Genomic DNA, 132,988 nt, shown 5'->3' with positions numbered 1-132,988 from the left:
CTAAAAGTTGCTTGTGGAGTCTTAACCAAAAGGAGCGTGCCCACTGAACCAGAGACATGCCAAACATCTGGTGACTCCAAGGGGTAGATGTCAAGTCATTCTGCAAGAAGACACTGGTATTTTCTAGCCCAATATTTAGGATGCTGTGGGAGCTTGCCTTCAAATCTTCACCTAAATTGTTAGGTATTTTATTGTGGACTCTTATCTCCTTAGCCAGAAGAGCTGAGACTGCTCAGAAAAAGGTACATAAAACAAAGGAGGCTGAGTAGGACTGTCATTACCCAGACAGCAGGAGAACTTCACATTAAAGTCCTTTTTATGGAGACTGCTACACAGAAAGAGAATAAATTGCCTGCTACTGCAGGCAATCATATGTGATCTTTTTCATAAAGTTATTGCTCTCTTAAAATGAGTTAGATTTTCATCCTCCCTCCACATATTGCTGCTATTTGGTAGGGCTAGCCTAAGAGATGATGGATTCATCTCTTCTCTGTTACCAGTTTGTTACTGTGCCAACTGTCCTCTTTTGCTTACTTCTTTCTTGCCTTTCTGTTTTTCAGTCCTATTTAAGAAGCAGTAAAATCCCTGACCACTTTTGATGACTAAGCCTTGTAAGCTCTATATTCTGTGCCTTTCAGAATTGCAGTGGCCATTCTTCACTTAACAGTTTGCATCTCCCTTGAATGGGGTCATCACCACAAGTGTTTCTGGAGGATTGTCCATGGACATTACTAAAGAATGAACTGTCACAGTATGTGAATCACCTGAATGAACTCCTGCCAGGAAACCACAAGCCTTCATTGTGAAGTGGAGCTTAAAAGCTCCATCCTCATTCCAGTATTTGAGAAACAGAAAATTCACTTTCTGCATGTACACTTGGTAATGATGCTAATTCCGTTACAGTAAGAAAAACAGTGATAAACTTATTTGTAAAACACAGTATGCAAGTTAAATTCAAATTGTAATTTCACAATCAGACATTGTGTTGAATCTGTGTCAAGTGTTGAAAAAGCATTACAAACAATAAAGCCTACTTTGTATTATTCAAAACAACACAAACAATGCTAGCTTTTATTGCAAGAAATTGTGCACTTTAGGGTGTTCAGACTAAAAATTGTGTAGGTGTGATTGAGAGCAAGAAAAGCTTAGAAAGAAAATGCCTTTAAGGTTCTAGCTTCTACTTCAATTACTGATCTTTAAACCCTGGTTTAAAATTGTAGAAGATTTCTAAGACTCATGATGGTGTGGTAAAGATCTAGTAATTACTCTATATTTAAGTTTTGAGTTTAATACATGAAATTTATATATTCAAGCTCTTCTGAAACTAACATGTATACAAAGTTTATGCTTTGTTTATAACTGAGGTCTTACTGTTTCACATCAAACAAGTTATTTTGTTACTAGTAATCTGGTTTAGAATTGTTTTGACCTAAGTTAAAAATCTTAGTTTCTATTTTTTTGCAATCTAATCTTCACTGGATATAATAAAGTTTCTTTAACAATATAGATGGGGCCACCTGCCCAGATCAGGACTGAAGAAGTCATTTAGAGATCAAGAGACCTATCTGGGATAGCCCTCCTGTTAAATGAACATCTCTCTTAAAAACCACAACGGTCCAGCTTAATCTCAGTTTTTGGTACAAACAACAACATACCTAGTGGTGTAATTTTGTCAGCTGTTCTGTAACTATGGTTATTCTGAGTTAAAATAACCCCTACAAAAGTAGCACTTTAATACATTTACCACTCTTTTTTATATACCCTTAAAAGATTAATCTCACTAGGCTGTAGAGTGGCAGCACTTGAAGTTGAGGAATCCCACCTCCCCAGACCCTTTTCTAACATTTTGACTCCTTAGTCAGAAACTTTAGTCCATGACACAGTAATTACACAAACTCATGTATTTTTCCCCCCATCTGAACAAATGTTGTGCAAGTAGCTGCTGATTTTTTGCTCTGTTTTTAATGTAACAGATTAATAATGCTTGTGATGCTTGGATCTGCCTTATTAACTGACTTCTCCAAGGTATAACTTGGTTAACATTATGTAATTTAGTCTCCACTATCACTGCACCAACACAGCCCTGTATCATTACAATGCAACATCTTGGCTTACCCACCATCAATATGTGCTCACCCTGCCCAGGATTTCCATCTGCTCTCATGATCCACATTCATCAGACCCCTGCTTGAAGGCAGCTGCACTACCATCACCAGTGAATTAAACCTCACAAACTCCAGCAGGGACACATTTATAGCAAGATGATGAGAATGTGCTAAAAGTCTTGAGTTTTTCAGCTACACTCAAAAAACCATAGGTGTGCACTAGAAGCCTTGCTGTAAGGATCAGTGGCCAAACAGCCCTTGCCCTTTTAAGCATGTAAGAACCTGACTGTTGCTGCTTGATGCTTTATGAACCTGTTTTCTGGACTTTTTAGTGCCTAAGAGTCCTTCCACTGACAATGCTGCTGCTGAAGTACCCATGAAATACATAACAAAAATACCAACACAGCACACCCACCCTGTGACAGTTCGCTGGTGTATTTTACTGAGTGTCACAGGAAGAAGAGGGACCACAACAGAGTCAGAGCAGGTGCTGCAAGCTCACAAGCTTCCTAAGCTTTCTGTAACATTGGCCTTTAGCAAAGAAAGAATCACGGAATATCCCAAGTTGGAAGTGACCCACAAGGGTCATGGAGTCCAACTGCTGACCCTGCACAGGACAGCTCCAACAATGCCACCATGTGCTTGACAGCATTGTCCCAACACTCCTTCAACTCTGACAGGCTGATACCATGACCACTTCCCTGGGGAGCCTGTTCAGTGCCCAACAACCCTCTGGGGAAAGAACCTTTTCCAAATAACCAGGCTAAACTTAACAGAGACTAGGAAATGAGCCTAGATTTACAGTCCTAGTTAGCTAAAACACTCAAGCCTAAATGGCACCGAGAGAATTTGATAAATTAACCATTTAGCCGAGTATTTCCAGCCGTCTAAACTGGTACTGCTGGCCCAGCTCGGAACAGCACCTGACCATCTCCCGCCGACACGGGCAGGTGTGAATGAAAGCAGAGTGAGAATCAAAGGATGCCGTAACAAAAGAAACATTCCTGAAAGCGCAAATTCTTTTTCTCCAGGAGATGGCGAGCTCGGTCTCCCAGTTCTCTTCCCTTCTCAGTTTCTCGGCAGCACGCAGCAGTCTGGGCTGTCCTCCTCAGAATCTGGGAGCAAATCAATGCCTGCCGAAGTCCAAACAGCACCAAACCAGAAGGGGGATATTATTCACTGCTCAGCAAAAGCTCTCCCAACTGCTCCCATAGTCGCGGGTTGAGGCAGCTGAGCACATTTTAGGGGAAGCTGGCAGAGACGGAAGCAGCAGATGGTTCTCTGGACTGTGCCAGTCATTTCAAACACCAAGAAGGAGGAACTCTCCCTTCTTTTTCCCAGGCTGGATGCATAGTCCTCCAGGGAGAGCTTAGGCACTTAGAAGGGTAAGAACAACGTTGCATTTAAAGGGATGAGGACAACTTTGAATGCTTCCATACTGCCCTCTCTCAGACAATGTGAGTTTTGCATAGATTTGTCTTTAAATAGTGGTGAGCAGGACACTGTAAAAATCATGTCTGGAGAAGGAAGTAAGATGGGGGGAGGGAGAGTTCCTTCTTTCCCAAGCATGTCAGAAAACAATTTAGAACAGTGCACAAAGCACAATGGCATCCTGTGCAATGTATATACAAATTCTCTTGTTGGTTTTCCACTCACTTTTGCTGCTGCTGTTAATACAAGGCCTGGGATGAAAGCATTCCCTCCCCTCACTGACCTTTCTGCACCCCCTCCTCCCAGGAGGCATCATCTTGCCACTCTGGGAGGGGAAGTGCTAATGCACACTAGCAACAATGACACACCACACTGTGCTGTCAAATATGCAAAGTAAACACACAGAACAGAGGCAGTGAAATAGTGCCCTGCTTTCATCCTTACTCTCCTCCAGTCACTGTTCTTGTAAAGGCTGCTTTGGAACAATAGTAGGTACGGCTTCCCCCCCCCCCGCCAAGGAAGACACAATTTGTCATGTTGACAGCATCCCTTTATGCTGATGAGATAGTGAGGGTTGAGTGCCAGCTAGCAGCAGAAATATAATAGCATCCATCAGAGCTGTTAGCTAGAGTTGGCCAGTGCTTTTGTTTGTAATTTAGAGGGCTATAATTCAGCCTTGTAAATAAGATGCAGGAGAAACTCTACACTGAAAATCAGGACCTTGCAGCAGGCCCTTTAGTTTCTTAAGGAAAAAAAAAAAAAGTCAGGTTTGCTTTGACATTCTGCACTGTGCTGAAAGAAGTGATAAGAAACCTGGATGAGATGACTGCAGTGTACCAATGCTCTGCACCGACAGGGCTAACGAAATGCTGATTTCTGTACAACTGTATCAGTGACTCTAGGTCCAGAGTGTTCAAACACACTTTCTGTATCAGTAAGTCTTGAGGCTAATGGTATCTTCACTTCCAAACAAATCACTGTACAGGTCAGCAAGGCTCCCCAGGTTGTATCTCTACTCCACACAGTGGCAGGGCTCAACCCACATAAAGCTCACTGCAGATTTACGACCAGAATCAGTAAATTACTCACTGTCTGAAGTATTCTGGTTCCTTAGTGCTTGATGGCATTTAGGTATTGGGACCTCATTCCCAAGCCTGTTCCTGCATTTATCTTATTTTCATGCCTACACAGAGACATGACCCCTACTTTTGAATGTTTTCCTTTTTTCAATCCACTAGTGCCAGCCAGTATTACTCCATGCTCTATTAAGCCAGAATGGTAGAAAGTCTAGAAAGTTTGAACTGGATCTCAACAGACAACTGATAGACTCAAAAGTGATGGCAAATAAATAATCAGAAGATCAGAGTGAAATCAAAGAAACACGAAGCATGTCTTTAGTGCACTGCATAACTGAAAGTTAAGAGAACTGCATTTAGAAAATACTGCTTTTCCTCTCTGAAAAGAACAGCATGAAAGTGTACTTGGCCATCTGTGTCTCAGGATGTTTTCCTCTTCTTGGGCACAGATGGTAAACTTCAAACATCACCATCACTCCCATCTACCACATAAGCCCTGTAAGCAATCTTATTTACCATTTCTAGCCATTGCTTTCCAGTGACCTCATTTCTCCCTTTGGTGCTGTCTTGGAAGTTCTGGCTAATATTAAAGGCACTGAAATAGACACTTTCAACACTCCCTTGTGGGTGTGGTAACATAGTTTTCAATAAAGCAAAGACCCTTTAAACAAAATGAAAGCTGGCCACATTTTCCCCTTGTCCTTAGGCAAGTAAAAAATAAAATCCCTTTCCTATGCTATCGAAACAATAAAATAAAACAGCTAAGCAAGAAATCTAATCAAGGTGAACCTTCACTCCACTTGTGGTTTGCACACCAGTGACCTCTCCAGACTGCACATTGTCTGAGGCAGAGACTTTGTCTTCACAGCCCCGTACAGGAGACTGACTCTGCCACTGGTACTCCATCAGTAACACCAAGGATTCTGTCCCCTGGTGCCACCAAAATACTGCAGTTATTTCAGGATCAGATTTCCAGTTGCCTGACACAGCAGTGGTCTTATCTTTTCCTAGATAAATAAGGCTGATCTATGCAGTTTAATGGGTGGATTGTGTCACCACTGGCAGCTCACAGAGAAATGGTCCAATTTTCAGAGGTGTGAAATACTTACTTTGGAACTTCAGATACTTCTGATATACATCTGATAACCCTCCCTCTAAGCCCATCTAATCTGCAGTGTCAGAAGGGATCTCAGTACAATTTCCCCCAAGAGAAGCAATTGCCATGGTATTTTTGGTTAAAATTTCTTCTTCCCCTACAATTCCATTTCCTTATATCATTCTGTATCATACACACTGTCATTCTTCACTCCAGAGTGGATTACACTCTGGCAGTGAAAGAACAGCATCCTATTTCAAAAATTCAGTAGTCAATGAAAAGCACCAAAATTAAAAAATAAATTACACAGACTGTCCTTTGTTGTAATGGTGAAGACAGGCATGAAGCCTTCTAGTAACTGAAAATGAACTTGACTTTCAGGTGATGAAATTCAATTAATTGGCATTTCTCTAGAGAGGGGGAAAAATCTTTGGGGACAATCTCTGCATACAAAATCAACACACTGGGCATTAATGATATTTATTCTCAAGTACAGGCAGCTTACTCACATCAGCAGTGTTCTGGGGAAGGAGTACCCTCTAGCATAGAGCTGTTCTAACAGCAGGCACTGGTGCAACTCTGGACCACAGCCTGGCTTTGCTGAGAGCTCTGAATGCTCTACAAGAAATCAAACTTTCCACAGCTCCTTGGCTGCAGAAACAAACAGGGCACAGGAACAGTTGCAGCTCTCCAGGCTCAAAGCATGTCCAGCCCTGGGTAAGGGGACTGAGTCTGGCTTTTACAGCAGACCTGGAGGCCTTGATGTCACCTCTGGGAGCACAGTAAAACTGAATGAGGCAGCCCAGGTGGGGGTGAGAGTGAGGCCTGGAAATGCAGACCTCTGAGCCAAGTGCTTGTCTCTGCAGTGTCTCTGAATATCTCACTTTACCTCTGACTTCTGCCAAGCAGATAAAAAGCTACATTACACCTATTGTGGTGGTGATAGAATAACTAACTGATCCACTTGGTATTAAGCCTCTTGCAGTGTGTGGGTAAAGGGACCTACACGTGTACTGAGCATTTTGCCAAGACAAAGACGTCAATACTGGGGTATTGTGTTCTCTACAAAAGCAAAGGCTGAAATGATTTTCTGCTGCCTACAAAGAAAAGAGTGTTTTGCAGAATTTCTCTCTCTCTCAAGTTCTTCAGGATCACAGTATCATACATCTTTGAAAATACAACAGGGTTCAACTCCTGGACCTAAATCACTATCACAACGCTCTTCAAAGGAATCCCATCCTGCTGGGCTTTATAGCTGATTGCAACTCTTCACCTCTCCCTGACCCACTTTAACAGTGTGTCCTTCTACCTCATCCATATGAAAGGCTTCAGAAGGAAATTGTGAATAAAGGCCACAGTGAAAGACCAGCCCATCTGTTTGTTTAGGAAGAACCCTCTTTGCTTTGTCTCAATTTCAGACCTTCCATGTAAATCGGCAACTATCCAGACAATTTCCCTGCTACCCCCCTTTCCTTTCTCCACCTCTCCAGCAGCATCTTATCCAGTAGCATTTTGTCTCTCCTTTCATGTAGCTGTGACTGAGCAGATGAATGGACACAGGAAATAAATTCCATGTATTTGAAGTCTCTGCTGTATGAAGCTCACGTGCATGCAGGGTAGGGAAGGGATTGAACCAAGCTTGGATGACTCTGATCAATTCTCTGACATTAATTCCATTTTCACATCTAAGGTCCCTTTTGCCTAGGGTGTTTTGGTTTTTTATTTTTGTTTTAAATGCTGGTTCCCAGGCATTTACTACAGGACATGGTACAGAATAAATGTGCCCTGGGAGACAGTACAGCCTCAGCAGGCCTTTAGGAGGTCTGCAGAGCCTGCAGACACCAGAGATGTCTCATGGGTGGAGGGATGACATATTGCTCAAATAAACCTGAGATGAAGCAGATGCAGGGAAAAGTGAAGGGGCCTTCAGCCATCCTAACTGAAATAGAAGTACAGATTTATTGTTTCTTCTGAAATCAACCAGGGACTTCATCATTGCCATTTATTGCCTAATTAACTCACTTTTCTTATAGCATTTATGATATTTGGACATTCCACACCTGGCAGAGAAATGTCTGCAATGAGCTAGTTACGTTCAGGTGCTGTCCTTTATTTGGGCTGACCTACAAAGAACTTCATGGGTCTGTTAGTTTCCCCTTGAGATATGCTGTATGTTGACTGCCAAAGAAAATGTCATAAGCCTTAACCAGTGTTTCTGCCTCTCTTCCTCCTCTCACACCCCTCAGGAGCCCTCCACTAGGAGTCCTCTAAATGCATCACCAAAAAGATCCCTTGTCCCCAAAGTCCCTGTCATTGTGTGCTGCCTTTGCATGACCACACAGTCCTACGGCACTTCTGAAAACAAAGGCAAACCCAAGCCAGCTCCACAGGTTCTCCCTCCTTACCCCCAGCTGTTTTTCATGCCATGGTAGCACCTTCCAGTCTGGAGGGCAGCTCTGCTGTGGGACACAGGACTGGGCTGTCTGGTGTTAATTAACCTGTGACAGGACTGCAGGCAGCTCAGGGCTCTGTATCCAGGTGGGTGCTGTTAGGAAGGCAATGACAACATCAATACTGCTCCCTCCACTGTCTACAGCTTCCCTTTTTTATTTGGTGCTAGGTGCATTACAGGGAAAAAAAGGAAAGAAAGTGAGAGAGAGAGGTGCAGGGAAGGGAAGGATCAATTGTGCTCTGCTCTTTGCAAGCAGCCAGATTGAAAATGTTCCCGTCACCCTAGTGATGAGAAATGGCTGGCTGAGAGCAACCCACACCATGGGACTATTTTAACACATGTGACCTGACTGCTAACTAATCTAACTCCAGTTGGACTCAGCAAAGCCTTGGATTTAGAAGAACAATACCTATATTCAGCTGAAAAAACAATTTGTGTTAAAAATATATCTACTAATTCTGGCCCAAAAGGCCAGATCCCTGAGCCATGCCATGTTTGGAGTATGCAGTGAATGCACCTGGTCCTGCTGATTTCAGTGCTGACTTCAGTCAGCTGTTCAGTGAGCCAGACCCAGAACAGCAGTTTGGAAGGGAGATTTAAGAACAGAGTGTTCTAAACAGACAATTGTCAGCCAGTATTTGGAGTTTAGCAGTCAGCAAGGAGAAAGCCTCCAAATAAGAGAATTAACTGCTGCTTAAGGACTTTGTGCTCTGTCTGCTAGCTGACAACCAAATTTGTGCTCAATCTGATGCAGCAAACTTTAATCCTGCTGTGTTATCAATAATGTGTATTTCCAGGTTTAAATACTCCCAGTAGATAAAATGCCCTTGAAAACTCACTGTCTCTTTAATTTCCAACACTTTATTTGAAAACATAATCCTAAATATCTCATTAACCAATGGCTACAACACCCTACATCTACTCCAAGATCCTTTTCTATTTGATATCTACCACATTATCACCAGCCACTGAAGCAGGCCCAGAAGTGCTGTTAAGAGACTCTGTGCAACACTGCTAAAGCCAAATGACAGATTGCCCTAAAACTACATATCCTGACATTCAAGGAGACAACTAAAGTAGAAATACTTCAGAAAAGGCAGTCTTCCAGAAGAGAAAAAAGATGACAAAGTACAGTAAAGACATTGTCACACGCCCTCACCTGATCACAAACTGAGACTGGTTGTAAATGAATCCTCAGAGAGTAATTACAGTTCATGGTTTTAAGCTCATGCAAATCTCAGGGTTCAGCCACACACCCAGCCCACCACCTTTTAATGTTATTGCACATCAGCTGAACCATGCTAACTCACTGTGCCTTCTGCTGCCAGTGCCAGAGCACACACAGCTGCACTGACCTGAGCTGCAGCCATAGGCAGGGCAACACCCTCACCTAGGACAGGTCAGGTTGGAAATGCCAAGTTAAGGCCATACTGTACCCCTTCTGAATGGATGGGACTAATCTGTCTCATCCTGTGCTTTAAATGTGGTTTAAAGGTTTAAATGTGTTTTGCAGTGCAGGAAGGGGGGCCTAAAACAATGAGATATGCCATCAGATAAATAGTGAAAGGATTTCCATCAGATGTGCTGAGAGATTATGTGGTGAAGGGATTATGTTGGCATGACAGTGGGCATGATGGCCTGCTGATTGATAGCTTATCAGGTGGGAGGACCCTTCTCTCTGGGACTGGTGGAAGAGAGAGTGAGACACTAACTCAACCTGATGTGTTCTGTTCTAACCTTGCACAAACCCCAGACTGTGTAATCACTTGCTTTGTAATTCTCCATATCCCTCACTGACACATAAGATGGCTGCCTCCCCCCTCCCCTTTATGATGGCAATAACAGGATATTTCAACTACACTTTCACCTCCACCTCTCCCAGAAGTAAAAAGGGGCATTTGAAATCCTCAGTGGCAGAGGATGAGAATACAACCCTACCTTGCAGACAGATCAACTTGCTCTTCTCTCCTCCCCAAAGCAGGGAGCCTCTTTCATCAGATTTTGCCTATGACTGCATTGGAGTATTCCCAGGAACACTTGTACATAGTGCTATCCATTTATATTTTGCAAGTCTGGTGAATTTATCACCTGCATTCTCACAGTAATCTGTAACCTGCTGCTCCAAGAAACTGCACTATTTGTGCAGCAGTGGTAGTGAAGGTGACCAGACTTACAGGGTGACCCACAGGATTTGTGCACCTGGGATCTTATTAAATGCAACCAGACTTACCAGAAATTAAGCCCAGCCACACCCAACCCCTCTGATCTCTGAGGACCAGCTGGAAAGCAGGGGGGTCAATTTTTTTTGCCAGATTTCTATACTTTTAACACAACAGCTAGAAGAGGATTCACAGGAGATGGACCCACGCAAGCACCCATTCACCTGCTTTGCAAGTTTTCTGAACACAGCCCCTGAACTTAGCTACCTTTGCAACCCATGTCTGCTCCAATGGCCAGCTTGGCTCAGAGCTCTGCAGTGCTCAAGAGAAGAAGAAATGGGGTGTAATTCTGCAGTGTGAGCCACCAAGCTCCCTGTTGTAACTGAGGGTCCCTGGGCAATGTCTTCAGTGATGAGTCAGAGATGTGGCTCACATGCACACTCTGTCCCACTCGGAATATTTGCAGCTCTGTCAGCCTCATCTACAGCTCTTGCCTTGCAGACAGGCAGCAGCCTGGAATGATAATTGGGGATCACAACCTCAGCAAGCAGATCCCCATGGCTTTCATCTCTGGCTGTTGTGCCTTCAGCATTATCAGGAGTCAGAGAAAATCAGATGTGATAGCATCAGCATTTAGGGCAGGAAAGGGCACAGAACACAGAAGAGGTTTTAGGAATCTGGAATGGGAAGCTTGGTGTTTGGTATTTAGATAATGAGGCTACCAATTTCAAGATAAATTCTCATGGGTTGCCAAAGGCCTCTAATTAATTCCAAGTCTCCTCTTTTTCTCATCAGCCTACTTTTCTATCTGCTCCTTCACCCAAATGCACTGTAGTCTCCATTGCTTAGGAACCCTGATGGAGATGCTGGGGAAGGGAGGTCAGTTCCCTTATGCAACCCCTGCTGACAGGGACAGCATCCAAAGTGAGCAGGTGGCCTTGTTGTAAATAAGTGTTTCAAACAACCCCTTCCAGCTTTGTAGATAAATGAACTGTATGTTACCGAGCAAAGTAATGCTCAGTCACGATCCTGGATTCACAGCTAAATAAGACTGACCACAGCTGACATCAGCAGGGAAGCAGAAGATTCACACCTGTTTGTGACACAATCTGCAGGATGGGCTGATGCTGGGATTTTCAGCTCTGCTTGCAGGAGCTCCCACCAGTCACATGGATAAATAGGATCTGATAGTCCAAACAGCATGTCTCTCCCTCCTCTGAACTGCTCATTTGTAAGTACTTGATAGTGAAAGGGTTAACTTGGACAGAGTCCCTCTATACCTATGTGATGAATACATCAAGTGACCCCTCTGGTCAAACGTGTTCACTCAGACCAGAGCGTGCCTCCTCATTAGCAACAATAAATTCAAAGCAGATGGAAAAACTGCTCTATTCTCTGATCCAGCTTTCAAAGCCCTTTGATTTCAGAATTCCTTGGCTGCTCTTTGACTTTTCTTGCCTGTCAAGTTCCCTGGCAAGATTGATAGGAGAAGGATATCAGTGCAAATTCTGGTTCTGGTCATCTCCCCTGTCAAATTTCCCACATCTGACCATGTTAATTGCTTCTCTCCTCCTTTGGAGTAAAGACTGTTTGATTTTTTCCCTATCCTTTCTCCATCAGTGGATTATTACAATGCTTTGAAAGGGTCAGTGGTTAACTCTTTACTAGCTAGGGCTGCAATACTTCTTCCATACACTGTTGCCTGCATCTCATCAGGTCAGGCTGGGAACTGCCCAAGGCTAGAAAATGTTTCTTTAGAGACCATGCTCTGGTTTTTTCCACACCACTGTCTGAAAGCCATAAAATAAATGGACATCTGGAAAGGACAGCAAGATAGCAACCTAAGCACTGATGTCTGGAGAAGACTCCACAGCAAGTGTAGCACCAGGACAGGATCAATGACTTAGCAGTAGTCAGAGCCATACCACAGCTCACAAGGAGCCTGGCAGGCAGGTGCTGCAGAGTGACTTGGGCAGAAGGCACTTGCAGGACTCTGAGGACTCTCCCTCAGCTGGCACAAGACATTTCCTGCAGCCCAACCCATGCCTTGCTGCCTTTTTCATAAAGGTATTTTTCCCAGTCGCCAACCTGGATGTGAAATTTTCCACCAACTGCTTCTCATCCCACCCAGGTGGGATGAAGGGACTCTCTCTCCCCTTCCTCTGACCACTGAAGTCTCCTCTCAGCTCCTGAGGCTGCTTGAGAGGGCCCTCTGAAATAAGCAGGCACTGACACACTGAATTCCTCAAGGTCACCTGGGGAGCCAATCCTGACCTTGACACCTCACCATCCTTCTGGAGGCTCAGAGCCATCTGCCTTCCCCCTGCCCCTTGCAGAGTCTCTTTTTAGCTGCTGCCATCCCACACTGCCTCCTGCCTCACTAAAACCCCCATAGCAATTATTAGCCCCAAGAAAGGAGCCATTTCCACAGGCAGAAGCAATGGGAAGCCCCAGTAGAAAGGTCTTCCCTCCTTCCCTGAAAGCTCACTTGGCCAAGGCAACGCAGACTGGTGAGGCCTGGCAGGCACCCCATGCACCATCCCAGTCCCACTGCAGAGGGGGACAGCTCTGCCTGTTAAGCCAGCTGCTGTATTTTAATACACCACTGCTACCACTGAGAAGCAAACTCCTGTTTCCCCCTGGACCTGTTATCTTGGCCACAGATGTTTGTGGTCCCTACTCCCCACTCTCCTTCTGGGCACTGCAGACACTGCTCCTCACCTGCAATCCAGCTCAGGGAATAATTTGCCACCTGAGGCTATGAAGAAACACTTCTGAAAACTGGGTAGGTCTCTGCCATCCTGGAGATGTCCTGCCAGGCTCTAGCTCTTCAGGAAGACCATAGGAAACTTTGTCTGAGCAAGGCATTGCAGAGAAACCTCTAGGAAAGTATAAGTAATAAATCCAACCTCAAATCACATTAGTCTGAGGTTTTGACCTTGGCTGCTGGCCCAAGAGTCTTCCAAAGTACATCAAAATTCACTTTTCAGCATCACTAGGATGACTCCCTACTCCTTACAGAAAGACAGCAACACACAGAGCTAGAACTAGTTAATGGCTAGTGGGATGCTTTGGCCATTAGGGCATGTGGCAGGCAGTGAACACAGAAGGAAAACTGAGACATTTCCTTTGCTAAAAGCAACTCTCTAGGCACTGTCAGCAGGACTGAGCTTATGATGCCCAGACCAGCAAAAAGCTGATTTCATGTAATGAAAGACAACGATGTGCTGATCAGGTTTTTGACTAGACACTTCTGGCAAGTGTTTGATAATTCACCTTTAGTCCTCAAAACTGTTGTGGGCAATATATGTAATATATGTTTTGACACATCCTGTAGTAACACAGAGCCGTGCCAGTGCCATACTGAACATGCATGAAGTGCTACATTTTGGAGTACATAATGCACTTCTAAATCCCTCAGATACTTTCAAAGATCTCTCCATCATCATGACTTTAAGCTGAAGCCAGTGCACACAATCCAGATGTTGAAAGAGCAAGCCAGGATCCAGGGATCCTGTCCTGGCTCAAACAGCAAGCCTTGTGCTCAGGCTGTTTCACCTCTCCCTGCTAATGAGGTACACCAGGGTAAAAGCAGGATCATAATTTCCTGCTAGCTTACACACAGAAGCTGAAAAGCTTTAGTTCTCTGCAATAGACTGTATAATAGTCTGCATAAGGATTTTGAGGCAGGACTGACTGAAGGATGTCTCAGTTTCTCCCCAGAGAGACAGGAGTGGGTGTGTGCACACAGAACTGATGTGTGTCTACAGGAGAGGAATCTGCTCTTGCTTAAATTACATATTTATTATTAACTAATAATAAAATAATTAAATCTAGTAAAAGGCACAAAGTGACACTAAAGTTTGTCTCTGAGACTGAGCAGCTGCCACAGTTGTTTTGGAGTAGCAGCAAGCCAGGCCATCAGGGTACCCACAGCTCCTACTTGTTTCTGCTGGGACAATTTCAATAATCAGATGGAAGGAAGCTGGAGCGAACCAGAGAACTTGCCATACAGCAAGGGAAGGTGAAAGATGATGCTCAAAGACTGCAAAACTGTTGTTTGATGATGATGGAGAGACTGAAGGCTGTTTTCCTCCTTTCAGCGTGCAATTGCAGGTACCGTAGAAACAAAGAAGCATTTTGTTCACTGCAAAAAAATCCCAGCCAAGCAAACAAAACTAATTTCTACTTCCTTTAAGTTGGAAGAGAGAAACTTTTGTCTGTGTGTTAATGAGGCTGCTGTGGAGACTTGGGTCGACAGAAGAGCACAATTAATTTTTACTGAAAGTATTGGAACATCAGACACTGAAATATCAAAGCTTTGGAGATGTGTGCTGCTTGGATATTGATTTACTTGTCACCTCCATGCAGTCAGTGCAGATGAGATAGGGGTTACTCTGCAGTTAAGTGTACCACATTCCTTTTCTCCCAGCTTTGGTAGCTGGGCCCAAAAGAAGGTGCCACCTTCCCTCTTCCCATCCTAAAGGATTTCATCTCAGTTTGAATTAATCACTTCCAACATCCCTAAGTGTTCAATACCTAGGTAACTTCTTCCAGTGCCATGGCAGGGGCCAACAAACCAGGCTGCAATAAACTAGGACAGGGAAAACAGGTGTGAAGGGGAGATACTCCATTGCTTCAGAACCAGAAGCCTTTGGGAAGAGCAGAAATAAAATCAGCTTTTAGGGTTTTTCCTCAGCCTGCAGTCTTGGGGCAGATTTCACCACCTATTTTTACTCTGAACTTGAAATAAGTAAATTAGTTGGTTCTGTCATTCCCTCTCCTCACAGCAGCTTATAAAGCCTAAGTCATAGTGCTTGCAAAGCAGTCAGCAATTCCCAGAGAGAAAGTACCAATGAAAGGGCAGCAAGTAGCCTCAGCCAGTGCTGTCATGAAGCCCAAGAGTTCAGACACAGGGCAGAGGGAGCAGAAAGAGGGGAGTGATGAAGCAACCAGCCCAAAGGCCATCTTCCCGAGCCCCTTCCCCGACTGAGGGATGCTCAGCTTGCCCTGATACAGTTTAATATTCAGAAGGTCACAGTTTCAACTTTTGCCTCAGGCCTTCCAGACTCCTCGGCACAGAATTTCAAATTGCATTAGTTTGGGAGAGAGGCAAACAAAAAAAGTTAGTTTTCTCCCGGGCATTGCTTAAAATAGAAAGCAAACAAATGTCATTGCTGACATGCACAGCCCTGGAGACTGCAGTGAGATGCACAGACACAGACAGATGCCTGCGACTGGCCTCTGTGCTTGATCCAGACTACAATTCTTTAACTATCAGCCCAACATTTTCTGCATAGAAAATGTTTTTTCACATCTGATTATGGAAGATAATTAAACAGCTTTCCATTCACATGCTAGGCCATTTGGTGAACTATATGAATACTGTGGTGGTTTGCTCTCAGTTTTCCACCACTTTCTTTTCCACTGTCTCCTGTGTAATTTGTTCTGTCTGGCTGTTACAAAGCACATCCTTATGATGTCCTTTTACTCTATTCAAATCACCATCTGTTTGTTTCATTAGCAGTCTCATTTGGGGGGTGGGGTGTGTTGAGGAGGTCATTCAACATTTCAAAATTAAAAGCTTGGAACTAATATTCTTCAACTAGAAAATGATAAAGTGCTTCTCTTTGGCATTTTCCAGAAGCTTGTCTAAAAGCAACCCAGTGCCAATTTCTTGATACTTCTCCCTTTTCTTTCACCTTAACTGAGAATCACTGCTTCACTTGCAGACTAAAGACTAAATGCTTCACACAGTTCAAGGAGAGGTTGCTAAATAATCAGGCTAATACTCCACAGGTCCACTTATTTATCTGAGCACACAGCTCTCAGCAAAGAAATGTGATGCTACTGGACGATCCCAGTCCCCCCAGAAGCACCAGCTCCTTCTACCCTGCTTTCAGTGGGGTCAAATCCAGCCAGGAGTGCTCCAGGCCTACAGTTCATGGGCCAGCACATCTGATTAACGAGAGGGCTGCCACACAGCTTATCTAGAAAAATGCACAACGCCAAAACATAAGCAGGCTTAAAGAGGGAAGCGTTTGTCACCCACAGTGCCAGTGTCACATGAGAGACAAAGGATCATTTTTCATGTCTCTACCAGGGAGTGCAAGCTTGTTGGGACACGATGGCAACTCATTGATCTTGGAAAAAAATCTGAGTAATTTCTTGCTGAACCAGAGGGGGTGCAACAAATTCTGCTTCATGTCTTCATGCCCGCGTTACTCTGTAGCACAGGATGAAAAACAAGCCCTGCCAGAGAAGGCAAAGGAGACTACTGCATTGTATTTGATTATACTGCCTTCTGTTTGATTTTTGGGTGATGCAGGCTGCAGGGAGAAAAGGAAGATCAGGCAGACTAGAAACATTAAGGGTCATACAGTGATTTGTTTATTCACTGAGTCATTAACTCAGCAGTAACCATCTGAGATGTTTGATTGGTTTGGAACCTGGTTTTGAAATGTTCTTCCTTAAGTTGTGACTCCTAGACTCACCAGACTACAGCTGAAGCTATTAATTTCTCACTGGAAAAAACAAGACACTTGAAAACCACAAACACATCATAACTAATGCACTGCTCATCTCTCTGAATGCAGAGCACTGCTTACAGAGAAGTACATTACCCCTTGCATGGGCTGCTGGATGAAAATATGGCTGCACTAGGATCAGTGGTGCCTCAGATGCCAGACATGTCTCGAGTTACCAAGCCAGCAGCAGAGTGCTGCTAGGGAGAGGCTTTCCCAAACTGCCACTGCAGAAGAGGGATGCTTAGCTCCTTCTTCCCACAGGCTGCCTAAAGACAGTGAGCAGAGACTCAAGAAGTTCGTCAAGCCTCAACAGTGCAGCCAGATCTCCATGCTGGCAAGCTCTGGGACAAAAATATCAGGAATAGTTTCAGCAATAGTGTGACCAGCTGCACCAGGGCAGTGACTGTTCCCTGTACATTGGTGAGGTCAAACCTCAAGTGCTGTGTCCAGTTCTGGGCCCCCCACTGCTAGACAGATCCTCTGGCATTTTCCTAATGGTAGTGGTGAAGGGAAGCCTCCCTTAGTCTCAGGGATCCTTCACAGGTCACTGATGGTGTGAAATCAGACATTTACTTGCCAAAGAGTACAGCACAAACCTGTTTCCAGATGACAGTTCATATTCTTATACCCACTTCCCCTTCATTTCCTCCCCTTTGCCTTCAGACCTGTCACAGTCCATTTGGGAAAAATGGTCTGTGCAGCTTCTGTTTAAGGAGATACTTGGATCCCATATTGTGGTTTAAGGGCTTTCAGACAGACTTAGTCCTGGGGCTGCCACAGAGGTTCAGCTACTGTCCTCAGTCACTGTAAGAGGACTGAAGTCCAAAGCCCTTGTATTGAGCATATTTAGCAATCCAAGATCTCTCCTCACATGGATCCCAGAACCTTTGACTGCAGGTGATTGCAGAATGCCAGATCACACTGCATCCACTGAAACAAGTGCTTGTTTCTTCAAAGGAATGTGAAACCCTCGAGTGTGCCTGTGCAGGCATGTCCTGTGCACTAAAAGAGGTAATGAATAGCCCCTGGAGCTGCTGGTGCTACCAGCCCACCATGCAGCAGGATTAGCCTCTGTTTACAATGGGGTTATAAGGCTCATTACCCAGCAGCTGAAGGGAGGCTCACCCTGACACTGTTGTATTGCCCTCAGCTCTCACCTGACCTGGGATTTCACCAGGCACATGGCATATACACACACCCCAGGGGAAAAAGCCAAGAGCAGGGGCTGCCTTGATGGGATTAGCAGGCAGCAATGCTATTAGCACTCCAACTCCCTGTCTGCCTTTTCCTCCCCAGCCACAGCCTCAGCCTCTTAGGGTTTTGCATTTGGTCCTCTGTCTTGGTGTCACAGCACACCTTCCCTTTACAGCCCAGAGCAACTCAAAGCCCATCCCGCTGAGCACAGCAAGTGCTTCCCTACACTGCACCTGGCCTGTGCTGGGAACAGCTCCTCTGCTTACTTCATCAGATTAACACAAAACATGCTATCAGCACATTGGCAGGCTCTTAATATCTTTGCTGGCAGATTTTAATGGCCTCAGGTCTTCTAAGGCATTTCATTCATCTGGTGACTGTCAGGCTGCAAGAGCACCAGGGTGCTCTCCCCCCACACCCCCTTTCTCAAAGCAGAGATAAGAATGCAGCTATTTTAAAAGGAGGAGGTGAGATGAAAGCACTCACTTTAGTTAGGATGCTGCTGCCATTCCATAATTAACTTCACCTAAATTTTCAAAGGAAGGAAAAAAAAGCCATCCAAAAATCATTTTGAATCACTCTCGCCCACGTTAGCCATCTCATTCTTGATATCAGTATCAAGAAAAGAAAATGGGGACTTCTTTTATTTTTTTAATATTACCCTTCAAAGCACTATCTTGAGCTAATTTTTCAAATGCCAGCATGAAAGGCAGCCAGGTCACACTCTTCTCTCTGTAGTTCCTTGTATCTCTTTGGGCTACCTATAAACTCAGGGTCAAAATGACATTTCTCCCTCCCACCTCCTCCCACCTCCTCCCCCGTTCCATAAAGCAGAAAATGTCGGTGCCAGCCACCTGACAAAGTGTTCCTTCAGTGCCTGTAGTACCTGTGGCCCTCCCTCCACACACTGTAATTCCAGTGTGCATCTTTAAACCAGCATTATTTACAGCAAACCATTTCCAGTACACTCCCCCAGCTCCTTTCTGGAGTCCACATATTTGTTAAGCTACAACCTTCCTTTCTGGAAACCTACAGAAATACCTACTCTAGGTTAAGACCTAGCCTGGAATCTTACTCTAGAGCAAATCCTCCTCCATGTGAAGAGCTAGACAGAGTAACTGTTTCAATGAGTCTGCAGAAATAACAGGGCTAACAAATACCTAAAAGATAGAAGAAAATAAGGAATTCAAAGATTTGTTCATATTTTTTTGATCACTACATGAATTTGCACAAAAAAGAAAAAGAACTTAAAACAGTTACCTGCACATCCAGACTTACCTCTTTTTTTTTTTTCCTCCATAAATCTGCAAAAAATCTTCTGTTAAATGGAATGGATTTAAAAGATTTCAAATACATGAATTAGACAACACTATCCAGTGGTCAGGAAGCTGGATCTTGGAAGATGCAGGTTCTGTTATTCCTGAAACTCATTTTGATGTCTCTCCCTGTGTCAGCTGTCCCTACTTAAACAGTGCAAATCTTCCTCCCATCCCTGCAATGGATAAGGAAAAGAGAGTGGTTAGTTGCTTGAGAAACATGATGCAAACAAAGCAGCCAAATGACTTCCATGCAGCTTCCTGAAGGAAGCTGACAATTGGTCTGGAATGATTTTCACATATTTCAGATATCAGATACTAGAGAGACTAACTCATGCTGCCAAACCTGAAACAACCATTGGTTTTTTGGTTTTTCCTCTGAGTGCTGCACTTGCAGCTTCACAAAGGGTCTCAGTGCAGGAATTTCTAACCCTGACCTGCAGCCAGCTCCTAGACTGGCCTTGCTGATGAAGATCTGCTGCATCTCTCAGATTCACAGGTTTGCTGCCTTTTTTTTTTTCCTGTAGAAGCTCAGGTACAATTTTATTTTATGTAATTTATGTCTCAACTAGCATATCTAACATGACACCTTGCAAGTGGATATGTAAGCCAGCTCCTTTATTTCTGAAGCAAAGCACTCTCCAAATCCACTTCAGGTAATTCACTGGTTCTGCTAACTCCTCTGCTCTGCACAGATTGCCAAGGGAGAACGATAAACACAGCAACAGAGGCATGGAGAATTTTTGCTCTTGACTATGCATCATATTTGAGTAAACAGAAATTAGCAAAAGAGCAGCCAAGTATCAACCATACTTCCTTAGTCTGCAAATTCACTTATTGTGCAGCACTTAAATATTTCTTATTCAGGTAAAAGAGCTGGAGCACATAAGAACTCTCCAAAGCAGTTATATATATACATATACATTAAACAGCCAACCTTACTGTCCTCCCCTTGCCCCACACCTCTGTGAGATAGTGCTGCTTTGGATGCAGTGCTGGGCAATAAGCATTTGAAGCATTTTCTGAAATAACTCTGTCACCAACAAATGAGAAGAAAAATCTACTCTGTCAAACACAACATCATACTTCTTCATCACTGTGCCACTATGGGACCCACATCTGTCAAGGAAATAGCAGGTGTTGCAAATAAATGTAAGAGACTCAGATTCATTCCGTCAAAATGATACTGCCAGGGTGCTCCTGGAGAAGTGAGAGGTTTGGGTGAAGCTGAGCTGTTACTCCTGTTGTTCCTGCACAGGTGAAGGTTATTGTACTTTTGTGTGCTGAAAAATGACAGTGGTTTCAGTCTGAAGGGGTTACAGGCTGTGGTATCAAATAATGAGAGATGAAAGGTTTTACCTCAGGGTAACTGATAGGAATTAACCTTAGGTAAGAGACTAGGAAAAAAAAAAAGAAAAGCCACGTGTGCAGTGGCTGTTGGGAAGAATATAGGAAGTGATGGTCCCAAATCAATTCTCAGTGAATGGGGGGCTTCTACACAGTATCCAACATCAAAGCAACTGCACCTACTGAAACACTTTGTCCTCATTCCCACAGAAATGCTGAGGGTCAGATCAGCCCCAAAACTGCTCCACCTCATCTTCTCCAGCAGTCCCTGCAATAAGGCTGTAAGGAATACTATTAGGATTTTGGGGAGCAGAGAATTGTGTTTCAGTTTATCTATTCACAGTATGTTTGGCAGATAAACAGAAAAGTTAATTCCCTAGAGAGATCCATCCAGTACTTTTCCAAAGTGCTTTATGCAATATGCATACTCTCAACTTTGCTTTGAAAAGCAAAGAAGAGCTGTGAATTTCCACATGAATATGTCTTTGCTTCAATTAATAACAGCACATCATTTTGGACTACAGCTCCCCAAACAGTGAAAAGATGCTTAGCTCTCTCTCCAACAGATAAGTGAGGCTGACTGATTAACAGACTGCTTGCTTACAAACCAGCAAGAAAAGATGTTGCACTCAGAAATCACTGCTGCCTATTTAATTTTTAAGGTGTAAAAAATAGGATCTTTAAACAAATCAAAGCAGAGAGAACAAAAAAGATTAATTAGGGAGCTTAGCTGGAGACTATGGTATTTATTATCAACATTCCTCAAGCAAAGCTTTTGCTGGGTGTGACTGAATGAGTCAGCCCTGAGAGCCCAGTATTCCCTCTCCTGCAGAGAGCCCACTGTGGCAGCCTCAACAGCTCCATCTCCCTTGTGCTGCTGGTGTGAATTCTGGAGCCACAGCTATTTTGGGGCAGTTTGCCAGCACCACACAAAGATTTTCATCTGAGAATCTGAGTCAGAGTATGTGATTTAATTAATGAGGATAACAATAAAACTGGCATGCCTTTGTGAAGTTAGCAAGAGGAAAAGAATCACGGAAGTGGAATATGTCAACTTCTGTATACTTACAGAGATTCAACAATTTAGACATAACATTTGAATTAGCTCTCCTTAGACTGGGAAAATAACTTTATAATGTTGGGGTACTTCTTACAGTAATCCTTTGAGTGACAGGACTTTGTGGGTCTGGATGGTTCCCCTGGCAGTGGTGGTGCCTACACGGGGCATCTGTCAGGGTCAGAGCCCTGACTCAGGACCACAGGCAGACACGCCGCCTCCATGGAGCATCTGCACTTGAACCTGGCTCACACCCCAGCACGTGGATCCCAGACCTGGAGATAAACAGGGACATTGTGCTAGCAACACAGTGGTGGGAAGTGGCAGGCAGAAAGGGGGAGGTAGAGGCCGTTGCTGACAGCCCCTGAGCTCTGCTGGTAAATCCATACACAGCAGCCAGCTCAGAGCACAGCCTCTGCTGCAGCCTCCAGAGCTTTGCAACAAAGCAGACAAAACTGGTTCTGACACCTCATCTTTGATAGCACAAACAGGACTGCAAAATGAGAAATTATAATATTAAGAAATTTTCATTGGTATAACTATGGATCACTAGATTTTTATACACACAGGTACATGTGATTTCCAATATAATTTCATTTAAAAAATATATTTAAAACCCACAAAGAGTTAACAAAACTTAACATGGAATGTAAAAGAAATTGTAAGAAGCCTCATGTAGGAGGCTATAAAACCAGAACAACTGAGACTTTATGAGACAGGGGACATGCCCACTTGCGAACAGTATTAAAACACCAATTTTATTCAGGAATACAGAATATATTTTTAAGATTTCCAGTTTACAAAAGTTTAAGACAAGGCTGGCTCTCAACACACAACCTCTTTTAAAGCATTTAAGTAACATCTAAATTTCAAGTTGACAAAACCCCTCAAAGAAAGAAAAAAAAAGACAATTGAAGGCCACAGTCCTGTACTGGGATACATTCAGGCAGAATCCAGCACAGTATTGAAATTCTTCCTGCAGTCCATATTTTAGTCCATGGGTGTAATATAACCTTGTGTTAACAAAAAAAAAATACTGCAGATCTACTAAGAACTGCAAGAAAAGCCCTTGTTCTACAATTTTAGTTCCAGGCATTATAGGCAAAGTAGCTTCCAATAAGCAACAGTTAAAAACAGTATTTGTCATTTGATCACCACATGAAAAACACAGCATTAATTTTTTTCGTCATTTATACAATTTTAAATATTCATTAAAAATCAGAATCAGTGTCCTTCCATCCTTTTCATCGTTAATAGTTTTCCTTATCTACTAAAACCATTTGTCTTTGCTACGATGTCTAAAAGGAAAGAGCACAAGATTAACAAGCTGCAGCATTAATTAAAGTGAGAGTCATCTCTTTTCCTCCACTCAGTTTCTAAATCTATCACAAGGGCCCTATTAGCTGTATCAAAGCGAAGTCGTGTAAATAAAACTGATTTGGCTTAAAAGTAGAGGAAGAAGGAATGCAGTTATTTAAAAATTGCAACGCAGTCAGTGTTTTTGTATATGTCACTGCAGACAAGAGCCAAGAAAATTATTCACAGGCTCTCTTTTAAAAGCATCAGTGCCAGTTTTCCATTTCCAATACCAGAGAGGCAAATGGCAATTCACCTTACATGGAACTTCAGATTACCACCAAGCAGAATCACTAATGGCTTCATTTTAAATACACAGCACTCTGATTTCAGCAGAGGTTACGTTGAAGCTCCTGAATTTTATTTATTTGTTTGTATTTAAATGACCTTCCAACATGCCTTCATTTACTTCAAGTAATCATTTCTTCAAACTCTTTTGTTTAAATATATTAATAGTTGCACTGAGAACTACTCAATCCAATGGTCACCATTCAGTACAGATGTGGAAACAGAATTTGGCTCTTGAAGAGAAGTTTAATTGAATTTACTTTTGTAAGAATAAGTCTTTGAAATAACATCCATTTGTCTAAATATTAAGTAGAAAGGAAAGCTCTTGGATGACTAACATCAAACTAAAAGGTTAAGAACAATTGCAAACAATAGGATGATCAATTCCAATTTTGCCTGCTACTGAAAAGAAACCCTACCACATTTAACTTCAGCCCTACAAGCTGCAGGATTTTCAATGAAATATTTAATTTCATCAGCACATTTCCCAAAGATCCCACTGAATAATGCACCGTAATGCTGTATTAACATACTAGAAGTGATACACCATAAACAATTTCTGTGTGATTTCAGCAATTTCAAAGAAAACAGCCTAGCAAACCTGTTCTACAAACCAGAAAACTGGAGTAAGGTAAGCCACCCCAAGTTTTAGCACACCTTTTTTGAACAAAACACTGAATTGCTGTAGTCCTTAAAGTTCAGCAGTCCCCATAATGAAGAGGAAGACAAGACTTGTTGCTCTTTCTGGATCTCTAGACAATGACACATAACACCCAGAAATGCAGGTAACAGCTTTTCCAATCAACATTCAAACAGAAAGGCACAATCTCCTTTTGTGTTCTCAAAAACTAGACAATTCCTATACAAAGATAAATACACCCTTAGCTGGAAGGGAAAACATCACACCATTAAGAACATTTTTTCTTCTTTTTTGGTAAAGTCCAAATGGATTATCTTAATGCAAAAATTACATGAATATATACATCCTGAAAGAGTATCTTTTTTTTTACTATATGTATGTACATATATGACAGTGACTGACACAAGACAGAAGAAACAGGCTATATTCACTCTTTTCCTACTTCTTAGCAATGTGAGGCAACATTTTTCAAATGCCATAGGCACACAGTATTTGGGCTGCACACCCTCCAGGGTCTTAGAATACACATGGTGAAATGCAATCCCCTGTGGAAGGCTTGTTTGAGGGGTAGTGGACACAAAGATTTGGTTTCACTAATACAACTTTAGGCAACTTTAAAATAAAAAAGATACCTAATTACAATGAAACTACTGCAAACTCTTCAATGGTGTGGGGTGTGTTTTCAAGGCAAATATGAAGTTTATAAAACTATAACAGAAAACCATTAAGGTTAATACAGCATAACACAGCTCTCTTACAGAGGCCAAGCAGAACCTCATTGAAAGGCAAGAGGGACAGCAGGGTCCAGTGATCACAGGAGATGTCCCTGCACCCATCTGTACTATTAATTCATTCACATACTTGAGTCTGATCTACCTGTAAAATAAAGAATAGCTGTCTGCTCTGTGCAATGACAACAGTCTGCCTATGGCCTTGGTCAGTCAGTAATAAAGCTAAATCCTGCTTTGTGCAGGACAGCAGATTTACACTGCTCGAGTTCTCAGCAAAGATGAAATCTGAGCCACTCTTATACATTACTTTGCAAGGACCTGGGAGCATCTTCACCAATGCACTTCACCACAGGCTGCCTAAGCCTGTAATGAAAGCTGCCCTTAATCTGCTTCCAAAGCCAGCCTAGCCCATCAGCATTAGAATTCTCCAGGACTCTCCGCCATGTCCTCACACCATGTCCTCAGTCCTGGAATGACCTGTGTTTGTAAATCTATCTGGTCCCTGCCTCTTGCATATTTGGAATCTGTGGCAACAGACTCCAAAGCTGGAAATGAAAAAAAAAAAAAAAAACAAACCAAAAAAACACCAACCCAATAAGCAACACCCTAACTCCCTCCCTGAAAAATCAGGTCTATTTGTAAGAACTGAGACTGAACTTGAGTTGTTGCCTCACCTACACTCCAAATTCTTGGGTTCTGAGCATGTAACCTTTGGGCAAAAGAATCTACCTTACAAAGATGGGGAGGAAGAAAGCAGAAGGTGTGGGCAGTTAGCTTCCTTCACTTCCTTTAAAAAGCAAAGTCTATTAATGACACTATTCTTTCTTACATAGAAAGAGTGGGAAATGTGGGATAAACAAACACAAATAATTTTTCAAGGCAAATTTCCCTCCAGACAAGAGGAAGACACTGCACTGTGTTCTGTAAGTACAGCACTGCAGTGGCATTTAAATTCACAGCTTCTTCCCTCTTGCCTCTCTAAATACCTTTAACCTCAGAGGTGCTTTCACATGGTGATTCACCAAGGTGCACTGAAACACATTTGACAGGAGACCATTACAAGACTTATGAGAGAACAGACATAAATAGTTCTGCTGCAGAAGCTACAATTTCAACCAAATAAATGTGAAAAATGCAAACCCTGTGAAAACCAATGAGCTTATCAAAACCAAAACTTTGACATCAGAGTTCTTGTGGTCTAGCAGAACTAAACCCAAGTGATACGCTCTGTACATACCTACACAGGTAGGTATCCATGTCTGTTCACACACATGCTGTAGATGGGATGCCAAGCCCACACCTTTCACTGCATGACCTGCTTTCAGGTATTTTACAAATAAAGCAAACTACTAATGTAGCAAGCTACAATAAAGCTTTCTGTCCTGGGTGTTTGCCTCAAAGCAGTTTCAGTGTTGAAGCTTTTGCTGGAACAATTTGGGGGTTTGTTTTGTTGTTCAGTTGTGGGGTTTTTTTTAAAAGGGAATATATGGAGTAATGTTATGCCACACAGGAAAAGAAGCCCTGCCCTGTTGTTTTGAGATGCTTCAGTGCCTCTGTACTCAGCCTTGACATTTGACAGATAAGCCAAGCTTTGTGGTGTTGCTAAGACAACCCATGCAAATTTGGCCTAGATACTGGCATCTGGGGGAAAAAAACCTGACTTAGAGTTGCTGCATCCTCACAAGCTTAAACCTCCTTCACAGTGAGAACGTTCCAGACCACGCAGAGATGGGTCAATAGGAGATCTTCTGCAGTTTGGGCACTGTTAGGAGACTGGCATTGGGCACCAGACCTCCAAGCAGCATGAGTGCCTCTCATGTGCTCCAGTGACCACCAGTTGGCACCAGACAGTAAGAAGAAACAGCTCCCACATTGAGAGGATGGAAGGCAGTCTGAAAACAGGAGTCCTTCTGGCACAGTTCTCCTGTGCAACTTCTGTAAATATTATACACACACATATATACATTCATATACAGTAAGCAGTCCAATAAATACACCACATCAGTTCTTTTGACAAAGCACAGATGTTTCTCTTAGTTTTCTGAACCAGAACTTGCTCACAGAAATACTGTGGAGAGACGATGCGACTCTACGTTTAGCTTTCCTTGCTCTGCCTTCGATGAGCCCAAAATGCTGAATTCAAATATCAACTCAGTGTGAACTCAAAACAAGTCATCATTCAGGCACACGTCCCCCTGAAACCTATTAGCCACAGCAGATTAACCCAGACACAGTAAATGCCTTCTGGCCATCCCAACTACTGGAAAAGTTACACTTCTCTTTCAGCAGTGTGGCTGACCAGAGGATCACTCTGATCTACTGTCCTCTCCAGCAGAGTTCTGTGCCCATCCATGCTGCCATGGAAATCTCTCGTCCAGCTGTCGGATGTGCCCACAGGGCTTTCTGCCACGCGGCTGTCTGCGCTGGCCAAGCTTCCCGACCGAGAGCGGTAAGGAGGAAGGTCTGCCTGATTAGGGGATTCAGATTCAGAACAGTAAGGTGGTGGAGGAAGGTCAAACCAAGGTGGTCTGCTGTAAGACATACAACAGAGTAAGAAGTTACTGAAAACAGTGGGACAGAAGATTGTACGCAGTACTCCAATGATGAAAAAAACAAACAGCATTTCTCAGCTTTTCAGTTATGACACATATCAAGAGATCTCAGGCCTGCTCCCATTATTCAGGTAATTTCAAAATATCCACACCACCACTGGGAAGCAAGTTTTCTGGCCAAGGTGCAATATAGTAATCACAACCAACCAATTTAACAATCCACACGCTGAGTTAGATGGCTGTGAACTTCCAACAAAGCTGGCTCAAAGACAGCTGTACAAGAGGTAAAAAACTTTTCTGTTTAACATTTACTCCAGAGAAAACACTAAAAGAAGTTACATTAAGTGGTGGATTTACACCTATATATGATGATGCAAGCAGAAGAAAGCTCCAAGGAAACTTCCACTAAGTGAGAGAGATTAATGGCTTACAGTCTACAAATAAATAACAAACTGAATTCTCCACACTGACAAATCACTTTGGCTGTCATGAGATCACACGCAGAACAATTGTTAAGTAGGCACAGGCAAGATGAACACTGCATTCAGGAAGACTGTTCTGATAGCAAGCAAGTAAGAGTTGAGCAGATTGGTAACAGGCACTGGGAGCAATTAGCTCCAAAACTGCTGATGGTTTTATCAGCTCAGGTGAGAAATGATTACAATCTGGACACCTGCTCATTAGTTGTCCTTAATAATGAAAATATATCATTAGTATGAAAGTCAACATTAAGACAAGGGACCTGCAGCCAAAAGTGGTAGAGAATAGGAATTTACAATTATTCTTATATCCCACAGTTTGTACTGTAAAGACCAACAGGGTGATAGTGAACAATCTGAATTGTTGAAGTTTGTACCATATCCTTTTTAGGTACAGGGGATGTCTGCTTACAAGTTTTGTTTGGAAAGGCTTTACAGACAGAGGTTAAAATGAAGGTTAATTATCTACAAATAAAACCAGTGTCATAACCACATAACTACAAAAGCATCATATACAAGCCACACCCACACCAAACTTCAAAGCACTTTCAGCTATTTAAATTAGGAAGAGTCCTTTCCATTCCAGAGTTCTGTTTTTTTCTTCTCTTGGTAAAAGGTAAAACAGTGCAAAGTAGAAGAATGATACAGTTCTTTATAAAAGAATTGAAGAACGCTCTCACCTTTATATTATTATCATAAATGAACAGGGCTGTATTTTGTCAGTTCTATGACCTACAACTTACCTGAGGTGTTTTTTGGTGAAACTTCAAATTCAGTTTTCATATTTTGATTCCAGACTGGCACAGGTTATCACTACTAGACAAGTGATACATTCTCCTGCCATTCTTAAAATCTTACTACCAATATGTATTAAGAGACTTGAGTTTCCCTCAAATCCCTTTTAATACCAATAACAGTAAACAGACCCGAGGACCATGAATTTTTCATACACAGAATGAGCTCAGATTTACTGAAACTTGACCCTGTGCAGGTGACAGAAGCACAGCACTGGACTTCTGTCAACAGCAGCAGTAAGTGGGGAGCAGTAGTACAGGTTACCAGAGCTGCAACCAGCAGAGGGATGCTTTGGGGAGGCCACAATCAGCTCCTGTACATACCTTTGGTCGAGCACAGCCTCAGAGTAGGATGGTGGGGAGTCCAGCTCCAATGGCCTGGGGTAGGGCTGGCTGGCCATGTACTGGATGCCGTTGTTGACGTTGTAGGTGACGCTGCAGTGGTGCGGGTGGTCGAGGACCACCAGGCGGGACAGCAGCACCGGGTGCTGCAGGCGATGCACTGGCAGTGTCATCAGATTGTTGCGCTTGCGCTGGTGGTGCAGCACCAAGGCCAGGAAGGCCACCACGAGCACGAAAATGACAGAGCTGCCAATGATGGCGTAGGTAATGCTCGGGTAGTAAAGCAGCTGATTTTCAGAGGTCACGTAATCCTGGCCGCTCCCTGCTTCTGCAAGACAAAAGGAAAAGGAAGCCTGAGATTGGTTTCAATATAAAATTGATTTTGTCCTACGTTGTGTATTCTGCTAACACACTGCGTGACAAAGAAAGCTTTTCCCTTTTCCTTCAGATTGTGAAAAATGAGCTCATTAAAAGCACATGCATGCAAACTGGAGATGGTAAAGTATCCCTCAGTCCATCCTCACCCACAGTAGTGCCAGCATTTAAACTACTAGGGAGAGACAAGCTGAGATACACACTGTAGTAGGAAGCATGAGCATTATCATGGGAGTATCTCCCCCACCCATACCTAACAGTCACAGCTTTGGTTTCCAGAGGTGAGATACCCAGTTCCAAGCCATAACCACAATACTTCAGCTGCACCTGGCAAAGCTCACTAGAATCAGACATATAGAAGGCACAACATGTTTTGCTTTTTTTTTTTTACCTTACATTCCCCTGACACCATTTAAGCCCCACACCCACAAAGTCATGCAGTCATTGAGCAATGTATTTTTGGGCAGGAATTTCTCTTTCAGTGCAGCCTGTAATTCCTTATAGCCTCAAACAGGCTATTCTGACATTCATCTACCTCAAGAAAAATATGAGGCTGAGTAAAAACCAAACCAAACTAAACAAACAGAACCTCAAATCCACACAATTGTGGATGATCCATCCAAATTCTTAATTTCCTACTGCAGAAGGCTGGCACAGTTAAGTCTTGGCATGTGATTTTCCTCTCTTTTCCTTATCAAGCAAAACTGCTTTTCAGTCATTCAGAATAGCAACAGAACCACTAACATATTTCTCTAACAACAGATAATGAAATATACACTGTGCCCAGCATAACGGAAGATCTTTACTCAAGCATCCATTGTTTTCATCCAAGATGCTTTATGTATCTCTCTCAATATTTGATTTTGGTAGTTCACTTCCATGGTTAAACACCAAAGCACAATTTCCAGCTTCACTAAAAACAGCTTCTGCATTTGTCAGTAAAACAATACAACATAAAATGGCTAATCCTTTAAACATCTCCATTTTAAAGCATACTTTCATAAGAAGAGATGAGATGGGGAAAAAAGACTGTAACAGAACCAAGAAAACATGATTTCTTCATTATGAGAGTAGTGAGGCACTGGAACAGGTTGCTCAGAGAAGCTGTGGATGCCCCATCGCTAGAAGTGCTCAAGGCCAGGCTGGATGGGGCTCTGAACAACCTGGTCTAGAGAAAGGCTTCCCTGCTCCCAGCAGGGGGGCTGGAACGATAAGGTCTTTATGGTTCATTCCAACCCAAGCCATTCTGTGACTACTGATCCTGCTACCAACTATGAAAAGTACCACTCAGATAGAGCTGTTCCACTAATGATGCCACTACAACCACAGACCAAAGCTTTGCAGGACAGATGCAAGCCAGACTTTTCCTGTTACTTAGCGTAACACCTCAGGGAGGATCTTTGCTAACCTTACTTCCTTGTGCAACTGTGCTAGAGAAAGCAGAAATCACTGTTTCCAGTCAACATTGGGTCTCTGGCTCACTCAGCAAAGTGAACCAAGTCTGCATGAGGAATGTAAATGAGAACAGAAGGAAGGAAAGGAATTGACATGCATTAGTAATTTTAATTACAGCTCATCACGTATTACTCTGGCTCCTTTAATACACTCCCTAAATTCAACAGCTGAGAAATGAATTCGTGTCACGCATCGCAGACAAGGGCCAGTGCAGGGAATATAATGACAAGCAGATCATTTTATGCAAGCATCAAGAAGTTCTGCAAGGACTGACCCATGGATGAATACTACTACCTGCAGCAAGTGCAAGGAAGGTAAATCTATTATGACATCCCAGTAAAATACCATAAGACTCTCAAACAACTTGGCCCACTGGTTACAGTACATTGGCATAAGGCTGAAAACAGGATGCCTTTGCAGACCTGATGAGACCTAATTAGTTACCATGGGGTCATTCTGCAGCAGCACAGTCTCTTCTCTGTATAATCTCCATCTTACTAAAAAGAGGAGAAAAATGAGAAGTGAATTATCCATCAACTTTTTTTCCCAAGCTTTTAAAGTTATCCACCTGTTTAGGATAACATCTTCTAGGTCCTACAAGAATCAGTTCTATAAATCCAAACAAGTTAACTAGACTGCTGAAGAAAAACTGCTTTGTCAAAAGTCAGGTGGGATCTGATGACCAGCTTCAGAACAGTGTGAAACAAAACATCTCTTATCTGATTTTACAGTCCTTTTCATACAACAACTATTGACATATTTTGCAGAGATTTGGGATAACTTTGCAGCTAACACGCTGTTTTGGAGATTTGGGATTACTGTGGCTAATGAAACATTAATTTACCAGTAACTATTCCTTTTTGGGTGTTTAGATCTGTTTCTCGTATTCCCATTTAATTCATTGTCTTTCTGAAACCCAGAGCAATCCAAGGGCATGACTACAGATCTGTGTAGAGGTCTCTGAACCAGAAGCAGAGCTATTAGGGTGCTCTTTTGAAAGTGCTGTCTGGAGCAACCTTTGAACCAGCCAATGCAGCAATATTGCATGTGGGACTGGAATTAGCATCTCCATCAGTTCAGCTAATTCTAGCCCATGTGTGTCCAACATGAAGCAGCACAGAGGAGTACAGATATATCCTGTGAAGAGGAAAGAATCTGCTTCATTTGTCAAGTGCTCTTTCTTGCACCCCAGGCAGAGTTGAGGATTTGCATAGAGACACCCTCCCCACACAAAGGATCCAGCTCCCTAGACATGCATAGTCTTGATACCTGTCCAGGAACGCATTGTACCCGAGACGGAGTTCTAACCAGGAAGCTTCAGCTACCATTGAAACTAAATCTTTTTTCACCACAAAAACATTACTCTTACCTTATTGGTGGGTTTTCTGGGCCAGGAAGACATAACCTTAAGGTCCCTTAGCAATCCAGACTCACAAGTGAAGTCCATTGGCACTTCACTTTTGCCATGATATAATTTATTCCACAAAGACCAACCTGTACCTAATCTCTCTTTTCTAGCAAGGCCAGTACATCCAAGACTGCAAAAGATGAAAGTAACATTACCTGAGCCTATCAACACTGCTTGGCTTGCAGTTCTAGAGAGGTGAACTGCCCTTAATGGTCTTCCAAAGTAATGTTTGACAAGAAAATTGCTCTATGGCACAGCTAAAACAAAACATAGTAGAGAACTATGAGACAGTTTTGCATACAGGAGACTTTTGCATCAAGTTTTTGCTTTGTCTTCCTATGTACCTGATCATGTTGAAATATGTAACTTTTTAAAATTCCTTGATAACATTCTGGTTTTTTTGTAGAGCCTGGTGAATATTCACAGGTTTGGAAGGGAATGAGAGGTACTGAGCTGAGACTGCCTGATGAACCTATCCATTTGGCACTTGATGTAAAAGGAAGAAGGTGAGATAAAAAGAGCACCTGAAAACTGTCTGTAGGACATGCACGACTACTTAAGGAAACAAAATCCATGACTCTTTAGCTCTGCTCTAATAACTTGCAGCAAATGTTTACACATCACAGAAATCATTTAACTGAATTTCTTGGTAATTCAGTTATCGTCTCCCAGGAGAAGCAGGCATTATCCAGGTAGATTTTAAAAGCTCTGTCTGCTCTGCTACTAAGCGCAAATGCATGAAAAAGAGTGAGTGGGCAAACAAATTTCATCTAAATTCATGGAGCATTTACTATTTCGTGCCTTTTCTTTTCCCCTTAAGAAGATCCATTTTCTATCATGCCACATATAAACAGTTTATCAATGCCACTTACACCTATTAAACCCCAGTATCTGGGAAATGCCAAATTCACAGATTAGAGATTTTTGGAATGTAAAAAGCCTTGTGAACAATTTAGGAAAATACTGATAAAGGAAACATAGCAGGTTGTGCTTAGAGGTCTATTTTTGACTGTGAACAAATTGGGGCTGCAGCCCGGTGTTGGGCACCAAAATATTGGAATACGATCCCAATATTACCAGGTGGAACGTGCCTGGGCTCTTCTGGCCCTTGCTGCTTGGCCAGAGGTGGCAACTGTGGTGTTTTCACCTCAGAGACACCTTTGGCTGGCTGGATGTTGCAGCTGGCACTTGGAACAAGTCCAGGCAAGCAGGAACTCAGTTTTACCTCTGGTGGAAGGGCTTTAGGCAATGGTGAAGGAGAAAAGGAGACGGATTCTGCCGGAGGGTTTAATCCAGAGCTTTATTCCAGGGTCACAGATCTCTGAATCTTGTAACAGCTCCAACAGAATCCCGACCGCATGGTCGCTGTGTCTTTTAAGCCCCCGGGGAAAGGGGAGGGGAAGGGATGGGTGTGCCACCAACCAGGTAGGAGGGAGGAAGGCTCAGGGGACAAGTGACACTTGGATAACCCAATGACCCCAGGGCTGAGGGGCACCTTTTGAACTTCGTCAATCACACGATACCCTTGCTGGCGTGCCAAGATTGACAGACAGCTCTCAGCAGGATGCAAGGGGAGGGGAAGGGAGAAGGTATTGGCACACCTGGGAAAGGACTGGGATAGCTGAAACAGGATATTGCATCACACTGCAACAAAAAAAGATCTGAGAGTAACTGCATTAAGTCTGCCAGACACAGGGATGAGAGGCTATTATTTTATCTTTCACAATCCTCTGCTCAAGCCTGGCTTTTCACAGTTCATTGGAGAAAAAGCTTTTGAAATACATAATCTAAGCAGACATCTGTAGCCTTAATGAGCACGAGTCACGGTCCATCTCCAACAAAGATGCTACTGTAACAACACATTTAAATTCCAACTGGTTAAAGTGCAGAGCTGCAGCTTGGAAGGTTAAAGAACAAAAATCAAATGCAGACAGGCAGAGCCTCTGCACATTATTTACTTTTTGTGTTTGGAGTTCTTAGGGCATCCAGCTAAGTCTCTCAAAACTCTTATTAAATTTTTCATCCTTGATGATTTTATGTGCCACTAAAACAAGTCTTTCATAGATTTTTGTGCACTGAACTCTCAGAATGTTCTTTATTCTAGTGATGTTTTTCTAACTGACTTATCTTTTTTCCTATTGCCCTTCTCAGTGTTACAAACAAGATCTCTCTCAGACAACAGAGCACCTTGACCTCATGAAGCCTCCTGCTAGGTTACCACTGTTTCCCTCCTGAACAGCTTCACAGTTCCCATAGACACCAGAGACAAGGATTTGTTTTCAACTGCATTCAAAGCGTGTTTTTGCCCTGCTATGGCTTTCTCTGTTTCAGGCACAGAATAGAGATTCACTAATGGAAGTGTTACACATACTAAACAGGTCTTATCTATGGGAATTGGCCAAAGGAATACAATATGATTACATTTTTGCTTAACAGGTACTTGGTAAATGGATAAGATTTCTGGGAAGGCACCAGGATGAAGCTCCTTTCAGGTATGTCTATAAGTTATGGCTTTACAGACAGACAACAGGCACCTGCACAGACGTCGTGGCTTCAAATGGCACCAAGGTTATCTCCTGTGTTTAACTCCCTGCTAATCACAAGTGTCCCAAATGCCCACAGCCCAGAACCACAGCAAACAGAACAGCCCTTCATCCAAGAAGTTGGAGCAAAGGGTGGATCTATTCCCAGCTCTTGAAGTTTCCCATCAGGTAATTTTCTCCACCTCTGCCTGGCTAGCCCCACCTGAAAACTAGATAGTGATGTTCCCACATTCCCAGGACATTCTCCAAAGCTGTTCCATACTGACAAGAACTACATTTTCCTGAAAAGTCTAAGTGTTTCAAGTATCAGTCAAAAGTCTTAAATACCACTGGATGCTCTGTCTTTACCTATTCTTTCAGATGACTGGAAAGAAAGTCATGACCTTGCCTGCACAAACACAGCAGGACCTCTTGATATGAAGAACTTGTTAGCTGTACATATATATATATATATTTACATCACTATTATTATTAGTATAGCAACTTCAGCTCAGAGCAATGAAACAGAATTTCTCTGCATAATGCATTTTAGAGGCTCTGAGCAAAACAATGGTTATTGCTCCCAAGAATGTAAAGCTATGTGTAAGACTTGGAACTATATATAGTTATAAAAGTAGCTAGCAAGACACAGATAAACCTAAGGACAGTAGCAGTCAGCAGAATTAGAAGCAGTGCCAGCATGTCTCATTCAGTGCACCAGAATGGGTGCATTACCAGTGCCTTCCTCCCCAGACTTAAATCCTCATCCTGACCACACGCTGCAAGAGCTGTGCTTTCAAGTCTTTGCAGCTGCTCTAAATGAGCAGCTGAGTCAGCCTGAAGATCAAGAGCCTCACCTCTCACATGCCATCCTTTTTTATCTTCTGCAGGGCAGGATAATTACTCCATGCACTTCACACACACACACACACACACACAAAGAAAAGCAGCAAACTGAGCAAATAAGTGGAGAACTAAGAAATACTTAGCAGTAGTCATAGCAACCAAAGTTCTAAAATTAACTTGGCAGCAATGTAAAAACCTGCAAAGCCAAAACCTGCCATAAAGCACAGAAGCAAAAGGTCCAGGCTTGGCAGCTGGAGGGAGCCCAAGGAGGAAATTAAAGTGTTACTCAGAAGTAATTTAGGATTACTCCAGCACTGATCTATGCAGCAGTTCCTGGACACATGATAGGATAGTGGTGTACTTTGATTAAATCACAGCCACTACAAAAACCCAGCCCAAAAGAGGGGTAAAACATAAAAAGGAAGAACTTTGTCCTGTAAGTCTCCTCTTTCTGGTTTGCAAATGTAGAGTCACCATTAACAAGGCTACCATGCAATTAGTTACTATAGAGTTCTTGCAACATTTTAGGACAAGAAGATGCCACTCAGGAAGAGTCTGGGGCACTGAAAGCTTTAAGGGCTTGTGCTACTATTGGCCCCTCCAAGCACTAAATTAAACCTGCTCTGCAGAAAGAAAATCTCTAACTACACCCACCAGAAGGCTCTTGGGTAGACCAAGTTATAAAATAAATCAAGAATCTGCATCAAAGAAAGAAAAACAGTATTAATCTTCATAGCATAAACATGCTCTGGTGCTCTTGCTGAGACACATGACAACTACACACCTCCCAGGCTCTAGTGCCATTTCAAACAAGGTGCCTAAGTTGAAGATAACAGCCACTGATCCTAAAGCATAGCCTGCTCCTTCCTCCAATCTCCCAAGAGATATTCCAGTCTCACACAGTATTCTCCAACTGCATAAAAAGTCCAGGTTTGGGGTCTTTGGCTGCTGCATAATCTCTTGTGTGCCATTAGTGAGTAGTATAGGACAGTCTTGAAAGTTAAAACAATATAATATTTTAATGGAGACATTAACAGAACTATGAAATTCAACCAGAAAGACCCAAGTACACTCAGTCTCCAATATTTAAGGAGTAATGGACATACACTAAAATACAAGTTCCACCTCATCATGAAAAAGAATTCCTTTACACTGAGGGTGGCAGAGCACTGGAACAGGCTGTCCAAGGAAATTATGTCATCTCTCTCTGGAGACATTCAAGAGGTCGCTTCGAACACTAGTGATTCTTTGATTCTGTAACATCAGCTTCATCTTCACTTCTTTAACTAAAGCATACTGTTTTCTACCAAAAAAACTTGGCATTACAGGCAAATGTATGTGCAAGTGCACTGTGCTGTCTTCTGCAAAGGTTAATTGGAGCTCTGAGCCAGGAAAGAGCCTGGACATTGTATCAGCTCCCTGCCAGTGCAAAGGCATGCCCTACCTTGATTAATTTTGAAAGGTCATCAGTACAATTCTAAGCCAAAAGTATGATGGAAAACAGGTTTGGCAAAGGCCGTGGGTGGCTTTGCCTTTCCTATTCCCTAAGTGTTTAGAATCCAAGTTTCCATGACATACTCCACTAATATTCCTTGGAATCATGTGAATATCTAGGAGGCAGAAAAACCAACAAATAAAAACAAAAAGTAAACTAATTAAAATGAAAATTTGTAGATTAAATGCTTGTGTTTTTATCATCTATCAACTGTGAAAAGAAATTACACCCATTGCAAAACTGTTACCAATTTATCTTGAGTGATCTGTATGCCTGAAAAAAATTCATGTTATTTCAAGAGAATGTATGGGAAAAGCTGAATGTGGGATGCTGTGCAGGCCAGCTGAATTGCATTTTTATAGTGTTTATTCTGGAGGCTGGCAAGAAGAGACACACAGTGCTCAGCTAGAATGTGCACATTCACTTTTTCCTGGGTGCTGATTAGTGCTATGAACAGCTGGAGCATAAGAAGGATAATAAGGCTTGAAGAAATACAGTGCAGGATTTATGGAGCCTGCAGTCAGGTATACATGGCAAGAAGTACTGCTTAAATGTGATTTAAATCTATTTTAGAGTAAGTTTATAATCAGTTTATAAATTTAGTCTAATCGTTCAAGAACTGTATTTTAATGGCTCTGATTTTTGAAAAAGTATTAGTACAACATCCATGTCCTATTTTACATATTAATATTGTCAATCCTACTTATTTTCTAGAATTGTGAAGAAGACATGTTGCCAGATACACAGTACACATAGTTTCACTTGTTCAAGAAGCTACTAACAATCTAGAAACCATGAGCAGGTTGTGATCCCGAGTAAAAAAAGAAACAAATCTGCAGAAACAGAGAATACCTTCCAGGTCACCTAATCTCTTTCCATCAGCCATTCATTCATACCTACTCAATGCCCCTTCAATGGCTGCCTCCAGGATGCCACAGAAGAAACCAGCAGCAATGGCTGCCTCCAGGATGCCACAGAAGAAACCAGCAGCAAATCCACTCCAGCAAGAGCCTGCAGGCCACCCTCTGGCTCTAGGAATCAAAAGGAGATGGGAGAGGAGAGCAAGACTACAACAACTGAGCAATGTGGGTAGACACTGAGTCCAAAACAAAATTAGCTCAGTGCTTGGCTCCAACAGACAATACACCTGTGTGAAGTTACATTCTGAGATGCTTTCCCTCTTAAAATTATCCTGACTTTGCATTACATTTGTTTGACATACAAACTAATGTTTCCTTTCAGGCACAAGCTTCGTAAACTCAAGAAACTCTTGCCAAACAGTGGCCTCAGCAGCTTTACTGTCTTCAGGTTCCACCTTCAGGAAAGTCTTAAGAAACATTGTACCTGGCTGCAAACCAAATTCTAAATATTTCCTTAAATATTATATGCACATACATACAACAGGGAAAAAAAAAAACCAAAATACAACAGTAGAGAAGACAGAAACTGGCTGTGAAAGCAGCTCTTGCACTGCCCTTTTTGGCCTTCCTGATCATGAGACTCAGACTGTCAAATGCCAGAGAAAGAGAGAGGGAGGAAGAAAGAATAGAGAAGCAAATGAGGCAAAGAGAAGAAAAAGAAAAAAGCTGCATTTGAAAGCTAGTGTACACAAATGGGACACTAACAAGCATCTGGAAGGCATTAACACCAGGAAGAAGATAAACATGTGCTTTTCATCCTCTGCTAAAAATCTCACTTGATCAGAAGAGATGACACTGAAAATAGGGAGTGGGAGGGAAACATTCAAAGGCTATGGCTGCTGTGGCTCATTAGAAAATTGAAAGCTTTTCGGGGGGTCCAAAAGGCTCTGCTCTGAACCTGAAACTATTCAGTAATTACCTGAATGACAGAGAATGATTATTCAGCTTGCTGTTAGGCACATCAACCCAGCTAGATGAGATCAAAATTAAAACTTATTTTAAAATAGCAGAAATGGTCAGGATCACATGTAGTCAGGTGTCAGCAGGGAACAGTATGTTCACTGGCAGTGAAAAATACAACCCCAACAGAATCTAGCTCTAGCAAGGTGTGTGCTCAAGCAGATATCCAGCTCAGGACATCACACTTTAAAAAAAAGAGCAAAGGTGAATCAGCACTTGATGGAGAACATGAATTATCAGATGCCCACATAGACACTAACTACCAAGAAGGGATTGTTTAGGCTGAAGAAAACATTGCAGGGAAGCCTTTAATATGTTTAAATACAGAAAGTTTGAAATTGAGAATCAAAACTATGCCTGCTCTAACAATGTAAGTGCAGGGCTTTCAACACTGCAGGGAAGTGTCCCAAATTACTAATGTGAGAAATCACAGCTTTGTTTCACACATCTAATTGATTAGAGCTGTCACCTCTGCCAGTAAATAAACACTAGTAGCACCACGTGCCTCCATGCCTAGATTTCCACTTACACTGATCACTCTAATAGTTTTTCCATAGGGACTATCATTCCTGTAAGTCCTCAGGAGAGTTTCTCAAAGTTTTTCTGATGAATACAAAAAAAATCCTATCAATTTAAAGTGTGTACATTCCAGGTTGAATTTGAACCACTGACCTCCAAAGGGAAGGCACCACAGTAACTTACTACCTACATGGGTAGCTCTGGTGTGAGGCGCAACTTGGAAAGTGGCAAGGAGAATGCAGCACTGGAACAGATCCCCTTGAGCTAGCAATGGTCTAGCTGTGCCTTGGATATACCCTGAGACCTCTGACAGTTCTGAATGCATACACTGGCCTGCAGTCAGAAATAACAACACTTTCAACCCTGACAATCAAATAACCCAAAACACCTCACAGAACCTAAATTTGGGTTATTTCTCCTGGTGAGCTGACAAATCTGTTTCACCAAACCTGTCTTCAGATACATAGAAAAAAGACAAAAAACACCTTCTAACAATGAGGATGGCAGCCCTCTTGTAAGGAGCTTTATATCACTTGTTACATGATCCCATTATTCTCCCAAGTTCAGTAGGAGTTCATACTTCATTGACAAATCAATAAATTCTGTAAGCCTTAGAAGCTAACCATGCATTCAGAATGGAAGGAGGAGCTCACCCCCTCCTTTAGAGTGCAGAGGACACTTGGACACCTTTACCCTGTGAATGGACTTACTGTAACATTTCAGACAGTAAATCAAGATATTACAGTACCTGGGACTTGATCCAGAACCTTTTTTTTTGAAATATGCATTATAAAAATTTTGGTCTCACTTCAGCAAGTTTTCATATAAATAAATTAAGCAAAAAAATATCTTTAATTACAGAACGGAGAAAATTGCTGCACTTGATGAAAGGCTGTTTATTCAGCACTGACAAATGCAGCCTAATGAATGTGAGAGTGCCAGCTTTTATTCTTGCTGAAGATGTAGTCTTCTTTTTGTTTCCAGAGAGATTGTGGAAACATTTATTTTTCCTTTGACCCTGGCTGACTGACTAAACTAGTCATACTGAATTGTGCAATTCTTGATATGAAAAGCATGTGTACAATGCAAGAAAGAAAAATGTATTTTAAAATTTGTATTAAGAGGCAAGAATCATAATTATTAATCACTATGTCAAGATAATTACTGTATGCAAGGGCAAATGAAGAGATTTTTGGTGGCATACTTATAGTTCTCGTTCTGCCTAAGAAGACTGGAGGCAAATAATAATGATTAGTACAGCTTAGCATAGTTTAAAAGGCACTGAATTAGCTAATGTGTCACATGAGAATGAACCTTTATTGACAGAAACTTCAGCTAATGCATAGCAGTGGTAAAGAAGGTTAATAAAAAACTGGCTTATCACAAGGAAAGGATATTAACTGCATTATGGCATGATTCTGCAAAACCCCAATGAAACCATGTTTGAACACTGGCAGCCTATTTTGGCCAGCTTACTTGAAGACAGAATTAGGTTGATGGAGAGTGCAGCCTGAGAAACAAAGATGATGAATGGGGGAAACAGGGCTTAAATATCAAGAGAGAAAAAAGCATGCTTTATTTAGTATCGAGCAAATATTATTAAGAGGAGATATGACTGAAGTATTTATAATAGCCACTGGTTATAAAAAATAAGCTCAGTGAGTAATTCTTAGATTATTGGGCAGATCAGAACTAAAGGTGAACGAGGGTAAAAGGGAAAAGATGCATGACAAATTTAATGAAATACTTTTCAGGACGAAGAGAAAATAGGTAAAATGATGCTTCATGACTAAATTTAAACAAAAGCTGGGGGACTGTGTGGGCTGGGTAAAAGCTTCTAGGGAGCATAATTTGTAATAGTTGAGACATGTTTCCATTTACACACACACAAGCATCTGCTGCAATTTTAAAAATAATTCTTAACAAAGGTTAAGAGTTTAGCTAATTTGAAAGAGGAAGAAACAAAACCATTTACTACTACTCCTTTATAGTATAGATACAAATGGCCAACTATAGTATTTTTTAGCACTATACCTTTAAGTATTTAAAGACAAATCACATAAATGTTACAGTAATACAACAAGATAGGTAAACCTATTCCATACCTAAAAAGCAAGACTTAAATTAATAAAACAATTCACTTCAAGTTGCAGAGCTAAAGATTGTCAGCCAGGATCAGAAAATGAGAATTCTCAGCTTCCATCAGCCATACCCTGCTCTCCACACACACAGAGACTTTAATGAATTATTTACTTTTTCTTTACTATCAAAGAGGAGGCAGCTTTATTGCTTTACTCTTAAGGTGCACTTAATTATCCTTGAGCAACCCAGTCCTGTCCTCCCCAGCACTCTCTGGTATTTTAACAAGCTGTCTATATACAGTGTTCACACGTTAAAGATGGAGGCTGATTTAATATGCCTACGTCTCAGCTTAAAAACTTGTTTAAACTCAAGTTAGGAAAGAAAATTAAAATAGAAAAAAAAAAGACCAACACACTGGATTCTAGTCTAAGTGGAACAAATCAAGTATCTAAAAAATACTGAATAAAAATGCATAACAAACCACAGACACACACTGGTCTGCATGACTCCTGGCTCCCTTTACAAACCAGCTTTTATTTTTCAGCTGATTTTGTAGCTGTAGATAAGCACTCCATAAACAAAGACCTCTGGATGCTGAAGGCCTGACTGATCATAACATAACTATTTAGCAGTCACTCTTACCTGTGCTTGATGGTTCCTCTGCATCATGCTCACCTGTGCAATTCTACATGCTTCTCTTTGAACTTTTTAAATACATAAACAACAAATTGTGCAATTTGCTTTCATCAGGCTTTTCACAAAAGTTTCAAGAGCTGTAAAATTGGAACATAGTGATTACCTGTAATTCATAAAGTGACAGATGACCTGGGAGACCTCTACCTAGGAAAAATAAAACCTAAAATGCAATTTTCACACACTGGGGTGTAACTATCCTGCCTTGGGAGTGTCACTGCAGTTTTGAAGGGATTAAAACAAAGAGCAGTCTCCATAACTAAGCCAGCTAAAAGTTTAATTAAATACAATTGCTTGCTGTGCTTCCCTTCCCCAAACAGCCTCATACATATTTATCACTGTAATTACAGCAGTAAAAACCTCCACAACTAATTATGCCATGCTTCTCATCTTCTGTATGCCTGGAATTTTTTACATAATTACTACTGAAATTAATTGCAAGTTAGTTAATTTTGCACTTTGTCCTTTCAAGCTTAATTGAAAATTAAAATTTTTCAAACCAGTCATTCTTGAAAGCATGGTGCTTTTACCTCAGATGGTGCCATAACCAAAATGCTATTTTAATGGCTTTTAGTAATACAGCATAGGGGAGTAGTGTAAATGTTATCATTTAAAATAAGAGAGCGTTGCTCTAATGCATATGTACCATATGCTTGGTAGTGCTACACTTTCCATAGAATGTTCAGCCTGTCCAGTGGCCCTTGGCCTCTGGTGCAGTGCATTAGCATGTCATCCCTTGAGGCAGAGACTGCTATCAGCCACAGTTAGCTTAGATCCAGCTCAAACCTGGAATTTCATCTGACTATGGTTTAAGCATTGTGCTAATATTTTAAGGGTGACTATTGATTTTGGATGTCCAGTTCTACAACTGATTTTGAAAAAGTAATGAACATTTCCTCCCTTAAGAGGTATGGGAAGAGGGGAAGAGCCAATATTTGACTTGGTCTAGAAAAATAATTGCCCAAAAAGTTTTGACTTAGCCCAGGCAGCACACAGTGTCCTCATATTCTAGGGTAGTCTCTGCAGTTAATTGTGATTTATTGATTTGGGAGTGCCTTTAATGAAGGACAACACAAAATCTTCCTATCAACTAAGGAAGCATCTAAATGCCATGCTGTGACAACAGACAGAAGATGCAGAACCCCTGGATGGGGATCCCAGCAATTTCCAAAACACAACTGGCACTCAAAGAGGACCAGTGACACATCTCAGCAAACCAGAGGACATTCAAGGGCTCACACCATATAGTCCCATGTAACTTAATCCACTATTTTTATTATTTCACTATTATTTTCATTTAAACCTATGTCCTTAGGATCTTATAATAGTGGCAATATTAGTGGGTTTTGCCCACTCAAATAATTCATTATTGTTTTAAACAAAACAAAGTCTTTATTTCAAACATCTTTTCAATCTTAACTTCAAAGCTTCAATCTTGCTGTGTTTATTTTTTTCCATTTGTCAAGAAATCTTGCAAATTTCTAATCAGATAGAAGACTTTCAAAAGCCCAAGAGAACTTTGCTAGGAGAGCACTTGTTCCTCACCCCTTCACCATAAGTCTCCATAAGCCAGTGACTCAATGGGTAATTTTTCTCTTACAATCTTTTGTTTTCAATTTCTGTAGAATCTTTCAATTCTGTAGAAATATTTAAATTTCTGTAGATTAGTTGAATATCTTGTTGCAACAAAAATCAGGATGGTTGGGGAGTAATTAAAAAGGTAATAAGAAAAATCATTGAAAGTCAAGAGCCCAAGAATGCCAAGAAAGCTCTTTCAGCAAGTGTCAAAGACCTATGACAAGTGATCGCTTACCAGTAAATGAATACAGTATTTGTTCTGTCCCAGTAGACTAAGAGCTGCCAGTGAGTAGCTGTGAACCTGTGAGCCACATGTGTATTATTAGCTAGGAGGTTCTGAGCAAACTAGACTGGTAGAGTGTCAAAAAGCAATGATTTCTGTTTTACAGATAATTTGCAATTCAATGAGGAAAAAATCCCTACTTGTTTACTATGTCCAGTTTAAAAGTTGAAGCAAAACACGAATTCACTTGTGCGCTTTCATAGACTGACTATAGCTCAATACTTCTACCCACATAAAACTGCAAAGCTTTTTGTAAACCAGTCTCACATTTTCTTAACCAAAGAAACTTCACTTCTGGTAGCAAGTGTTACATAGATGTATATACAAAAATACAATGAATGATTTGGTGTGAAATTCATGATTTTTTTTGTACTCTGCAGCTTTATCTGATGAAAGTCTTCTATGCTCTTATTTGAACCTCAGAAAACACGGTTCAAAAATTTCATGCTAGTTCAGATATTCTAAGGATTTCTCAGTGCATACCTCCATACTACACTAAAAAGCATTTTTAAAACCTAAAAAGAACAAGGAAAAAAAAAAGATTCTGTCAGTGTTACAAATGTTGACAGTCATTTATTTCAACTACCCCACCACAATATTTCTGCTTTAATTAAACATTAAATCAGTCAAGTAGGCATGCAGATTTAATTACTGCTGTGGTTTAAAATGAGCTTATTTTCCCTTGAAGCCAGTGAAGGTTAGCAGGATGACCTCAGTATAATGGAAAATACTCAGTCTGGCAGGATGCTGGACACAAATTTGTCCCTTATGGCACAGTTTAAATATCATTCTCAGTAATACAATGCTCACAAAGAAGTACTGGTTTTACAAGTTTAATCCAAACATACCTGAGGGTCTATGGCAACTGAATATTTGATGGAAATAAATCAACCTCTTTTAGGGAAACAGCCTATTCAGCATTAACTTTGTCAGCTCAGTAAGAGTGGACCTGATGCAGAAGTCCCAAGACTTCTTCATGTTTCATTGATACTTTTCTCCTCTGAGTCATCACTGTGACCATTTCAGCCATCTGGGTGCGGGAGTCAGGGTCAGATCACTTCAAGTGAAATAGTCAGAGCTTTCTTGGGGACAATGGGTGGTACAGGAAAGGGGAAAGAAAAGAGGAGTCTTTCAGGCCACATGGTATCAGTTCACAGCAGTTTCCATCAGACATGACAGTGAGGATTGTCACCTTGAGCAGAGTCTTGTCCTGTTCATACCAGGGGATTGAAAGAGGCCAAGAGCACACCCACCACAATGATGGTAAGAAGTTCTGTTCTCTCCTGAGTTATGTCCTACAGGGACTTCTGGGAAGCTGTCAGCAATCTGAAACCCACCCACTGATTTCCAGACCTCTGCGAAGGACAATTTGTGTACATCTTCATCCTTTTCCTGTATTAAGATTTTTGACCAAGAATCCCAAAGGCTCTATGTCAGATGCAGACAGTGATTCTGGTTCTGGGCAAAACCCAAGCAATGAGGGCAATTACCTGCTTAGTGACAGATCTGAGTAGTTGAAAACAGCGCAAAGTTGTTTAGTAGGAAGCAACTACAGACGTCTGTATTTATTAAAAAACCTAAGTATGCAGTGAAAAGCAACTGGCAGCTGAGAAGGTAGTTAGTAATAGAGTCCTCTTGCATTTAAAAATTGCAGATGTTCCTGAGTATCTTTGCAACCCTACTCTAATACTCTGTCTAGACAAAAACACCATAGAATGTATAACATATGACACTTTCTATATCCTCTGTGGGGATTCAGCAATAAATCAAGTTTTCAGACTCAGAAAAATTGCATTCTTTTGAAAGTGACTTGCCAAATTTCAGTAAAGGAAAGGTTTTCTGCCCTTGGGAATAAACCCATGATGCTTTAAAGGATGAGTACCAAGAGATCACATCCAGGAAAATAACTGAACCAGTTTTGAAGTAATAGAACCTGTAGAGATCAAGGAGAAAACAATGACATTCTATGCTGCACACCCTCTTTTTAATGCTGCATCTTACACAAACACTCCAAACTTGACACTCATTGCACAGAACAAATATTATGCATGTTCCTCATTGCATGCTAATTCTGTAACAGAGCTGCAGCATTATGACATTCAACACAAAATCAGTATTCTTCCATTCTCCTTCTTCACTAGCATCTGATAACAAAGGCAACTGGGGCTGTGCGATTCTTTAATCTCCCCAAGTTACTGAACCTACCTTCTAGGTTGTGGCCTAACAATTACAGAGCTCACCCAGGAAACACCAAGTCTCATCTCTTCTGCAAGGACTGCTTATGCTTTCCTGTACAGTGCAATATATAAGTACATGAACCCTACTTATGGAGAATGGAACACAGAGCTGCCTCCTCCCACACCTCTTCTGGATCATCCTCCCTCTTTCTCTTCCTTACCCACCCAAGGACTCTCAAATTCTCTCCTACAAAGCAATAAAATGTCATAAAAAGTGTTTCCACCCATATACCCTGAAGCTGTAGAGTTCAAGGTTCTCTCTTAAGGTGTTTTGCTCATAAACATTTTAGGATGAGGGCAGCAAGGTGTTCCATTCTCCAACAAAGATTTAACTAACCCTGATAGAGGATGAAAGGGAACATCAGCTTATCCTGGGTATTTCTGAGGTAAGTGAATGCAAGTGTTACATTTCTGGTGGAAATTAATCCTGTTTGTGCATGTGAGTCCTCCACCTTGGGAGTCTTTGATAAATGAACTCCAGCTGAGACCATCTCAGTCAGATACATGAGTGATACCAAAGCCAAACTGCTTTGCTCCACCCAAATGGAAGCAGGTACAGAACACTTCAGCTGCATTAATCTAGGTCCCTCTTTGGACTAACAGCTTGCTATACAGTGGCACAGATCTTTCAAAACCACGTCCTTCTTATTCTGTCATCTCCACCATTATCATCAGCATATTGTAGAAAGATTAGCAACAAGCTTTCTTTCTGACTATGTCTTTGGCATAGTTTCTTTATTGAAACTCTAATGAAACTAATTCATTTGCTCACTAGTTGCTTGTTGTTCCGCTGCTAACAGGATATACAGCAGTTCACTCAATGAACTGTACATCCTTATTTAACAATCCTTTATACTGCACTGTTTTTACATAAGGGACCAAGTGAAAAATCTGCTGCATTACATCATACAAGGCAAACACTTCTTAAACAACGAAAATTTGCTTTCATCTGAAGCCCACAGACCAAATTCATTGGTTCTATTTACTTATACTTGGTGAATGCATGCCACAAAGCATAAGTATTTGCATGGCAATACATGGTGTGTGATAAACATCTTAAATACTTTATGCAAATTCCTTCTTTTCCAGCACAGGAAAGCTCCTATCCATCCTACACCTGAATTTTTGACACTTCAAGGGGTGACTTAAATAAACCCTAACTCAGAATGAATTGTATGGAAATAGCCCAAGGTTCTGACTTTCTCCTGTAACTAATGACACCCTTATAGAGCACATAGTACATGCTCCTAACTATTTTTCTTGATACCCTATAGTAAACCAGGTATCCTGGAATTTTCCTTTCACCCCTCCACTCTGACAAACTCCTGATCATTAAAATATCCGAAAAAGATGCAAGCAAGTGCTTTCATCTGTCTAGAAGAATATTTTGAGCTAGGCTGAAAATCAAGAAACAGAAGATACAGACCTCCACTTTTCAAGCCACAACATGTCCATGGATGAAGTCTGTTGTTCATTACCAAAAGCTTTTTGGCAGGAAGAAGACATGCCAGGAACCTGTTCTCCAGTAATATATGTACGTGTATATGAAAAAGAACACATCTGTTAAGACTGCATTAATGTTCACTTTTGATTGCTCTGGACACACAGTTAAAAGTTAACCTGCACTGTGGACTGAAAAAAAACCCAAACTTTCTACCCCTTCTAGTTAATACAGATGCTTTCTCCTCAGGAAGAAAAACACATTTTTCTGTAGCACCCAGAATTGTGAGTGCAGGTTTGCTGTTCTGCCTTGTGGTTATACTGTGCATTTAAATCATACACCATTTAAGATAAAATAATATAAAGTTTATGATCCTGTCAGTTTTTAAAAGCTAATGATATGTGCTACTTAAAGCAAACTGCAAGCCCAGTGGGAGGCATGATAATTAATACAGTTTGTTCAAAGAAAAACAAATGCAATTCCCCCTCATCTGTCAGCCAGCTGCACTGCAACCTGAATGCAAGGAACATGGAACAATAAAGCAAGAGTGTGAGAAAATCAGACAGAATTGGGGCTCAACAAAAACCAGTAAGACTATAAGCCAACTGCATCAATATCAGGCAGAAAGATTTGAGTTTGTAACATCTATTTAATAAACATAAAATTTCACCATCTGTTCTGATTTCAGGTTTATCTTTCCTAGCAGAGATTACAAGGCAATTTTGAAATGCTCCCTCCTAAGGAGAGCTCTTCAATTGTAATTATAAATTATGAGAATTTGCAAATTCAGGCACAGAGAAAAAGCACCATAGAAAACAGGGGAAAGAACAAAGGAAAGTTTGCACAGCAGAATAGGCCATAGGAATTTCTCTCCAGTCCCTGAAATCTCAGCCACACCAATCAGTGGGTCCCATTAGCCACTAATCTGATATTGATTTTAATCTCATTTGCACCAGATTAATTGCTACAATACCAGATGACTTACTACTCATTTAAAATGGAGTATGTTATACTCAGATTAGGTCCTTAACAGTTTGACAATCTTAATGTTGATTCCCTCACGGCATCTAGTCTTGCAGAATTCCTCTCAGGACATCTATAAAGCCATTATTTCAATTTATTTTTTTTTAACACCACCACCACCAAAATTTCAAGACTGGCTGTCAAGAACTCACAACAAATTTGATCAGTACTTGCTAACATCTTCATGCTCCAATATTAGTATGGTACTTCCAAGCACTTGCTGAGGCTTGAAACAACAGAGACATTTTAGTTTTCGCACTGACGCAAATGTAAATTTTTTAATGTGCTGTGCTGCTAAAGTTAGACAGCCTTCATCTGAGTGAGAAACCAGTCCTGTGGACTGCAGGTTAGCCAACAGCTTCCAGGCAGGACATGTGAACAGGTATCCTTGGTAGAAATCTACCTAGAGAATGGCAGGGACACAGCCTCCTCCTCTCCTGCTGAGCCCAAGTGATCCCAGAGCTGTCAGCTGAATATTTAAGTTGAGGTGCACATAAATGTATGGCTGAGTTTAAAGTACCATGTCAGTACCAATGTATTGCTGGGCATGTCTTCACACACATAAACCTGCACAGCTTTATTTTCCTTCATCACCTGGCTTCATTTACAGCCAACAGCTGTTTCTATCTTTAAATTATCAATACTTCATTTTATAAGATGAGGAAAATAGTCAGCCAGGTCTTCTCTACACTATTATAAAATTCACCTGGCCTGTGAGAGGAGTAACACCAAGAATCTTCCTCTTAGCACATTTCCCCTTAAAGCACAAGGTATGCATTTCTTTTTTTGTGTTAAAAGGAAATGGGTGGATAATGACATACACTGCAGATCTACTTAGAAAGAAAATTACTCAAAATTTGGCATTCAGGAAGCTTTAAATAAATTAATTTTTTCTTGCACTGTTTTTTCTCCTTCCTTTCTCCCACACCTCCACAGATGTGAAAAAAGTCAAAATCTTTTTTATACAAGTCCCAATATTTATCTTGGTACAAAAGCTGTAATAATATACTCTTTTTCAAGCAAAAGGGACAATTCTGAGACCACACAACCCAGAGGAACTCAGGACAGCATCCCTCAGCACCCAACTAGGAAAGTGAAAATCCACTGTCACCACCAGCATCTGATCTCCTCCTCAGAGCTGATTACTGCATTGCTCTAATTTTTGCTTAGCTCAGTATTATATAGCTGTGCATACGATACATGCATCATACTTGATAGGAAAATAGAAAACTGTTTTATTGCTCATTGACTACTATAAATGTTAATAACTGCTCCACAGCCTCTATTCTTGCTGCTTTCATACTCTTTACGGGAACGATGTTTTTGCCTCACACAACATACCGACCCCATTCGCTGGATTTTCAGCTTGACTGGTCATTTCTTTGAACTGGTGATTTAAAGTGGTAGACACTGTATTTCTACCACATTTATTTGTGACAGAATTAATGTTATCTTTTAAATTTGTGTAACCTGAGGACTGTTGCACTTAGCTATGCAGAGACACTGAACAGAAGCAGCTGTATGAGCAGCACTGAACACAGAATTCACATCAATGAACTGCATAACATACATAATATTTTACATGATGTAGAGTTTATATTAAGTCTTTTCAGTACGTACAGAATCATGTAAAATTCAGAATTGTCTTCACAATGGTAAATGGGTTTAAATTTTAATGGGTTAGAAGTTTCCTTTCAGACTCCACTTCCGAAGATGCCAAAACAAAACAGTGTCTTCTCAGATATTGATTATAAGCAATTAACAAACAAGAGCTGCTCTTTGCTGAGTTGAGGGGGCACGGGAGTGTGCCAGGTTTGGATTGCCAATAAATCAAGAAGCAATGAGTTTCCTTTCCCTAGCACCTCCACAGCACTTGTGTCATCCCCCAAACTCCATGGGGCTTGTATGTTGTAACTCAGGGGAACAGAGGCTGCCATATACACTGACTGTGTCAGCGTGATCATTATGAAGATGCCAACAAAGAAATTACTTTCCAAGTAAAAAGCCTCAATAGAACACCAGATGTTTCTTCCTGTGGTTAATTAGCAAAACTTCTCCCCCACCTCTGCCTTCCCTGTTCTCATGTTTATTTCATCTTTTGGCCTTCATCACTGATTTGCAACAAAAATTCCTCCTTCTCTATTTCCAAGAAGAGCAGATCTGAATGAGCATAGACTTATCTTTTGAGGAAGCACACCCTGGAAACACTTTTAATTGCACTGTTTTAGTGAGAAAATATTAACCTCTTCCTGATAATTAGTGGATTTAATTAATAAGGACAGTCTTTCAAAAGAACTAAAATCTGACTTTCTAATGCACACCAAGCTTAATGAAAAGAAAACCTACATAAAATCAGAAGCAGGGATAACATATCTAGAGTCATTAAAATTATATGTCAAGACTACAAAAAGAAAAAGGCTATCCAAGAGACAAAAATTACCTGTGTAAGCAAAAAAAACCCCACCCAATAAAAAGCCCCAAAACAAAACAGATAGAGACAAAAATTATAAACTTTGATTCATCATTATTTACTCACACAGACAAAGCAAAAGAGTGACTTAATCGTATTCTGATGTTCTGATACTTCCATTTAATCACTGGACTGATTTCAAATGGAAATGTAAATATATGAAAAGAGATAAAAACATCTGGTAGATTTAGAGGCCAGAGTAAGTATTTTGAGATCATAATGTGAATACTTATTTTGCAAATATCCTCTTGTGACCATATTATTTTTTATACAACTCTAAAGTGTTCTTATAAGAATTCCTAGGTGAAATGGATCTTCAGTATTAGACTCTTCTTGCTGCTCAAGAGGATTAACAAGGCATAAAAGAGTCACGCTAGAAAACAAAGACTAATGCCTACAATCAGACTCTATTGATCAGAAGGGGAACTATATTTTTTCTGTTGCCCTTCAAATTGCTGATTGATACAAGTATGTTCCACAAACTGAAAAATGCCCATTTCACCCATGCAGAAGCCACACAGCAGTTCTGTGTGTCAGCATAACGAAGTACTAAAAGCTTTTTTGGGAAACTCCACATACAGGAGCACCTCTTTGCTAGAAGTGAAATAATCTACTGGGAGAAACATGATTTGAATTGAACTGCAAACATACAGCAGCATCCAATCAAGATCACCCCCTCTCCAAAACACCTTGTCGGAGATGCCCTGGGGAACATCACGAATTAACTCCTAACATTTCCAAGGGCATGTCCAAAAGAGAAATGGACTCACAACTTCTTCCTGAACAATGTCATCAAGTGAACTTGTGGCAGTATGTTTCTGTCCTGCTGGATATAAGAGACAAGATACTAATGCTTACTGTTTTTTTAATGTCTTTTTACAAGGGCACGTAGTGACAGGACAAAGGGGGTGGCTCTAAACTGAGAGCAGATTCAGATTATGTATTAGGTAGAAATTCTTTACAGTGAGGGAGGTGAGGCACTGGAAGAAGCTGTCCAGAGAAGTCATGGATGCACCATCCTGTTCAAGGCTAGGCTGGGTGAGGCTCTGAGCAAACTGATCCAGTAGGAAGTGTCCCTGCCCCTGGCAGAGAGCTTGGAACTAGATGATCGTTGAAGTCCCAACCCAAACAGGTGTTAATGATTCCATGATTAGGTAAGCAATCAACAAATAGTTTACATAAATCTCTAACTATACCCTTTGAAGATAAAGGAAGTGCAACTGCTAACTTAAAAGTTGGGGGAAAAATTATCTCAACAGAAACTTGCTGTAAGTCACATAGTAGGATCACAGATGATCAAGGAATTAAATTTATTCTCTCAATTCTTTGATTAGATGGCTCAAATGTCAAGGATGCCTTATTTAATCTTTATGATCTCTAGTGATGATTACAGTGTGCCAGGAAACCTTTAGAGAGATCATTCCTATATTTCTCCTCTAGCTAAAAGCAGAGTAGGAATAGAAAGTATTTTTAAAAATAAAAACTATATATTTCTTGATTTGCAAAACCAGTTGCTAACAATGCAGATCCTTTTAGTAACACTGACAGGGATCAAGAGCAAGGAATACCTTCACATTTCAGCAAGTAAGCACTCTGAATCGCAATGTCAAATGCGTGACTAAACGTCAGACTCCCTCCAGCAGCTCTCTTCCTTCTCTGGAGGATGCATTCAAAAAGATAAGCTCCACAAATATACCTAGAAAATCTTTCTTCCCTAGGAAAATACTCTGTATAGAGGAATCATTAGAATCATTACAATATCAATAAAACAGCAGATTAAGACCACAAGACTTATCAGCAATACCCTGCTCCTGAGTCTGTCAATGCAGCCATGGCTACACCAGCACAAGCAGCTGGGATGTTCCCATTTACTCTGCAATTGGTCTGAAGTACAAACAACAATAAATTCTGGAACCACAGTGGACAGGGAAAATTCAGCGTAAAGAAATGACATTAAAACATCCTTCTTTACATCTCTGAAGATTAAGACAGCTCCTGCTTTTAGGTGAAATCTATTCAGCATAGGATGGCAGTAAATGAAGCATGCAATGAGTATCTACTCACAGATGGAGCTTCAATACCTTTCCTAGATTAGTGACATTCTGCTGAGCCACTGCATCCCCAGCACAAGTCTGCAGTCTGAAATCAAAAATACCTGGGCCATAATGCAAAGTGCTACTTTGGGTTAAGAAATTTAAAAACAAGTGCCTGCATCTGAAAACATTGTGCTGGATAGACATCACCAGTCTTTCTTCAGCTGACCTAAACTCAATGCTGCGGTTAACAACAAAAATATGGCCAAATCTGTACCTCTGACTGACAGAACAGCAAACATTCCCAGGATTAACAATTCTGGAACCATGGTCTCGAACCGATCCTATCCTCTGACACAAGGCACTTGGAAGCAAGACAGTATTGATCATCAATACCTTATCCATGAGCATACATTTTAATTCTTTGGGGTAGAAAAATAGGGTGTTTGTATGAATGCTTTAGATTTGTTCATTTTTACAGTTACTGGCCACTTTTAGAAATTCTACTATAGTTCAGAGGCAATATTATTCCCATGGATCAGGGAACAAAAGTAATTGAGAGCAGAAAAACAGAGTCACAAGGTTGGCATAGACAGTTATAACAAAGAAGGCAAATAATTTATAGTATGAAAGGGTGCAAACACAAAAAGCTTAATGTTAACCTGATGTGATGCCAAAAAAATAAAACAGACTGAAAAGAAAATATTTGACAGTACATTCTCTGGATCATTAACAATGTCTAAAAATATCCTTGGTCAGCAGCTTTCCTTGACACAAGCAATCTGTTCAGAAAGGCAAGTCAGCCTCCCACTAAATCCTGATCAATAAAAAAATCCACAGGATACAGTAACATCTTCTCTTGGCAAGTTAAATAACCAGTGCTTTGAACATCTGACTAAGCATGGTAGTGAGGGAACTAACAATTAAAGCAGCAGAAAGCTGAGGAGGCACATGAGGGAGAAGTGCAGAGGACAGAAACTGGAAATACCAGTGTTCAAGCTGCACATGAAAATGCCACTCATAAGCACTTGATTTACACAGCTGATCTGAAAACTCATGTAAATAAATATTTCCTTTGGAAAAAATATCTACTTGGCATACAAGAATCAATCACATGATTACATGTTAATAGACAGAAACAGAATGCTCTGAATGCATTTAATTATAGTAATGGGAACCAGAAGGAAAACATTACCCACTGGAGTGACAGAGGCTATGGCAAGCTATTCTGATAGAAAATCAAACATGTTATTCCAGAGTTTTCTATGTGTAGCCCAGAGAAAAATGATCTTCCTTTTGCTCTAACAATTTTAAACACAAATACTCAGCCCTTACATGACACCATTAACAGCAAAACAGATTTACTAAAATATAACTAGCATAACCCTGGCATGGCACAATTATTTGAAAGGCTGATAATCCCTGCAGAGTGACTGTAACACACCAGAAAAGCTCAGCCACAACACAACCTAGAGCTGACTTCTTTATCTGTGCCACAGAGGCACAGCAGCTCTTGAAACAGGCACAAACTTAGCAATAGCTCAAGACATTTCACTCATCCTTGACAGAGGCAATGTAGCTGTCAACACAGGAAATTATACACAACTCTGACATTCAAGTGTGAAGTTTCTAATTTTAAAGGTTCATCTTGAAAATGGTCTAGCTCAATTTTTACACAGGAAGGTGTCTGAAGTGGCCTATTTTCAAGTCATAAAAATGTGATGAAACAGGAATATCCACAGCAAAATATCTGGGGCAAAATATGGGAACCACGCCAACATTATTTCAGCTTTCAAATCAATCTCTGTATTGGACAAGGACAAACCAAAAGCTTTGACTGTTAAAGCCCATAGTGATGAGTTGAATATTCATGAACCAGATCATGGAAAATGAGCCCACCAGCAGCAGAGATGCTCTGGATCTGCTGCTCTCTGGAAGCCAAGACCACGCTCTTGCAGAAGGTGGCAGATTCCACCACTAAACATTCACACTGCAGCTCAGGAGCCTCCCCTGACAGCTAGACAGCACTTGGGGTGTGACAAACCTGTGATGGTTCACTGCTTCACAATGAAGCCTTATCTCCATCCCTATCTGGCTGCAGATGCCAGGACAACAAAAAATGCAACTGATTTATCTTGCTGGTGTGAGGAGGAAGAGCAATGTTCAAACCAGACTGTGATGTAAAGACATCACAAAGGTTATATTGAGTAATTATCAAGTTACTGCTTTTCACTCTAAGCTTAAAACCACATGGAAGTGATCAGATTTAATATTTTAAAAAACTGACCCTGACCTCTAGCTATATATATAATTCATTAAATATTGTGCAACAATCAAACTACAAGTTTAGTAGTGCTAAGAAGCTGCATTGTCCATGTTCTCAGCATAACGCAGACCTGGGAAGGAAAGCTCTTTGCCAAACACAAACCTCTCAATTTAACAGGTGAAATTCACTTCCATCCTGAGCAGCAATCCCAACTTCATCCATTGCAAGCTTCAAAGTCAGAATTCATAAACTGACAACCTTTTAAGGTGAAAGACGTGTTAACTAATGGGCCTCGAAGTATGGTCTTGAACAAGCTGCCTATTGAATCTCCCTCCCAACCCTGAGAGCTAGAAGGAATTTGTTTTCACAGAAGGATGGGACAATTTGTGAATGCTATTTCCAATGGCACTTGACAGCACTCACAAAAAGCAGTTTTGGTACCACGTACCACACATTGTACCTTCACAGAAGAACAATATTCTCCCAGGGTAAATAAATCCTCCCATGCACATCACCAGTCCCTACCAGCTCCTGCATGTACATGACTAACACCCACAACTAGACTTTAATAAGCCTTCGAATTCTATTTTCAGGTAGGTGAACTACCTGACATGGGAACTCCCAGAGCTGCCCTCCAGCCAGGAAAGTTCCAAGCAGTAGGATGTTTCATGTGGTGTTCTCATTCCCCTCATGTTGGATCAGACTTACAATCAAGAAAAAATACATCAGGTCTCCAGGTGTAACAGGAATAAGGCTTTGTCAAACCTCACTCCCCTGACAAACACTTCCTGTATTGTACTAGAAAAAATTAGGGACCCAACACTAATTTATTTTTTTTAGCCAAATAGCCAGAAGTTTTTGTTCTATGTATTTTCACACAGCCTCACAACACATGCCTTTCTTAAAGAAAGCCAGCAAATATGCAGCAAACCCCCAAGCTTTAGTGGAATACACACAATACCATGCAGGACACGGTCTCATTTGGCAAACACTGCCATCACACTGTTAGATTTGTTTGGTTTATATTGTCAGGGTTCTTTAAACTTTTAAAGATTAGTTATAAATCAAAGCAACATGACTCTTCTTCAACAGAACAGAGAGTCCTACCCAGCTTTTGCGGATGCATCTCATGCAGCTCTATAGACAGACACTAATTCTCCTGGCAACTGCACAAGTTAACAAAACCACATTTACATAATAGGATTGTGTAATAAACTCTTGGAAACCAAGAATCTCAACGTTAACAGTCAGCTCTTTGTCAATGTTAATGATGTGCATACTTGTGTGCATGTGAGTGGGCAACAATCATCTGCAAAATGAAAAAAGTGCATTAGCATTAAATTTTGAATTTTCTGTGTCTTGCTTGGGTTGCAGATTTAATTACTTTTTAATACAGGCTTCTTGTCCATTTTCTGAAAAGGGAAATAAATAGAGGGTTGTGAAAAACAAAATGCATCCACAGAATGTTATTGCTTTAGCCAAGTGATTATTTTAAACTGTTTTAATGTTTTGAAAGCTTTGTCTCAAGTAATCAAACACCACTTTAAGGAGGCTGTTCATGATATTTATGAATGCAATTGCTACAGCAATTTATTCTCCAGCTATTAGCTCATTGGGTCTCATGAGTCAAACACAGAATTAGGCTAAATGACTTTCCTGAGATGCTTGTGACAGTGCAAGACAGGAAAAAAGGGAATCAAAAAGCTACTGCCAACGGTAGAAATAGGAATTCAGCAAGCTAAATGCTCACTTTCATCAGGAATACTGCCACACCACCATGCCAAAAGAGTCACAATATTCAAGGTTTTGTCTCAGATGAAAGCACAAGATCCTCATTGAAATATAGTCCTGTATTTAAGTGTCAATACCTGATTTGCAGTTTATTGGCACTTTTCACAGGACCCAGATTACAACTTCCCTTAGGCTGTGCCCCATCACCCTCAATGCAATTTCTCTGGAAAGCAAAAAAAACCCCAGAGCTGGCACTACCACAGCACCAAGTGTTCACAGAGAGCAAAGCAGTTCTTCTGTGTGAGCTCTCAGGACTCCCACTTTGCCTTCTGGACTTCTATGAACATGTCTCTTCCAAGCAAGCTCATGTAATGAATTTAGCTACTGATAGTTTGCAAGGAAAAACTGATATTAGGATGTACCTAACCGAAGACAGACTGAAAAACTTGAGCTTTGGAAGCCCATTTGGAAGCATTTTAAAGATGTAGTAGTAAGTTGTAAGAAATTATGGTGAATCTGTAGAGTGGGAATTCTCTCTCTCCTGTAGGAATGAGAACTACACCAACACTAAGGACTCCTGCTGCAGTGACAGCTGTACTTCGATGAACCAAACCTGTGCTTCATTTAAAGCCCACTTGGGCAGAACATAGGTGGCATCATAACTCATAATAGTAAATGCTTGTAAATGACAACAGACAGGAGTTTTGTCCTTGCAAGGAATAAACTTTCACAACCTTGGGTAAGCAAGTGAAACTAGAGAAAGCAGCAGCTTTCTCCAGGGCTGACAGAACAGATGGCCAAGGTGCAGCATGAAATCAAGAGGGAAAAGACAGGTTGATAATCTCTTCTGAAAATGCTCCCACTTACACATTACTGCCAGAGAACAGACCTCTCCCTCTCCTTTCTTAGACTGCATAGTGGTAAAGGACCTTGTCTCCCACTTACATCTACTTTCGCACCTTTCCCACTACTTCTCCACCAACAGAACGAAAACCACATCAGCCAAACTGCAGCCATACCACACACCATTTATCACCAGAGGGGGAAAACTGCCCAGGGGAAGGTGACACCAAACTGCAAAGCCCACAAGGCCCAGCAGAAAAACCTAGAGCTTCTCATGTCACTAAGAGACACTGTGCAACAGTCAGCATCCCTTTCAGATTCATCAGAAAATTACAAATAAGCTGGTGTAGAGGACACCAGAGAATTTTCCCCAGTTAGAGAGAGAGTCAAGCCCTCAGAATAACCATCACAAGCAATAACCACTCCTTTTTGTGTTCTGCACTGACATACTCCCTCATTTCAGCAGAGCATCCCTGTATCTCAGCAAATGAAGAGTACTGAACATCCACCTGCACTTTCAGACACTCTGCCCAAAGTGTGAAGGAAAGGATTTTCACCAGCATTGGTGAGACAGGGGCTGGAACAGCATTGCCAGTGAATCAATGTGAGATGAAGTAAAGAATGACAGAAGGAAAACACCTTTTAACAAGCAGCAGCAACAATTGGAAGTTTTAAGAGATACTGGTGGGGCAGAAGAAAGGAAAAGTAGGACTCAAACTTTACTATTAAGGCCAAAGAGATCTCCCTTTCTACCTCACTGAATTCCCTCTGAAAGTTTCTATTATTTTCTTCTCCTTCTACCCTCCCATGGAAGGTTTTCTAGCCAGATCTGTTTCCTGGATCTTTCATGCAATACTTGGCTAGTACAAATGCTTTTCTGCTGCTTGAAATAATTTTCACGCAGCCTGAGAGTGCCTAACAAAACAGATGCTGTTGAGCACTTTCTGAGGCTGCAGCAGAGCTACCTTTACCCACAGCTGCTGGACACCAGGCAAAGCTCCCTCCCTGCAACAAACCCTGGCCATTCCCTGGGCCAGGCAGGGGACAAGGGCCTGGAACTGGATCTTGCCCAAGGAAGCAGCTAAATAGGGAGGAGGAAACACCAGGCATTTACCACCAGGATCACAAGATACATTTAGTGTTCCAGACTGAAAGTGTAAACTATGTAGGGCAAAAGTAAGGTTTAGAAATTGAGATCCAGCAAAAAACACAAATAGGCAATAAATTCATCTGGACTGAGGATGGATTCATGTGATTTACCAGTCACCGACTCTGAAAACTGACCTCAGTTACTTACATCCATGGAGAGAGAAACTAGTGCCAAGAAAAATGAAAGAGAATCCTTGTTTGATCTTTGTTGTGAGTTCCAGAGATCAAAAAAGCCCAAACGGTATAATAAATAATAAAAAATGAAGTCATAACATCTGTATCCTCCTGTACTCCTCTGAAATGAAGCACCTATGCAAACACATGAGACTTGCAGGAAAAAAAGACCTCGTAACAGATAGAATGCAGAGGACAGAATGAGATCAGGCCAGGTTGAACCATGCACAGAATGTCAACAGAAAGGTTGATGTTTGAAGATGAAGCCACAGAGCAGCAATTTAATAACTTCCTAATGGCAAAATGGGGCTAAATGCAGCTGATCTAACCACTGGAAAAGTAACAAGTTAAAGGACAAGCTCAGCGCTACGTGATCCTACCTCTAGCCAATGAGAATCTTCTTTCAAGAGCAATTTAGCAAGACTCAGCAAGAACTGGTCCACAAGACCTTAATTAAAAAAATGCAGCTGGGATTGAGTGTTCATTAAAAACAGGAAGCACATTTAATATATAGTTCACAGAAAGAGTGGAAGCAGCCCAGTGAAGGGGAAACCTCACTTATCTCAGCATCAGTTTTCATCCAAAACAACTGAGATAAATTCAATATTCTATTCAGGATAAATCAATGATCTAGAAAGTTTATTCTGGATGCAAAAGACAAAGGAAAGGTAAAACTTAAGAGTCATTCTACACTACAAGCTTGCAGAGGCCTTGAAACCACATAGGCTATATAACACTTGAGTTTTCGTTGGCTTTAGAGCAGAGGTGAGGTTAGAACAGAAAAACATGTGAGAGCTGCAGTTACAATAATCCCCCAGAAACAGTAATTAAATCCTCACAGCCTGAGGCCTTGAAATTTAGACTGAACAAAGCATAGCACAGTGTACAGGACAGAGCAAACTGAATTGTCAAGGTATGGTGATCCTTCTTGAAGCCTCTAACAAGGAAATAAGTGGAAAGAAGGACTCTGTGATATCTGCTCCAGTCAGCATTCTTTCAAGCAGGGAGAAGCCTTGCTTGTATTAACTTATCTTTGGTGCTTCATTATTTACCTCCTTTAAAGAAAACCCACATTGACATTATATAAAGGGTGATCTTTTCAAATTTGCCCAGGAGTACAGAACCTACTAGAAGTTGACCTTCCTTGTGCATCTAAACATATGTTTTGGAAAAAAAAAAACACTTCTTAATTTTTGGCTTTCTTATTGAGACAGAGCCATAGCACATGTAAAAGAGACACATTCCTTTCTCAATGTGAAAAGGGCAGAGGTGTGCAGCACCCTCTTCATTTCCTTGGCTTTCTCACTGCATAGTAAAAGTAGAAGGGAAAAGGGTATGGAAAAGAAAAGAAAGAAAAAGCTAAAGAAGTCTGTCCAAATTATCAGGAGAAGAGACAGAATATGATGTGATTGCAATTCCAGAGACAACTGCCATAAGATAAAATAATGGTTTTGGAGAGGTAGTCCTGCAGCCCCTGGAAAGGAACAAATTGAAGAAGTCTGAATAATTTTTTTCCTCTCCCCTATCTCCCACAACTGAAAAACTTGGGGACGAGCACAGCAGGGAACTCCACCCTGTTACGCATGACAAAGACTTGTGGTTGAAAAAAGCCAAGGAGACACTTCTCTGAAGCATCACTCAGGGCAGTGAGGGATGCTTCTGGACAACTGCTGGCAGCAGCCTGAGCTCAACCCAGCTGCAAAGGCTTCTTCCCCCTCCTCCCTTTTAATGTATGAGTGGGCAACACTTCCCGCTCTGCACCCCAATCTCTGCAAAGCCACATTTGCTGCTGCGTGCTGCACGGGCTGGGGTTGGCCAAAGGCTTGCCCCCAGCTTACACTCCAGAAGCAGACTATTAACCCAGTTCTTGTGGAAACTTCCTCCTCCAGCAGATGTTTAATGCAGTAACTTCTTTCAAGACATTCCCCCCACCACCTCCTTTCACTGCAAGGGTTTGGGTCTGGTGTCCAAAGGGAAGGTACTGCAGCCAACAAACACACCTCATGTCAAAAGCATCAGGACACTGCCCCCACCTAGCAAACCACAGGCAGGGAACTGCTAGCAGCATCAGAGAAACTCATGATATATGCTATAAATCATGGCCATAAAATACAAGCAGTACAAATAGTATGGTAAAAAAGGCAGAAAGGAAATTCCTGCTCTAACAGCTATAGCACAACCAGAGCAGAAACTGACTCCTTTTCTCACCTGATTGTGAACTGCAGGCACCACTAAACTTACACTAAATCTCTGCTGAAAGAAACACACAACTGCTATGAATACTGCCAGCTGGCAATGTTCTTGTAGAGGGCCACTGTCTGGCAATCTCATTGGAGAGAAGTGATGTGGTCCAGAGATGGAAGAGAAAAGAATTCATACCCAGTCTTCTCAGGGAGATGTGTGATTACTCCTGCCTGTGGGTTTTGAGTGCTTTCTTCTATATTTGTTTATATTTTAAGCCTAGATGATCTCCTGCTCTTCCAAGGTGACACTAAAATAGGAGAACAATGATTATGTAGGAGAGATTTACCTGAATAGGGCAACAAAACTTTGTGATGTTTTAACTAGCGGTACTAGAGTGAAGTCTGGACATGGCTTAGTGCAAAGTTCCCCTTGTCTAACACATTCAGAAAAGGCAAAAACAAATGTGTGACAAAAAAGCAAGATGCAAAATTTGAAGACAGAAAGAAACCAAAGCAAACAAACAGAAACAAATGAGGAAAAGCCCCTGATGTCTTACAGGAAAGAAGGCAATTAAAAAAAAAAAGCTGGGGGGGGGGGGGTGTGGGCAGGAGAAGCACAAGTTTGACTTAATTTCTTTACTTAAAGAGTTTTTTCCAACAAAAGAAAGTAGAGAGTATGGTGAAGGTGAAATGATGAATGAAAGAGCACAGAAACAGGAGAAACAGGTTCAGTATGTTTCCTCTTCTCTGTATTTACACCAGGCTTTCTGGAAAGATTGACCATAATGCTGATGTACAGATAAGAGAGACACAAACCAAAAGCATTCAGGTACCTTCCTGGGAAATGCATTATTCAAAGGTTAACTCATTGCACAGTGGTTTTCCAGGTGCTTGGTTTCCACCTCAGACAGGCCATACAGCTTACAGAGGCATCTGCTGGGATCTGTCTCCAAGATGTGGGCTCACAGCACCACATCTGCACATTTCCTAAGGCACTTCCAGCCAGCACTCCTTCACATACGGAGTCTTGAATTACGTCCACCTTGGCCAGGAAGGCACTCCCTGAATATTTTCTTGCAATTATCAGTCATGGCTAGAACCTGATCTCGTATGGCTGCCAACTAACCATCAACTGGGATTTACATATCGAGAGGTGCAAAAGGTAGTCTGGAAAACAAGGGAGAGGCCAGCAGTGGCTTCCACAAAAACTCAGTGATTCAATCACATGTGCTGTGAATTCAATGAAAAAAGCAAGATTTTGGGCTCAGGATTGTAAACCTTGGCAGCTAATTCATCACAAAACTGATCATGTGTGCAGATGAACAGCATGTTACTACCACCTCAGTCTTAATTATAGGAGCTGCCTCCCACACAACAGCAATTTACAAGACCGTGGCCAACTGACCCTTTCATAAAATGCAATTAAAAAAAAAGAAAAAAAAAGGAAGGAGGAGCACAGCTTAAGCCTCTACCTGTGATGTGCAGCTGTGCAGTACTATTTGCACAGTAAGTTCTGCTCACTGCCACCAGGCCTCATCTTTTATCACAACAGCTGCTTCCATCCTCTCATTCCTGCTGCAGCCTCCCTGTCTGAGCCCTGAAGAACCTTGTTATCAAACCTATCCCAAGCACAGCTGTTCCTATCTGGTCAGACAAATTCTGCTTTAATAGCAAGTAAAAACAACAAAGAAAATCAACCTGGAATTTGCTCAGTTTTGAATAGAACATATGGTCTTCTCATTCCCCTTTTTGTGGTTGATCACAGTTGACCAGTTTCTAAGCAAGGACACAACTTCCCTCACAGCACTGCATTCCTGAAATCACATACTTATTGTTTTCTAATTCTACAGTATGAAATAAAAAAATTAAATTTGATGGTGACTTACTGTAAGGACCCATACAATATTCCCTTGCGGTATTCCCACAACTATTGATTCTTACAAGTATCAGCACAAGATATCTTGCAGAGCTTCCTTTTTAATTGCACATAATGTTCCCTTTCTCTCAAACTAACTCCAAACCACATCCTCACAACCAGTCAGCCGGGCTCCAGCCAGCATGGACTTTGAAGTCGACTGACAAAACAGTTCAAGTTTTAGTTCAGAAAACCTCTGAGGTCTAGGATTTGTGCTGCAGCACAGTTTTTAGTCTCCTGTAGTGAACCATAAACACTATTTGCAGTGAAAAAAACGCCTCAAAAAGTTTTCAAGTGTTTTCCTAACAGCCATCACTAAATCAAGGCTGGTGTTTGCTTGCTATTCAGCATGAAGGAGGCAGAGGGAAATGACAATCTACAAAAAACACTTGAACAAATGGAACGAGTTAGTTTTTAATTCCCACAGGTAACACGTTTCCTGCCTCTTAACAAAAACACCAGATCCTCAAAATTATGTCCACTTAAGAGCTCAATAATAATTGCATTTACTGTAGTGCATTAATGCTGTTAGAAGCTTTGAAGATGTACTTCAGCACCAATGACCAGACTGAACAGTGACTGGCTAGTGTACTGCAGCTGACTGACAAATTCAGAAATTATGAATAATGTATTTTCTTCAACTGGCTTAATAGTATTTTACACACCTTTTAAAAGTTGAAAGTTTGGTATTTTTCCCATGCAAAATAGAGATGAGGCATACAACCCAAACTCCCCAAGGTTATTTATCACACCAGTAGCAGTGAGCATCAGACAGCTCCAGCTACTGCCACCTCTGTGCTCAGGACATGAGAACAGGCACTCCCAAGTGTCCCTGCCTTCAGCCACGTTAATGGAAGCACTATTTAATCACAGGATGCCACAGCATATGTCACAGTTGAGACAGCCACAGTACACAATTTCAGAAAGCTTCAATCCATACAGAATAACACCTCACCACATCAGAAGGCTTCAGGTATCTACCCATACAGAGCAACTTCACTTCAGAAGGCTGCAAGCATCTGCTTCTCTTGTTCTTTAGCCTAACCTTTTATACCCCTCATGTCATGCACTGCACCTGTGTGCCCTCTGTTCCCTTTGGTGATTGGTCAGTGCCCCTGGGCACTCCATGGCTCATTGCTGTCCATGCTGTTCACCTGCTCCTCACAGCTGTACCCATTAGGGATGAGGCTCAGCCACAGCCCCACCCCAATTACCACAAACGGTGTCCCTACAATAGGGCATATGTATCAACAGGAGTTCTGAACCCAGTGCTTCCACTCACCAGGTTGTGACCTCCCTTAATAGCCCATACCTGTTTGGACATCTGAACTGAACAGAGATGCTAAAAGCACTTTATGGCACCATACCCTTCACACTTGTCCCCCTGCTCACTCTCCAGGTTTTACTGTTTGCATAGACTCTATATTACAAACAAATAGAAAATTAGTTATTCGGCTTCTAATTTGCATTGCATGTTGATGTTTATGTAATTGAAAACCATATAATTACTTTATGTTTTAACATCCCTCAAAAATATGGATTTTTAAACACAATGCTTTACAGCAAATTAGCACCAAAAATCTGGTAACGTGAGATGGGAGCAGGAGTTACTTTGCCAAGCTCAGGGAACAGCACGAACACTAAATTCCGGTGTGATGTCTCTCATCACTTCACAATTTTCAGCAGGCTGAAGAAAATCCGCTGCAGTTCCCAGCTTTGCTAGGAAGCCCGATCAGCCTCTGCGACACAAGTCTGAATGCAAGAGCAACAGAGAAGGAAAATCTAGAATTCAACAGCCTCATCCTTCACACATTTACAGGTACTGAAATGCTTGGCTGAGGATGAATCTCAGCTTAATCTAAAGCCTGGCAAGAAACTTCCTTTTCCATGATAATCCACTTACTCATCAAGTTTCATTTGGTAGTTTTAGATCAGGCAGTATGAAATACCTTTCTCTGGAACCCTGGCTGGCAACTGGCTTGGGCTTTAAAGCCATCCTCAAGCAATGTGTGCTCCAGTGAATACAGCACACTGGCATAGCAACTTAAGCGTGATCTACAATAAAGAAACAAATGCTTTCAGCTGCAGAAAGTTAATGCTTCCATTGACCTGGCTGGGACCAGCACATGGAAGGAGTGGGCATGAAGATCACTAAGGCCTGGTAGATACAACTTTGAGATTGGTATCACCTCAGTGATTTGGCATCCCCCACCACAATTCAGTTTTCCATACCTTTATTTGTCCTATAGGATGATATAAAATCATATTTTCTGTAAGGCAGAATAAAACTGCAGTTATGCTAGCACAGTGAAGTGAAACCACTTAGAGAAAAACAGGAACCACCCTAAACAAGGATTTCTCAAAGTAATAGATACAAACTGCCAAGGTCTGTTGAGGTCCTGCACTCATGGGATCACGTGCACTTCTAGGGACAATTCTGCATTTCTACCTGCTCTCCTCCCTACAAACCAAGTGCATTGCAGCAGCACAGATTCCAGCTAAAGGGACATCTGGCTAACCTGGAGCCACTGACCTTGTTGCTGTTGAGCAAATGTCAGTAAAACTTCTCTCAGCAGAGCTTGGTAACCCTGCTCTAGGGGACTGTCTACACTGAAAACATACTGCTTTAGGTCAATCACATAATTGGCTATGTACTAAACTGCTACACAGTCTGAATGGAGACCCTTTTACATCTGGCCACATTGGCTCTGCTTGTGGCTTTAGCTTTGCATAAGAACACACATACAAGCTCAGCCAGAGCTCACATGCCACAGATTATTCCCAGATATAACTGAAGTAGTGAAAATATACAGATTTTAACCACATGCAAAACTATTTACAGTTGGGGACAGAGTTGCAGCCTGACATTTTAGGAGCCACATCTTCCAACTTTACTCTTGGCAGCTGCAGGTGGAAAAAAACCAAACCAAAATTAAAAAACTACCCCAAAGTCAGACACTCAAGTAGCTAAGATCTGTTCCCCCCCCACCACCACCATACAGGTATATGCAACAAAACTGGTCTTCTTGCCAATTCCAGTGCTGCATAAAAAACCAGTCCAACTTCTTAAAAGAAAGAAAGGGACAATGGTGCTCTCTGCCCAAGTCCCAGTGCAAACTGCTGAATGCAGCCACCTTCCTCAATATTTCATCTTGGGAAATCATTTGTAACCAGTGGTTACAGACATGACCATGCCAGACCAAGATTAATAAAGGCACTGAAGCATAAATTAACCTCATACTTTTTGCTGACCTCGTTAATGCACACAGGTCTCAAAGCTAGATTTAGGCTAGAGCATTATTACTATCAGAGATTAATGCCACTAATCAGGCTAAACAGCAAGGTTTAACTAAAAGTGCAGGGTTGATGGGGGCAGACCTGGTGGGAGAGCCATGCAGACCAGCTCCCAGCTGGGCTTGAAAGTAGAATTACAGGCTGGGGCAGGCCAGTGATGAATGAGGGTTAGAACGTGAAACAGAAGACACAGCCAAGCCAACTCCCACTCTGCTGCTGAGAGTGTCTCTTCAGTACTTAACCCAGGAAATCTTTGTGGAGGCTCTTCCATGACAAATGTTTGCTATGACAACTCCCATTTTCCAACAAAAAAAGTACAGTTGCCCCTGTACTGAAACTGCAATCACAGAAGGTTTCATTTTAAATACCAATGCTATAATCATTTCCTACAGCAACTATAGAAAATACACTTGGTCATCTTACCTGGAACTGATTTTGTTTCACAGCAAGTCAAAGATTAACATCTGTGCCTTTTATGTAGATTTCCCCCAGTGACAGCAAAAAGACTTGGGTCTGGCACCTAGAGTCCAGCAACAGGAGCCTTTTGCCCAATTAGATCACACTGACATAATGAAAAGTTAATGCAATTCAGCAGCCAGGGCATGTCAATACATACAATGTACTTCAAACACCAAGACAATATTATAAACTTGTGGAAAATGTATTTCACAGGAATTTATTTATTTTTACTAATGAGAGCTCAAGAGATAATTTAATGAGCCTCAAGATCAATGGGGAAAAAGAATGTCCTTTATTTTACACTTGTCTTCCTCAAGTGTAACATTTTATAGCCTGTTTTTGAAGTTTTGAAGCACAGGCAATGAAACTGGATATCCATGTCATCACCTCTTTCGGGAACCTTTAATTAGACATAAATGCCACAAAGTGAAGGTAAGAATATCTGGACACAAGCGTTCAGAGCTCACATTTCATCTCTGCACAGGTGAGAAGACCCCATGCCTTTTCAGACTCAGTTCCCAGGTCTTCTCATCAGCCACTTGATGAAAGAAAAGTATCTCTGCACCTCCTGTTTTTGTAGGTAGCCTGAGAACTGCAATTTCAGTTCCAGCAACAAAAAAAAAAAACAACCAACCAAAATTAAAAATCATGGTGTTACAATAAAAGTCCAGTAAGGCATTCCAGTGAGACCAGCACTTCCATGATGGGAGTAAGCTGTGCCTTGAGGGAAGGCATTTTGAAGTATACCTGTCTAAAGAACATACTTAACACAAGCTGGAAGCACAATGGTAGTTCTTCATCCTTACTATCTTCAAGGAATTGCTTTCAGGTCAAGGTGACTGTTGCCAGATCCTATTCTTCTTCACTATCATCTCTGATAAAGCTGTCGGTAAACATGGTGACTCCCAGTGACACAGCAACCCAGCCAAGATCATAAAACTGATTTTTACAGTAGCCAAGTCATCATCTGCTGGTAAATCTGAGCTTGAAGTCATCAAAGGTGAGCTGAGCAGGAGATTAGGTAAAGAGTCTGGACACCTCCCAGATCTAGAAATACCTTTTAAAGTAAGGTTGTTGCCCATTTGAAGACTTGGAGTCATTGCTTTTCTATTGCCACATCACAGTTCCTCTTAATAGAGCATCTGTGCTCCAAGCAGGGGCAGCATAACATTTTGGCAGCATGTCTTTTATTACTCTGCCAAAATGACAGGCCTGTAGAAGCAACATGCTGGTCTACAAGGAGACTATTCCTCATCTACATTTGCCTGTTCTGCAACAAAACCTTGTCATACTCACAAGCTCAAGGAGCTAAGAGGCATAGCAACTCAAATCCACTTGTACAAGCTGTCTGGACCGCTCCCTGAGGTCCCCACATCTATTTTAAACTGCTTTAATTCCAAAGCCTCCATGCACAGTGAAGTAGGAGTTCCTCTCTTGATCCCACTCAGAAGATACCATGTTTCTGAATGAGTCTGGGCCCATCTACAGTAATGGCTGGTTATTATCAGCTGTTCTTATCAAGGGATCAACAATCCATTTTACGAACGATGGGAGGCACAACAGACCACAGAGTCCACGTGCAGTCAAAATTAACGTAGAGATGAATTCACCCATCACCTGAAAGGTCAGTACCAACCACATGAGCACCTGCCTCCCATAGCTCACCCCACCTGTTAGACCCCATGTTAGTCCCAAATGGATACATTTCTTCCATGACAAGAACCTTCTCAAATAAATAATCTTTTGAGGAGAAAAAAAGGGAAAGAAGAAGCATGGATTCAGGGAATGAAGAAACACAGCAAAGAAAAAATTCACAGCTAACAAAACCATTTCCATTAGTAAGTATTACAAAAGAAGGATATTAGAGAGCTAAATATGGTCAGGCAAAGCCTTCATTTAATAAAACATTCAGTGACATTTTATTTGTGTCCTTCTTTATGTTTCTGCTTTTATTCAGTCTGCCTCTGAGTATTAAATTCCTGCTGCAGGCTGAATCTGGGCTAAGATTATGCATAATAATTGCAACTTGAGCTTCAGTTTACAAACTGAGACAATAATGAGTCAGAGAGACTCAATAAAACTCTGTATACAGACAGGATCAGACTACAAAGCCTTGGGATGTCTAAGCGATACCACAGCATTTGGGAATTTCAGAATTTCAATTTATCATGTGCAAAGGGCTGGTTACAAGCTCCACACTGAGCAGGATGTTCTGGGAGCTATTTGTGCTTCATAAACTAGGTTTTGTTGTATTTCATTGAAATTTAGAGTACGTGTGTTCCACTTAGCTGTCAGTTCTAAAACCCACTTTGCATTGCGACTCAATCATGCAAACAGTAGCAAAGGCCTTGGTGCTTACTTCTACTTTCAGCTTTGCCTATAACTTAATCCACAGAAATTATCATCACAGAATTCATATTATCACTTAAAGATTCATTTTAGGAAGTCATCATTTTGAATGATTTTCCTCTTATTCGACACAGGTCAGATTTTTTACTATATACTACGCTGACAAGTTTTATATAAGCAATTTATAAATGCCCCAGAGAAAAGAACAGAGACTTCTAAAACTATGTATGCTTCTGTTTTAGAATACTGGGGTATATAAAAATCATAATGCAAATTCAATGAAAAGATACACAAAAAATAAAAGGAGGAGGTATCCACATGGACAGCAGTGGACATTACCAAATAGACAGAACAAGAATTAACTTCTGAACACTTGCAAAACATTTGGTTTATAAGATGACCACAACAGTACTGTTTGCAAACAACTGCAGAGCTAGAATTTCAGGAATATAACTTAAGTCAAGAGCCTCTCTTTACAGTAGCAGACAGAGTGAATACAGACTAGCAGCAATAAAACTCTCTTTCCTAGGCAACGGGGTAAAAGCTACTAAAGGTATTTAGCAACTTAGATGGAGAAAAAAGAAGGGCTGTGAAAGAAAAACGGGTTTGAATTAAACTACCCAGTATGCTTTTGTTAGCACTGAAGTCTTCTAAACTAAAACTACAAAATGGAGGAAAAGAAGAACTGTGAAGACACATTTAGATTAAAAAACCTCCAAACTAATTAAGAGAATAAATTAAACACAGTCCTTGAGCTGAACAAATTTATATGGTTGTTGGAAGATACTGAAAAGGAGTAATTCCTTCCAGATTGAGTGGATGCCTGTCACAGAACAGGAAATCCCCCCCAGCAACAGACAGGCCTGAGGAGTACACCCAGAGTAGATGCTATGAATGATTAAGATTAACTCTGTCAGCTAAATAGAAGCATAGGAGAAAAGTGTATGGGGGAGAGAAACTTTCCTCTGAATTGAGATAAAAAAACACAGAACAGGAGCAGAAATTTCTAATCACTGCTGGTTTTGTTAAACCTGGAGTAAAGCCCTAGAAAGAACAGTTCTTAAGTAATTCATGTATTTGATTGGTGTAGATAATCCAAGCAATTATGACTCCAATCCCAAAACTCAAGCACATACTTTGATGAATATATCACATTCCAGATTAAGGGAAATATTGTGCCATGCTACTTCACTGCTGGAAAACTGAGATGACCAAAGTATAGCTAGAGTGGGATTAAAAGAATTGCTCTGAAGTTCATCATGACAGTGACAAGAGCTACAGATAACTTCTGTGAGGAATTAGAGAAGAATTCTTTGACTTGTTGATAAATTGGCACTTTTTAATCTGACACTTTCCTCATGACACACAGACCTTTGTAAAATACACAACACTCAGTTACAAGTGGTAAGGAGAAAGGAGGACAGGAACATCCTCCAAAATTTGATGATCTTCTCATTTTCACAACTAAATCATGGGGCCCTCCCTCCTGTCAAATGAATCTGCTCTTATTTGTGACTAAAATTAATCTTTATAAATGCATGTCTTCAGGTTCATCTCAAATTGCAGCATGCTAGCAAAGCTGTTATTCATCGAGGATGGCACATTTTGAAGTGTTCCATGTTAAAGCTGGGTCAGTACTCTTTCAGTAGGAGGCCACATTCCCGTTTTCCTCGTCTGCAGAGTGACCCTTCTTAACTGAAAGGATCCTTACGCATGGAGGAGTATCTGACACAAACCAAACTGATACACTACTGGAGCTCTGCAGTAATGACAGCAGGATAAAGGAGGCCTTTGAAGTTCATGGAAGAGCAGGAAGAGGTGATAATTTAAAAAGCTTGTCAGTATACCCAAGAGCAGAAGGAGAGCAAAGTAGCAATTAATAATTCACGCTTCTAATTCCCATGTTGTCATAGTATCTCAAAACAGTTTGCAAACATTGATTAAGTCTAATGGCATGCCCCTGAAGCAGACAAGCACAGCTGAAGCTCTATTCCTACCAGTCAGGATGGCACTCTGGGAGCATTTCCTTTAGCTGATCTATGCCCTCTCTTTCCCATCTGGTAAATGGTGATGACACTATCATGCAGTGGTTCAGAAGCTTAGTGACTTCTAAATCAACACATTTACAGATAGTAAAACAGCACACAAGGACAATCTCATATGTCAGATTACACTCAATTACACTGAACTAAAGCTACCACATTTGACATAACACAGACAGTGGGAAGAAACCCCTCTATCTTCATTTTATAACACCCTACAGATTTGCCTTGCTCTGTCCCTAAGCACCCACAGCACTTGAGTTCTAGTTAATGACCAGGATACTTGGGTACTGTGTGAACACAAACACATTGTAATTACAGTAATTAGATCTGCTGTAGAAAGAATTGTGAGAAATTAAAGACTGTCCACAGTAGCATCTAATTCCCAATTAACAAAAATTAGTTGCTGTGTTTGCAACCCAGGACAGACATTACCATAGCTGCAAGATCCAGAGGGAATCGTCAGTTATATTTAGATGAGAAACAGATGAACACATCACACTGTTTTAATCCTGGCTTTGAAAGACAGGTACCCACACATTGTCCTCTTACAGACTCTGAAACAGCAATTCAGGGAGGCTCTGAGCTGCCAAAGGGAAAAGCCAGTTACACAGGTTCCCCACAACCAGCATTTCACTTTGGGAACTCCTCATTCCCAACCCCATACTTTGACCATTGCTTTTTTAAATTAGCCCACAACCATGGCTGTTCTTGTCCTAATGGAGAGAGTTTCTTCTTCCTTGTTTGGGTCTCTTTCACACATATAATCAGAAAGAATTACTTTGCTTACCCTCTTACTAGTCTAACATTTCCAGAAGGACCAAATATGAAGACAAAAGTAACAGCTTCATGAAATACAGCTCTTTTCTTCTCTTGAGCCTGACAGTCAGTTCCAAAAGCAGATTGTCATGACAACAAACAACCTGGAGGCAATCCAGCCAATTAATCTGCACAGGAAGTAGTCATCCCAATCTAAGAGAATAGTACTGCTGTTTTAAGCTTCAGAAGCCAAAATAAAGAAGAGAGAAAGCAAAAGAAACCTTACCACCCACATGAATGTGATTAGGCTGCCTTAGAGCTGCAGTGAAGAACAGCCCAGCCCTGGGCACGTGCTAGGCCCTCGGCAGCCCTTTCGTCCCACTCCCGACAGAGCAGGGGCAGGCCAGCCCCTCTCCAAGGCTCTGCTCTGAGCACAGCTGCGTTCCCAGGCTGTGATGTAGCTCAGCACGCAGAAGAGTCAGCAGGGTGATCCCCCCAACCTTGACATGTGGAGCCAAGAAAAGAGCTCACAGGTTAAGCAGAGGTATGACACAGATGAGTCTGTCACATACCACTGCTATAAACCCCTGTTTTGTTAGCATTGCTTTTGTGTGTTCTTCCTCTTCCTCTGTGAGTTGTCAAGAATATTTATCAGCTCAGGATTATTTTTTATCAGCATCTCAAACTCAGGATTATTTTATTTTCTGCAAAGGACTTATTTGTCAGTTCAAGTCGATAGTAAAGTAATTGTCCTTCAATTTCACTAATTACAACTTTCTTCATATGCTGCTTTATCTCTCTTCATCTGTCCTGCTTTCTACAGGCTGAAGCATACCACATCTCCCCTGAAAATATCCACATCTCCCATATTTTTTCTACTCTGGCTTCTTGGTAGTAAGTCAGACATTAAAATGTTTAGCAACAGATGCCCAATACACACTGTTTGTTAACCTCAAGTCATTCATATATACTTCTTGTTTTATAAAATACTGTGGTATTAAGTTACAGAAAACAAAACTGAAAAACATTACCTTGTAGTGTTTTTCAGATTAAATGATAGGTTAAAAAGAATAAAAATGTCACCGTGTTTTGAGATTCTCCCAAGACTCAATACACAAAAATTTTCAAATAAAAATTTTCTTCCCTGTCTTCAGGAGAAGGGTAAGAATAAATGCTTTCATTGTAGATCTGTCCTGCAGTTAAACATATCTTTCAGGAGGTAACTGAGCAATGAAGATCTAAAGCTTTAAGCATACACAAGATTTACTCATCCGGTAAACAGATAGATTCACTTCCAACTCAAGTTTTACTATCAAGCCCCCCGGGTCCAATCCATCTCCCAGAAGTACTAAAGGATTCCCAGCAACTTCAGTGAGCACTGGATCACAGATTACAAGCGCTTCCTGCAAAAGTGTATTTTTACTAACCTGAAAAAATACCACTCTTCTGAGCACTGAGAATGCAATGTATGCATGTGCACACTCTCTACACATTTCACTCTCACTATCTGCAGTGCTAGCCAACACAGAGCCAGCCAAGAGAATAGTATTTTCAGCTGAGCCTGTTCTGTGTTGAGTTGGTATAATATTGCAGAAGAGAATAAAACCCCTGTGCCTACCTTGAGGGCTTTCACAGCTTTCTTCATCGCTGTTGTCTTGGCAGTTATTTTGACTGTCGCACACAAAGCTTTTATCAATGCAAAGACCATTTTTACAGTGGAATCGGGCAGTAGAGCAAAGCAAGGGATTTGCTGCTGCAAAAAGAGAAAGTGAGACCTTCCATTAGGAATTCTCTTGCTCAGGCAGTTAAATAGCTGATAAGCATCAACCACAGGTCACAACTCAACAGCTGGTCAATTCGCTGAGTATGTGGGAGTAACCTGGCAATCAAAGCAGCCCTGGCTCTCTCACCAGGGAGAGCTGAAACTTCTAATTTATGCAAGATTCATTACAATTAGCAGAGATTTAGCCCACCCACAGTTGTGATAAGCCTTCTGTTCATTTTCATGAGGGCCCAATCATGATCACTGTTCCACATTTGCTCACACTGAAGACATATGGAGGGTAGAACTGCCTACCATAAACACTGCCTGTTGATTCCTATTACAGAAGGCTCAGTTTAGCTCAAGTTTCATATTATAAGACAACAATTTTGACTGAGAACTGCTAGGCAGTGGTTTATTTACCTCTGATTCTCTTCCCCATTCTCTTCACTATTTTGAATTGATATAACAGCAGTGTTGAAATCTCTCAGCCTCTGACTGTTTGAATTTTCACTCCTTTTCCAGGAACAATGTTTACACCCTCCATACACATCATAAATAACCATATCCTTCAAAACAGTCATCACTTAGCTGAGATATGCATAATTTAGCTGATTTTAATATCTACTCATGAATCAATCTCTGTCCTTTAATACCTTTTGGCACTCTTCTCTGAACTTCAAACAGGTTTTGGTAATGGGGTGACTGAAACAGAATGCAACTTTCCAACTGAAAATTTTTAAAAGGCTGCTCAGATGCCCTGTCAAACTGCTTCTCTGCCACAATAACGAAGGGGATTTGTTTCCAAATACTAACTGGCTTCCATTTTTTTGTCTTTAAAGTAAAAGCTACATTTAAATTTTTTTTAAAAATAAAGAAATAAATAAAACTTTAAAGTCTTATAACTGCATATAACCTGCAGGAAAAATAACAAAAACTACCAATTTCTCCAGCTCCCCAAGAGTTTGTTTAGCATAAACATGCTAAAACTCCTTTGGTTTGAAACTCCTGCACACTTGCATAGCACACTGATTTTTGAGGTCACCTCAGAAGCTAAATGATTGTTCCTCTACATAAGCAGTAACTAGACATTTAGACATGCTAAAAACACCAAATGCCTTACTGGCATAGAATAATGGGGAGATCAGTAGCATGTTATCATCAGCTTTAAGGTCCCATTAGAGCTACATACTACAAGCTCACAGGAAATTGTGCCATTCCTAATGAACTCCATAAGCTGGTGCACTTTCAGCTGAGACCAGCCACTTGTCAGTCCACCACCTTAAGGATATTCAAAGCACTTTTGTCAAGTCTTATTTTTAGTCCACATGTTCAAGCATAACCCAGAGTAATTTCCTTAGCCTTCAATGCTTCTTTGGCTTCACTTTCTCCTCAGAAATGCTGACTCCTTGCCACAGCCACACAGTCCTTGCAGGGTCCAAACCAGACTCTCCAGGACAACAACAGACGCCACCTTGAGAGGTTCACGCTGTGGAAGCACACCAACCACCAACAAGAAAGGCAAGTCCTCCACAAAGCAGACAGTGACAGATCACACTAAAGATTGCCCCTTTTGTTATCTTTGAAAGCTGCTGTCTGTTGTCCTCCTCCTGACCTTCAAAAGTCATTGAAAACAAAACCTCAGCATGCCTCTGACAGGAGAATGAGCAAGTATTTTGCTGCAAGCTTTCACCTAGAGACCCATGCTTTTACCAGCTCTTGATAGTAACAACAGAGCTGCTGGATTCAACACAACGCTTCCCTACTGCTACGCTATATCCCTGCTAGACTTACAGATACAAATGGATCTGTGTAGCCACATGCAGAGGGTTTAGCCCAAAACAAGCAGTACTTCAGATCATCTCTCTGCTACAACCTCCCTGCTGCTGTGCATTGGCAGGCATGTCTGGCTTCAAGAATCTGCCTCTCCTTCCAAGAACCTGTTTCACTAAATATACCATAATTTGCTTTTTGTTGTTTGAGAACATGTATAAACAGAGAAACTCAGATGCACTGATGACCAAATACATCATATTCTTCAGTGACATGAAGCAGGCAAGTAAAAATGGAACAATTCAAATTATATTTAATATTTGTCCAATCTGAATTATATCTGAGTACAGAGAATGTGTTCAAAGCAAACATGCAGCTTAAAACTAATTTCAGGGGCTTGTAGTAACACACAGGCATTATATACAAAGCAAGACTGAGGTGGGCCTTAAAAAAAAAACAAACAGCAGACTAATTTTCATGAAGTGAAAAACCAAGGATCGTCTGGGTTGTAAATGACAAGGAGAATATTTGACTCAGAAACAGGAAGGCTACTGAATGTTTCCTTTCTAAGTAGCATCAATTAGTTGAAATAAGCAGGAGTGCCCTCACTTGCAAGCAGGCTCCCACTTACTGCAGTTCTCCTCATCGCTGCCGTCGGGACAGTCCTCGAAGCCGTTGCACCGGAAGCGGCCAATGATGCAGTGGATCCCACTGGCACAGGGGAAGAACGTGGCACCACATTTGGATTTGGCTTTTGCTGTGAGAAGAGACAGAAGTGGGCAGAGGTGAGGGAAGCAATTTACAATGGTTAGAGATCCATTGCAGCAGTACAGTTAAGGGTGTTCTATGCAGTGCTGTTGGCACTGATGTTAGGTGCCTTACAAGCAAATTAGTGTCTTTGTGAGACTAAGAAACACAAGAGACCATCATAAAAATATTTTTCAGGCTGCAAACACAAATTACACTGTCTTTATTTAACATGATTTATATAAAACAACCACTGTATCTCACGTTGCACAGCACAGCTATTTATAAAACATTAAATACTAACAATAGCATCAAAACGTGTTTAACATGTGATTACAGAATCTCATTATGATCTCAAGTGCTACACATTTTTTACTTTACTGCACAGCCACTTTTTGTAGCAAGAGAACACTGCCCTCAGCCATAGTAATGCAGACAGTTCCACCATGATGCTCAAGGCAAGCACCAGTTAAGTACTGCAGTATCATATCACCAGCCTAGAACAAAACAACTCCCAGCAGAAAAAGCAATTTTACAAGACAAACGGTTACATTTTTGCTTTTTCAAATTATCTCATGACTTGATAGACCACACCACAGGACACTGAAGACTTTGGACAGTCCACTCTAAAGCAAAGGCAGTCTCTGCAGGAAGGTGTGTATGGTGCAATAAGGTAATACCACTGATGGGAGAACATCAGGAAAGAAGCCAGATCCAGAGCTTGCTGGCCTTTTAAGCAAATGTTTCCTACTCCTACACCAAATCTAAGGCATTCTTACAACTCACAAGTACCACAGCAAGAGGCAAGTTTTTTAATGTGGCCCTAAGGCACATCAATACACCAACCTGCACAGTTTTACAAAGCCAGGACAAGGTCAGGTACTATCAGTGTACAGACCAAAAAAAAGTATCTAATAGGGATAAACAACATTCATTTGGAAGGAATCCTCTCTTCCAGGATTAGCTACTAAGTACAGCTGTAGCAAGGCTTTCTTCCATCACTCAACAGAATGCATATAAATTGTTTTAAACCACAACTACGTAATTCTCACTTGCTTTAGTGTCCTCCAAAATCAAGTTCTTGCAGTTCCTCTCTTACATGTTTTTCTTCATTTTATTAGTAGTTTTCAATTAGAATTATGAAGTAATTATGATGAAGTAAAATAAGATATATCACTAAATTGCATATATTCAACTACCACTTTTTCTGAAGACTATCCGAGGTCCACTTGGGGAAAAGAAAGTGAGCCATTACTTTGCAGAAAAAATGATAAATTACCCTGAAGTAGCCACTGTGCTTCACACCTCTGGCTATAGAAAACCATCAGCAGAGACATTTGAAGCCCCTGCAATTCTTCACACAACTTCAAAGAGCAGCTCCTGTGTTAGAATTCTGAGACAGACAGATCTCAGCTAAATAATTTAATAACCTCGAGGTGTGAAGCAACATCATACCCCCAAAAATCTTTAAACAAAGGCAGCAAAACAAGCTCAGCAACAGACTCAGTGTCATCAAAGCAAACAGTCCATACTAATGCACTAACAAGCCAGCCAAGATGCTGCTGGAAGAGAGTGATAATAGCACACACATGTGAAGAGGTGCTCAATGCTTCACATGTTGTGCTTTTGTTGCTGTTTTCCTTTCTATAAGAGCTAACATCCTTCTGAAACCCCACAGTGAACACACTCCAAGTGCTTCTGGACAACTTATTTTAGAGATGTATTTTGAGCCAGAGCCGTTCCAGAGGGGACAAAAGGAAGAAGTTCCAAGAGTTTCAAGAAGGAGAAGAAATAAGAAAAGAGGGAAGCAACTGTACTTTTGCCTCTGTTAACTTTTACTGGATCCCATTTCTCCAAGCAGGTTTACTCTCGTCACTTGGGGTCTGAATTCAGAGGCTATCAACTTTCTGGCAAATCATACTCAATGATGCTCTTTGTCCTTTTTGAAAATCTTGACAAATTAGGCTTCAAAATTATTTACTTTTAACATTTTTAGCATGGACCATTCTCTTACTCTTGTAGCCTATTCTTCCCGACAGATTTCAGACCGTGAATTGTCAAAACCAGAGACTCTGGCCCTCTGAAGAGGTCATGTGGCTGCACATTCCTAAGCAGAGTGAACGTGCAGCCAGAAGTGGCAGTGAGCTGTGCATGAACCCCATTTCAGGCATGACAGGCACAGGTCACAACATCCTTGGCTGCTCTGGCCCCAGAGGGTACAAAGCACATCTGGGACATTGCCTTGAGCTACCACAGTAAAGCCATGAGTAATATTTAATGTTTGGCCACACCTGGAAGAAAATCATGCTGGAATGACCAGGAACAAAATCAAGAGCTCTTTCTTCTGTATAAAACATATAGATACCCCACCAAAAAAGAGGGAGAAACTGTTCAGGACAATTATCTAAGATAAGTATTACTTAGATAGTTATACAATATTTAGTTAAGCATTTTATGCCCAGACATCTTTCTATCTTCTCCTTGGGAGACAGCTGCCAGAGCACAAGAAAATTCTGGTTTAGAATAACTGTTCATAAAAAAACACATACTAGTAACCACAGAACAAAAACAAACAAGGAACTAAACACCTTCAAATTATCTCTAAGTTTCCCTTTTCTATAGTCCACTAGTTTTGTTTTGTTTTTTACTGAAGAGAAGGAAAAAATAACAAACAAAACTCAAATTCAATTCTCAATATTTGCAACAGACATAACATATAAACCAATCCCAATTCAAACTCACACTTATATTAGAGACTCTAGGAATATAAAAGAGCATTTCAATCACCAAGGTGATTCACAAGTCAGTCAGCTGCTTACTAGACACAAGTCTTTCTCCCAAACAGAACTTAGTTTTCCAAGTTCCAATTCCAGACACAAAATGCATTTTTCATATGCTGTACGCAAATGCAGAAAAAATTAGAAACCAGTAAAGGCTAAGTTCAAGTCATGTCCCCTGACTCTGGAAAACTCCACTGAAGAATTTCAGCTTTATTTTCAATTTGACATCCTTCTTGTCCCCTGGCATAGTTTTCCCAAGGTTTTCAAGTGTTTTTTTGGTCACTGCTCATAAAGTTCCTATGGAAAGGACAATAATTTCTTCCAGAGCAGAAACCTACCTTCCCATTCTGCAGGATCTCTGGAAATACTCTAAACACGAAGGGCTGTCATTTTCTTCAGGTCTTTGGCACCTTAGCAAGTAACAGATACATATACCAGGATCATGACAGCCTATAGCACATTCAAGTCATGTGCTGCACTATCCCAGCATTCCTCTGCAATTCCAGCTCCCATTACGTGACTGTTACAAAAAGTTTTCTTCTCCTTTGCTCATCATTGTGTCTCCTACTGCACAGGTTAAGAGTTTTCAGGCAGATCTGTATGTGAGAAGCTTTATATTTATCTAACAGCAGCTATCTATTTGGCTATTTCAGCCTCAATAAGCTTTCAAGAACAGCACTGTCTTTGCAATCTATATTCTTCTCTGCTACGCTTGGTTGAAACAGGCTCAGGATAATCAAGAATTACAGGGGTATCTGGAAATGACAGAAGAGAAGCGAAAAAATGAACAGGTACATGTGGATTGTTTGACCTTATTTATCCAAGGTATTACAACCAGCTAAAGGAAAGGGAAGGGAGGAAGATGGTTGTTTTTAAAGGAACTTGCAGGCAAGTCCCCTTGAACCCATGTCTCCAGAAAGGAAGAAACCAAGAGACCACACATTGGACAGGAAGGGGTGAAATACAGCAAGAAAGCACAGAGCAACTTACAAAACTGTCACTCTGGATTCAAAATAACAAGTACAAAATACACCCCAAAAAACTGCCATTCAACCAATTTGTGAGCCTATGTCAAAAAAGAATCAATTCTCTCCAGTTCCACTCTTCATTTGTTACCTGCTCATAGCAGAAGCAACCCAGGACTGGAAGATTAATGTGAATCTGTATTTACATTACACAAAAGGGAATTGCCGTGGTATTTAAAAAGAGGCGTCAGTGAACTACCATGAACTTGAGGAGCCTCCTATGACTCCATCACCCATGGGAAGAAATTGCTCTTCACTAAAATATTCTTTTTATCTCTTAAAATTGAAACATGAAGCAAATGGTGAAGGATGGTGGCAGAGGGCTGCTGGCCAGAGTACAAGTTTGCCAAATGTTCCCTCCAGGTTGCTTCGCTTCAGTTAAAAAAAACTATTTTGGCAGTTGTACGTGCAAGTGCGTGAAGTCGCTCCTTATGCTTCACAGAACCTAATCCTCCCACCCTCTACTTTCAAACTCTAAAAAAATACTAACTTCCCATCAGGACCAGTAGTACACTCCACTGACAATGTGACAGTTTGCAGGCACAGCTCTACAGCAGTAACAGAAAAACATTTTGCTATCTTTAGGATCCCAAGTGTGAAATTGTACTATTTTTAAAAAAGTGTAATCCGTTTTATTATTTCTCAGCAGAGATGCACAATAGCAGAGAAAAAGAAATCAGATTTGGCAATACTATGTAAAGCCTTATGCTGTATACAGATAACACTCTTGAATAAAAGCAATTTTGATAGTCACAGCTACAATGACTTGGAACCTGATTAGAAGGTTACAACTGATCTGCAACGGGCAGGTGATTTTTCTTTTCATAGATAAAGCAGCAAAGACATCAAATGTATTTTATAATTAACAGTATTAACTGTAAGTTTAACAAGACCAAGTGCAAAGTGCTGCACCTGGGTCAAGGAAAACCCTCATATGAAAACAGGCTGGAGGGTGAATGGACTGAGAGCAGGCCTGCCAAGAAGGACTTGGGGATTCTGACGGATGAGACTGGACATGACCCAGCAATGTGCACCTGTGGCCCAGAATGTCAAATGCATCCTCAGCAGCAACCAAAGCAGTGTGGCCAGCAGGGCAATGGAGGGCATTCTGCCTCTTTACTCTGTCCTTGTGAGACCCCTGGAGTACTGCATCCAGCTCTGGGGATCTCAGCATAGGAGGGACACATTGATCTGTTAGAGGGAGAGCAGAGAATGGATCACAGAGCTGGAGCACTTCTCCTATGAGACCAGGCTGAGAGAGTTGGGGTTGCTCAGCCTGATGAAGAGAAGGCTCTGGGGTGACTTTACTGTGACCCTTCTGTAGCTGAAGGGGATCTACAAGAAAGTTGGAGAGGGACTATTTACAAGAGCACGTGGTGACAGCACTTCAGCTGAAAGGGAGTAGTAGATTTAGATTGGATACAAGGAATAAATTATTTAATGTGAGGATGGTGAGGCACTGAAACAGGCTGCTCAGAGAAGCTGCAGATGCCTCACCCCTGGAAGTGTTCAAGGCCCTGTTGGATGGGGTTCTGAGCAATCTGGTCTAGAGAAAGGTATTCCTGCACATGGACAGGAGGAGTGGAACTAGAAGATCTTTAAGATCCTCTCCAACCCGAACCGTTCTGTGATTCTATGACTGTTACTGTTGAGCCAGCTTATCTACACCTCAAGTATTTCACAGGTAGTTATAGTGAACTAGGCACTAATTACTGAGTGCAACATGCAAAGAGCACACAGCAGGCACCCCACACATGTGGCCAGTAGACAAGCCCATTTCCTTTTAACTTTACAAACATTTCAGTTTTAAAATGTTTCTCAATTATTTTGTAATCTGAAGCGAGGAAACAGGATGCAGCAGATACAACATACAGACAGAAGTAAGCTACACAGAACCTGAGCATCTTTGAACTAAATTGTTGCCTTAGAACCTCTCCAAGCAGCAATCAAGTAACTTTATGCTGCTTCACAGCTATGCATCTCAACTCAACAACCGATAATGATTTATTCAGCTAATCAAAACTTGATTACTTGCATGCGACAAGAGCAACTCTCCAGACAGAAACCACTGCGTGCAGATGCTGCATTATTGCACAGACATCAGTATTTTCCTGACTTTGATTATAAACCACCTTAAAACTCCTCTGTTGTGGGTAATTTTAGCTAGGGATGTTACAGGCACATCAGACAGCACTGTAAAACCAGATTCTTTTGATGAATGCATGGTGAGATACAGCATTTCAGTAAAGGCTTTACATGAAGGAGATAAGGGTTTCAACTTTAATTTACAAAGAAGGACTGATTTGACAACAACATGTAATACAAGCTGGATAGCACCAGGATCTGATTCCTTTCACCCCAAGAACTGATATAAACCCTAACTATGTTAACACAGTTATTTTGCATCAATTAACTGCTGTTTGGACCCTACAGTATTTTCAGTTCTGTTTCCAATGGGAAAGCCACTGAAGGCAAATGCATCATTTGTTGGTTCACAGAGCTCTGGAACAGGGCTGTCCTGCAGAATGACAGAAGTTTCACTTCCTCTGCTTGCTATCTCCTATCTAGAAAAAAAGCTAGCACTTGAGTAATATTGTCAGTATAAAATGCACTCAACAGTCCACTATGTCAGAACTTCTCCAATTCAAAACTAAACAACTATTTAAGTTACTGAGTTATGATACAAACCACAGCCAACTGCAGAGCATTCACTGCACCTATAAAAAGCCCTTGGGTCACTCTCGCTTTTGCTCCCTGTTTAACAAGGCAGGTGAAAGAGCTGCTATTCTTAAACTGCTAATGCAAACATTATTAAAAAGGGGCCTAAGATGTGCTTTATTTTAAAGAAAGCAATTTTATGGGTTTTTAAGTAGTGAAATTAGCCCAGTAGGAAGCATCAGAGGTTGCCTCCAATATAGTAAACTATCAACCACTTACATGAGTAATATTTACACTGTAGTTAGCAGTAAGAGAGAAAGGACAATGCTAAAGCAAAAAAAAGTCAAGGGAGTCTGCTGCCATGAAGAGTATGGCTTCCTTCTAAAAAAATGAAAAAAGAAAGCACTTCAGAGCTGAATTACTATGAGTCGGTGGCCTTTAATTCTTGCCAGACAGTAAGGCCCTAAAGTAATCATGGTCTAGGAGTCTATGTTTTAGTCCTTCAAAATCGCCACAAAGCAGAGATGTCAGAGGAGAGCATGGACAAAAATCTCGGTTGTCAGACATTCAGTAAACCAGTTTCTCACTAAGAGAAGTATTTTAGAAGTTACTGCTTACTAAGCAACCCAAACAATAACATCATACTAAAGGACAAAGTGAGCACAGTTTCAGAGTTGTTAACTTACTCCGAATGCAAACAGGCAGGACAGAACACCACTCTTAAGGCACTTCAGTAGCAGTACTCCTCAGGAACAACTGTGCGCCTGATGGGCTACAATCCCTCATTCTATTCTGGGATACTACCTACCTGTTCTTTTTCTTTCAGTTGTGCCACTGATTCCATCCAACTGTTAAACCTGTCCAATTCCAAGCTCTCCAACCAGGCTATTTACAGACCTCCATCAAGAGGATTAAATAATTAGCACCACAAGCCCTTTTGATCTCCCTGCATAAAAAGCTATCAAACATAAGCAGCTATTGCACTTGCCCTTACTCATGTGTAATTGAGCTTCAAATGAAACATTCACCATGGTCACTTAATTACAAATCTTATTATAACTACTAAGTATTTGGTTGCTTAATCATGAGTAAAATAAGAGCTAATTTCAGTTTGATATTCCAAGTTTGAGATCAGTCTGAGTAAGTGGCAAAAAGATCAGCAGCTGTCTTACAGCATCTTCCCACTTAATGCTGATGCTCATTTCATGCACTGTTTAATATCCAGCTTTGCTTAATAATTCTGATGTTTTTTACCTACCTGCAAGAAATATTCCAGGTCAACCTGGAGATGACAGGAAGCAGCAAAAAATACAGGAAGAGACTTAAAGCACTCATTGATTTTCAGATGCAACTAGAAGTCCAGAGGTCTTCCATGTGTATATGTGCATCTATTACAAAACATTACAAAACCTTCATTGAGAAATTCCTAGCTTTCTGCTATATATTCTAGTTATCTAGAAAAAGAGGTGTTAATTTCATGAGATTTTTTCACAAATTATTACTGGGTTCTAAATAAGAATGAGACATCTAAAGACTGGTTTGCTGGAATCCTAGCACGTGACAATGCTTATTAACAGTAATACACAAAATCTACTGACAGCAGCTTTTCATTGCCGTGACCCTTTCAGGATGCTAATTCTGGTAGAATGATTCTCTCTTCCTAAGTTCAGGTCCTGCTGTTAGATTTTCTTCTTCCATATACTAACACACTCCCCACCAAAAGTTGTCAATATAAAAAATAATGCCTATTTATCACTGGAGGGGTATCGGGGACAGATGAAGGTGATACAGAAACTCCATCACCAGAAGGCATGAAAAGACACTTTATTGTTAGAAATCTATAGTTCTTAGAGAAACAATGGGGGACTTAAGACCTGATTGGCCTTTAGGAATCTTCTCTCACACTATTGGTGAACTATGAATAGCATACTCTGGAGAACCATATCTCTAAACAACGGTTACAGAAAGAATCTGACCTCTAAACAACTGTTACAGAAAGAGAGATAATAATTGCTTTCATTCTTTCCTCTAAGTTTCCCAGGCTCAGCCAGTGAGAAATTATCTCTATTCTTTCTTCAACCAAACGGAGAATATCACACCTATTTATCATCCTGTAAGGGATCCACCTGTTTAGAAGACCAGGGATCTTTGGCAGACTGGCCAACTCAGTGAGCAGGCATTAAACCGAAGGACTCAGGGTGTGAGGTCCAAAGTGGCAACATTCACTACATCACATCCAGCTGGGGAATAAGCCAGGCCAACCACAGCAACAACAAATGTTCCTGATCTGACTACCAAGATGAGATCCAGAAGGAAAACCATCTCAAGGGTGTCCATGGCTTTGGCGGATCCTCCTGCATCCCTTCCTCCAGGAAAACCTGCAGGAACCATTACCTCTCTGAAATGCCTGTACACCAACACACAGCACAGGGAAAAAACAGGCAGAATCAGAGATCTGTGTGCACATTCTCTGCAGTTACAGAGACATGGTGGGATAGCTCACGTGACTGGAATGCTGTCTTGGATGGCTGCATCTTTTTAGGAAAGACAGGCCAGCAATGTGAGGTGGTGGAACTGCTCTTTACGTGAGAGAGCAGCTGGGATGTATCGAGCTCTGCCTCGGGCTGGGTGAAGAAGCAGACAAGAGCTGGCAGGTAAGAAGGCAACACGAAAGGGACAACACAGGGTGACACGAGTGGGTGTTTGTTACAGGCCACCCTGTCAGGAAGGGGAGGTCAATGAGGAATTCTCCAGTCAGCTGGAAGGAGCCTCAGTCACAGGCTCTGGTGCTCATGGGGAACTTCAGCCACTCTGATCTCTGCTGGAGAAACAACTTGTGGGCAGACAGGAGCCCAGGAGGCCCTGCAGAGCACTGATGGTAAGGTTTTGACACGGGTGGTGGAGGAGCCATTGAGGAGAGGTGTGCTGCTAGACCTTGTACTGACAAACAAGGAAGGACTGGCTGGGGATGTGAAGACTTGAGGCAGCCTTGCCTGCAGTGACCATGAGATGGTGGAATTCAAGATCCTGAGTGAAGGAAGCCAGGTAGTAACTGGAATTACAGCCTGGACTACATGAGAGCTAACTTTGGCATTCTCAAGGCCAAAGGAATCCGGAGGAGAATCCTATGAGTTATGGCCCTAGAAGGCAGGAAGGTCCAAGAGAACTGGTTAATTCTCAAGTAGTGCTTCCTTCAACCTTCAGATTGTTTAATTTCTTATTCATAGGGATGCACCAAAGGGGGCAGGTGCATCCCTATGAGTAAGAAATCAAGTGAAGAGGACAAAAGACCTGCATGAATGAGCAAGGAGATTCTGGCAAACCTCAAACAAAAAGAAATGGTATTGAATGTGGAAAAAGGGACAAGTCACTTGGGAGGAACACAGGAACACTGTCAAAGTAGACAGGAAAAGCTATAAGAAGAGCTAAGGTCCATTTAGAATTAATGGGCAATGGACGTCAAGGACACCAAGAAGGGCTTCTTCAAGTACATCAATAGCAAAAGGAAGGCCAGGGAAAATTTGGGTCCACCCATTTAGGAATGAGGTGGGTGCCCTGGTGACAAAGAATACAGAGAAGGCTGAGATACTGAATGTCTTCTTTGCCTCAATCTTTGCTAAGGGCAACCCTTGGGAATCCTAAACCACGAAGGCAAGAGAGAAAGTCTGGCTTTCCCTTGGCTGAGGAAGAACAGGTAGGAGATCAGGCAAACCTGGCACACACAAATCTATGGATCCCAATGGGATGCACCAACACATGTGAAACGATGCTACTGCTAAGCAATTCTCTATCGCCTCTGAATGATCATGGAGAACAAGAGAGGTACCTGAGCACTAGATGAAAGCCAACGCCACTCTACCTTGCCTTGGTGAGGCTGAGTTGGGAGGAATCTGTCCAGAGCTAGTGCTGCTCAGAGAAGTTCTATAGTCTCCTCCTCTGGAGATATTAAAAAAGCCACATGAACATGATCCTGTGCAATTGGCTGCAGGTATACCCGCTTTAGCAGAGGAGTTTGACTATGACCAGCCTCACCCCCATGCACCTTGTATTCCCTCACCTAGGGTTGGGCTTATTCTTAGCATTTGGGTTAAGCCTAGTTTGTATCAACCATTTGTCTGTCTTTGTACACATCCGTTTGCAGCAGAGGCTTGTCATCACCTCCACAACTACACACAGACAATGACCAAAGTTCACAGCCACCTAACCCTCTGGTAAGTACTTTGAGCCTTATCACAGACACTCCACACTTCCCAAAGTAGCAGACAGAGGTTCAATGAACTGAAGACTACAAGTTCAGCTGTAATACTTTTGAATTGTGTTACAATCATAAGGTTGTAACAAAATCCTCAGATATGAAAAAGTGATTTCAATGCTGGAATTCCCTTTTCAGTATTTTTTGGGTTTACTTAGTTTTTTTTTTAAGCGCCAGGTCACTAAATCACTTACATGCAAATAAGAAATAAATGCATACTTATCTTCTCTAAAAACGAGTGAGCTTTGATACAAGACCACTTCACAGCTACTTAGCTCACACTGCCTATACACTGTTCACTAGAAAGACAGAATACGACTTAACAGACACGGTATCTTCTCAAAGCTGGCTAGGAACTGCAGACTGCAGCAGCTGAGATGCCTTCAACTTTATATATGATGGGACAACCCAAAAACTTGTTGCAGGTATGCAATGCTGGATCTTAATCCCAGGAATCTGAAAGCATCTCTTCTAAATATCACCCTGCCCTGCCCCTCATCTTCTGTAGAATTACTCTTAGTCTACACCTAGCTTTAACTGATGCTTTAAGCATAATTTTCTGGGGCTACTGAATATTAATTCAAAGTCAGTAGTCTTTACTGATGGGTAGGATTAGTCCTGCCCAAGTCATGGCCCACTGCTGTATTTCTAGATCTCAACTGGTTTAGACAATCCCTTCTGAATGAGGCAGACATTTCTATTTTCTTTTCTAGCAAAACACCACATCTCATTCTTCAGTGCACTGAGCTCTGCTTGTTGAACTGAAAGCCTAGTATTTAAAAGGATGAGAGCCAGAGTTACTTTGTGCCCTTTGTTCCTGTACATGAAAGCCAATCATTAGACTGACCCTGCTAAGTGGTTAAATCCAAGCAAAATGTCTTGAGCTGTAATAACTGCACTGTCATAATAAGCACTTATTAATACCTTATAAAGATTGTAGCACTCATTGTCTTTACAAATTTTTTTCCTCTGCCTTTAAAAGTAGCTGGTTACTTATTCTCAGCAGTGTGGAAGTCGTGATTTTAACTGCTCTCAGAGCAAACCTTAACAAGTTGAGAACACACATCTAAATTCAGACTGTCACCAGAAAGACTTGAGTTGTTAGTAATGACCATTTAGTACTAAAATTTGCCTTTGCCTCTATTGTAATTTTGGGACTTAAAAAGGGAAAAGCACACAACGTGTCTTAGTCTATCAACATTTGAACTTCCTATAGAGCAGTCTCAAAGCATGCTCTTGGATTGAGGGCAAACCCCATGATTTACCTTAGTGGTTTTTTTTTTTTAAAGCAGCAAACAGCAACAAATCTAAAGGCCACCTCCAGAAATATACCCTATATCAAAGAGGGCAGGACAAGGCAGTCTGACAGTCCTCATTTGAGGCTTCCAAGCATATGACAGGGCTTTGAAGCTGTTGCAGCCCCCACTCAAACCACCTTCTTCCTACTGCAGCTCGTGCCAGCAAGTGTAGGAGTTCTTGCACTCAAGAGCTTCTCCAATGACAGACAAACTTCCTCAAACTTGACTTTGGTTCCAGTGGGATTTTTTCTTTTTCAAAAACTTTCCAGCCCTCAGATGCAGTTGTTAAAAAAGTACCTCTTTTGTAGAAACTGAATGCAATTAAGTCAGTTAAAATTCACCTGAAAAAAAACCTAGCTAATCTGCTTTTGTTCTCCAAGAGTTTCAGTTTCCCAAATGAAAGGGTTTAGAGCACAGTAAAATATTCTTCACATGATCTAGGAAACCCGGGCTACTAATTGCAGAGCGTGGGTTTCATTTGGCATTCCTGTGAAAAGACTCTTTCTCTCTCTCCCAGGGCCGTGTGTAGCTGATCATTACGAACCCGTGGCCTCGCTACTCCTCAGCGTACGGAGCTCAACACCTGTTGCAAGTGAACGCCAGAGGGAGCAGTAAACATTTGTCTGGTAAGAGAGCTTCATATTGGAGATGGAAGAAACAAGGAAAAAAAGGTACATCAAACCTCGGGGAAACTTAAAAATGTTTACTATGTGCTGCACTTTCAAACTACACTATACTGCTAATCCAGTTTAAGTCCTCACTAGTGCAGAGACAATGAAGATTTAGAGCAAGCATGCAGATACAAACACTTTGCATGATGCAGACTTACTTGTGCCACATCTCCCACCCCAGCATTCCACACCCCGATGACACCTGATCTATAAAATCTTCTGAGACTATAAAGCATTTATACAAAATCCTGTGTGTACTGAGATAGATTAAATGGAAATGCGAACATACTCAACATAGGAAAGAGACACAGAATAGAATGTGACAAAATAGGTCATGTTTACTATACATAAACACACAGTTCCAACTCTACAGGGTAAAAGCAAGAACATAGCTTAAAGACATACAAGAGAAGATGAAATCAAAGATTAATATGCTAACATATCAGCAATTAACAAGTAATTACAGGACTATCTCAAATATTATTCTACGTACCTGACAAAGACAGTTAAAAATGCTTCTGCATTCCTGCAAAACCGGCAACGGAAGCATGGCCACAAGCATAACCAGAACACATTCCCACCTCCCCACCTTCATCCTTGCAACTATGGCATGCAGCCTACCAGGTGTAGAAGTTCCTACAGTGCTTGTCACCAGACCCTGGCTTCAGCAGGGGTGCCAAGGGATTAAATTTCCTGACACAAATGGAAATGTTCTTACCAGATCTACTGGACACTTGGATTAAACTGGTTTCTCAGATTGCCTAAATACAAGACACAGTATTCAGGACCTTGAGAGTTAGCCTGCTGCTGTGAAAGTGCAGAAAAGCTTAGCTCACCACACCATGCTGAGTGCAACCCAGGTTTGCAGGTATTACAAAACCTTCAGTTCTGATTGCACCGAGTTCCCTGCAAGCACACGTGTCTCAGGCAAAGAGACAGAACTGACCTTTAGCGGAAGCCTGCTTGGCAGGTGGCTTCAATACCTGTCTGGGGAATCCTAATTATAATGGACCATTTTCATGCAGCACTTCATTTAATAAAGATATTCTCCCCCATGGAGGAGACTTGCTCTGTCTGAAGGACGATCAGAGATCAAGGTTTGATGACAATGGATTGCGGGTGATGAAATGAGCTTTTATTACCACAGTTCCGGATGCTCCTACAGACCTGCTCTTGCTAGCCAGCCCAGGAGTGCATTGGCAGCACATCCTTACAAGCATGGATGATACTCCATTGTTCAATATAGACATCTATACAACCCAGTCACAGCTTTTAGCATTGACTCAGAAACCTGCTTTACCTTTATGTTTGTGTTGAATGAGCAACAGCGCCAACTGGAAACAGAAACAAGTGAGACAGAGGTTTGAAGGTGAGAACACGCTGCCCCCAGGCTATCCTTGCACACAGTGTTCTTCTAGCCCACAGCCTACACTCTTCAGCCCTTGGAGTAACACAGATAGTCACTGCTTCACTCTGTGCCACTATTTGCTCATAGCTAAACATACCAATTTGGCATCTCTCAGAAGAGCAACAAAGGAAAATCTAGACTCCTGGGTATTTGGTATGTCTCTAATTCTGGCTGCTGTCATGCCAGACACTTAGCGTGGATGATGTGCCATGCTCTGAATCCCCACCATCTGCTGCTCGTTAGCTGACAAAGGCAGCACATGCCATCTCCCCACTAACTGCTGCTCATTAGTGACAAAAGCCATTCTGTGTTCACAATGTTCTCTCTGTAATAATCTAATACAAAGATGTACAAAGAGGCAAAAGAAAGAGGAAATAGAGATGACAGAGTAAATTATGAGCTTAACTAAGAATATTAATGCACTCGTAAATCTCAAGATGAGAATCCTTCCAAGAGCAAGACACAGGTCTTGGCTCCAAAGGAATAGGTCAGCAGGTAGGTATAGAAGTCAGCACCAGAGATAATCCATTTACCTCAAAATGTTTCAAAACATGCAAGCACACATTTCTAGGCTCCTTCCATTCAGGCTCTTTATTTTGCAAAATTTTGTATCTTCCATTCCTGATAACAGAAAGAACTGAGTGCTGACAGCATGTAGCTCCCAACCTGACCAGGGCAAGCACTAACACCCCAGGTATCTATAAAGCCTGGTGTGCAACCAGAGGAGGATTTAGGATCTGTGCAATCAATCCCTCCAAGCTTCACAGGAAAGTCCTGTTGGTAAAGATTCTGCATTTGTGAAGAAGAGCCTCAGCTTCCTTTATAAATCATCTAGACAGGTGAAAAGCAGTAATAATAGCAACACTTCAAAGAAATGTGTGTGACAGATACTGGACAACAGGCTGAGGAGCAATCCAGTCGATGAGAACCAGAAGATGGGAATGAACTACAAAACAGTTCTCCACCGGGAGATACACTGTTGACAGCAGTTTACTCAAACTACAGAGAACTGGAAGTACTCACAAAACATTCACATTGATATGGTAAATTAATCCTTTTCAAGCTCAATTAGTTACTTGGAGGAAAAAACAAAGCAAGGTTGTTCTTCAAGAAGTAGTTCTTATGTACTGCAATGAGAAGTCACTGTCTCAGTTTATTCCCTCCCTTCCATGCTTTTCCTCAACCCTCCTCCCCAGATAAAACCAAGTAACATTTTTCAGTCATCGCATCACTATTAGAGAAGTAAGAGTATGAGAAATGTTCTGTGCACGAAACAGCACAAAGACAGCTGGCATGGGATGTGTTAAGGTGACAGGTAAGGGCACAGAGGAAGCACAGAAGATGACAGATGGGTTCTGGCAAGTGTGGGAGAGTAAGGAAAGGCCATAAGCAAAGTGACATGGTTAACAGAGATGGTCCTGCAGAAGAGACAGAAAAGGAACAAAAGAAAGAGAGGAAAGAGTTAAGACATGAATGGACAATGTGCAGGTAATTCTGCTTTGCATCTTATTTCCTCTTCACACAGACCATCACTTTTCCACTTGCTGGCCAGAAAAATCCAGAGCCAGACCCAGAGTTCAAAGTTTTCCTGTTTAAAGGGGGGCAGACAGGATGAGATGCTAGAGCAACAGAATTGATAAAATATTGTTGGACATCCACATTCAACTGTAAGACAAATCAGAAAAAAAGACATTCCACATAACACACGTGTGCATGACTACTTCCTCATGCTCATGCCACAACACAGCATACTCATCTTCACAACAAGTGAACCCTGTAACCAAGCTCCTACTCACACACACATATTTTTTAAGCAAGATTAACACTTTTCGGTGTGAAATAGTTACTTGATGAGGAATCACAGACAAAGCAGCCTAAAGTACAGCTGTGAGTAGTAACACACTGGGAACTCAGCCATCTCATGCTGCTAATGCAACTCCTATGGCTTTGTGCTCACCATCAACAGCTCAGCTATTGCAAAGCAAAATCACAGTAGAAAACAAAGAACTCTAATTTCGCTGCAAGGTAAGTTTTAGGAAGTAGAGCCCTGTTCTCATGGAAGGAAAGTAACAAACTATAGACTAAAATGCTGGGAAAAAATATATACCTATAAGGCTGCTTTTCAATGCCTTATCTCTGAGCTAGGAACAAATCTAAAACCAGATTTGGTCTGTATAAGCCCATCCAACCTCTGATTACTTTATAACCTAAAAGACTGGTTGGAAACACTACAAATGTGGAGATTCAAATGAGCACTATCTGCATTCTGTTTTGGCTTATCTGACCTGTTAACAGCAGGCCAGCATAGGATTCACATTGATTGCTCTCCCTGCAAGCCTCTTTTGTATGCTAGTTTTACATTTGTGAGGGTGATCCAATAACAGATAGATGTATGGCAAGAGGAAAGAACAGTCTAATTATCTCCATCAATTTGTGCAGGATCAAAAGATTGCTCATCCAGGAAACTGTCAGCCAATCAAGCCGGATAAAAGTATTTGAAAAAAAACCCAGGAAGGACAGTTCTGCAGCAACTTAAAATTCAGAGCTGCAGCATAGCCTACATCACTGAGGTTTATTTGAGTCTGTGGTGACAAGAACAGCTTTTATGAACTGCCATTTTACAGCTATTTATATTTTATTGTCAGTTACTATGTTTATTACTGTCTGCAATTCACCAGACCCAACTGATTTTGGTAAGGAAATTTTTGAACAGAGTCACAAAGCATATTTTCTTTTTACTGATTCCTGAGTAAATACCCAGTCCAGCCTTCATTAGGAAAATCTTCATAGACATCATCTAATTGTATCAAATGAAAAAATTTAAGCAAGCCAGACAAGGACAACATTCTTAGAGACACAGAAACTCCTGGTGTGTATCCTATAAATACAAAGAAGTACTGTCATTCAGCTTGCTTTAAAAAGTAGAAGCAGCACACCAAAAGTCATGCCAGCAGTCTATTCAGGAGCCAAGTAATGAGGAACCTGAGTCACACAGCTGTTGTCATCAGGAACATCTCACTGAAAGGTACAGGTTGAACTTTAGATATTTTTATTCTTGCCAAAGCTCCCACTGAGATAATTTTCTGCTAGGGTTTAAACAGATATGCATGAAACTAATCAATCCTTACAACAGGCCTATCCTTTAATATCAACATTTAAGTGTGAAAAAATTAAATTAACCCGTCTTCAATGCTACAACACAAGCCTGATGCTTTACAAAGACTGCAAAGCATTAGATACTTCATACAGATAGTTTTAATTCTTTAGAAAGTGAGCAAAGCTCACTGGCCTAAAGCAAAACTATATATGGAGATTTACACAGCACAGGTATTAAGGCCCCATTATTTAAAAGGGATGGATTACTGGCATTAAAGAAGAGGAATCAAGTTTTAAAAAGCAAGAGCATTTAACAATTCAAGGATTTCTAGTCAGGTAATTTGAAAGAATTCTTTTTCCCTTCTGCTCTATCAGCAAAGCTAATGCTGTCTTGGATGTCCTGGGAAAGGTAAGCTTATTATAAATTCAGTTTAACTGTAATGAAAACCTCTGTAAAGTTTACACAGAGAAACCACATTTGCTACATGAAAACCAGTAATGTCGCAGAAATTTCTCAGTTGCTCTAGAATCACATGAAATTTGATTTTTTTCACTCTCAAGTGGATTTCGTTATGATACAGCATAATTTTGCTGTCTGGTTAACACATGTAGACTAGAAATTTTCATGTTGTGGCAGAGTAACATCAACTAAATCTTGCTTAATACTAAGAAAAAGATGAATTCACAGACAAGAACCAGACTTTCTTAGCTCTCTAGAACTAGAAGTTCTTTAGGAAGGACTAAAACTTAAAAACACCAATTAGCAAATTAATTTAGCCCACTTTTTAGAAAGTTATTGTTAAAGTTCATAGAGTTAAGAATTGCATTTTGATTGGAGGTAACAAAAATCACAGGATACAGTCAACAAGTTTGAAATGGAAGGAACTAAGTTTGATGGTAGTGAAGGTCAACTTACAGCACTACACCAGTGTGCTGAAGCAGTACATACAAGATACCTGAAAATCACAAAGTATCATGGAAGAATTGTAAGTCAAGTCCATCTCAATTTATCATCAGTTCACGTACCTCCAAGTGCTGTATTAAAACTGGACATTGAAGAATATTAAAGACCTGAAGCACTAAGTGTTTTCTCCAGCAAGATCCAAATGAGGAAAGTGGCAGCAGCTTTGCTCCTTCTCTAACACAGAACACAGCAGTAAGACCAGTTAGCCAAGCCCTGTGATAAAAAGCATGATAAGGTCACAGCAATGGTCACTTACGGCATTCCTTCTCATCACTGTCATCAAAGCAGTCTGTCAGCCCATCACACTGCCAGGCCCCTGGGATACAGCGTCCATTGCTGCACATGAAGTTTCCAGGAATGTTGCATTCATTCGTGAAGTTATTCCCAGGCAACAGTTGGCTGTCTGCAGGAAATGAAAGAGAGGTAAGTTCATTGAGGATTTAACAAAGGCAGCAAAAGCTGTTACTGAGCAAGCTGTTTATTGGTGGTTGAATGAAGATTAAACAAATGGACCCTGATCCTGGTTATTTTGTCATCCTATCAGTATCCTGTGCCTGGTACTTGGTAGCACTTTCTTTTTCTTAAATTCTCGTTTTATCTGTTCTCCATTCTCACACACTATTTTGCCGATTTCCTCTTGCTATTTTCTTTCTAGGAACACATACCCAACTTCTATCCTGGTCAAAGCAATCTTCATTTTTAAAAAATTCTCTCTTCTTCACAGGGTCAGTCTAAACAATTTAAAAAATGAGGCTACATGAACTCAGCTCTATCCTCCCATGCTTTTGTCAGATTAGTACTTAGCTTGTAGAATATTTTGTTGTTGTTGTTATTAGCCAAGGGCTACGCACAAGGTAACACACTGACTAATTCATACTAGATTTTCAATTAAGCTTTAAATATAGTGCTTCTGGTCAAAGTTAGAATTGAGCTTCTTGGTGTCAATACAGTCCCCTGGCACAATTTGTCCACAGGGTAGTAAGGCAGCTGGCACACTGAGTCTGCCAAGTGGAGGGGGGACAGTAGCAGGATACTGGAGATCAAGAGAACAAGTGAGAGAAAGAAACCTAGAGATCTGCTATCAAGGTTAAACACAGCATTAGTCAACCATCTTAATCTACCATTTTTCTCATTTTGTGCATTTTCTTTTGGAATGCAGATATCACAGAAACATGAACGAACTTCAGTGAAGGAAGAACAATGACACCCAATGGCTTTAATAAGCATCAAAATGGCATGACCTGTCACAGAGCTGGGAGGAAGCTGCAAGACAAGGCAGAAAGTGAGAAAAATAATATCCTTCCCCTTGTCTTCCTGTCATATTCCAGACTAGTCCCAGGCAACCTACACTTGAGTAGGTAAAAACCCTAGAAATACAAACCTTCCCAGGTAAGGATGTCCTAAAAACATGTCTCCCCTGCCAATCTGCATACCCTCATGGGTCAGAACCAGGAAGAACAAACTAAGCTGACACTAAGCTTAACCACTTACCTATCATTTATCTATTTTGAGGATAACCACATTATTTTTGGAACTCTGGAGGAATAGCAGAGCTGTAGTTGGTTCCCTCCACTGCCCATCCCTATGTCATCTTGCTTCCTGTTGCTCTTGGAGTCCAACTCCTTCCTCTCCCAGGAAGGCCTGAACACCAAGGGCAAGGAAAACGATTGTGAACACAACATGGTAAGAGCCCCATTCTTCAGTGCTGCACAGGGCACAGAGCAGATCACAACTGCCAGCATAAGAAGTTTCAGGTAAGTCCTTTTTCCTAGCTCATTCCTGAAGCCCCAGGGAGGAATCTGCTTTGTACAGGCACCTTTGGAGAACACACCTACCAAAATAATAAGTTTTATAGCATGATTAGTGAATGAGGCCTTTCGGAAACTTCTGAATCAGCCAAATGTAGATTGTTCTCTCCCTCCCCAACACATCACAATGCTCCATCCATGACACAGGCAAAACTGCTAAGTTTCACATCACTATTTCAAAAGATACAGAGGAATGCTTCAGGGAGGCAGTCTCTTTAAACCAATGTCTGTCTCAAACAATCTACTTCCTTTCAAATGTTATTTCTTGCAAATGGCTGACTTTCCTGGGGACGTTTCAAGAATCTGCCAGCACAGAGCAGATGCCTTAATGGAAATTTGCCCTGAGCTGTTAAAAGACAATGTAGTTCAGAAAAAAAAGGTGGAAATAAGGTCTCCAGAGCCACCTGTAACCCTCATGCTGTATGCAGCACCTTAAAGAAAGAGAGTGACAGCCACCAAAAAGCATGCCCAGGCATGCAGCTGGCAATTAGACATCTTTTAGCAGTGTCATTCAAACCTCAGTTTCATTCCCTGCATCACTGCTCTTCCCATGGAGAAACAGCAGGTTTGCTCTCCACACTGTTACAGCCTACAGCACACTGGAGATGGAGACTCATCTCCATCACAGTCAGGCAGGGCCCTCACTGCTCCCAGCAGCTCCTGGAGAAACGCTACACCAACTTTGCCTCATGCCTGAGTCCCTGACTTTAAATCAGCAATTGCACCAGTTTGTCCTTGGCTACCCATGCCACGCAACACTGAACAGATGCAACGCTGCCAATCAGCATCCCCCAGGCTAGGGCAGCCTTACAGCATCCCTGTTAACTGAGTTTGGCACTTCTGTGTTCAACCAGCAAGGAGTTTGATGCTGTTTAAGGCATTTTTTTCCTGTTACAACAGTAATCAAACACACTCAGCTCAGTCTTTGTATCACTGACATGTACCTGCTAAGTAATGACCAAGTGGAAATCGCCACACTCAAAGAGCTGCAGGGTGAAGCTCTCAGCATTAGCACAACCTTTTATTAGCAAGCCACTCGCAGAGCATGAACACCACCTCTGCCTGCCACTGGAGAAAACCTACCACAGTAAAACAAAATTACAGGATGCCATTATCAGATCAAAATAGGAAAGAGATACCTCAGTATTCTTTGCAATGCAGAAGTTCAGTCAATGTACTCAAGCTAGTTACAAGGCATGTAAGAACTTCAACAGTAGAATCTAATTCCCTTCTCCACAATTCCCCCTAAAAGCAGTTTCAGGTCAATATGGTACTACAAAACTTTCCTGGTAATTTTTTTAACTTTCATTAGAATTAACAAGTTCTCAGATACTACAAAACAAATGTCCTGGCTAAGAATAAACCTCATATAAAACAGCTTATTCAAACTTGATACGAGAACTAGAAATTACCAAGGCTTTTGCTCTCTCAGAAGCTAAGAAACTAGGGCAGACCATTTAGGCAGCAACAACAAAAAGGCACCAGCCTCATGGCATCTCTCCCAATTGTTCTGCACTACCTTCTCATCTAACCTCATATATCTCTCATCCAACCTGCTCCCCCATCCACATGGAAGCAGCACCTATTTAAAATAAGAAGTCCTTCTGTGAACACTTAAGTGGGATTTCTTCTTGACATGGGCAAGTTGTTGGGTAAGAACCAGCAGCAGGTCTCACAGCCACCTGTCCCAGCTACAGAACTGCCTTTGCTCCATGAAGCATCCTGGTGTTTCCAAGAGAAAACGTAACTGGATATATCTCAAGCACTGTAACACCTTCTGTGCAGAATAACCAAACATCAGCTCCTATCAGATCTACTACTGTTATCCTGCTGAAAAGTTTCAGCCATGATCTCCACATTCCTTTAATGAAAAAATTTAGACCAATCTAACTAATTTTAGAAATTTTTAGAGTTTCAGAAAACATGAACAAAAAACAACTTCCCTAAAAAAGCATTATCAAGTCCCTGTTTCTTTTAACAACTCCTTAAATAAATGGCATACTTCTACCCTATTAGACTGAAGCAACATTCCAGGAACAAGTATCAAATTTTGTTATCCAGTAAGTTATTTACAGGATTTCCTTTGTCATATAATAAACTTATCCTCAATATTCTTTTCAAGTCAGGATGTATTATTAACTCTTTCACCGAACAAACAAAAGATAGCGGCAGATCAAGATACTTGCAGACAGCCCTACCCAAGCTTTGCTGAGGAATGGGAACATGGGAACTCCGACTCGATCTAGTTTCAAAGCAACCAATACTTCTCTTAAAACACGACCTTCATCAGCTCCTAGGAGAGTTGCATGTTACAGAGAGCAATTTGAGAGTCACAGCCAATGCGTCTAGAATCTTGTTTAGTGCATTACTCCATGCCCAAAAAATCCATTGGTGGATTAAAAAACTGTCAAAACAATAGCACATGTGGAACTGCTTTAAATGGTATTACCCATTCTGCTTCCCTCACACTTTGCAAGTCTCCCCTAATGGATCTTAAAAAAACCCCCCAAAGAAATCCTCAGTGTGGTCCTCAGTTCCCAGCCCTCAGGAATGCGATGCTCCTGCCCACCCAGCACACAGCCCAATGCAGGACTGCACACGCACAAGGAGAAGCAGTGTCACAGATACCCAGTACAGACATGGAGAGAACCAAAACACATCATCGTGTCCATTTTTCGAACAAGGTCCATAAAGATGTCAGGTTTTGTGTAGCCATCTTGCGGCACTGCCTGTTGGCAGGGGCAGAAACTCCTTCAATCTGGCAGAGCTGGCATTCCAAAGTTGACATATTTACCCTGCAGCCTCTTTGATTAATTTTGAATTCAACCCAAATAGGAGCTACACGGATGTGTTCAGTTAAGTAAAGGAGGAAGGAAAGAAGGGGAAAGTAGTCCATTTTCACTGCAACACATTGCTCACTTTAAGCAGCATACCATCTGGGCTGAATATAAAAAAACGGACTCGTGTTTCACTCTGAAGGGGACTGAGTAAGGAAAATCAATCTGTTTTAGCAGCCACTTGCAAAAATGTTGGTATCTAAATATTTAATATTCCCCAAAAAAGAATCAGGGGAAAATAAATGAAAGGAAAAGTCATACTAAGCAAGCACTTCACACTGTATTAAGAAAGCAAGTCAAGGATATCCTTCACAAAACCACCTTTACCTGAAAGCACTCCAGAGAATTGTGCACATTACAGAACAGATCATTACTGATCACACAGCTCTGTATCAGAAAGTATAATCAGTAAGAGCAGGCAATCAGCTTGGCCAAGGAGGTTTTGAGGAAGAAATACAGGACACATATGTGTTCATTGACCTCAAGAACAATGCTAGTAACATCAGCCTCATGGCAAGAGGGATCCATCACCAAGGATGAAGCATGAACACTTCACTGCCAAAGCTTTGGCATGTCTTTTGTGGGAATCATGGGATCTTCACAGGATACTTTCAATGGATTGCTGCTTAAAGCTTTACATATGTAAACAGAATTATTTTGATCAGGCTGGTATGTAGCTGTGAGGCTGAGGGTTACTGATGATACTTTCCTGTCACTCCATGTACATATTATACTCCATACTAATTTTTAATTTCTGCTTAAACCTTTCCCAGGTATAAATCCACACTAGGTTTGATTTAAGCACATCAGAAATCTGTTTTAACTCTACTGAAATCTGCAACATGTTACGAAAACAAATGGAGAGAGACTACAGCAAGTCAGTAACTGGAATTCGCAGCAGGATGGCATCCAAAGACATACCTTCAATACCTGCCAATACTTGATCACCAGCAAAACACATCAGAAATAAAGAAAAGCCAGCAATAATAGCAGACTTCAACAAACATTATTTGATCTTCTTCTGTCATCTTAAAAGACTGCAAATAAGCACAGTCAAGTGACTGGTAGGCTATTACAAGATTTGATTCCTCAGAGAACACAAAACTACTTCCAAATGCTTGCAGCCAGTTGCTTCTGTGAAATTAGCCCCACAGGACAGATGTTTCTTTTCATACCTCTTTATGTTCACATGAAGCATGTGACTCACTCCATGTCCACTTTACAGAGATCTAATGCAGGTGATGCATTCAGAAAAGGAATTCAAAAGCTGAGCATGAAGAAAGTGCTTTGCCTATAAACTTCAGTTTAACATGTGCATGCACAAACTTCACTGGCAATAAAAGTATGTTGTCAGCAAGATAACAGCAGTGGCATTAAGGCATTGGATTAATGCTCACTGCACTGAAACAGAAGGCAGAGTCAATTTGTGCTTATGGGAGAAACTCAGGACTTACACAGTCACCCAGAGAGACTGTGGGACAAACATGTTCAACCTTTTTATTACACTTCACCCCTTGTTTAAATGAAAACAAGGCACTAGCTTTGAAGAGGAAGGCACCCATACTGAATTCAAGCACATAGGGTATAAAAAGATTGCTCATTAACAGCACCAAAAGGGTAAGGAAAATACATCAATGAGGGGGAACTTTACGTTCCATCTCTCAAATAAACACCTTTGGTATTACCCAAAAAGTTGTTTGCAGCTCAATGTTCATAAATGTATCATGTAAATCAGCAAAAATGCCAGTCTTCACTTTAATCTGCTTTCCTATGCACTGCTCTAAAGGTCCTTGCCAGAACAGAAGAAAAGCATGCCTGTGCACATTCATGCTGGCTTTGGGAAGCAAAGAATAAGACAAGCACTCTCTTGCTCTGCAGTGAAACCTCTGACAACACCTAAGCCATCTGCCACGAGTAAAGGACACCTGCCACTAATTATCTGACAACTTAAATCCCCCTTGAGTAGTTTTAATCCCTATACTCCCCTATCCTCATTTAAACTGCCTGATGATTACAGTGCTCATGCTATATTAGAAGTTATGAGGGTTATTTGTAAGGGCAGATTGACAGTCCCACTGCAATACAAGTGCTCAAAAACATTTCCTCACTGAGGCAGCAGGTAATTAGTGATTACTCAAGGAACTGCTCATTGATCAGGTTCAACTTCCCCTCCTTCAGTTTTCCATGAGATGAGGTATATCTGGTATCTGGCATTTTCAAGATTTACCACGGATCAGTCTTAGCCAAAAGACCAGAAACTACTATGGTAACTTCAAATTAAACACTAAATATTACTGAGGCAAGTCAAAGACAGTGGGAAAACCATCCCTTTCAGAGCACTAAAATGGATAGCTTCTTTGAATTTAGACAGAAAAACTACTGCAGCAAGGAACACTGACTACTACCCAATGTCCATCATTCACCCATTAATTCCTCACTGCAAAACCTGACTTTGTTGAACTGGAGATCAATTAATCCATCATGGTCTCCACCATAAATAACACAATATGCATAGAACAGAGTATCTTCTTTTAAATATCTTACAGCGTTAGTTGAAGCAACTGACACGTTCCCAGTAGTAGGTGGCTGCATTTCAGTACTCAGCCGTGGAAGCACCTTAATTAAATATAATCTTCTAAATCATTCCCTATTAAACAACCATTTGCTTTTTCCTTGTAACAACACATGCAGGAAGTGAGCTGAGGTGAACAGGCTTACTTTAAACCTGCACCCTTCATGGCTGGATTCTATATTTGGGTGACTGAGCACTTCACCAAAGCTTCCCCACTTGCTTGCCTCAGCAGCAGTGCAGCTGCTTGAGTATACACCAAAAATACATCCCCCAGGTCTGCAGGCTCTCGGCACACTTACCATGATGGAAGGGAAACAGGCTGTGGGCCATTAACAGTGCAGAGCGAACACAGCTCCAAACTAGTACATGTTTAAATAGAAAAAGGAAGCAGAAATAAATAAAGAGGAAAGAATAGTTTAGATTACTGAACTTGGTGCACCTCGAAAGACAAGCATTCCCCAGCAAGAAGGTCAAATGGAGATTTTATGCTGCTCTTATCCAAGCTAGAGCTACCCACACCGCTTCCCTTAACAAAGCAGCAAAGATAAAGACATTTTATTTTTAATACCTTTAAAGGACACCAACTATGCAAAGTCTAACAAGGCAAGGTCATGTGCCAGATTCTGCACCTGGGACAGGGCAACCCTGGTTGCTGGTGTGTATAGATAGGAAATGAGAGGCTGTAGAGCAGTGCCACAGGAAAGGGACATAGGGGCTCTTTATGGGAAGCTGGATCTGAGCCAGCAGGGCCCTGGCAGCCAGGAGGGCCAGCCCTGTCCTGGGGGCATCAGGCACAGCATCCCCAGCCAGAAAGGGAGGGGATTGTCCCCTCTGCTCTGCACTGGGGCAGCCTCACCTCGAGTGCTGGGGGCAGTTTTGGGTGCCACAATATAAAAATGACATGAAGCTGTTAGAGAGGGTCCAAAGGAGGGCCTTGAGGATGGTGAAGGGCCTTGAGGGGAAGCTGTGTGAGGAGCAGCTGAGGTCATTTGGTCTGTCCAGCCTGGAGAAGAGGAGACTGAGGGAAGACTTCATTGCAGTCTGCAATTTTCTCCTGAAAGGAAGAGGAGAGGCAGGTACAGGTCTCTTCTCTCTGGTGACCAGAGACAGGACCCAAGGGAATGGCCTGCAGTTGTGTTAGAGCAGGCTTAGGTTGGATATTAGAAAAAAGATTTTTCACCTGGAGGTGGCTGGGCACTGGAACAGGCTGCCCAGGGAAGTGGCCACAGCACCAAACCTGACAGAGCTCAAGAAGTGTCTGGACAATGCTCTCAGGCACAGGGTGGGATTATTCTTGGGGTGTCCTGTGCTGGGCCAGGAGTTGAACGTGATGATCCTGATGGGTCCCTTCCAACTCAGCATGTTCTATGATTCTATGGCATGTTGCTACAACAACACCCTGAGGAAAACATTATTTTTGTCTCCACAAAAACAAGACTAAAGGATTTATGCACAGTTATGCAGAAAACCTACAACAGATCTTAGGACAGAATTTAGATTTCATTGTTCGTGTCTTTCATTTAATAATACACTTGTAATTAGTTGGCATCAGTTTTTGTATCTAACAGATGTGCCTATAAGAAATGAAATGGGGAGTAGGGGTAAACAAGTAGATAATAAGCTCATGTGATCCATCACACTACTCCAATTTCCCAAAAATCAGGCCAAGCTCGACATTCTGCCCAGAAAATACTGAGATCATGCCTGAAATATGACAGCAGTAAGACTGAGTCTGATTCATTCACCATCAAATTTAAAGGAATAACAGAAGAGCAACAGAAGTGATTAAAAAAACCCTTCCATTTAACAAGAAGCACTATGGGTATTCTATTGTTTTTCTAACAACTGAGAGGGACTAGGCTTAAATTTCCTCACATGACATTCTATGCCAATAAAAAAACCTACCTACCATAACTAAGTTTAAGTTTCCCAATCAGAATCAGAACCTTAGCTTTCAAAGATCAAAAGCTTTTAATTGCCTTTTGAGACTTGTTTCTGCAAGGACTTTTTTTGCAGCGTGCAGAAGCAAGAGATCATAAACAGCTGCTGTTAACCAGATTTTCTTGCTTAAAAACATGTATTGAATTACCTGCATTTCAGGGCCCTCAGAGAAGATTCGTTAGCTGTGCAAATTCCGGGATGTTCAGCCTTACTAGCTGGGCAAATACATTTAGGCCTTACACATGATCTAAGAAAAATCCCACAGTTGCTCTGTCTGGAGAAAACAACTGAATTCACTATTAGGTTATTTCCCCACAAGCAACTGGTACTTCAAGCTATTCTGTTATGTCACATGGCAATCACTTAAAGCGCTGCTCCAATGAGAAGTAACCACAAGGACTGGCAAAAGCCAACTGTGAGGCTGTAAAAGTGTTAATTCTCTGGAAAAAAACCCAACTCCATAATGTCAGTTGCTCTACGAACATTTTACTGTGGTAATGGTTAAAGTACACTCTAACTTACAGGCATAAAAACCACTGAAGTCCTTTGGAATTGGTAGCTGACACTGGACACACTCCTCCCTCTTTTACATCCCAGTATACAAAAGCAACAATGCCCAAATATGCAGCAGTACAAAAATGCAGAAAGGGAGAAAGAGTGCTTTAGCAAAGTATCATCTTTCCTCTTCTTCAGTGAGTAGTTGCTCAGCACTTCTAACAATATTTAATATTTCTGTGGTCTTATGTCTCAGCACACAGATCAGACACAGAATCAACCTTTGCAAGTGAATGCAGTTAAAGAAAGAGCTACGTGTTACAGGAAAAACAAACAAACAAACTGATATCATTAACTGGTAGACAAAAGAATGTTCCAGCCAGCAAGAAAAAAAAAACTCAAACATACAAAATTACAACCACTGCCCCTATAGAATGCCCACAGATCCAAGTCCATGCAATGATGACAGTATGGAATGCTATTGCTACTCAGGGGCAGAGACACCATGTCAAACTTTTCTGTGCTGCTTTCTGTGCATAGCTGATTAGCTAAAGGTGCATGCCCTCATCAGTTCAAGCTGATTTAAATCAGAGCAAATAGCCCCATCTTTCTTTAAACCCGGTCGTAAATTCCTGTCTTCCTCTTACTATCCACTTGCATGAACTCCACCACAGGTGAGCAGCAAGCTTTCAAAAACACTTAACCTAGAGCCTGTAGGTCTCAGTGCTGCCTGAATCAACCCACCACAAAGTTCCAAGAGCTTATGCCACCACAAAACAGAGAGAAAGGAACATGCATGCCCTCTCCAGATTAAGAGCACAACAAGGACTGTAGCCTTTCCTCAGGCTAAGTCAGGCAACCTAAAGCAAATGCTTCTGCCATTTTCAACTGCAATAGACACCACTTAGTCTCACAATGTTGCTTGTCTTCAACAACTATTCCACAATTGCTTCTTTAAGCAGCAAAGTTTTCAAGAGCACTAATTTCTTCTTGATAGCTGTGTATCAATCTTCTCCAGCAAGGAAAGCTGCCTGTCAGAACCAAACATGCCACTGTGTGCCCCAGCATACGTGTAAATGGTAAAGGCTGGTTTCCCATACTGACATTTACTGGTGTCACAGGAACTTTCCTGTCCAACCACCAGGAGTCACTCTGGCAGTCACACTCCTACTATCAGACTCTCTCACTGCTGGGACTGAAACCCCTACACAGTGCGGGGCTCAGTGACCCAAGGGGTGCACTTGACTCCCTGAACACTCACACCATCAGACAAGGTTTCCTTACCACATTAATCCTGGTTTCCCATCAGACAAGGTTTCCTTACCACATTAACCCTGGTTTCCCATAGGCACTCTCAAATCTCTGGTTCCTTTAAGTAATTTAATCACGGTGCATAACACAAAACCAGCTCGAGCTGGTGCCTCTAGAGAGGGAGCCTGAGCAAAGGAATTCCTGTGCTTTCATACCCTCAGTCTGTGCTGCCAATAGTCTGGGGTCTTCCTACTGAATCCTTGGCTCCTGCTGTGTCCCAGTGTCCAGTCACTTGGCCACTGCCACAGGTCCCTGTGCCCTCTGCTGTGCAAAGGGTCAGCACCAGATCACAGCTCCTTCCTTGTCTGGGGCTCCCAACATTCCTCCCAGGCAGGGCACAACCTGCAGCTCGCTCCACTGCAGCTGCACACACAGTGCCTGCTCCAAGCGTATCCCTCAGCACTGGTCACTGACCATTTCAAAGCTGTGCTAGAGACAAAAAGTGCAGGGCTCTGAAAGCTAACTCACTGTGGAATAATGGTGAGGAAGGCAAACCAAGATGAAGCTGTGGTAACGATTATCTTTCTGATGATAGAGATTGGCAGAGGGACCTTCCCTCTGCAGAGTTTGCATTTAGGATGTGACAGCACTAAGCTCTGCTACTGGTAATGAGGGGAGAACTTGGGCTCTGACACTGCATGAAAAGGTCACACCTCAAAGAGCCTGGAAGAGACAGATGCGTGTGAGGCTCCAAAGAGGAACCAAGCCCAAGGAAGGCCAGGATGCAGATCAGAGTAACAAAACAAAACATCAACATTGTCCTTAACAATAAAGAAAAAACTCATAACCCTTCACTCAACAACACTGAGCTAATTTCCAAGTGTGAGAAGATTGATGACAGATAACCATGATTTTCATCTAGACAAGAGACAGATCTGCAGACTTCCCTACCCTAGGAAGGCAACTCAGCTCCTGCTTTGAAGTCTTGCCCTCAGAAAAGAAAACAAGGAGACCAGAAACCTCCCTCCTGAGGCTCCTAAAAAAAATCTGGAAAAGGGACAAGTACATTTTTCCAAATACATTGAATCAACAGTTAAAATCAGAAGAACTACCAGAAGACAATCAGAGCCAAGGAAAGGCAATAGTATAAGAAAAGGGACAGACTGTACTAGGTGGTAGTGATGGCACAGACAGTGAAGATGGGATAGTATTCCTAAACAGAAGCATCACCTAGAAATAGATGATAACCTCTTCATATACATGCAAATCCAACTAAGAGGTAGGAGTGAAACTGAAAAGAGGGCATACATGAAGACCATGTGTACTGGGTGACAAAAAATGATGCAAAGTGACCTTAGAACATCCTTAAATCTTTAAGGAGAAAGGTAACTCATTGCTCATCAGCTGCAGAATGGAGAACTGGACCCTGTTAGAAAAAAAACCAATTTTAACAAGACAAGCCAAAACAGAGCCTTGATTTCAGAGCATCACCAGGCTGGGTTATAATCAGCTGATTTTCATCTACCCTATACAAATGAAACCATGACGAGCCATGGGACCGTCACAGCAACATCCTTCAGACAGTCCAGGAGCTCTCACCACTCTCAAAGTATTTTGGAGACCCCTCCTAACAGACTGGTCTAATTTAACCACAGGACACAAGCCTCTTCAAATGTCATGCTCCAGGTCCACTTGAAGAGATTTTGCCATTACTTTAGAGTTGAGAGCTTTCTTTTTATACGAGAGTGTGTATTTGCCCTTTTCCTCTACCTCTGGTCACATGTCCTCCACTAGGTAAGCCTCAAAGAGAGTTAAGTGGGGGCAGAAGATGGGGCTCAGGAATGACAGATGTATACAAGTAATGGTTATTTATTTGAAGTTGGAAATTTCTCATCATCACTACCAGAGACCTAGAAAATAATAATTTCAAGTGAGAAATAACAGCTTTTATATCCACTTACCTAAAGTATGATTTTCTCCCATTCAAACTGAGCTCTCTGAGGTGCTTTATACAGCAATAATAAAAATTTATCCAGAAGATAAAGTTACTCAGTGTTTGCTACATGAATTAGACTGCTGATGCTTTCTGTAAGCAAATCAAAACCAGAAAAATAAGCATCATTTGCATTTTGTCAATAGGAAATGTGCTGTTAGGCAGATATATGGCAGGGATTATATTGAAGGGAGGGTCTCACTCTTTTCACTGGAGTTTAGTTTCACCTTATGTCTTTCACTTCGTGTGCCAGACGCCATAGCCAAGAGCAATGATGTTGTTTCCCTATAGAGGAATATACTGAGTGCCTCCACACGACAGGACATTAACATGGGGAGCACAGTGGGGCTATGCAATCTCCCTGCAAGGCACTGGTGACTGATTCTTTCCAGCAAATACTTCCACAGCAAGACACCATTCCACACACCACGTACCCCAAACTGCTTTCGAGCTAGCAGTAAAATCAGGGGGTTCACTGCAACATAGGTAATCTTGGAGTTTGGCTCTTTCAACAGCTGCTGTATTTAACAGCACAACAGAGTGAAGAATACAGGAATGAAGGTAGACAGAGGAAGATGTAGCAAAAAGCAGAAAAGCTTTTCACAAGAGCGTGAGAAAAATGAACTTTCCCTAGGAGCCATGGATGCAACTGTAGACAAGTGACTCTGGAAAGGGCCACAAAACAAAAAGACCAGGATTCAGTGTATGTGGTGTACCAACTTTCTTCCTTTTCCCACTTTTTGCTTTCTGACAGTTCTGTTTCCTTTATTTCCTAAAATCCTCTGAAAAACTTCTCAAAAGAAAAGCGACATCTGCTTTTTAGATACGTATCCTGGTCCCAAAAGAAAAAAATATCCTATCTATCCTATTCAAACTGCCTATGACACAACAAGTGTCAGAAAAAAGCTTGCCAGTAGGCCCTAGTTAAGAACAATTACATATTTCAGCCCCTAATCCAAATATTTTGGGTGTCTCACTTGAGCCCTCTTCCAGCTTCCAAACCTGGATGTGTTTCATTCAGATGAGTCAATCCCAGGCACAAATCAGTTAACAAAAATGAATACATTTCCAGTTAGCTACCATTAAAAACCATTCTTGCCTTTTAAGGCTTCATTCAACATTTTTTTTCTAACAGGTACTCTCCACTGAGCCAAATCAAAACTCAGGAGATCTCTAAAACCCAGTGCTATAATGCCACATATCATTTTCCTGGCTAAACAAACAAAGTCCACATTCCTTCTGGCACCCATCATATTTCTGTATGCTACAAAGTGTACATTCTGCAGAAGCTGGGGCAAAGACATGTCCAGGCAGAGTGCACCATACTGGCAAATGCTGTGAGGGCTGCAGGGCAAACCCATGAGCTGGGGAATCACCTACAGAGCTGCACACACTAGGATCAGAAGAAACACACAAGATCTCAGGAACCTCATGAAAAAAAGATTTTTGTTTTGTTGAAAATTATCTCAGTAAACCAGAGAACTCAAAATGCATAGACAAAAGACGTGGAATCTACATAGTAATAAATTTTTGATTGGCAAAGTGCACAGGACTTGGTTCCAAGGCAGGACACACCTGTTTTCACACAAAATCCAAGCTGGAACTTAGGGTGCACTAAGCTCATAAATTTGCCAATCTTTTCCTCAAGCTTCTTGGAAAGTAAGCACTATTGCTGCAGTGGCACCTGAGGCTGGCCAGGACAGAGGTTCTTCAGCACCTTGCTTGACACAATAATGAACAGCAGTTTCAGCATGCTACCATAAGGGTTAATTTTAATTTTGACTCTTGTTGGCCTGGTTGGCTATTTCCATAAATACCAACCCAGCAGATATAATTGCAAAGCAGGTATATTTGGTTCCAGTCCCTCTGCCAATTTAGTGGCAACTAATGTTTGAAAATTGCAGGGTGTAAATTTAGCATAGTGGGTCTCACATCATGCTTTTACTGCCGGAGACTGTATTTGATTAATGAGAATTAAAAGAAAGATACCAGACTTTGTGAAAGCTTTTCTGTTTTTTCCCCAAATCTCTGGAAAGAAAGAAGTAAGAAAAATCAAACTGTATTGACTTGATAATGATGAAAACAGTACAGCTCTGTGCATTTCTGAGTTTCAGCAGTCATTTTTTTCAAGTTGATGAACAGAGAATTGCTACTGCCAAGCAATGCCAAGACTTCTGCCAAGCATCTATCAAATCTTGGTAAGAAAAAACAAGCAGCAGGATATGCCTTTGGAATACAAGGACAACCTGAACATATTTTCTCTGTAACAACAATATTTAATTTTCTTTCACAGCCCCAAGAAATCAGCGACTGGCTAGCTCTAATTGTGGCTCTCCCAGTACTACTCACATACATATTTGCACCTTCCTGTCCTTGTCACTCATTACAAGTTCAAAAGACAATGAAAACTGTACATAATAGGTATTTTTAAGGACACTTTGTTAAGTAATACACAGTGCCAGACTGACACTCACTGCCATCAAAAGAGACCACCAGTGTAATGGATACAGACACTACTTAACAGAAGTTCTTCTCCTACTTAACAGAAGTGTGCACCAGAAGCAACAAAAGCAAAGCAGCCTCCAGCCCTTGCATTTCCAAGAGTCAGCGTGGCAGTGCATCACTGCTGTTATGACAACTCTGATTCCTCCTTGGCAGAACAATGTCTCAACCCACTCGCAGTCTTTACTTGCTTCTGCTCATTTAGAGTTGACTTTTCTAACCAAATACCTAAGCAGACTTACTCCAGACTTACTGAGATTTTCAGTCCTTCAGCACCAGAGACTCTGTCACACATACCCTCTCTTTAAACACAGGCCTATATTTAAAAGAACAGGAATCTTGCCAAACATTGAAAACTCACTTTTCTCCTGGGGAAACCTGAACTGAAGACACTTGGGAGCAATAAAGTTCTTAATAAGGCACCTGAGATTCTTCACAGACTCATTTCTCTAATTTTGACTCCCAGTTACTGCAGTAATTTTCTTAAAAGTCAAGGTGACAGATTCTGCTCAGATCTTCTGTTGAAGGATCACAGTCACAGCTGCCACCTCCACTGCTGGAAAGCCCAGTAAACTCCAACCACCCATACACTGAGGCTTTGCCTATTCTCTGAAGCTACTCCATTAGCATCAGAAAAACAGGCTTCACAGGTGAAGTACAAAGCTCTGAGGTAACAGACTCTGCTATAACTGGAAAATTAGTTAAACACTTCAGAAAGGTTTCACATACTTTGCATCAGACAAGATGTAAAGCAAATGGAAAAAAATTAAAGAGAGTGAAGACTTTCTTCCTACAAGACAAGTAGGAGGGGGCTTTCACTTAGCACAATTATCTTCCCTAAATTTTCCCTTCAGTTTCATTTCCCAATACTGGCAATTTACTGAAGTATGTGGAGATCAGCACCTAAGCAAAAAAAGCACTCTCACAAAAGCAAAAAATATTTGGCCGAGAAGACAAATCCTGCGCTTATATCATAAAGACCACAAACTTGGGACCACTTTCAATATTCTTTTTATTACACACAAAAAAGTCACTATCTTCCAAGATGCTTCCAAAAAAGGATGCTTTCATTGTTATTATCACTAATGCTCAATTTAACAGGTCAGCTGTGCAATCCTGTTAGCAGGAGACACTACACAACACAAAAAGACAATAAGCCATACTGTCTAGGACACAGGATAAGCAACATGATGAGAATGGTGATGTCACTGGCTAACCTGTGATCTCATATATTATACAAGACACCAGGCTGCTCTGTTTTCAGAGACCCCCAAGCAAGCACCTTGCAGCTCAGATTATTCCAGACATGCCTTTGTTCATCAATCTGTACGAGAACGCTCATAATTCACTGCACCAGAACCTAAACTCCTTGAGTTTAAGGACCCAGAAGAGCTGAGATTTGTGAATGACACCGACAACTCAGTCGCATTCTCTTCAAGTCCAGAAGAAAGCCTGTCTGCATCTCATACTGCTCCATGTGGAATGAGACTCCTGTGACCCTGGTGACCAACCCAAACAAAAGAGAATGCTGAGAGTCAGGAGAAGCTTCCTTCAGACTACCTCATTCATAATTTAACTGTTAACAGCCATGTAACTGGAGTGGCTGCAGGAAAAATTAACTGTATAGTTCTCTGTTATGTTGAAAGCACTTCAACTGTGTTTGCTTTCTACTTAAGCAACAGGACTTTATTTCAGGGGTTAGTCCCTTTGGGAAAAAAAAAGGGATGAAGCTCAACTAATAAATAGAATTAATTTAGCTTCATTTTTAATCACTCAAGAAAGACTATAGTAATCACATTCAGCCTTTCACATTCTCCTAATCTCCTAGGCAATTAATTTTCACATATTCAATCACAATATAGTCTATAACATAGAAAGGAAATATTTATGTACTTGTTGCTTTGCTACAAGTTTTGTGTATGGATATTTCTGATTCAGGGGGTTGACTCAAAAATAGCATTCCTTTTGACCATGTACACTGACCCATATTCTGTGAACAATCTGAAAGTATAAAGGGAAAACTAACACAGAAAATATAATGGAGTGCTAAGATTCACCCAGGACCAAGAAACTTTGTCCAAGCTATGTCATAGATCATACTGTTGTGTTTCACACACAAAGCAGATGATATGGCTCAACCAGAAACACTTAATACTATCTATTAGCTCTTTGCACGATGGCTGTGTTTTTTTCCACAAAATAAATTTAGAAGTAATACACTAAGTATTGACTTCATTACAGCTGATGACTGCACACACAAACTTAACTGAGGTGTTACCTCCATCAAACAACATCCATTCATTCCGTGTGTGAACTCAAAAGAGGGTCATGTGAAAATGTCTATAATACAACACCCCTAACACAAGAGATCCTTAAGATAAGGTGAAAAGAAGCAAGAACTTATATCCTCATCTGATCACCAAGTTCATTCATATGATCAGAAATGGTACAATGTATCCTTCAGCAGTCTGGAAGCTTCATCCAAAAGCAGGAAGACGTTCTCAGAGACTGCTACCACAAGGTAACGCTGCAGTGTCATCACTGCCATCATTTGAATGGCCATTATGAATTTTTCAGTGTATTGCAGATCACCCTCTACCTGGCTGACATTCTTCATCACACTCAGACACAACAGACCATCAATCACAGCAACTGCCAGAGAAGGGTGGTGACACAACTTTCCCAGTATGCCCACATAACTTCTGTGTGTCAGAAGCATCTTGGCAAGAAGCACACACTGACAGAGATGCTTACTTAGCACTGAAAAAATCTGTATGGCAAGATCAAAACCACAGAAAAACTTTAAATGTATGGCAGAAAAATTTTCCTTCCCCCTCGTATTCCCAAACCAAAAGCACAAAATTCACTGTGCCACTAGAAACCAGAAACTAATTACTCCTTCCCCAAGCCTTAATTCTTCCTTCTGCTGCACCTTTATATCAGAGCTTCTCCACTAAACACGTTAAAATCGCACTTGAGAAAAGCACTGATTCAAGGATTACTCTTGTTTGTGGAAAGTGATGTTTTAAGCCATTGTAAAGACTTAAAAAGTACTCTTTTCTCAATTTGCTGCCTAGAAAGGTTGGCAATAAATATTCCTGTTAGTATATGGAAGAACAGATTTAGGAACGTAATGCAGGTACATCGTTGTGCAAAACATCCTAGCTGCAACACATTCAAGTCAAAACCCTCAGTCTGACAACTCCTCCTTGGGAAACTATTTACTCAAAGTAGCAGCATCATTTGTGTCCTCTTTCCCTGAAGACAGGCAAGAGTGACTACAGACCTAACAAAGTGCAGCAGGCTGAAAAGATTAACTTCCTTATTTAAATGAAATATCATCATTTGAAATTTCATTTTGAAACCAACACTTTTTAAAGGAAGCTTGGTAAACGGAAACTGAAGCAAGACTGCAGTAGGTCTTTAAGGAATCACACAAAGCAGATGATTGACACTGATATTCTTTCTAGCCTAGTCCCTTTAATGAAGTTTAAAGACATCAGAACAAAACCAACAAAGGGTGCTTGGGCACTTGAAGAGGCTCCCCAGGGAAGTGGTCACAGTTCCAAGCCTCACAGAGTTCAAGAAGCATCTGAACAATGCTCTCAGGCATAGGAGGTGTCCTGTGCAGGGCCAATATTTGGACTTGATGATCCTTGTGGGTTCCTTCCAAACCAGGATATTCTTTCATCTCTGAGAACTGAGATGTCAATTCATTTTTATTCCCACAGCAGTTGAAGGCAAAAAGTTAATGCACTGAAACAAACCCATTGAGGTTATTTTAAAGAAATGTGATGCAAATTCTCAAGAATGTAAAAAAATAGCAACAAAATCATTCTTCATGCGTGTTTAAGATAGAACTGAATCAATCTGGAAGCTATGTATGTTTATACAAAAAACCCAAAAACCCACCCCAAAAAACAAACCATATATTTCCCTTTAATGCCTCCTTGGCAAACCAGACTCGGATGAAAGACATGCTCCAACAGACTGAGCACTGTTTTTTAGGATGCAACACAGTGTTTGAAAACATTTGGCACTGCCAAACCCTGCACAAGTGTTAAACAGTTCAGATTTTGCAAGGTGAGGCAATGTCCCAAATTTTAAGAAAGTGATCAGAAAACATATGATTAAAGTCCAGTTGCAGCTATTTATCTTTGGACCTTCATCCAGGAAAGTAGATGAAAAACCCTTGCAGTGTCCCAGGGGATAAGCTATATAGATAAATTAATACTTTTTCCCCATCTCTCATTTCTACATATCAGAGAACGTGATACTACCCTGCTTCCTCATTTATATTTTAGTTCACATCTTACACAGAACAGAGACTACCCTATGCTAATAAAAATAAGCACCACATATTTTTCAGGACATCTATTTTAAAGTTCCCCTCTCTAGCATCCAAAATGAAATCTGCCAATGCTCCACCCTAGGAGACTGGAGGCACTAACTTCTTGACATCAGGAAACACTGGAAGGAGAACCTGCACAACTCCAAATCCTTATCTATGACTCCTCACATAAGAAAGCAAAACATGTACAACTGTTATCCACTCCCAACCTACATATTCTGATTATAATGAAAAACTATCAGAAATAACTCATATGATTCAAAGTAGGGATATAAAAGGGACAACTGAAACAGCCTTCTCACACAAGCTAAGAGACAAGCACTTTGAGCATCAGCAAGAGGAAAAGACAGCAGTCTAGAAGTAGCCTACTTGAAAAAAGAAAAGAAGCAAAAGTAACAAACAGTGATAGTGTGTCACACACACAGGGCTGAGTCCTCCCAAGTTTAGCCTGAGTTTCAGCCCTTCCTGGACCTGCTGCTTTGCTGATGCAAAAAGAAATCCACCATCTCACCTGATGCTGTTTGTTCCATTCTTCTCATAAGCTACTACAATTTTATTGGGGCTTAAGGGCAAAGCATTCACGGAGGAGAAGGAAAAAGGCATGTGCACAACAACCTCATAAAACATTGGGAAAAGCAGAGAAGCGGAACTGGCAGTGGCAACTACCACTTCCTAGCGTCTTACTTAGCAAATCAATCGGAAACCAGCTCCAGCAATTAAGTGATAATGAATTATTGATGACACTCACTTTGGGGAACTGAGCACTTACTAGCATTTATGAAACTAAAGAAACTGAGGTGGGTAAGCGCCATCCCCATTTTGCAGACGGCACAAAGCCAGGCAGACAGCAAACAATTCCAGCGACATTACGCCTTGCCGAGGATCACTTATCTCTAGCACGTTATCTCAGTTCTGTTTGTACATGGTCACACACTACCTTGATTTGTAACACACTCCTGCTTCAGAGAGGCACAGTGAATGCTCCAGGTACAGAATTTAATAATTTCAGTAACCACATCCTACTACCATTTCAGAGGTGGGGAGAAAAAGGCTGCTCAAAATAAAGGACAGCAATATTGGAGCCAGGGAAAAACCACTTTAAAATGTGATCTACAACATATGTTCAGTGGCAGAATTCGCCCTTGAGAAAGCAAAGAAGGTATTCAAGCTCTACTATTTCAAGATACTTTATGTCTGTGCTTAACATGTGTTTAAGTCAGCCAACTAATTTTGCCAATGCAAATATATTCAACTAGAAACTCAGAAGAAAGCCAAGAATTCAGTCTCAGATTTAAAACACTCTTGCCAGCCACTCAAGGCTGTCAGTAATGCCATACAGGAACATTTCCTATCACTAACACATAAAAGTGATCTAGGAAAGAGAACTCACTCTACTCCTACCATACTTCGCAACTGAGCTTTCCAACTGTTGCCATTATCTATTTATATCATTAAAAACCAGACAAAGGAAGATACGAGCATTCACTGCACATTATCTATCCTGCCCCTTCACAATTTTTCATCAGACTTAGCAAGCAGACAGGCTAATGTCTACATGCACTTAAAGGTAAGTCTCTCACACTTGTACAGCTTTCACCCTCAACAGCAGCTGCTAGAGCTGAGGCAGACACAGATGCAGCTTTACAAATTAGCAGCCGTACATCATCCAGCTGGTGTGAAACACCATGACATCCCTTCAAACACCACAATGGTTACACCCATGCGAGTGTGCTGACTTGTAGTCAGGTCTCTGACAGGAATGCTGGTGACATAAGCTTCAGGAGGAGGAAGATGAATGTCAGTACCCGCCATGTAGTCCAGCCTTGCAGACAGGATGTCTTTCAGGGAAGGGCAGCTTTCTGTGTGGAATTTTAGATGACCAGAGATAGGGTTCAGCCCTGCCACAGATGTCTTACATGATCATATTATTCTGCTTTTCTTGGCTTCAGTTTTCCTTATCTGTTAATGACTACTAATGCTCTCCTATCCCATGGGAATACTGCCAGCATCCATAATTTATGTTTCCACCCTGCTTGGATGCTGAGAAGATGAGTACCTGGAGATATATACTGATCAGTTGTCTGCCAAATATATAAACTGTTTTTAAAGAAATATTATAAAAAATTGCAAACTATTAATATTAAAGCCCATCTGTGCATCATATAATCATTAAGGAAGGAAAAGGCCTCAATAATCACTGAGTCCAAGCATTAACCCAGCACTGACAAGTTCACTACCACATCATATCTCTAAGGACCACGTCTACATGTTTTTTGAACACTTCTAGGGACTGCAATTTCACCATTTGCTGGGCAATCTGTTCCAATGCCTGATCACCCCTTCAGTGAAGAATTTTTTCCTTATTCCCAATATAAATTTGCCCTGGCACAACTTCAGGCTGTTTCCTCTTGTCTTATTGCTTGTAACTCTGTCTACCTCAGCTCACTACAATGTTCTTTCAGGGTGTTGTAGAGAGCAGTAAGATTTCCCCCCAGAAAAGCCTCCTTTTCTGCAGGTTAAACAACCCCAGCTCCTTCAGCTGTTCCTCACAAGACTTGTGCTCCAGACCCTTCACCAGCTCCATTGCCCTACTCTGGACTCATTCCACTACTTCAATGTCTTTCTTGCAGTGAGGGGCCCAAACCTGAACACAGGATTCAAGGCGTGGCCTCACCTGTGCAGAGTACAGGGGACAATCACGGCTCTGGTCCTGCAAGCCACACTGACTCAGGCCAGGATGCCAGTGGCCTTCTCACGTTCAGCTGCTGTCAACCAGCGCCCTCGCCAGCTCCTTTTCCACAGGACATCTTTCCCCCAAGCCTACAGTATTGCACGGGGTTGCTGCGATCCAAGTGCCTCACGACTCAGCACCTTGCCTTGATGAACTTCCACACAATTGGCTTCATCCCATTGATCCAGCCCACCCAGATCCCTCTGCAGAGCCTTCCAACCCTCCAGTAGATCAACATTCCCACCCAGCCTGGTGTTGTCTGCAAACTCCATTTACTCCTCAACAGTAAACAGGCATTTTTATATTTTTATAGCCAAAAATCTTTGAGTTATGCAGGAACGCAGCGGATGCACAGATTCTGACTAAAATAGGTAGAACCACTCTGTAACAGATAAGCAGGAAGGAGTTTGGGAAATTGCAGCTTCAACTACCAACTAGACTCAGTTCACATAGTAACTCTAGAGATAAGTGATCCCCTAGACCTAAGAAACTCAAACCATTTTAGATACAGAAATTAACTGCCCTCTTATTTACACTTACGGGTCCAACAAGAACACCTGCTATGGTTCAATTTCTGTTTTCCTTTTGCACATACTCTTTACTTTGTTTAATGTTGGGATGAGATTAGTGGGAAAAGGGAACAACTTGGGAAGCTTGTTTGAAAACAGATTATAAATCTGTATGTTTCAAAGTATCCAAAAAATCACTCCACCCTGGAAACATGCAATGACTAGCTCTTGGTATAGCTGCTTACACCTAGGGTTTAATTTTGACAGTTGAGATCACTCAAACGGTTCTCTAACCAAAACATTTACTATAGCATTTCAGTAACACATTTTTTCCAACACAACAGGCCAACATAGTCCTTCTAAACCAAAGCAAACAAAGCTGGAACAGGAACTAAATCCGTGCCAAGTTAGTTTTCTTACAGGAATGTGCAAAGTAGCTTGGAAGGCTTGTGTTTGCAAACACTCAATTTATTCCATCTTCAAGGGCCAGACTGGCAAAGGCGCAAAGATCATTCTATTTCCTCAATGTCACTGTTCCTTTGAGACATCCCATATCAGACATGCTTCCTTTACAAAATGGAGATAACCACCTGATATTTTAGAAGTCTAAATCACACACTCTTTACTGGCTTAAAAACTGGCTGGATAGCCAGGTCCACTGGGGAATGTACATCCAGATGGTGGCCACTCATAAGTGGTGTTCCGCAGAGCTCAGTGTTGGGTCCAGTCCTGTTTAATACCTCTATTAATGAGGTATTAAATTGAATGACAGGAGCAAGCATCCTGTCAGCCAGTTTGCAGACAGTGCTAAGTTGGGCAGGAGTGCTGATCTGCTGGGCAGGCTGGATCAATGTGCCAAAGCCAGCTGTATGAGGCTCAACAAGGTGAAGTATGGGTCCTGAGGGAGCTGGTGTTGTTCAGCCTAGAGAAAAGGAGGCTCGGGGGACCTTATCACTCTCTACAAATGCCCAAAAAGAGGTTGTAGCCAGGTGGGGTTTGGCCTCTTCTCCCAGGCAACCAGCAACAGGACAAGAAGACAGCCTCAAGCTGCACCAGGGGAGGTTCAGGTTGGACATTAGGAAGAATTTTTTCACTGAAAGGGTGAGCACTGGAACGGGATGCCTAGGGAGATGGCAGAGTCACCACCCCTGGAAGTGTTCAAGAAGCAACTGGACACGACACTTAGTGCTACGGTTTAGTAAACATGGCGGTGTTCAGTCAAAGGCTGGAGTCAGTCTTGGAAGGCTTTGGTGAGTCCAGGATTGTGGGCCTAATTTTAACAGATCTAATGGGCCTTACAGAGGTCTCTTCGATACAGGCCCAAAGGAAGTTACACTGATTGCTTCTTCAACTGGAAAGTTTGCTCACAATAGAAATCTGCCTAATTTTACAACTACCGATGAGAAAACAAAGTACCAACACTGCAGGGAAAAAATAGCTAAACCATGGCCGAACAGTTTCCCCATGAGACTACTCACAAGGAGCAGTGGCAGTCAGCAGGTCAGCAACTCTGGATTCAACCTCAGTTAGGACATGAATATCCTGCCAATGATCAGCACTGTTTCTTGTGTTTCCAGATTTTATTTGACTCAGCTAATTGGCCATTAAGCTCCAATGAGGTGGACATTTATCTACAGATAACACAAGGAAATTGGAAAGTAAGCAGCCTGAGGCTACCCTGAAGACTGTTAACCAAATAGCAAGGCAAAGCTCAATTAAAACAATTCATCAGAAAACCTATATAGTCCATTGGCAGATTTTCAAGGATCCCATTAGCAATTTTAAGGATATTCAATCTGATTAGACGCTGAAGTCTATCTCATGTAGAAACCATTAATAAGTAAAGAGCCCTTAGCTTTGAAAGCCTGAACATTACCAAAGCCACAGCAGGAAGAGACACTGGGCCTTTCCTGTGTAACTAATATGCACAATTTTGCATAAGAATGGCAAACCCTTTCTGTACTATATTGAAAAACGTGAGACTGATGAAAAGGTAGGGCTGTGCAAACCAAGCAAGTTTGCTATCAAGTACCCACCACTTTTGGGTGGACTTTGTTGATGCAACTAAGAGACACACACTCTTACATGCTACCTCTAAAAAGCCTACGTGCAGGATCTCTGAATCAGGAGTATTCCATGAAATGTCTAATACCTCAGTTATTGAAAAGGGCAGGCATTTCAATCACTTGAAATCGCGGTGCAAATAGGAAATTACACTGAAAAACATTTTGTCTCTCATTTTATGAAAACTTGAAGAAGAAAAATGGCTATTGTGCTCTTAACCTTAATGGACATATAATTCAAGTACAAAATAAGGTCACTGCTATTCTGGACTCTCTTTTTGAAAAGAAAGGTTGCAATGAAAAACATTTCAAAAAACATGAAACTGACAGAAATCCCTATAAGGGAAAAAAATCTGACAACACTCTACTTCAAACTTGCAATTTTGAAGCTCACATTCCTCATGGAAGATTTTCAGGGTACAACTGGTACTGCCAACTCCTATTGTTCAAAAATACTCTTAGGAACTCTACTATCAATGTCTTTTTTGTCTTCCAAGTACTCTGCTAATGTTCTAGACAGACCACTTTGATCTTTGGACAGAAGTAGATTCTTAATTTGTATACTGCACATGGTAGTTCCATTTTCAGAGTAGATAAAAAGAATAGGTTCGTGAAATTTAAATACTGCTTGCAGATAACAGAGGGAAGTCTTCCATCTGAGGACAAATGCTTGTGGTTGGATTAAGAATGTGTAAGCTGAAAAATATTACAGGGATGTACACTTTTCTCTTCCCTCCACACTTGCTGATATTCAAAGCCAGTATATTCACAAGACTGAAAATGCCTAAAAAGAGTATGTAGATCTCACCTTTTAAGACACGGCTACCAAACACTTCTTAGAGAACATAAATCGGAATTCCAACAGGACTCGATTCAATTAATGTCAAGTTTAACACCTAGAACCCTGGTTACACAGTAAAATGAATGATCTGCTCATTTAAAAGTTCACAGTGTTTTGGATTGTTTTTTTTCACAATTCTACCTGTAACTCCATTTATGCTTTCATTTCACTCACAAGCAGGTACTGAACATCAGCCATATGGATTGTTTTCCTCCCTCTCCACCTTCTTTTTACCTTTTAAAAACTTGCTGAAAGGAAAAAGAAGCCTTTTTTGAGTTTGAAAGACAGCAATCACCACAACCAGCAAATCACCACTGCTGTTCTTCCTTAGCCAATTCTGAATTATGCCTACTTAGTTTAAGGACTTGGTCTTTTAAAAGTAATTGAGCAGTAAGTTCTTCCAGACTCCAGGATTTCACAAGCGCAGGTTGCTTTCTACCAGACTGAGCAGATCTCGATCTCAGCATCTGTACTGTGCCTTTCCAGTTACACAAACAAGCAAAGATGTTCAGATTTTACATGATGCCAAGGCCTTGAGAAGACATTTCTTACTGTTGGATCAGATCATGGAAGATTCAGTTTGGCATCTTCAAGATCACCCATCCAAGATCACCATCAGAGCCTCAAACTCTTTTGGTGTACAGCCATTCTCCTCAGGACAAAAACCATGCACATCAGGTTTCATATAACCATATATTCAGTTTAGGAGTGTGCAGTTCCACTCAGCTTTTAAGATTTCACTGTTTTGGACACAGCCACAACAGCAACTTGTGTCACTGGCAGGAGGCTGCCTAACAGGACTTATTTGGCCATTGAAACTCATTGATTGCAGTGTGTTTCCTTTGAAGGTCACACATGCTGACTCTACCAATTATGTGTTTATGAAGAACTGATGTGCTTTGGCAGGTGAAGCAACTCTACATATTTAACTCTCTAACTAGTCTATGACTACACATATTTAACAATGTATTCACTAATGATTTAGCAATTTATAAAACATGTCTTGCGTTGTGAACATTACCTGGTCTTCATAAATGATCCCTGAGAAATGGCTTATTTGCTTAAGATGCACAATTCACTTATAAATTGTACCAGAAACTGAGTAAGACCAAGTCCCAAGTAGTCTGCTCTTACTAAACTCCACCTCTCAAACACAGCAGCAAAGTCCTACACAGCCTAAAGCTGAGCCTTAGCAAACAGCATAGCTAAGCAATGGACAGGGAGAAGAAAAGCAAGCCCAGCACTGGTGGTAGAGTGAAGCAGAACATCTGCAATAGATAGAGGCAATGGAAAAATGACAATACCTACCTTCAAGTTTGGCATAGATATAGTAAGTATACATAACAGCCTCTTTCTTTTTAAGTACAGAGGCATGATGAGGAAATCCATGGCTAGCTCTATGCTTCAATGGGTACAATTTGGTGAGGTCATGAGGCACGAAGGAAAAAAAGAGGAAAGGATACTGAGAGGAGGAAGGAAGTGGCACAAATCATCTATGAAAAGAAGCATGTAAAGCCTAAGTCATCAGCATGCAGCTTCACAACAACAGATCAAGGATGCAGGCAAAGAAAGAAAAAGAAAGGAGTTTGAATCTGACAAGAAAGGGATTCAAAATCAGAGAAATAATGGCTATCTTTAGCTGCAGAATTTTAGCTAAGCTTATACAAAGAGAAGCAGAAACATTTAATAGCCCTTAACATAACTTCTTGCATTGGGAGACAGCAGCAGAATACCAGCCCTGAGACTGAATTAGCAGCCTTGAAACTTGAAAGTGCAAGCTCAAGCATTCCCTTCTGTAGCCATGTGTGAGCAGTAACTGCATTCCCCATCAAGCAGCCACTATTTTGCAGGTTTGACATGGTCCTGAACCACGGGTTCCCTGTGCAGAGCACCCCAGACAAGCAACAGTACTTCAACTTGTCAGCTCCTGCCCTGCCTTACAAAAGGGAGAGAAAGTGCAACTTGACAAATACATGGATTTTCATAAGTACATCAATTTGTGTGTCTCTATCATGCTTCACATCTTTGTACACCTAACACTCCTATGTTTGAGGAATCTTAATGCCTTTACACTAACAACAAAAAAGAAAGGGAAAAAAACAGGAATATTTGACTAAAAATTATCATATCAAGAAAAATCTACTTACCTCACATCAAATCCGTACCAGGCAAAGCAGAACATCTCTTAAACGCCAAACCCACTATTTTGAACTGTAAAAACATATGCCTGATATTTGTGGCACATAGCTCTTGACTAAAACTAGGGTAGCACTAACAGCATCAGAGAAAGATGGTAAGAAAGCTGGTGTCAAAAAAAAAAATAATTAGACAAATAAAAGAGGAGGGAATACAGTGAGGAAAGAATTAAATCTTGCCCAAAGTCATACCCTGATTAGTAACACAACCTGGAATAGATCTGTTGTCATCTCATTGCAGGGGCTCCATACTGTTGTCTTCTTATCACAAAAGTTTCACACCTTCTTGGTGCTTCTCGTGGGCAGCTCCTCAGAGCACTGACTCTTTCTTCTTCACAAAGCAGCCACTGACTCCAGTTCCCCTCTCAACCAGCCACCCCACTCTTTTATAGCACTCTTGTTCTCACTGGTTACAGCTGTGGCCTGTTAAAGTCAGGCCTGTTCCTAATCTTTGCTAATTGGCCCAGCTACAACCCCTTAGGGGTAAGATTACTTTCTACACTACCTTTATTTTCTTATATTCTATCCCCCTATATAGATCCTGCAGCAGTAAGATGGTGAATAGCTTTGCCCAGAAGAATACAACTCTTCAGTTGACACATATACACATGGCTGGCGATAGTGTTCTGTCTGGAGCGATAAGCATCATCTGACTCATTAACAATTGAAGTGATAAATTCATCTAAAATACATAAAGCAAGAGAAATTACTCCAAGGAATGATGGAATCTGAACACAAATACTTAATAGCCAGAATTCACATCTTAATTTTTAATGGAACCACAACCTACTTGCTGCAGTAACATTATTACATTTTATGAAAACAGAGATAGGGCCTCACAGGAAAATGTTACCTAAAATCGAACTTTTCATCCAACAAACCCAACAGTTTCAAAATAGACCAACACAGGATACCTCATGTGATTTCCATCTAAATTTTTCAATAAGAGAATCTTGAACCAGGAATCTTCCTGATCACATTCCCTAGGAGCCATCCAGAATCTGTCTAAGCAGATGAAAGATAACAACGCAACACCAGAGACCCAGAGAAAGGTGCAGTACTTAGGGCTTTCTCATTTAATTTAAAAGGAAAAAAACTAATCAGAATCTCTATTAAAGAATAAAAATAGCACTACAACCTGAAAAATTATATTTTTGCCCCTATTGAAACAGGCTATTTTATAACACAACAGCTTATTTCAACCATATTCAACTTATAGACTTTCCAATCTTTAATAAGTTAAGTCTCACAGGCTACTTGAGAGATACCAAAGCCATTTTAAATTAGAAATCTTTTGGCTAAGAAGACATAGTATCAGGACCTTGGAGTTCATTAGCTCCCAATCCTAAATGATCCCATATTTTAGCAGTTTCACAGCCACATCACCTTCCATTCATTACCTCAGCTCCCTGTTCACTCTGACATGTGACACAGAAACTTACTCAACCATTTACACATTGACAAAGAGCAGCTTTGCTTGATATGTTTTAATTGTGACAAGTTCACAGCTGTCCAGCCCATGGCTGGAAGAAGGCTTAAGAAACACAGAGGAAAAAATTACCAGCAGCCACTCCACCCCATCCCCCAAATTGCTTCCATTTTCATTTTGTTCATCTGGAGCCTTCTGATTATCCACCCATATGATTCCCCAGTCCTTCAACACATTTCTCACACTAACAGGAGCTATCTATTATTTCTCTCCAACTTCCAAAGAATACACATTTGTATAAGCTGCAACTAAAATAAATATGTGATTCCACAAGTTCCTTTACAACCAAGAAGTGGGTAAGTGGGGATCTGTATAAGCAACAAGAACAAGACACCAACGGCTCCATTTAGAAATTTCACTGCCTCAGCATTTCCCATGTGCAAGTTAAAACACACCCACACACCAAGCCAGCTACTATTACACCATCTTCTCTCCTAAAAGGATTTTTCTGTCCTGATAGACAACACTGCATGCAAGGTGAGGTTGGCCTAAAATGCCCTTTTAGTCTGACAGTTTCACTAGCACAAGAGGCTGCATGAAAGAAACTAAACATCTGATCAAGTTACCGCAGCTTACAAGCTTCTAGATGTCAAATAATCTGGACACACACACAGTCCTGGCAAATGCAAAACCCCATTGATCATATAAATCAAAAGTTTCACTATCAGAGGTAACTAATTTAGACAAATGCTTTCTGCCATGGTGTTTTGTTTGCTAGTTTTTCTTAAGCTGTTTGTTATTTTCAATTTTGTTATTGGTTTGGGTTTTTTTGTTTCTTAATATACATGAGCTGCTCCTCAAAAATTCTATAGCAGTCAATAAATGTATGATAAACTGATTATCCTAATGGCCGACTATACAATTACCTCCAGCCATGATCTATTTACATTTCAAGCAAAGGGCAACCTGACATTCTATGTTTCACTTGAGAGCTACCTTAAAATACATAATGAAAACTGTTTTCACTTGAAATATTCCATTCTGCATCTTAGATATAGCCCATTATGAGGTCCTGCCAGGACAGAAGAGTTATTTTAATACTTGAAAAGACAAAAATGCCAAAACCCAACTATTGAGACCCAAGATGTTTCTCCTTCCTCATCTTCGAAACCTGCCAGCTGATAATGAAGCTGTTTTCAAATCTTTTCAGACCCTGAAAATGTCAGTTGAAATAGCTATCGCAGAGTGCCTTGTACCAAAGGTAGAATATCCACAGCTCCAGTCTGCAGCAAGCAGGACAACTGAACAGCCTTCCAGGCTTTCTAGCAATTCATAAAACTCATCAGCTTCTACAACAGACAAGACACTGAAATGGAGAGCACTGCTACCATCACAGCAGATCTCACACTACACATTTTTCAGGCCTACTCCATTATTGCATTTCTGCTCACACGGACAGAGAGAGTAACCACAGAACAGGATATATGACAGACACTACTCTGGTAAAATGTACCAGTTTGGAGAAATAAATTAAAATTTTAAAAACATAAATAACACAAACAAAAACCAAAACAAATTCTTTCTCCAGGTGACAAATTAATTTTTAATTAGGCCTTCCCACATTGCCCTGAAACACAGAGATGCTTGAATCTCAGCTCAAATTAATCACTGCTACTCAACAAATCAACATAACCCTGTAACAGTCTACCAGATTTACAGCAAAGGGAGCCATTTTATTCCTCACCCAGTAGATAATCAGGATAAGAATGAAAGCAGGATGCAGGTTCCTATTGTCACAATAAAAACATTATAGTATCACCAAGAAACTTTTTTTTCTCTAAAGAGGTATGGAGCTTGCTGGTCTCAGTGTATCAAGCACTACAGACTGACTGCATGCTTGTAACAATTTATTCCACATTTGTACAAAAGGTGCAATTTTACTATCTATTTTCTTTGTAACAATCTCCACTGCCTATCACAACATGTGAGTACAACATTGCAGTCATGCTTCCTCCCTCTCAGCCTGGCAACTGCAGACTCTTTGCAGCAATTATGCCAGGCGAGATGGGATGGCTGGAAGCTCCTGGGCCCTGCAACTCCCCACATTCAGTGAGTAAGAGAAATCTGTTTAAATCTAGCCAAGGACACACCTCCCCCAAATCATCCTCTGCTTATTTCACTCCCTGCACAAAAAATGTACTTGCAAGAGTAAAGTCTGACAACAGCCTCAAACATCAAACACTGAATAACCAGAAACTCATTCAAGACAACTCGTGTGTGGGCACAGGCTCCTGTGACAAATCCCACATTCTCCTCAGCATGGCTGGGGAGCTTTGCATTGGAGTGAGTACCCCTGGCTGCTCTCATTATGACCACTGGCAGACTCACATCCTCAGCAAATATCCAGTGCTTGTTGTTTATTACTGTCCCAAGCTGGAAGTTTCTTGACTTACCCACTCCAGGAATCTTTCTCCATCCCTCCCACACTGATGTGCTACCCATGCTCACTGGCTTATGTACCAAGAAAGACAAACACTGGTTATGAAGCACTAGACTCAGTTTAAGAGTTTTTAAGAGGACTGCCTGAAAAACACAGAACAGACCTACTGAATATACAATACAGACATGAGTCTTCAAGTAGAGAGTGGCTTTTTTCTCTCTGCTTATCTAACAGTGGAGACCACTACTCAGCACTGCTGATTACTCCTGCCATGCAGTACACAAGGTTTTCAGCAAAGTAATTCTATTAGCAATACCTCTGAATGTCAGTGCAAATGAAGACTCAGTTAAGGAAATAATGGCTATCTCCTTAACACCATGTGGAAGTTTTAAGTTCGCAGATATTACACAATGCAGACTAATGTGGTAACATGACTCATCAAATAGCTCCTACCCCTCCTTGATTTTAGGGATGTTCTGGTTTTTTTTGCAAGATTTTGAGGTGAAGTTGGAAAATGTAATGAAAGCACACGTGTGGCCCTTCATGTTTATGCTGTCTGTGGAATGGGCCCTGGTTCTAACAATCTTAGACCAAAATACTGGAGGGAATAAGACACAGAAGCTTCCCCTTAATACAGAGCAAGCTGAGTATATTTTAAGAGGCATAATATCTACATTATATATTTGACTAATGTATCAGAAAGGCCCTTATATTGAACTGTGACACCTGGGGATGATACTTAGAAATCCCAGCTGTGCATTGCATTTTGATTCTCCATTCAAAGACTAACATTGTAAAACCTTCTTCAGTTAAAACAGAAAGGTCTGTAATTGTCAGAAAAAACAGTGTCCCTTTTTGCTCACTTTGTAAAAGCAGTTAATTTACCTGAATGTTTGTGACTCCTGCCATCATTTCTCTTCTTAATGGATGATATACAGGTTGAAGAAAAAAAATACATAAATCTATGTTCAAAACATGTTCAGTAGGATTTAGGTTTTTTTAATAAAAAAATGTCTTGGATACACAGTACAGTGGCAGTCAGGATTACAGAACTCATTTTTCTGTTAGGGATTGTTTACATTTTATTGGTTTTTCAGCTGTAGTGTACTTGCAATTCACTGAAACAATCCTTTCCAAAACTCACTGTAACTGTGTGTAGATCAGCTTCCATTACTTCATACAAGCAGTAGAAGATAAACATAGACGTCTGTTTTCTAACTAACAGACCTTCTTCTGTATTAACTTAACTTGATAATGTTGTTACAGACTGAGCTGGAAACAGGAATCCTTGCAGGACCTAACCTACATCCAGGAACTCCTGGGCTGACACTGAGCCAAAGAAAAGTGCTGGAAACTGGGTCACACTATGACATGTACAGGGCAGCAGGAGGGGATCCGAGCTGAGCCTGACCTGCTTATACTGGCAAGAGCACGAGAGATGAAAGAAACTGGGTGCATGGTGTGTGAGCTGCCCAAGAGCTTGATGAGACTTGAAATGAGATGGGGACTAGAAGAAGAAAGGAAGGTAACCAGGAAGCTCCTGTGCAGGGAACAGAGGCTGAAACTTCAGCTCCATAGTCTCTTTCTGATCAATTACCAGTTAGTTACCTACTGAAATTAACAGCCTGGTGTAAGTTCAAACTCAAATATCATAACAAAGTAAAACCTTTCCCATGCAGATAGGCTCTTTCAGGATGAAAAGCACTATTTGATACAACTACAATATTATGAATAAAGACAAAAATAAAAGATCAACTTTGCCTTGCAAAGGTTCACTGCCAACGCAAGTCAACAGTTACTTCTGCACACTTGCACGCTAGCAGAACAACTGTTTAGACAGGGACACTATACTCTGTTTATCTTCTGTTAGCTGAAATTCATCCCTAGGGTTGCAAGGTTTCCCATCTGTACCCAAAAAAGATTCAATAGGAAAAGAAGTATTTATATTTTATATCAGGAGTTACCAGAAGTAAAATTCAAACCAGAGTGAAGGCCAGGCAAAGACAAACTTATGCTCCCTGTGGGAAGCTTGCAGAGGTGCCAAAATATACAGAGGAAGCAACATCTAAAAAACAAATCCCTGAAGACCCCCTACTTTATTTTTCAAAAGAAAAACAGAACACATGAAAAAAGAAGTTTCAGAAATTTCTTTGAATCTGCCCCAAAGTAAGCCAGAGTCTCTGGTTAAGTAACTGCAAGAATGTTGTGCAAGAACCACAGCCAGTAGTCAAAAAGCTGAAGTACCAACTTCCACACAAGAAACAGGTCTTTGTCACTGCCCCCAAGCCAAGGCGGAGCAGGAATATGGGGTGTGGGTGGCTGGGAAACCTTCAGATGCAAAGATCACTATCTTGTAGATGGGATCCCTCCGTGTTAATATAAGGGTGGTATTACAAGAAAATATATTCAACACATGGAAACATATAACTTGCTGTGAATAATTAGATGGAATTTTGGCAGTAGTAGAATGGAAATTAATAAGGAAGAAGGCAACACAATCCAGGTAAACAAAGTTGAGCTTCATCTGAAGTCTTCCAAAAATGGAACGGCGGAAATAGTTTTGCAAAGACACCTAAACCTCCAAAGACTTACGAATGTCACAGTCAAAGTTTGCAGTTGTCTAATTTCAAAACAGTGCAAGTCCTGTAACTCTTCTCCTTCCTACTCGTCTACACCAAACTCGAACTTTTACCATAGAAGCTGTGAAACTTATGAGTTCTTCATGACAACAAATACTCTTAAAAGACAAGAAAAGAAAATAATTTGAGCTTGATAATCTGAGTTTTACACACTGTGTGTCATCACTTCATCGCCAAGGCGTGATTCGGAAACAGACACAGCAGCATGCAGCCAGGCTACTTACACTGTCTGGAAAAGTGCCCGCTAAGATCATGTTGCAGAAATAATTCACACCTGCAGCAAAGCTGCACAAAACATCACCAACTCGCCAATTTTGACAGGCATATGCCGACCGTGGCGGGGAGAAAGAGTTTCTATATAGGCGAATATGAGCAATAAGTATGAAACCCCCTTTCCGCACCCCAAGCAAAGCCAGGCAGGACCCGAGCGCTTCACTTGGCCGTATCCCGCCAAGGGCCCACCGCCACAGGGTCGCCCGCACCGGCCACGGCCTCCCGGGCCCCGAGGCGGCCTCGCAAAGGAGAAGGGGGGCCCGCCCTGGGATGTACCAGCGGAGCCGCGACCCTTCGGCCCGGCGGAGACTTCGACGCCCGGTTCGGCCCCGCTGCCCGCTCCATGCGCCCCGCTCCATGCGCCTCGCCCCACGCCAGCCCCGCTCACCCCCGCTGGGGCCGGGACCACCCCGAGCACGCCCCGAGGAGCGGAGGGGCCGAAACGCACACGCCGCACCCGCGCCGTGGGCATCCCGGCCCGGCCGGAAAGGGAGGGGAGCGCGGCGAGAGCAGCCCGGTGAGGGACGGCCGGCGGCGCCCCCGGCCCGCCACGAGCCGCCCCGGGAGGCGGGGGTGGCGAGGAGGCCCCGGCGCCCTCCCCCGCCGAGCGGAGCCGCCCCCTCGCTGCCGGGCAGCGCCCCGGGGCACCGCCCCCGCCCGCACTCACCCGCCGAGCCCAGCAGCAGCCACAGCAGCCACATGGCCCCGCGCCGGCCGCCCCGCAAACTTCGGGGCTGCTCCGCCAGTCCGGCCCGAATGAGCCTGCGGCGGGGAGCGGCGGTGCGGGGGCCGGCCCGGGGGAGGGCCCGGGGGTGGCACCGCCGCCGCCGCCCCGCCCCGCTGGGCGGCCGTGCCCACCCGCGGCTGCCGCCGCCCGGCCCGCACGGCTGAAGGGCCGCCTCATCTTCCTCACCTCTGCTACCCATCAGACCCCCCCGGCCAGCTTTGACGGCCGGGTTGCGGTGGCATTGGCGTGTCTTACAACAAAGTCTGCGCTTGCCGTGCAGCGGCGGACGGGAACCCTTAGTTACACCTGGAAGAGTTTGGGTCGGAGCTGCACCCCTGCGGACATGCAGGGGCATACGGGCTCGCTCAACACTTCTGCAACGACCAAGGGGTATATTGCTTTCAAAAAGCCTCCCCTTACATCTTCTGATGCATGCTCCTCTAAACTTCATTCCCTAACTAGAAGACAAGGTATTTCCATAGCCAGTCAGAATCACTTCTGAGATCATCAACTCCAATTTATGACCAAACACCACCTTGTCAACTAGACCTTGGCACTGAGTGCCATGTACAGTCTTTTCTTAAACACTTCCGGGGACAGTAACTCCAGCACCTCCCCAAGCAGTTCATTTCAATATCTAATCACCCTTTCTGTGAGGAAATTCCTCCTACTATCCAACCTAAACCTCTCCTGACTCAGTTTAAGACTATGTCCTCTCATCCTGTTACTGGCTGGCTGGGAGAAGAGGCCGAGCCCCACCTGGCTCCAGCTTCCTTTCAGGCAGTTGTAGAGTGATAAAGTCACCCCTGAGCCTCCTTTTCCCCAGGCTGAATACCCTCAGCTGCTCCTCACAGGACTTGTGCTCCAGGCCCTTCCCCACCTGTATTGCCATTCTCTGGACACACTCCAGCACCTCAATGTCCTTCCTGAATTGAGAGGCCCAGAACTGGACACAATTCTTGAAGTTTGGCCTCACCAGTGCCGAGTACAGGGGGAAGTGCCAAGGACAAAGGAAAATCAGAGCCAGACTAGGCTTTACTATCCTAGTAAGGCTCTGAGACACAGCATTTGGGAAATTTATATTGCATTTTCAATCTAGTGGCCCAATCCTGACCCTACTTCGTTTCAGTGGGAGCAGGAGTGGGCCTTGTTTCAAGGAACGACATTTTTCAGTATATGATGACCAGGAAGAAACCCAGATTACTGTGTGCCATTCTGCTTTCATGTAAAAATCATGAGCGGTTCATTAAGTGGCACTGTTTAGTTGTAAAATATTCCCCTGTGTGAGTGTCAAGGACATAAGTAGATCTGCATGCATATAGAATAAAATTTTAACTCTCTAAAAAGCTTGTGGCATGTATTTAAGAGCTGGAGAGGAAGGCTTAGTGCAGAAGGTATTTTAGCTAAGAATTAAAGCCAGTTTATCGCAGTAAGAAGCTGCCAAATGATTTCTAAAACTATGCCCAGCTGATCTGCACAATAATAATGTTTCAAGCAGAATTCTTACAATTATGTTTAACATACTCGGAAACTTGTGGAGATTTACTGATAAGGGTTTCCCAGCATTTGGAAAGATAAATTTAATTTTTTATTTAAAATAAGGCTTTTATGTGAATACTTAGATGTAGCTTCTGTTAGTTTTTCAGTGGTATTTTAACCACTGATAGCTAATTCCCACATAGAAGTCAGCTTGGGAACTAGTTTCCAGAAGGGGGTCGGAGAAGGAGGAGTGGTTTCTGACTCCTGAGCGATGTGGCTCTGGGAATTTCCTCTACCTGCCAGGACACAGATCTCCAGCTGCTGCCCTTCCTTCCTGGGGTCCGTGTGGCACCCCAGTGTGACCATCTCACCACCTGGTGGGCTCCTGCCAACTCGCCCTGACTACATGCAGCAATTGGGGTTCAGAGGCAAAGCAAGGGGGATGGGAGCCTCCTTAGCAGCTCCCAAAAAGCAGGATCTTCTGGTTTGCTGAGATTAAGTGGGAAGCTCTTCGTCTGTAAAAGCATTTTGTACACCACAGTTTCTTAGCCAGCACAGAATAAAAGGTCCAGTGTGTGTGATTCCTCGTTACCTTTCGGATGTTGGGCTGTGTGACTAAAAGTGTAATCCCTGTTAACACAAAGATTCGGGGAGAACAAAGACAGGAAGAGAAACCTCAGTAACTTTGTCAGGGAAAATGGACCAGACAACACTGGCTGCTCCAAAGAACATCAGATAAAACTGATTAAACCTTGGTAGCTGGTGTGAAGCCTGCCAAGAAACTGTCTCCCAGATGCCTTGCAAACTAAAGGTGATTATTGCCTGTGGTATAGGACTCATGAAGGGATTCAATGGGAACAATATTTTAGGAACCTGCAAGATTTACTGTGCAATGTTTAGGGCAAAGAGCACAGGTAGGGAGAAGGAAATCTATGAGATGGGTTGAGGAGGAAAAAATGTGGGAAAATAAAGGGAAAAGAGGATGAAAGGGGCTGGCCAGATCTAGCTGAGCCCTGTGTTTGATCACCACAG

General features: G+C 41.5%; 1 protein-coding gene across 1 annotated transcript; it reads right to left on the bottom strand.

Moving 5' to 3' along the window:
* Positions 1–22,497: 22,497 nt before the first annotated feature.
* Positions 22,498–130,493, bottom strand: LDLRAD3 (low density lipoprotein receptor class A domain containing 3). Its single transcript, XM_036385050.2, has 6 exons — positions 130,418–130,493; positions 95,137–95,283; positions 76,613–76,738; positions 74,065–74,199; positions 28,925–29,270; positions 22,498–27,306 (listed from the first exon to the last, which is right to left on the bottom strand). Exons 1-6 carry the CDS (start codon positions 130,449–130,451, stop codon positions 27,045–27,047), a joined length of 1,050 nt encoding a protein of 349 aa, XP_036240943.2. The 5' UTR covers positions 130,452–130,493; the 3' UTR covers positions 22,498–27,044.
* Between the last annotated feature and the right edge of the window lie 2,495 nt (positions 130,494–132,988).

This window comes from Molothrus ater, chromosome 6 (assembly GCF_012460135.2).
Source record: "Molothrus ater isolate BHLD 08-10-18 breed brown headed cowbird chromosome 6, BPBGC_Mater_1.1, whole genome shotgun sequence".
NCBI classification, from domain to species: domain Eukaryota; kingdom Metazoa; phylum Chordata; class Aves; order Passeriformes; family Icteridae; genus Molothrus; species Molothrus ater.
The sequence above is the reverse complement of the archived record's forward strand: the minus strand, read 5'-3'. Positions and strand labels throughout refer to the sequence as shown.

What these genes read in the sequence shown, in the direction of transcription:
- LDLRAD3 (XM_036385050.2), bottom strand. Translation starts at nt 130,451, where the DNA reads ATGTGGCTGCTGTGGCTGCTGCTGGGCTCGGCGG. An exon ending in GCTGCTGCTGGGCTCGGCGG is followed by an intron (nt 95,284 to 130,417) that starts GTGAGTGCGGGC and finishes CATTTCCTGCAG; the next exon opens with ACAGCCAACTGTTGCCTGGG. An exon ending in CAGCGATGAGGAGAACTGCA is followed by an intron (nt 74,200 to 76,612) that starts GTAAGTGGGAGC and finishes CTCTTTTTGCAG; the next exon opens with CAGCAAATCCCTTGCTTTGC.